The sequence below is a fragment of the Chaetodon trifascialis genome, chromosome 16 (assembly GCF_039877785.1).
Source record: "Chaetodon trifascialis isolate fChaTrf1 chromosome 16, fChaTrf1.hap1, whole genome shotgun sequence".
Lineage (NCBI taxonomy): Eukaryota > Metazoa > Chordata > Actinopteri > Chaetodontiformes > Chaetodontidae > Chaetodon > Chaetodon trifascialis.
This window is the reverse complement of record NC_092071.1, coordinates 21384060-21496418: the sequence shown is the minus strand read 5'-3', so window position 1 is coordinate 21496418 and position 112359 is coordinate 21384060. Positions and strand designations below refer to the sequence as shown.

The 112359-nt window shown below is 41.2% G+C and overlaps 1 protein-coding gene and 1 long non-coding RNA gene across 4 annotated transcripts; both read left to right on the top strand.

Annotated features, from left to right (window-relative positions):
- Positions 1-1907: 1907 nt before the first annotated feature.
- Positions 1908-37419, top strand: usp25 (ubiquitin specific peptidase 25). 2 transcript variants are annotated; one of them, XM_070982599.1, is made up of 26 exons: positions 1940-2165; positions 8372-8449; positions 9109-9253; positions 9626-9749; positions 11614-11776; positions 13089-13175; positions 14720-14857; positions 16888-16964; positions 17104-17177; positions 18248-18399; positions 21242-21369; positions 21485-21580; positions 21766-21930; positions 23010-23248; positions 23390-23460; positions 23562-23790; positions 24621-24887; positions 25545-25684; positions 28459-28632; positions 29490-29585; positions 31028-31206; positions 31918-31996; positions 32188-32267; positions 32602-32725; positions 34860-35052; positions 36538-37419. In XM_070982599.1, the coding sequence occupies exons 1-26, from the start codon at positions 2124-2126 to the stop codon at positions 36708-36710; spliced, it is 3513 nt and encodes a 1170-aa protein (XP_070838700.1). In that variant the 5' UTR covers positions 1940-2123; the 3' UTR covers positions 36711-37419. The 2 variants fall into 2 exon arrangements, with proteins under 2 accessions (XP_070838699.1, XP_070838700.1); XM_070982598.1 differs by lacking the exons at positions 28459-28632; positions 29490-29585 and having other exon boundaries at positions 1908-2165.
- Positions 37420-52689: 15270 nt separating this feature from the next.
- Positions 52690-99235, top strand: LOC139344262 (uncharacterized). Of its 2 annotated transcripts, none has more exons than XR_011603152.1 (3): positions 52690-53178; positions 84020-84082; positions 98349-99235. It is a non-coding gene; the product is annotated as an uncharacterized lncRNA (long non-coding RNA). The 2 variants fall into 2 exon arrangements; XR_011603153.1 differs by lacking the exon at positions 52690-53178 and adding an exon at positions 71709-71986.
- The last annotated feature ends 13124 nt before the right edge of the window (positions 99236-112359 follow it).

Here is a 112359-nt window from a genome sequence, read left to right as displayed (position 1 = left end):
ACAGCTACATTTAAAGCTTTACTCAAGTATTATCAGTCATATTCAATTACTAATTAACTATCAAAAGTATAAATAATCATTAAACAGAAGGATAGAATGATTTTTTTTTTTTTATCACCAGTGTGTGTACATGTAAACAACATTTCACTGTTTGCTGGTCAATGTGATGCTGATATTGACTCTCAGCTTTCACTCTGAAATACAAATGGAAATACTCAAATAAAGTACAAGTACCTAAAAAGTGTCCATAAGTACAGTTCAGAGCATTTGTTCAGTTACATTCCACCAATGATAAATAGTAGCTCAGCAGTTTTGTTTTGGAAGCTGTGGAGGTGATCTGCATCTTAATCTGAATACTTACTCTGCATTTCCAACTTAAATCAAATGTATTGAAATTGGAGACCAGGTCAATAATAGAGTGGAAGCTCCACAAGTTTGAGCTGTTGTTAGAGCTCCTCCTGGAGGCCGAATGATTGTTTTACCCTTAAAGGAACTGAAGATGAGGAGCAGGTGGTAACAGTTGAGCATTTGGTGTAGGTGTGATGAGGGGCACATGCGACAGGGTTGTGGAAGCTTTTATCTGTCTTCATGAAATGGCTTTTTGTGTAAAAACGGGAAAAATCAGTTAACAACACACTACAACCCCTCTTTACAGCACCATCCCCTCTGTCTTTCTACTCTTCTCATCATGTCGCCTCACCATAGCTATAAGGATATTTAGAACTGAACAGAGTACTGACATAGCCTCAGTATCACCTGAGGGCACATTTTTTTTTATGTTATATCAAATCATCAGTCATTCTATAAATTGTGAACACAAAATGTTACAAGAATCAGTAGCAGTTAATTCTCAGTAATAGTCTACTCACAATTAGCTGTGGTGTCTATCATTAAAAAATTAATGGATCAGTTCTCTTTGAATTTTGGTATATGTTTCTAATATTATCATGCTGAGTTGACTACATCTCACAGAGCAGGCAATATGTGGGTTTGTTTTCATTCTTCATGTAATTCAGTTCAGAATGGTATTGGATGGATCATTTGCCTTGAAGTTAGACTTGTCTTACTGAACAAAAGAGAAACAGACAATAGACACAACTTATCAAAAGATGTAAGGCAAGTTAGATGGTTAGCGATACACCTTGCTTGTCTGTACAATGTAACAGTGTTCATAAATGTAGGATTATATCCACATGTACTTATAAATAGGTCTGTGGTAGTGAGATTTTGATTGATTGAATATGTTTGAGTCTCATAGTTTCCATTGCACTCAAATATACCCAAACAGGATTTATCCAAACATGGACAAACTATTGCATGCATGGTTAGGTTTCTCTCTAATATCCTCCTAACATTTTAGATCAATTTCAAAACTAATTTCCAGTTTTTTATTTTTATTTATTTATTTATTTTTTTTTTTTTTTAATGAAAATAAAATTCTTTATGGTAGTAGTTGGAAGTATAATCTGATTTTTTTTTTTCTTTTCTTCCTTCAGAAGATCATGGGTACTGCAGCGTATATACATATTTAGAACAGAGACGTCAAGGGACAACAAGCAAATAAAAGGTCAAATGAGAAAATTGTACCAAAAACAAAAACCTACACACATTAAATATTGAAGGCACAAAATGCATTTGCAAATGTCATTGCGTTTGTATTATTCCAGACACAACTGCTCGTATGAATGTTATATTCTACCAAGATAATTCAAAGATTAATAAGGTTAAGTGCGTAGATTTGTTCATGTCATGGTCATGAAGATCAAACAACACACGTTTACAGCACAGCACAAATCCAGGAAAGATGTGATGAATGGTGAAATCGAAAATATGCCAAATTTTTGTGATTATTACTTTTGATCCATGATTTCGTAAAGTCTGAGCCGTGACGTAAATGAGGTTCAGACAGACGTGAGTAATCGATCCCAGATCTCAGGCAAGCCAGAGCAATGTTTTCATGCCTGCTGACGACCTGTGCTAGTCACTCTGCCATGGCGCCCGTAATGTCACTGAATAAGGAGGGGACATCGTAGCATCGTGTTTTAATTCGCTTTAGTGAAAATTATCACGTGCGTTTTGCTAATCCTGGTTTGAATTTAATTACATTTATCTCTAAACCCGCCATGACCGTGGAGCAGAATGTCCTCCAGCAGCATTCTCAGAAGGTAAGCTTACAGAAGCTAACTTGGTGGCTAGCTAACTTTAGCCTAACTCTATAGCTACATAGTTTTAGGGCTGGAAGTACTTGCAGAGACAGCTAGCCAGCTGCTTGGCTAGTGGGGTTAACCTCTATTTGTCGTTTTATTTGGATCACGAGGCACCCTTTGGCAATGTACAGTTACTAAAGCGCAAGTGCATTTATTTCAGCTTGGCCTATCGTTATGCTACGCAAAGCGCTATCCAATATTTTGCTAGCTGTTAGCCAACGTTAGCTAACGGTACCACGTAAAGTTAAGTGAAACCTTGACGCTGTGTGCGCAATATGTGCCCATAACGATAGTTAGCAGTTCATACGAATTAATACGAACGATACTTCCCTTAGTAATGTTAGCACCCTGAGCTAACTGTGTCGTCAGTTGAAATAAACAAGGCCAAGTGACAGTATCAGATTTAACGTTATCGTACGTGTTGTCAACTTCGTAGTATAGAATAAGCACATTTTTATATTAGCAGCCTGCTGAAGACATTTGATGATGTAAGTGACCACCAACAACAGTGTTTAGTTATTAGTGGACACTGCGTTCTTGTGTGTGCCAATGATTCCTGAGCTAGTGATCGCATAACTTATTCGATATCTTTGTTTACAAAGTATGAGTAGCGGTGAAGGCAGAATCACTGCCGAGTCTCGATGCTTGGCGGAGGTCGAGTCGCCAGATAGCAAGCCAAGTGTATGATGGTTCATTACCGAGAAGGCAGAGTGTTACGTTATATTTGATTATGCTCTCGGTTTATGAAAGTGTAAGTTATCAAGGGTCGATTCTGTTGCTTAGCCTCCTGTATGGGATGTACTCCATAACCATCATACCCAGCATTACATGGCCCTGGTTACTTATGTAACCATTTGACTCGATGTTCCTAAAACGTAGGTTAGATGTTTGCTCTGCTCGTCTATCTTAAAAGAAATAAGAATTTTGCATAACTGTTATGTAATCACAGTCATGTTTCACCACACTGCAAACAATTCAGTACCTTTGTTCTGCAGCATATACCCACTATGTTAAATCAAATCGGACATAGGTCACTTGCCTAAAAAAAAATACAAGCTCGTAGTATGAGGTGACTATCTGATGGGGTTATGACAGTCTGGAGCATAGGCAGAAAATAATACTTAGCCTGCCGTTGATGACTCAAACTTAAAAGTAGCAGTGTAACACAAACCCTATTATGCAGTCTGACCTTTTCAGGGACTGAAATGAAACCATGATTAACAACAGTGGCAGTAAAGATGGGCTAAAATTCTCAAATATATTTTTGATTCATTTTAGTCCAGTACATACTATTTAACATTTGTAAATAAATACAAATAGCTTTCCCTGAGTTCTATACTGTTTTCACAATAGTATGCATACAGAGCTGTTCAGATTTGATTTGTTTTGATGCTGCACAAGTGTGTTGTGGGATTTAGTTGCAGTCATTACAGTTGTGCTCCATCATTAGAGTGCTTCATAAGAGCAGGCTGTGGTGAAGTTTTCATGTAATGACTTGTACTCATGAGATGAGGTCATGTTGAAGGACTTCTACTCCGGTCCATGCAATTTGTTTTTGTTTTCAGCCCTTTCACATGCTTGTACAAAGCAGCAGTGAGTACCAGGTAGTAGATTCACTGGGAATACCCTGTCTGGAGCCTACTATAAAAAACCAAAGTTGTTCCCTGTGTCATGCACAGATTTATGTGGTGTTATTCACAAGATGCCTCTGAATGGCTGATGACCAGTGTGACAAGCACCCATGCCAGACATATCACATGAAAATGAGACATGTCTGTCTGTCTGTCTGTCTGTCTGTCTGTCTGTCTGTCTGTCTGTGTGCACGTGTGTGTGTGTCAGAGTAACCGCCCTTGTGGTTGACTTGACCCAAATCTGTCACAGGTGTAACTTCTTTCATATTGCACTGACACTGCCATCCTCCATGCCAACAAACCTGCGTACACTGTCATCATGTTTACTTGTCTCCAGTGGTGGAAACATGGCAAAATGTAAAGGATTACAATTCTATGAATGCCGTAGTAATGAAGCGCTTTAAGAGCTCCACACAGGAAACCACCATAACAGTATTGATCTGCTCAGATTGAAGGCTATGGGTAAAAGATGGATTTTCTTCAGTGTCAATATATCATTACAAATATTGATCAAAACTGTTAAAAGTCCTGAAAGAAAAGTGTTAATGAGGCCATGTATTAATGCATTCTGAAAGTTTCTCTCTTTGAGTTGTGTGTTTCTTGTAAATTAGCCCTCATCATCAAGGCCTCCACTGCAATATTTGTCGTTCTCTGCCATGACATATCAGATAAGTCATAGTAGCACCTCTCAAAGTTTCGTAGAATACAGTGTCGTATTGTCATTTACCACTATATTGCTGTGACCTAACATGCTACATGCGTGTTAAGCTCACTGCTGAGTTGTGTATCTTTGTCTTTCGAACCGTGAGCATGGTCACAGACAAATTGGGTTTAGTTCATTATTTATATGCTGTTACTCTAACAAAGGCGTGAACTTTCTTTTCACTTTGTCCAGTGACTCTGTGAAACAGTTGCCCCTGGGATTTAATAAAGTACTTTTGCTTTTGAAAGCTCACAGAAAATCATGTAGCTGTTAGCAGGATTGGAGTCATGTCTCAGAGTAGGTACAGAACAGCTTCCTCTGGGCTGGAAGAATAGAGTGCCTTACTTCAGGAGTCAGATACCACAGTAAGACAGATGCCTACAGATGTCTTCCTGATGTTTTCGACTGAGCTGTCAGTGCTCAGTTGTGAATGCAAGTTTTTCCATTCCTGATTATAAACACTCTCCAAGAAGTTCACTTCTTTTTTGAATTCACATTTGTTAGAGACCAGTGTGGTCGTCGTCCCTCTGAGCTAGCATCTTCGAACAATTAAAGGAAAATCATTGATTGGTTTGTGTCCAAAGTGTGTGACTATTGAATTTATAATGGAGTAATCTATACATTTAGTATTGTGGCACTAGACATACATTTTTAATCACAGTCAAATGAGAGACTCCCATTATTTCTAAGGCACACACAATCTGAAAGTACTTGTTTTTGGTGGATGACTGACAACCCTGATCTGGACGACTTTAATTTATTTAACCTTTATAGTGATTCTGATTTCTTGTGGATGTGCCAAGCAAAAGGCTGACACAAACCTCCTCTGTGATCAGCAGTTTTTCTGTCTTAAAACAAAGCCCACCCAAATTAGACTTTAGCCAACCTGAAATTACATCCAGTTTACTTTCTAGTCTCTTGTGTGATATAATTATGCACAGGGCTTTGGACTTCCAATTTGTGCTGTTTGCTGTGACTACTGTTGCATCAAAACGGTAAAACTTTTATTTTTATTTTTTTGTCACTTAAATTTTGTTGTATTTTCAATAAGGAGAAACATAACACAAGCAAGAACAGCACAGTCCCACAACACCGTTGCCTAGCACCATGAAATCCAGAATATTCAAGTACTTAACAATCTGTATCACAGGTTGTGGACAGAGGTTCTTTATACAATGCTAAGTAGCATGCCAGAGGGTTTCCATGTCCACGCCTACCACAATTGGCAAGTAAATGGAACTTTAAAAATAAATAAGGGCTGAGGAGACGGAAATCACCAACACACTCCTTATTCCAACCAGTGTCTGGTCCATTTTGCCCATCTCACAATGTATAAATCATATTTTAATCTCAAGAGGAAAGTCAGTCTTTCCATCTCATGTAATTCTTTCATGATTTCAAGCCAATCATCTGTTGTCCGTGGATCAATCTGTAACCATTTATCTGTAACATATTGCTTATTTAGCTGTTGCAGTTATTATTTTCAAAAGATACTTAGTATTTCTTGTTATTCCTTCAGGCAGATTGCCTAAAGAAAGTGTTAAAAAAGTAAAACAGATGTGCCCTCCTATAATATATTGCATAATTCTCCAAATACTTTCCCAAAATAAATGTATCCTCGGGCAGCTCCAAAAAATGTGTTAGTGATCTGCCTCGTAATCCCCACAATTTCTCCAACAAATATAGCTTGTTGGTGACAAATATGACTTCATTTTAGGAGTGATTAAAAAAAACAAATATGGTTCTTCAAACAAAATTCATGGCAATACATAGAGCAAGATGTATGTAGTTTCACACATGTTCTCCCTTTGACCTGATATTTTCTCATTTATTTCTGCCTCCCACCCATCCTTGATATAGTTTGTGGTAATTCCCCTAACTTGTGTAATTCCCAGAGAAAATTTTGAAACTATCGATGTGGAATTACCAGAGTATGCCTTTGACATTAATTGTATTAGGTTAGTAGATTCAACCTTATTGCTTCCAATTTCTTTTAAGAAGTACTGGTGTTGTATTTTTCTCTTAGAGAACATGTTCTTTTCCATTATATTTCCTTTTGCAGTAATACCTTTATTTGTCTAGCATTTAAATCTAGAATCCATACAATTTGGCTTAAAATCCGTATCATGTGTGACGCATCTGTTTTTTAAACTGGGGAGACAAACCACATCAAACCAAGTATGTAAGGTAAGTGAGGTGATGGTGTTCAAGTGGTCTTGATAAGCTAACACTGGTTTATGATCTCCAATCAATGCTTGAACTGGGACACCTTTACATTCCCTCTCTAATTCCTTCCATTTTGCCTCATATTGATTATCAAACCAGAAGGCTATGGTTTTTAATTGGCCAGCACAATAATAGTCCCTAAGATTAGGTAACGACATACCACCTCCCTCCTTACTAATAGTTAATGTACTAAATTTAATCCTTGGTTTCCTTCCATTCCTAATAAACCATGAGATTAGTTCATAATCAGTCATGAAATTGACTGTTTGGAACTTTGATAGCTAATGACATAAATAAATATAACAATCTCGATAAAATAGACATTTTTATGGTCTCAGTTCTTCTAAAGATTTTCAGATCTTCTAAAACCCTTAATTTTAATGCTTGATATCATAACTTATGTGCACCAGCTGTGACTGCTCACTTTCCCAATCTGCCAGCCAGCTGCCATTTTAGTGGTTGAACCAAGAGTGTAATTTCCAAGTCAACACACTGTTATTTTGGAACCCTGACAGCAAGTAATGTGTTGGACCTCTGCAGAATGTGGTTGGAGGTTATGAAGGGGGTTGATTTGACATCAGTGTAAACAAAATTGTGTCTGTTTGTCAGTGTGGTGTAAGGCCATGTTCACACTGGGGTTGATTAGAGACTTTTTTTTTTTTCCCCCAGTTCTGAGGCCATTTCATCTGAGAGTTCAGTACTATTGGTGAATTTCAATATCTGATGTTTCATTCAAGTGCAGTCTCACCTTTGTCATTTCACATTCATAGTGCACATCCATATACATGGATGAAAGGCTGTGATATTTGTGTGGTGCTGCTGCTGCTGCTTTATGACATGGCTTGCTCCCAAGCATGACTGGTTTTCATTGCCTGTTGCCATGGATGTTTGTTGCTCAGTCAGTCTATGGTGTGTGAAAACAACCTACAGTAAGGAGTCCTAAACCAGTGAAGACCCCTTTGAACTCTCATCTGTTGCCTGCTGCACCTGTGAATTTCCAGAAAGAAGTCTGAAGGCTTCTGCCTTGGACGCTGACATTAAGTGGAGTCCCCCATTATTTATAGCACATTTATTCAAGCATGCATTGCAGGTTAAGTGTGTGAGCTAAGTCCATGCAGTCCAGCTGGGTTTGACATCACTGAGTCATCAGACTTCAGCACAGTCTTTAATAGGAACGACAATTGACCGGTCCGATTTGATACATTATCAGTTCTTCAATTTGATATTGGTTATGTTCAAGTTAGAAAAGTGTTGTTATTTGACATGAGGATTGTTTTGTGATGAATAATGCAGTTGATACCGTCGTTTGATACAAGTCAGGAGTTTCCAGAGTCTGTTTGGAGGGTGAAGCAGTGGTTGACTTCAGCATTTGCCTCCACATAAAGTGGAGTCAGATATAGTGGTGATTTCACAAAATGTGACTTTTCAGTGACTCAGTGTTCAGTGGAACACTTTTAGGAATTTTAGTCGATCAAGAATATATCAACAGACAATGATGGTGCATTGTTTTTGATCCTGTTCTAAATGACTTGCTCTTTCTCTTCCATCATGCTCTGATTTGAGGTCTTACATCCTCCTCTCTTTTTTTATTTTCTCTTCAATAGCACCAGCAGACACTACTAAACCAGCTGAGAGAGGTCACAGGCACCACAGACGTCCAACTGCTTCAGCAGGCCCTGCAGGTACATCATGAAGTGCATGCATTACAAACCATTATGTCGGAGCTGAACCATTGCATATACACGCTGTTCTCTTGTTTGTTTTTCTATCTCTTTGACACTTGCACACACGTCCTGATATTGCCTGATGCAGAGACAGTTTCTCTGTCTACAGCTGTTTTCATTTAATTCATCTAAGCACACATGGACAGCCATTTGCTCTCACAGAAGCGTCATCACATAAGACCCATGTCATGTAAGATACAAGGGGGAGGCTTTTCTACCTCAAAGCCATGTATGAGCCATTCATATAAGACTGCTGACACAGGTTAATCTCTGGTTGTCAAAGAAAGTTTAAAGTTCCAGACATGTCGCTACAAATCCAATATAATTACAGTTTTGCATTAGATGAACACCAAATAAAGTTTTTGGTTTGAGGTTTTTTGCACTCTCTTTGACAGTCTTGCTGTCTTCTTTTTTGATGAGCAGTTGTGTAACAGTAGAGTAAATTATCCTAAACAGCGGCCAGAGTCTTGAGGTCTTATCAAGAAAATAGATCTGGAAAAATAAATATGAGCCTGAACTGAAACAGGCTTCAAGGTGTAGTCGACTGTTTCTGCTAATTATTTTCCTGTGTTCCTTCCCAACTGTCTAAAGCCTCAACAAATGCATTGTTCTTTCAGGTGAGCAATGGAGACCTGGCTGAGGCTGTGGCGTTTCTGACAGAGAAGAATGCCAAGGTCCCTCAGCAAGATGAGACAACCTACTACCAGACATCCCAGGTGGCCAGTGACAGATACATCAGCGTGGGCAGCCAGGCAGACACAAGTGAGCAGCTTACTTCAACTTTTGGCAGGGAAATTCTGGAGACCTCACAGGGATGATTAAAAGAAAAAGGACACGTATCAGCTCAGTTTCATAACAGAAGCCCTCAATCTGTGTTTCTTTATTTTGATTTGAATTCATACCCTGTTTTGTGAATGTAGATTACTGTATTCACTGTGATACATCATGCATTAACACAGTTTCACAGTAAGTCCTTAAACTGGGCAATGTGCACAAACCAACTGAAAAAAAAAAATATACACACACACACACACACACACACATATATATATACCTTGAAGGTAAAATCAGTGTTCATGCAAACCAAATCATTGTATGTCTTTGTGTCTGTGTCTGTGCGTTTCCTTAATGCAGATGTTATTGACCTGACTGGCGATGATAAAGATGACCTGCAGAGGGCTATCGCCCTCAGCCTTGAGGAGTCCAATCGGGCATTCAGGGAGACAGGCATCACTGATGAGGAGCAGGCCATTAGCAGGTGGGCTCAAGATTAGTCAGCATTACTCACTGATGGCAGATAGGCCGAGAAATTCTGGCCCCACGTCTAACCAAGCAGTTAAAAAACATTTTGCAGCAAGAGTCTTACCACCTACATTCTCTTCATTTTTGCCCAGGGTGTGATGAAAATACATCTTGCAATCATTTGTGTTGTGCAATGCTGAATTTTTGATCTGCAATGAAATACCAGGGATGTCCCTGAGCTGATCCTCAGCATCATTCTTGACGCAAATCCAGATGGATTTTAAAAGGCTGCTATCTGGTCACTCTACTGTGTTTTTTCCTCCTCAGTCTGCAATAACGCTCAGGTTCTACACTCCACTTGCTTCATATGCCGTGAAAATAAGAGTAATAGTTGACTATGCTGAGTAAAACTCTGACGCTGAGTAATCTCTTATCCCTCCTCTCTCTTATCAGCAAAGAGCCTTGTACAAAACATTCAGCAGATTGTATCAGCTGATGCTACTTAACATTAATTCCACGAGGCCAACATTAAACTGGCCCGTTGTTGGCTTTCAGGGTTCTCATCAGCTGCTGTGTGTACTGTCAGATCTTCCAGTAACTCCAATGGAGTGATGCATCTTCTCTCTAGCAAATCACACCACATCAGTATCAGAGGTTGCTTAGTTTGGAATCAGGACCTTCAGTATTATGATGAAGTATGAAATTCGGTGTGTCAGATTTAGTGGCTACAGTTGTTATTTCATTGTATCAGATACATATCCTGTCAACATAAAAGAAAACATAAGTATCAGATTGGACTTGGCAGATACACAATATTTAAGGATGTAGATTGGGATCTGGGCCCAAAACATCCCTAATTGTATTAATTACAACAAGGAAAGATCAGATCACACACAGTTACATAATAGTTATGTGTAACAGCAAATCATTTCTGTTAAGTAAGTAAACTGTTCAACAACCTTTCCAGCAGTCCTCAAAGAAATTTAATTTTGAAATTGTGTCTTGAATATTTTGCACATTTCCAGACTATGTTTGAGGTTTAATATCATTTGAAGTAATGTACAGTCAGAAGAGTAAAGCTAGAATGAATATTTGGACAAGTCACCACTTTAACCCTTTTAAAAGTTGAATTTTTTCCTTTCATCCAACATCCAAGGCATTGCTAATGGTCACCTACCTTGTAATACGTGTGATTAATTTATAATGACCTGATAAGAGAGAATAAAAGCCTCATGAACATTGCATTTTAACTCACAACCCTTAATATCATGTACAATATGACCTGACTGAAGCACAATACCAAGAAGCCACGATCTGACAGTTTAATTAAGCCCCATTCTGACTGGCCTGATGTGGACTGTTGAGATAAGCCCCTCTAATGGCTAACTATGTTGAAGGACATGTTGCTTTGGAGAGATGCTTGTGAGCTCTATGACTTTATTTTTTTTCTCCCTAGCACTAGTTTTCTGAGATACAGTGCAGGATAAACTTCAACTGGTGAGCCAGTGAGTGACAAGGCATTCAGGAAGGCTAATGTGCTACTGTGAAATGAACATGAAAAATTGTACATAGTTTAACATATGCACTTATGTGTATGTGTGTGTGTGTGTATAGATATATACACACACACACACACACATACATACATATGTATGTATGTATGTATGTATGTATATACACACACACACACACACACACACACACACACACACACACATATATATATATATATATATATATATATATATATATACACACACACACATACATACACACATACATACATATATAGATTCGGTGCCACGTGTTTTGTCCCACCCCCTCATTCTCTCATTCTCTCTCTCTCTCTTTTTTTTTTTTTTTTTTTTTTTTTTTGTTAGAGTTTTGGAGGCCAGCATAGCAGAGAACAAGGCAAGTCTGAAGCGTACCCACACAGAAGTATGGAGCGATTCACCCAACCCACATGACAGGAAGAGAATAGACAGTTGCCCTGTGGGGCTGAAAAATGTTGGCAATACCTGCTGGTTCAGTGCTGTCATACAGGTGGGAGCGCGCGCACACACACACACACACACACACACACACACACACACGAAAGTCATTGTCTGAAAAAAATCCAATGAAACCCTTTTCTTAAGAGCTTTTGTGCAGGTTTTTCTGATGGTGCTCTAAAAGCCCTCTTGTTCATTTGCTTGGTTTTTGTCATTCCTTCACACACTTTACTTTTCTTTGGCCTTGAGAAACTTATGAAAGCACTTGGCTTTTACAGGTCTAGACTTGCATATCTTAGTGTGTTCATATATAATTGCATGTAATTGTAATGATGCAAGAATCAGTGCTTTAATCTGCTGCAGTCATCCTAAGAAGATGTAAACAAGAGAGCTATCAAATGTTTCCATGCTGGAAAATACTGGAAATGGTGGAGAATTTTGTTGCAGCTGTCATAGAGACTTTGTTTCTTGTGTGCTGGTGGAGTCTGTGGTAGAATGTGACCTGAGCTGAAATATGCCACATGAACACTGGATACACCGTCACATGGTGCCTGGCTCCTGTGTGTACTGTAATGTAAACCCACCCTTGAGAAGAAGGCACTGCTTGAACTTGATCCCACTGCACTTGGTATTAGAACAGGAGTAAACAACTCTCTCTTTTCCTGGGAGGATGTCCACGTATTGACAACTCTCATGTTCACTTTCTGAAAGAAACAGACTGAAAAGTTGAGTTGAATATGTGCAGTTTTTGTTAAATGTAACAAAATCAAATCAAACTTCAATATTCTGGCACTTAAAGGTGATTTTGCTTGTTATGCAGTAAAACATTCCTTATTTTTTTTTAGTACTTTTATCACATGATGCAACGAGACCTGTCTACATATTATTCCAAGTAATAAGGAAATGGGTTAGGTTGAGGTCTTGTTTGTGTATCATCTATCTTTAATTTCTGTTCTGTTTAATGAAGTAAACTTGATGTAAGTGTGTGATAGATTGGCTTGCAGGGCTTTGAATTGCTAGAAGGGAGGTCTTAATGTGATTGCAGAGAACATAAGCTTTTGATTTGAAGTATGGTTTTAATTTTCAGCAAAATGTTGAAATTTGACTCAGAGTGACAGAGAAGCAGTATCTTGCACATACAGTTACTGCAGCTTGCTTGCTTTGCAGAGTGGAACACCACACTTTGTAATCAGCCTCAAGGCATGTTATGCCTGTTGGGGAGGAAGGCCTCTATCAATTAAGACAACACTACATTTTTCAGTGCAATAATCATGGGTGTTGGCTGGCATGAAAAATGGATATGGGCCAATGCTTTCCTGTCATTGAATGTTACTCACGTATCCTTGTCCCTCTTCACCCTCAAGTCTCTGTTCAACCTGCTGGAATTCCAGAGGCTGGTGCTCAACTACTCGCCGCCAGCCAGAGTCCATGACCTGCCACGCAACCAGAAGGTAAAGCACCTACCTTTCTTCCCAGGTTCTTAAAAGGGGAAAATGAGGCAGCAACAAAATCAGGGTGTGATGTCTTTATCGTGTGTGTGCAACCTCACATCAGCCCTGTTTACATCATAGCAGCCCTTCTATAGCTCATCACAGCAGCTAGCAGAGCTTAAGCTCTGAGCGTTTGACCCTCTTGGAGCTGTGAGCCACCATTCAGCAGCTATGTGATCTTGCCCTAATGTCACAGCAGCTTAGCGTTTTGCTCCTTGTGGTTCACATAACTCACTGCTAGCAAGCTGCTAGAAGTGCCAACTGTTGTGAAATGTTCGATCTGTGTTTCTCCACCAGGGCAGAAATGAACATGTGTGTGTTTTGGTTGGTCCAGGAGTTTTTCAAATTGGAGATACTCAAATTTGTCTCGCCACAGTCACGGCTACACTCGCGGAGTAGTTCTCAGCATGTTTTTTTTTTTTTTTTTGTGCCATGTTTTCCCTACTGAGTGCTCACTCAAGGGTCAGCAGTCTGTCGCTAATCTGCTCTAAGCCTCTGCTGTGGAAGTGTGGCTTGGGGCAGTCATCTCTTCATATCAGTTCCCTCGGTCCTAATCACTGACCTTTTACTTAAGTAGTGCCAGACTGCAAGATCTTAGAATCTTGCTTTTACAGCAGCATCCCAGACCCTCTAGCACAGAGAAATAAACGCTTTCTTATTATGCACTGCTAAGTCACTGTTGCGTCTGTTGTTTAGTGTGCTCTCTCCAAGCCACTGACTGTCCTCTGCCAAAGATTGTTTGTGAGTGAAACGACACATCGCTCTGTAACATCAGTCTGCAGCTGTGAGCGAGCTGTGTTTCTGTTGGTCAACAGAGTGATGACGCTTCTCTGGAGAAGTGATCCAGCTGATTGTGGCATGTTAAATACAGGAGAGTGCCACTTATACTTTCCTCTGAATCAGGATGTCCATGATTTGGATCAAGTAGTTTGTGAAAAATCATCTTTTTCACAAACTACGTTGCTCCATTGCTCATCTCATTTTCAGGTTGTAGCTGCAGATTGTGGAATTTAATTTCAAGCTTAATTAATGTTAATGCTGATTAATTCAGTAGCTACCACTAAAAACTGTAGTGTTTCTGGCTTCGCACCAAACAGCAGGTGATGAACATTTGAATTAAACACTCAAAGAGTCTTTTTTTTTCTGCCATATTACTCTTAGCTTAGGCTTTAAAATATAAGGCTGGCGATCTTCTGGTTTTTTGTTCATGTAAATAAATTCCATGAGAAAAACCAAAATCATCAATGTGTTAGTCCATCTCTCAGTATTTTCCTGCTTCCTCCGTGGCACTTACTCAGGATGTAAGTCTGTGAGAACGGGCCACAAATGCACAGTTTTGAAACAGTGCCCTTTTTTTGCACAGCTAAATAAAATAGCTGTGCGCCGTTACACTGCACTGTTCATACAGTAGTAAATAGTAGTAAAAAGTTCATTTGGTGGGATGAGGAACACTGATGTGAATGAGGTTTGATTCACTAAATTGTGGATTGTGTCACTCTGAACAGGAGCACAGGAACCTGCCCTTCATGCAGGAGCTGAGGAACCTCTTCTCCCTCATGGTGGGGTCCAAGAGGAAATATGTGGATCCATCACGAGCTGTGGAGATTCTCAAGGACGCCTTCAAGTCCAGTGAGTCGCAGCAGGTAAGCCTCTTTCTGCCATAACCTGCTCGACATGATATCATTCACGTAGTACAAGCTGTGTTCAGTGAAGAAAGCTGAGAGACAGATATGCATCCATAATGTGCATTTGAAAACACATGGCTTCACATTGCAGTTTTGGTTTGGCAGTTGCTGAGATGCTCAGGAAAGAAGGAACAACATTTAAGTCTTGTAATTATGTTTATTTATCACTCTGTGCTGCTGGGTGTTTTCCTGACAGCATTTAGGACTATGCTACTTATGTTTGTTAGCCCAGATCCAGCAACACCCAGACATTACAGACCAAACTCTAATCTTACAATTTGAAGTAAAAGTTTAGAGAAATTAGAAAGAAAAGTCCCAATATTATGCCAATGTTTTTTTTTTTTTAACACTACTTATGCTGTTGTTCATACAGTTGATCACTAAATGCTTTTCAAATACATTGGCAATCTCATGTTTTTGTGTTTGTTCTCTAGTTGTTTTTCAGTGTGTACAGTAATTGTGCTGACTTATTAGTGATAATTCAAGTCGGTTCAATTCAGTTCTATTTATAAAGCGCCAAATCACAGCAGAAGTTGTCTGGGGACACTTTCCATATAGAGCTGGTACAGACCATACTCTTCATCTGCAGAGACCCAACAATTCCCTCATGAGCAAGCACTTGGCAACGGTGACGAGGAAAAACTTCCTTTTAACAGGCAGAAACCTCAGGCAGAACCAGGCTCTGGGTGGGCGGCCATCTGCCCTGATCGGTTGGGGGGGGTTATTGCAACCACAATAACAGTGACAGTTCTAATAATAGACTCTTAACTATATGTAGTATATATAGCATAGAATTGTACATATACGTATTTATGTATGTGATGCAGCACTACATGCTAGTAGGTGGAGTTGTCCCCTCTCTTCACATATTTATCTTTCCGTATGATAAACCGTAGACCAGGTGAAGACTCCAGTCAGTATGCGCAGGTGGCTCATGTTAATTGCTCGCCAAACCACAAAACAACTTTAAAACATACTGTAGCTTTACAGATAGAGCTTGTAAGCCTTTTAATTGTTTTTTGCTGTGGGTTTTATTTGTTGTTCCATATTTTATGTGATCTGGTTTTATTTGCCAGTCGAATAGTTTTTGTGATCACTTGTTGCTTTGTCTTGATGTGTTTTGTAAAGATTCCTCTAACAGCTGTTTTGAAATGTTGCACATAAATAGTTTATACTTATTTATTATTATTATTTATTTTGGCATATTTTTCATTACTACATGAGTGTTTCAGTCAGTTTGGCAGTTCTGTAGAAACATCTGTGCATGTTGATATCATTCTTCTTTTTTTCCTATAGAAAATAAGCCCTTCTTTGCTGTTTGCACATACCAGAAATATTTAATACCCTTTATCCCCTTTTTGTGCCTCATCCTTTCAGTCGAGGCCTTGACTGCTCAATTTCATTGTTGTTCTACTGACTCGGCTCTATTGACTCTGAGACACTTGCCCTCTCTTATCTATAACTACTAAACCTCAAACCTACATCATGCCCTCTGAACTGTGCAAAAAGTAATATTGACTAGGAATTAGCTGTTTTGTGCATACATCCTATAATGAGACGTACACATGTCAAAACTGTTCAGCTATTCTCCTTACATAAGCATTTGTTTAAAGCCTGTGTCTCTGCAGAGGTTAACTGAGGTCAGCCATCTAGCCTCTGTGCTCATCAGTCATGTCACAACTCTGTGTATTAGTCAGGTTGGAAAGGCATTGACCTGAAATATTGGCCGGCATTGATATCTGAGAGTGGCCTCGTGGCATCCAGGTTCCTTTTGAAGTTCAGCGGTCCGTGAGCTCCTCCGCAAAGTCAGCTTTAATCCAAAGCTCAGTGAATATCAGCAGATGACAGACACAGCATTGATTTGACTGATTGGAGTTCCTTGCTTGAAGGTGCTGTTAAGTCTTGTAGTTTGACTCTGTGACCTCCGTGTCCCAAAGGCAGTCCTGTAATTGGTCACTTTGTATGTACGTCTGTGCTTTCCTCAACAGCAGGATGTGAGCGAGTTCACCCACAAGCTGCTGGACTGGCTGGAGGACGCCTTCCAGATGAAGGCTGAAGAAGACAGGTAACTGCAGCTCTTTGTGTCCAGAGGTCACTCTTGAAAGAATCGACTTGCAGTAGACAAATGCTTGTTGGTGTTACTGGGCAGAGAATCAAATGTGCATTGTGTACATGGAACTGAACAGCAATTCTTTTGCTTTCAGGGAGGGTGAGAAGCCAAAGAACCCCATGGTGGAGCTTTTCTACGGTCGTTTCCTTGCTGTGGGTGTCCTGGAAGGTGAGATGAGGTGTTAAATTAAAACCAATAAATGGAAAAAGTAAGGGGGCAGCTAGAGAATCACAGAGAGATAAAGCATTAGCATGTTCTGATTGCCGCAGCCAGAAAGCAAGTAAGTCCTTGCCCCTAGTAATGAAAGGTGACCTTGACTTAATGAGATGTGGTCCATGTAAAAGTGGAGAGCGGTTGCATTGATCGTGGAAGACCTTGATGGCTGATTGACATTGTGCTTATTATGCATGACAATACTGGCCCAGAGCCACCAAAAGCAGGGCCAGTGGACTCTGCTGCTCACAAAATGACCTTAATGCCTCATCTGCATGTCCGCTAGCAACTCCTCTCTTTCTCTTTTTTGGGCTTCTCATCAGTAGTTGATGCGGGGAGGTCTGTGCAGCTGTTTAATGATGAGTGAGTGACTGCTGAACAAGTGAAAATCAGCTTGAATACAAACGAGTGTGAGATGGCTCATTATTGCTTATTCTTTCACGCTCCTTGCCTTTCTAACTCTTTTGTCACACCTGGCACACCTCTGACCTGTGTACGTGATATCATGTATAAAGGCACACAGCCGCCTTTTAGGATTAACCTTCACCCTCTTTCAGTTAGGTCAGCAATTATGGTATTTTATTGTGCCTCTGCACCTGTGACCGCCATGACTATAGAGACGTGTCCATCCGTCCCATTCTCTCCTATTCTCAGGAACACCTGGAGGGAGTTTCATTACATCTGGCACAAACATTCATTTGAAATCAAGATGAACTGATTAGAATTTGGGAGTCAAAGATCATCATCACTAATCCTGGGTGTTCACCCTCCTCTGCAGTCCTCTGTAAAAGTAGTCTCTACCTCTCTCTCACTCACTGGAATCACACATGTCAATGCAGTGATAACTTCCAAAAATACACTAAAAATACCTTTTATTGAATGCCTTCCTTGTCTTCACTACATTTGAGTCTGGACAGACATGGATGTAAATACAACTTGACTAGCTGAGGGAGGCATACAACCATGAGGCAGTAATTCTAATGATTCATTAAGTTTCTGTCTATTGTATTTGTTTAATTCCACAGGTAAAAAATTTGAAAACACAGAGATGTTTGGGCAGTACCCCCTGCAGGTGAACGGCTTCAAGGATCTCCACGAATGTCTTGAGGCAGCAATGATCGAGGGCGAGATCGAGTCCCTGCACTCAGCAGAGAACTCTGCCAGGTCTGGACAAGAGGTCAGTGCCAGCAGTATAACAATGTTTCCATTGAAATGGTCAGCAAATTTTGATGTGAATTGTTGAATGTGTTCCATAGAAATTATGTCAGTAGCTCTGTGGCAAGCCATATACAGTTTAAGTTGGACATTTACATCCCGTACACTTTAGCCGAATACATTTAACATGTGTTTTTCACAATTCCTGACATTTCACCTGAGTATGAAGTATGTATGATTTTAATAGTATGAAATGTCAGAATAATAGTAGCGAGAATTATTTATTTCACTTATTTCTTTAATCACATTCCCAGTTGGTCAAACATTTGCATGCACTTGGTAATATTTGGTAGCACTGCCTTTAAATTGGCGAACTTTGGTCAAATGTTGTGTGCAGCCTTCTACAAGATTGCAACAATACATTGCTGGAATTTTGTCCCAATCCTCCAAACCGAACTTAACTTAACTGAGCTTAACTGTAACTGAGTCAGGTTTTTGGGCACCTTGCTCACACACGCTGATGTCCACTCCTGTACGCTGACTTTGTTGCTCTTAAGCCATTTTGCCACTGCTTTGGAAGCAGGCTTGGGTTCATTGCTGTTTGGAAGACACATTTATGACCAAGTTTTAACTTCCTGGCTGATGTCTTGAGATGTTGCTTCAATATATCCACTTAATTCTTGCTCCTCCTGATGTCATTAGTGTTGTGAAGTGTGTCAGTCCCTCCAGTTGGGGTGGTGTTCTTTGGCTCGCAAGCCTCTCACTTTTTCCTCCAAACATAAACATGGTCATTGTAACCGAATTTTTGTTTTATCAGACCAGAAAACAATTCTCCAAAAAGTAAGAATTTGCAAATCATAGTTTGTTTTGGGAGCAGTTGCTTCTTCCTTGCTGAGCAGCCATTCAGTTTATGTCAGGACTTCATAGGACTTCCTGTAATGTGGATATAGTTATTTCTTTTTACTTGTTTCGTCCATCTTATGAGCAAGGTCCTTTACTGTTGTTCTGGGATTGATTTGCTCTTTTCAAGCCAAAGCACATTTATCTCTGGAAGCCAGGACGCATGTCCTTTTTGAGCAGTATGAAGGTTGTGCAGTCCCATGGTGTTTATACTGGAATATTGTTGTTTGTACAGGTGAACAAGGTACCTTCAGGTGAAAAATTTCCCCAGGATGAAGGAGACAGAAGGGTGCACAGCTTTTATTTCTGAGGCCTTGGCTGATTTCTTTTGATTATGTCCAGCAAGGCACTGAGGTTGAATTTAGACCTTAAAATGTATCTACAGGTCCATTTTCATCGACTTGATGATGCCAGTTCAGCCCACCAGAAGCTTCTGATACAATGACAACATTTTCTGGAATTTTCCAAGCTGATTAAAAGCACAGTCAACTTAGTGTATGCCTGACCCACTAGAATTGTGATACAGTGAAGTAGAAGTGAAATAACCTGTCTCTAAACAATAGTACAAGTACACATTCTACCTGACTTTACAAGACTGTAGTTTGTTAACATGAAATCCATGGACAAGTTAAAAAATGAATTTTAATGACTTGAACCTAAGTGTATGTAAACTTCCATTTTATTATGGCCCAACACCAAGTCACTCTTTCACAAAGCAATTATCAGCTGCCACCTATCGATAGCACTCTTCTAAAGAGAAGACAGGTTAAATCATTTAGGTTCATGTGATGGATCTTCTCCAAAGTGGTGACCTCCTTGCCCTAATGTGACATGTATGCTATTCTGAGTTTGACCTCTGGTTAGCAGTGGCCTTGCCTTCACTGTCCCATAGCAGCTGGGAGCAGCTAATTATCAGTCCAGTGCACACATGAGTATGGCACCAAGCCCTCTGGAAAAGCCCCAGCCATCAGCACAAGGGGAGACAGAACTGGAGTGATGCTGCATTCAGATCACGTAGGAATTCAGGCTCTCCCCTGGGAAAATGGTTTGCTGAGGTGTTGAGTGTGAAATCACAAAAAAGAGTTAGGTGATGATTAATATATACACGACTCTACAGTGTGAATATTTTGCTCTCACTTGCGAGTGAAAATGTGAAACGTTATTTGGGTGCACTGGTTCCTAAATTAGAACTGTTCTAAATTTGTAATAACCCAAAGCTAATCGATCAGAAAATCTGGTTTTGGTGTTAATGATGGTTGCACAAGCAGCCTCTCCTCTCAGTCTTTGTCTCCTGCTCTCTGGGTCCATGTTTGACCGAGGGCGGGGCTGAGCTGAGCTCCTCCACCACTCACACACACACATAAACAGACCGCAGGGGAGAAAATGAACCCAGCCGAAGTAAAGAATATTACTCGTGTTAACGACGACTGTGCTCGTTACTCTAAGTGCAATAAAACCGCGGCAAATAAAAAGCAGGCATGAAAGCTGACTGTAGCACTTTAAACGAATTTGCCGCATATCTTAAAATTAAGTAAATTCTTGCCCACGCACAATACCTGCCAGGCAGTGAATCCACATCAGCAGCAAGAGAGAGGGTGATAGAGGACAGCAGAAATGACTGATGGTAACCGATTTCTATGTTCTACATTTGTTTTAAACTATGCTCAGTTTTTATGCTGCCGTAGAGGCATGAAGATATGACGATGACTCATGTAATCGGAGAGGTGATTTGCACAATTCTTATGCCTCCATGTCATGTTGAAAGGCAGGTCAAATGTAAATCAGCAACCAAACAGAGTCCTCTCAGATGGGGTTATTGCAAAGCAAAATTTGCTTAATGTTATCAGGATGTGTGACAGGTGAATGTTCAAGCAACTCCAGTCTAAAGGGAAGTGTCTACTAAGCTGTGTATTTCAACATGTTGAGAGAGTTAATCTCAAGATCAACATCCACTTTTGTTTCAGCACTGGTTCACAGAACTCCCTCCTGTGCTGACCTTTGAACTGTCAAGATTTGAATTCAACCAAGCACTGGGACGACCTGAGAAGATCCACAACAAGCTCGAGTTCCCCTCTATGCTCTACATGGACAGGTAATAGAAATATTAACGCTGGCCTTTTCTGGAGAATCTACAGTTTGTCTCTGCAGTAAATAAGATATTAATCCCAAGTATCTCCAAGCCTACACTGTGCTCTTTGTATTGGTAGGTACATGGACAGGAACAGGGAAATTACCAGGATCAAGAGGGAGGAGATCAGGAGGCTCAAAGAGCATCTGACGCTGCTTCAACAGCGACTGGAGAGGTATTACTAGTCCACCTATGCCTGTTTATTTAGTCAGGTTCAGCAGAGTGCTTGGGACAGCCGTGGACAGTAATTTCTCACTCTGACTGTGTCCTCTCTTCATCTGTCATTATGCCTCTGTTCTTACTTTCTTACTCGCTGCCTGAGCTTCCCGGCATCTCTTTAACACTCCTGCTTTCTCTCAGGTATCTGAGTTATGGCTCAGGCCCCAAGAGGTTTCCTCTGGCAGATGTCCTCCAGTATGCCATGGAGTTTGCCTCCAGTAAGCCAGTGTGCACTTCCCCAGTGGAAGACATTGACTCATCAGCGCCCCCTGGTGGCACAACAGGACAACAGCTGCCCCCATCAAGGCAAGTTTCCTAACAGATGGTCTGCTGTTTGTTGTTACTGCTTTTCCTCTTTGCCATCATTTGCTCTTAGTTTCAGGAACAGGAAGCAGGTGGAGGTTAGAGAGATCAATGAAAGGGAGGTGCAAACAGGGAAACAATGGGCCCAATTGCACTGGACATCTTTACTACTGTTAATGCTGTTTGCACTGGACATCAGTACTACTGTTAATTCTGTTTGCACTGGACATCAGTACTACTGTTAATTCTGTTTGCACTGGACATCAGTACTTTTAGCCCTATTGCAATGGACATGTGGACATTTTTACATCTTTTACCTTTAACTTTTAATTCTTTGCTTGCTGTGCTTTTAGATTATTTATTGCATGCATTTTACTTAAAATTTGTGTAATATGCTGGAACTTGTGAATTTCCCTTGGGGATGAATAAAGTATCTGTCTATCTATCTAATACATTTTTATTCCTTTATCTGAACCACTCCATGTCAGATTCAGCAAACCCTCTGAACAGAGCAAACTTGTTTTTGTTTTTTGATATATTCAAAATAGAGAAAAGACATTACATGACAGGTAATGTTATGCCGTCAGGTGTTACAACGGAGGATCTTCACTTTGATAATCACTTGCATAAAATCTACTTTAAACAGACATTGTCACCTTGGTTGGGTTTTGTCTAGCACCACAATCAGACCAAACTTTGAATTTTTCTAAATGCTTTATGTGTAAGTGCCTGCAAATGAATGACCTTCCCCTCAGCCTCAGCTGTACTTTGTGTTTTGTAGTTGACATACATGCTACACATCAGCATATTAACATTGTCATTGTGATTAGCAGTGAACTCATGAACCCATGTTGAAGTACATGCAGCTAGCATGGCTGTAGACACCTGCTCTTGTTCATCTATTTCATTTATTAAAAAATAATTCTGTGACACGCAGTGGAAATGCAGTACATGTTTGATCAAAATTTTAATTCTATTTTAACTGCATTTTTTCCATATTTGACAAACCTGAGTTGTATTTAGATTTTCATTATTTTAAGCTGCATTTTAGTGTATTTCATAGACTGTCTCTCACCCTGCAGCATTGCCGAGCAAGATTCCTTGCCACCCCTAGAGAGCTCAGGCCCTGCCTCAGGTCCCACCACAGCTCCCACTGCAGCCCAGCAGCAGAGGGTACCCATTCATAAGCCGTTTACCCAGTCCCGGCTACCTCCTGACCTCCCCATGCACCCTGCCCCGCGCCACATCACTGAAGAGGAGCTGAGGGTGCTCGAGGGCTGCTTGCATCGCTGGAGGAGTGAAGTGGAAAACGACACCCGCGGTAGGTCTACCTGTCTCCCATTTGCAGGCTTTTATGATATTCTTTGTTGTGGTTCCTTCAGCGTGAAGGCATGTAGTATTGCAGAAGTAAAGTTAAGATTGACACTTACTAATGAATTGTTTATGATGTTCTTCCCACCAGATCTGCAGGGCAGTATAACCAGAATCCACAGAACCATTGAGCTAATGTATTCTGACAAATCAATGATGCAAGTGAGCAACACTTTTCTGTCATCAGTCATATTTGCAATACAAAAAAAGGTATGCTAAAAAAAAGTGGAACAGTATTTTAAATCTCCTTTGTGTTGTTCCAGGTTCCATACCGGCTTCATGCAGTCCTGGTTCATGAAGGTCAGGCTAATGCCGGCCACTACTGGGCTTACATCTATGACCCGCATCAGCGTTGCTGGATGAAGTACAACGACATCTCTGTCACCAAGTCGTCCTGGGAGGAGCTGGTCAGGGACTCGTTTGGAGGCTACCGCAACGCCAGTGCCTACTGCCTCATGTATATCAATGAGAAGAAGCCCTTCCTCATAGAAGGTACGCGCGGACCAAGGGGTAGGGTTCATATTTATCTTTGATGCACAATTGACGGTGTCAGGATCTTGTTTCTGTTTATTAATTCAGCCATGTTTCTCAAAAACATGTACTGCCTTGGTTATGCTTATATTATTTCATACCATCACATGTGGAGGAAACCACAATAAATGACAACAAATACAAATACATTGTTCAGATATGAACTGATAATACCCTCTGAGGAGATGTGATCAACATACAAATTATTTGTATAAAATACAGATCATGCTTTATTATTATATGCGTTGTTAAAAATGAAGATACATGGTTCAAATATTAAGTTATTTTATATATTGTGTGAGCAGTCTTGACAACTTCTGACTACTTCTTTTATAAACCTTCCCCACTTCTGGCAAATAACAAATACAGATGTTTGTGACCAAAACAGATACTAACAGTAGCTTTGTGCTGCACCCCCAGTAATGGACCCTTGTTCATGTAACAGAATAAAACATAAACTTAAATGAAACTTAATCCACTCAAAATGTATATTGGCATTTGCCCTGTGGAACAGTCTGCAGTGGTTCAGCCAACTCAGACCTGCTGTTGAACATGAAAATGACAAATCATGACAGGAACAATCAAGAATAGCTTTGAATCTCCTCAGTTCATTCATGGAGTCGGGCTGATAACAAAAGCATGTTTGTTTTTTATTGCTCTATGTGTAGCAATGAAAATAAATAGTAATTACAGTCTGTTGAGAGAGTTTCTACAAACCATACACTCAGTAAGATTTCATGGTTTTTAGCAGACCAGCTTATGTTCATTGTCTCTGTCTGTTGTCTGTGCAGAGGAGTTTGATAAAGAGACGGGACAGATACTCAGCGGCATGGACAAACTGCCTCCAGACCTGAAGCAGTATGTGAAGGAGGACAATGAGCTGTTTGACAAGGAAATTGAGGAGTGGGACACCCTGCAGGCCCGCAAGGCCCAGCAGGAGAAGCTGGCCCTGGCCACAGCAGCTGCAGCTGCAGCTGCCTCAGGAGCATCCAGCACATCCACTTCGTCCTCTTCCCCTCAGCCCATGAGTATTGAGTCCAGCCCTCCAGACAACGCAGGTCAGGATCATGGCACTCAGAATACAGAGTAGAATACTTAATTGAGAATCAATACTTGGTTGGAAGATATATAAAGAAAAACTCTTGTTCCCTAGAGAGTTATAAAAGAATGAAGAAATGACCTTGAAATATTGGCATGCAGCCTTAGAACTGTTAACTCCCGCTGACATGTTATTGTGTATAATACTGTATACAATATATACAGTATAGATTTGGACGCTGGCTGTATGAAAATGAGCTAACATCATTCAGCCCACAGCACTCACATAAATTTCTGTTGGATTATGGTGGACCCACAGTATGATGATTGGCTAAATTAGGCAGTGAAAGGTAATTGTTATTGAGTTGTTATTCAAACAAACATGTATGGAACCCATTTTATAGTTTTATTATGACACACTGTGGTTACCTAAACTGCATTTTAATTTATGCACCTGTCCAGAATTCGAGCTTTCTATGTGTCATCTTGGATATTGCTGAACACAATGGATAATTTCTGCAATCATGCCCACAATAATGCGGATACATTTGCACCCATTGTACTGCTGTTCTGAATTTGTGGATGTAGAAAAACGTTTGAAAATGCTTGTATGAAAAGAAAACTTTAATAACCATGCAACTGTGCATTTCTGTGGTGGTGTCGTGGCCCTCCTGCAGTACCCCAGCAGGACCCAGAGTACATGGAGCAGCCATCTCCCACAAATGACTCCAAGCACCTGCAGGAGGACACGGAGCGTGCCATCTCCAGGGCGGCTGCAGAACAGGAGGAGAGAGGCCCTGAAGCGTTGTTAAATGCTGTATGTAAAACACACAGTACGCCACACTCACACCAGGTCATTGTCACCCATCATGTGCCTCATCTATCTTTTTTACATGTCAGTTTGTTAATATTGATCGGCAAACTGAAGTGTATGCCTGCATTTTTATTTTGTCTTATTTCATTTCCTCCACAGTCACCTTTTTCCCCTTGAGTAGCTCAAGTCAGACAACTCATCAACTCATGTCATTGTTTTCTCAGGATTCTGTTTTATATATTATATTAAATGTGGTTGTTTCAGGTTTTCCACACATCCTGGAAAGCCTGGAAAACAGTTGACCAATTTCCCAGTTATGGAAAACACAGTTTTATCTATCAGAGCTCCCCACATCAGATGGCAGTGCCATCTGAAAAGGCTAAGTTATGTTCAAGATCATATCAATGTTCAAATGTTTATGGACGAGAGTATTTTGAAGAGGCTGCTCTCGATTATGTCGTGGAGTCACATCACATGGTAGCATGTGCAGGATGGATGACATTACAACTTCAGTGGTTCAACTCCAAATACTGTTAGTTCCATTATCCTTCAGATTTACGTATTAGTCAGTGCTGGCTGGTAATTGCGGTAGTTTTCATCAGGATTACACATTAACATTCCTTTCCTCACAACATCTTTATTCAGCTTATTGGTGTATAGCACGATCCCTGTCTGTCATAGCAGCTAGATCATCACCAGGGGTGGTATCGTTTTGAGCAATACCTTGACTTTGGAAGCAGGTTCTGAATAATGCTTTTTACAATACAGAAAGAAAATTATGTTACACATTAAAGTACAATTACTCAGAGCAGAGGACGCAGCTGTTCAGAGACCTGGATGCAGCTGCAGAAGCTGTTTTTACTTTGCACTCTTTGCTTAACCTGGATAACTGGACCAAAATGAAGACACTTGTAGAATATCTGTACAATATTGGACAGAATAAAAAATGTAAATAACTGCCAGAACAATTAATAACAAACAGTAGATGGCAGCAGTACGCCATTGGAGGAGAGGGTCATTTTTGGCTCTTAAATCTAATATTTAAGTGTCACTATGAGAGCATAAAGCTGCTGTATTCAGTAATTGTATGCCTCCATGGCAGTGAGTGCCATGGCCAGAATTTAATCTGTCTCTCTGTACGTATGAATGACCCATTCTCATGAACACGCTGCCTCAGGAGCGCCTTGAGGGAATTTCTTCAAATTTGGCACAAACCTTCACTTGAACTCAAGGATGAACTGATTAGATTTTGGTGGTCAAAGGTCACTGTGATGTTGGAAAACACGTTTTTGACTCAACTCAAGAATTTCTATGCTAATTATGACGAAGTTTCACACATCTCATAACATAAAATCATAAAGTGATGATATTTCATATCCAAAAGGTCAAAGGTCAGCTTCACTGTGATATAATGTTGTGTAAAAACACTCTTCTGGTCATTATTGACACGATAACTCAGGAACAGAAGGGGAGGCTGTGACCATATTTGACATTTGGTCAGTTACTGAATTGGTGACACTAATCTTGACTGTTCACCTTGAAACTGTGCTGATTGTAGAGATCGCTGTTGTACACATTTCAGTTTGTAGCTTCTTTGCAGCAACAGTCAAGTCTTCACTGCATATATTATGAGTCTGGACAGACATAGATGTAAGCTACAACCTGATTATTTGGAGAAGTCATAAAAGTGCATACAATCCCAGTTACGTTCACAGTGGATCACGTGTATGTGAAAGGTGTCATTTGTAGTGATGTTTTCTCAGATCATGCTCACTCAGCTGTGCAGTTGCCCCTATACTCTACGGAGCTTTACGCAGACTTTTAGCTCTTTGTTTTGCTTTTCTGACCTGCAGCTTCACAGTTTTGGTTGTCTCTCCACAGTCATAGCGTCGCAGCTGGCAGCTGTTTTTTTCTGCTCAGGAGCATGTATCAGACAAAGCTGGGGACCGGCTTGGTGAATATTTAGCAGCTGAAGAGCTAGATCATTTTCTCAGGAGCTGGTGGAGATCACACCAGAGCTAAAAGGAAGAGAACATTGGACCTAAATTTGCCAGCTGGTCAAAATGAACGATGATGTGATAATACAGTATGTTTCTGTTGTGTTCAGCTTGTTTCCACTGCCATCAAGTGGTCAAAAATGAATTGAATGCGGGTCAAAAGGGTGAGTTCAGCATTTGTCGAAACAGTATAGAGTTTCCTTGCTGAGCTGCCATGAGAGATCGTAACATAAAGAAGGACTTTCTTACTAAAAATACGAAGCAATACCTACATGTCTGACTAACCTGATGAAGCCTCACCTTAGCTCAATGTTAGAATGCTTTTTTGCACAGGAGAACTTTGGATGTTGTCCCAGACTGTTGCATTTGAACTGTGTGAAGAAAGGAGCTTTTCATAGCTAGTATAGAGAGACAGCAACAAAAACATGTGTCATTATACTTTCCATAATGTGAGAGTTGTTTTAAGACATGCTTGACCAAATGAGAAACTGTCCTTTAATCCCTACTTCATGCTTATTCAGGTTTCCAACACCATGTCCAAAATTGTTCCCAGTGTGTCTGAATAAGGACTAATAGCTATTTGATCTGTCAGTCCCAGTTTTGAAAAGACAGTGTCAGCTGAGAGTGTGTCAGTCTTTTGGGAGAACTGCATCAAATCTTGCAGGATTATCTGATGAGTGCTGTTTTTTTGTAACATTTCACTGTATTCTTCCTCTCTACATTTAATGTTCCTTGCCTTTCCATCACTCTTCTATCCTTCCTGTTCCATTCTCTCTGCAGTCTCTTCCCCCCTCCACCTCCCCTCAGCCTGAGGTCCAGGTGAGCACCCCCTCCACCCCTCCTCCTGACCTGGTCACGGAGGATGAGTCCCCTGGCCAGCGCACGGTAGAGGTGGCCATTCCTAATGTGGGGACCTTTGTCATTGAGTCAGAGGAGGGGGGGTATGATGATGAGGTAGCTCTTGCTCAGACAAACCTTCTCTCCCTTGTGCTGAGAAGTCTGTGCCTGTTTGGTATACGGAGTGAGAGCATCATTGCCCATTCACATGGCTCTGCACAAGGTTTTTCACACCTGAGAAACTCTGACACGAAATGCCAACTGATTTCAGGATTGGCTTGAGGCTGAAAATGCTGCGCAATACGACTGACCTCTTTGTTGGCCTTCCTGCATTACTCTTGTGTGAAAAGTCTCTTCTTGAGCCAGGCTGCATCTTGGCACAAAGCAGGTTGACCTTTTGCAGAAAGTCTGCTTCATCACACGTCACTCCCTAAGTGGAAAAAAAAACAAGGAAATAGACTTGAATTAGAATTGATTTGAATTAGCTGTTGTATGTTGTCCATTTGATCCCTAACGTATGCCTGTATACAGAACAGAATACATTTCTAAGGGATGTTGGTTACAGTTTGCACTGATTTCATGCGTTATTGTGGAAGCATAGTTTGTTTTCCTTTTGAGTTGACTTGAGAGTAGTTGTAGGTCAGTATGTCCTGAGTATAGAGTTGCTGCTGTTGTCAGTATTCCAGCCTGCCCCTGCACTGTTGGCTATCTCTCACACACAGCTGTCACATGGCTGCCTTGGTTTTCACACATTATCCTTGTGAGAATTGCACATTGTGCAGTTGAACTGACTGGCTGTGTCCTTCACAATTGTGTCACTCTAACCAATGCATGGACTGCTGAGTGATGTCTAGCATGCCCAGGCTGTGGTATGCCTTGTTGTAGTGCCTCAGAGCACATAACATAGTGGTTGACCTTGCTCGGTTCGTCACAAGTACCTGTTGTTTTTAACATGGTTCCTGATTCCTGGGCAGGCAATGATGACCCCCAACATGCAGAGTATAATTATGGCCATTGGCAAATCCAGCAGCGTATATGAAAAGAATGGGCCTGAGGCAGCCTTTTTTAAGGTACACACCTTTATCTTTCCTCATTCCACTTTACTCGCTTACCCACAACCTTCATCCACCTTCTCTTTTATGTGTATCTGTTTCTTGATCTTCTCCTGTGTACTTTCTAACTGGGTAGAAGACAAGACAAACTCTGCTGAAACTAGGCAGTACTGATCGGATATGAATCAAGATTCTGTTAGTGTGTGGTCTATTTCTTGCTTTAGATGTTTCAGAAACATATTTTAGTGTGCCGTTCAGCTGGAATACGAGAAAGTTTGTGACCAGGCCGCCATTGCTTGAAACCAGACGAGCCAAAGCCAAGCACCACCCAACTCGCTGTACATCATCCACCATTGAAGTGTTCAGTGGTCCGGTGTGGCACAGTGCATTCTGGTCACTGTAGTTTTCTACCTTTTGAGCAATAAGGGAAAAGCAGAGCCCCTTTTCTTTTATATCATTCTACTGCATGGACAGCCCAGTTTTCTCAAAGGACCATCTTTCCAGTGGTGAAGTACTTCAACTTTTCCAACACTTGTGCCCTGTCCCTGTAAAATTAGCACACATCTCTCAAATCTCAGCAATCACAAATGTAAAGTGAGGTCACATGACAGCCACTTCTCCATTGGGATGTAATGCAGGTCTGTAGTAAACCAAAAAAACATTTGGCCAACTGAAATTCTACCTGCTCTTCAAACAAATGATTCATCAATGGCCATAAAAATATGCAGATTTTTTTGTTTTGTTTTGTTTTTTTAATCTGAAATACATTAACTTGAAAATGTTCTACTTTGGCTCTAATGCGACCGCCTCTCTCTGTCTGTAGTCACCACTCTGTAGTGTTGCTCACTGTCCAAGCAACATTGAAGGCTACTGTGCCACAGACAGTTAGAGCATTTTAATCCACTGGACTGATCAGTGTCTTAACCCATTCGATTAAAAAGCACTTTTCTCTTGAAGAAAGTAGCACCAGCAATTGTACAGCCAATGAGAATTTGGATGGACAAGAGTATATCGACCAACCAGCCAGGGTCCTAGTGTGTAGAGATACATTTCTAATCTAATAGAAGCCAGTTGAGAAAGATTTCCTCAAATACACATCTCAATAATAACGATAATAATAATTCTATATCTAACAATTTTCCACTTCAGAGAGAGAAGATCATAGAGGAGAACCAATGTTTGCATGTATGTCCCCACCTCAAAATATTTGACATGTTTAAGATCCCTGTGTCAGTCCTATGGAGACACATTAAGCCGACTGAAGAAGTTCTGTTTCAGTTTGCATCTAAGTCTGAGTTTATCACGACTTAATAACTCAACTCAAAAGTTATCTGTGCAGACGTTTGTGATATGAAGACAACAGAACCTGAATAAGCCATAGTGTCCATGTCCACACCACCTCAGCCATAGTCAGAGTTTTAAGCATGACTTCACTTTTCTGTCTCTGTCTCTCTGGTCAGGCCATAAAGCTGGAGTATGCTCGTCTTTTGAGATTTGCCCAAGAGGACACATCTCCTGAGAATGACTACCGACTACAGCACATCATCGTCTACTTCATCCAGAACCAGGCGCCCAAGAAGATCCTGGAGAGGACTCTGCTCACACAGTTTGCAGATAGGAACCTGGCCTTCGATGAAAGGTAGGTTAGACTGTACACACAGCGCACAACTTTGTATTTTAAAAGAAATCAGACGTATAATTAACTCTGTTCCATTCTCCTCCTCTGGTTGTCTTTAATTTGCTTACTTAAAAGAATCATGTTCGATCATTTACATCAAATCAACTTCTCAAAACAACCAGCAGAGGGTAGCAGAGACCTTAACTGACATGCAGTATAGGCCGTAAAGGTTTATGTCAACACAGACTGACAGTGTCTCATCTGGACAATGCTTTTCTGCCGCAGATCTTATCTGATCTGTCTTTTATTTGAACACAAATCTTAGGAGACACATGTCCATTAATGACTTTTTTAATACTTCTGGCAAATGTCAAGATTCTCTTGTTATTGACATTGATGCTCCTGACATTAAGGTATGTATTGCCTCTTAGTATCTCTTAAAACTTTTCAACTACGCTTGTTGGCCTCAATCCATATTCATGAGTGAAAAACTGATTTCTCCCATCTCCTCTATTTTGAGCAAGATAATTAGATTTATGTGTGCATGTGGCCTCAATAGGAGCCTCCGGAGGAGTGTTTCACTTCTCCTCTCAGCACTAAAGAGTGATTCATTAGGCCATGTTCAGGCCTAGGGGCAGGGTGGACTCTTTCATCTCCTGGAGTGCCTCACAATGACTCACCATCTCATCACTAACGCCAGTTCCTCTTCCTGTCTTCCCACCTCTCCCACAGATGTAAGAGCATTATGAATGTGGCACGTGCCAAACTGGACCTAATTAAGCCTGAGGAGGTCAACATGGATGAATATGAGGTCAGCAGTGGTGTCGTCCGGGTGTTTTTTATCTAAAATAGTATAGTTGTATCCTTTTCTACTGCCTTAAATGCAGTATTACACATTGTCTTTCTGGGCTTGGCTGTAACACAGTTATTCATTTGCCAGTCAATGTGACTTTTTTGGATTTGAATTTCTTGCCCATGGTAACTTCTGTTTCTCTTTATCAGATGTGGCATCAGGCCTACAGGAATTTCCGCGAGACAACCATCTTCATGGTGACCGGCTTGGAGCTCTTTCAGAAGACGAAGTATGATGATACCCTCCCAGTGCTTGTACTAATATCTGATATTGGAAAAATAGAATCCAGTCTCCTGCGACCTTGTTAGAGCTTTAACTCATGAGTTTAGCGTGGCACATAACATTTATTCGCAGGTAATTTCTCATCTGTAGCAGCTGATAAATGTTGAAATGTCACCTGCAGAGGGCAGCAACTTACAGCCTGTGCTACTCCTAGCTTTCGAGTTGTGCCGCGGGTTCATCAGGTTTATTTCTTCTTTGAAATGGTTTACTCTTCATGTTCTTAGTGCAACTTTGATACTATTTTGTCTGATTGTAACATCTGTTCATCTCTTCCTTTCCAGTTATGTGGAGGCTCTGATGTATCTGATTTACTCGTACCAGTACAACAAGGAGCTTCTGTCAAAAGGGCTGTACAGAGGGCACGATGAGGAGTTTCTCGGTCATTATCGTCGAGAGTGTTTGCTGGTGAGACAATCTGAGCTCTGGGATTTATTTCAAACAACTCGTCGAATTTCTGTTGAAATGAGTGGATGTGTTTCTTCTTTTCCGTCAGATTTCTTGAATTAAACAGAGTGGGCCTTCTCGCTGTAGGGAGTGTGTTGTGCAGTGGACACCTTTGTGTCCAGCAGTTCTCTGTGTTCCCTGTCTCTTCTTTGTCACTCCCTCCCTTCTGTATCAAACTTCCTCTGTTAAAGTGACTCAGCAAAACTAACATGGCCAGACATTTCTCCCTCAGTACTAAGCTGCGGTACTAAAATCAAATTCCTTTTACTGAGATATTGCTTTGGCTTGCTTGCAGCCCACAAAAGATTCCAGTGAAGGTTTTTCATCTGATCCTGACGGATGAAAATCCTTTCAGCGTGGTGATGTGAGCCCGTTTTCATTTCACCCCCACCATGCTCCAGGCTGCTCTCTGGTATTATTGGTTAGGGCTGAGGGTATTTTGGTCTGATCAGCCTCATACTGGTCTTTAGCAGCCCTCTTGCTGCTGCACTCAGTAACCTTACACCAGCATTGTGCTCATAATGTAATCATTGGAGTGGGAATAGGAAACAGGAGGGCCAGTGAGTGTAAACACATTACCATGAGACACAAACGTGTCCTCAGCTAACCTCAAACCTCAGCTCCGCACAGCCTGATCGGTCATCTTAGATCTCTGGCCAGAACCTCTGGCTGCGTCCGCTCCGCTGTTTACCTTCGGCTCTTGTTTTAATTGAAAACACTGCTAACATTGACACAGTTAATGTACTTGGATGTTTTGCAAATCCAGCCTGGCCGTCCCCAATTCCAAACTGGCTGCAAAAAACGAGTCTTTTCCTCCGAGAGGAGGTCAGGGAGTTTGTCTGTGACAGCAAGGTGGTTTTGGCCAAGAACAGGGGAAAAGCTTGTATCCACATGCATGCAAGAACTTAAGGAGCCACTTCGGTTCCAGTAGCTGTAGGATATTATGTGATTATTAACGATGTCTGTGGAATTACTGTCGGTACTTTAGTTGTTGCGTTCTTACAGTATCCATTAGAACAAATGGAAAACTTCACTAGAAAGAACAAGAACAGTGAATGAATGATAGAGTCAAATGAAAACACTTCAGGATATTGTTTTGACTAAAAACAATTACAATAACACTAAAAGAATACATTACACTCTATAATCAGGGAAGTGTGTCCTTTGACAAAGCTGTTTAAAAAATAAGAATTAGTAATCTTCAGTTGAATGTAGAGCAGAGGTTCAAACTGTGAGGCGCCTCCTCAGAGAGAGCTGAAGAGGGAATGTGGAGCGAGAGATATGAGGCAAAGATACAGTGTGAGGTGAAAGAGGCAGGTGCATGCCGGTGTGCTAAAAACAGCAGGAAGTTACTTATTGTTGTTCTGCTGCTGATTTGGCAGTTTATCAACACAGTCAGCAGTGGCTGTGACACAGCCTGTGGAGGCATTTAAGGTACTTTAAAACCCGTTGGTGCCCAATTGCTGCAATCTGCGGTAAAATTTGTACTCCCTCATCGAGTTATAACCCCAATGTGAACACAGACATATTTTTACATTCAGTGAGACTTACAGTTTCCAAAGACACCGCTCTTTCTGTGGATAACCATCCATGAATCTGCTTAGAACTCACAGAAAAAAGTGTGGAACTTGCAGAGAATCATCAGGTTTTTAGGCTTTCTTCTGTATCAGAGTAATCCAGTGATCCCATCCAGTGCAAACAGGAATTGCTAATAGCTAATTGTGCATATTTTCAGTGCTGCCAGTTTGACAAAGCAAATATAGGTTTAAAAACACAGTTCTCAAGTTGTAGCCCACAGCACGCTAACTGACTCCATGGCACCATTATACCTCCTGTTTACACCCACCTAAACTCCTGAATTCAAGAACAGTTGTTCAGAAACTAAAAGCACTGATGATTATCCCCAAATCCTCCCAAAGTCATAAGACAAAGAATAATAATAGTAGTTTCTAATACTAACTTTAACATTTTAACTGGCTGAGTCTTTGGGCGCAGCTCTTGTTCTGCCTAAGACAAATGTTTAGTTTTAGTTTTAGTAAAGAATGTAATCCCATGTATTAAAGATTCAAGAGTGTTTCTCCCCTCTCCCCAATAGAAATTAAACGAGCAAGCGGCTGCCATGTTTGAGTCGGGAGAAGAACCGGAGGTGACCACAGGCCTCGGCATCATGAACGAGCTGGTCGTCCCCTGCATCCCTCTGCTGCTGGTCCACGACACAGAGAGGGACCTGCTGGCAGTGGAGGACATGAGGAACCGCTGGTGCTCCTACCTGGGCCAAGAGATGGAATGTGAGTCCCTGGGAGAGAAGGAAGAGACTCGGCCCATTAGATATTTCTGGAGAGTTGAAGTCTAAGGTTACTAGTACATCCCCTGCACCCCTGCCAAAGATCATCATAATCAGGCCACTGTTGAGTTCACACATTAGGAAGTCTTCAAGGTTGAGCTGCATTTCCACTTGCTGTGGGAAATCTGACAATGTAAAGGCTCAGTGTTGTTTTATCGTGTAAACACAGCTGGAGAGTGGTTTTAAAAATGATTTCCATGATTACAGAGCTCCTCTTAAAGACGCAGCCTGGAAAAAGATGATCACAAAACATGATGTAACACTTTACTTTCAGTCCCTGCGTAGCATCAAGGAGCTGTATGCAAACATTCAGTAAACACTGATGGATAGATGATAGATGTAGTTGTCAGCAGAAATATGGACATATTAAATATTTATTCATGTAGAGTATTTGTCAACAATTGTGAGCACTCTTATGAAGACATATTTTCTGATTACAGCTGTGTATTATTGTCATTCATTATCTGCTTCCAGCAGTCAACACTTACAGTTGTTGTACATTAAACCCATTTAAACATATACTGTATATCTGCTTACATCTGCATAATATTATATTAGAATTATTAATCAGGTAGTTCATAAGATGTTAATTCATCTACGACTATTTTAATAATTGTTTAAGCCTAGTTATTTTTTGGCAATTCATTTTGCTGATTAGTTGATACTGAAAACAATCATGAGTCCTATTATAAAACATTTCTTAAATGTTTTCACACTGCTTATAAGTGCTAAAATGTATTCTGTTTGACTTGAAGTGAAGTCGGCCCATTGGCTCACTGTCAGTGTGTCACCACATCGACGTACGTCAGTCCTCTTTAAAGATGGTGTAAATAGATATAAAGCACATTTAAAGATTAGTCAGTTGCCAAAAAATGAATCTGCTTTGAGTCCCTTTTCAATCAAAAAGGCCGAACATTTGGTGTATTTGTATGTTGTCTCTGTTTTATATTATTAGAAACTGAATAGCTTTGGATTTTGGACTGTTGGTTGAGTTCATAAACAAAACAATTCATTCATTAATCAAGTAAATAACATGCAGATTAACAGACAATGATTTTATTTGCAGCCCTACATCATTTTTAAGATAGTCTGCCAGATGGCACTAAGAAATGATCCGAGAGTGCTCTTGAAAAGAAGTTTTTGGTAGAAAAACAGGACCGAGGAGGTTTCAGCTTTTATCGCCATGTTCCAGTCTCGGTCCAGAGGGAGCCTGTTCTCTGAAAGCTGAGCTTATCACCCAGAGCCCTGTTCACTGGAGTTTTACAATCTGCTTCTGTTGTGGAGCATGTTTTCAAACGACTTGTGATATCACACTGAAAATATTTACAGTGTGATTTCTGTGTTTGGGAATCAGATTTTCGCGACATTGTGATGCGAGGCCCGTCCAGTTAATCAGACTGTCTTTCTGTCCGTCCTCCTCCTGCTGCAGCCAACCTCCAGGAAAAGCTGACCGACTTCCTCCCCAAGTTACTGGACTGCTCGACGGAGATCAAAAGCTTCCACGATCCTCCCAAGCTGCCCACCTACACCACCCTGGAGCTGTGTGAACGATTCAGCCGCATCATGGCCGCCGTCTGCAGGGCGCCCACCGAGGGAAGATGAGCTCGGAGGGACGGCCAGACACCTCTCCCTTATCACAGGCCCGACCCTGGGCAGAAATCCATGGACCTCTCTTAACCCATGCCTTCCTTATAAATCCAGGGGTCACTCGCTTCTAGCTGTTATTCCTCTGTTACTCTTTTGCTGCTATAGGTTTTATCATTATAAATATTAGTTGACTCTTATTTTAAACAAAACGCGACGGAGGGAGGAGGCGAGGACAGACTGGTGGGAGGGAATAAAGAAAGAGAGAAGTTGATGAAACAACAGTGGCAATCCAGCAGCAGTTGAAAGCCAAGCACATTCTGCTTCAGCTTTGCAAAAAAACAAGCAAAAAAAAGAGTTTGAGAGTTTTTCATAGTTTATTATTGTTGTTGTTGCTGTTTGATTCAAGCTTCCCCGACCACGCTCATAGCCCTTTCTGAAGCCCCCCTCTGCGTGAAAAGGGTCACCCTGCTGCTCTGCCTCCAGTTTGGTACAGTATTACCACGTTTTGTTTTATTTTTCTAAGGAAGTAAGGAAGAGAGCCTTCAGATTTATCAGCGGCTCAGAGTATCTCAAATGGGTCTCATGTCTTTGTGGACTGCGCCAGAATGAGATGTTTTAAGTGCTGTGGTAGACAGCCATGGACTTCCTGTGGCTTGTTAATAAATCGAGAGAATAAAATTTTATTTATGGCCCTTTTAGGCCAAATAAACAAATCTTTTGCCTGATGTTGATTTTTCCTTTGCTTGCACAACAATAACTTCTGACATTATGATTCACGTTGCACATCGTTGTATGAAGTGAAACATGCCCTTTCATTTGAGACATTAAGGTGATTGGCAGCAAAGAAAGCAGAGGTTCATTGTCCTCTGTGAGTCAAATTTGAGATCTGTGGTCTCCAAATCTCCGTCTGTCCTGCTGCGTTAATGCAGCTGGTATTATGGAGCTTATTAGAAACAGATTTTCATTACGGGGGGATACAAACTCATACAGCATATGTCCAAAATAATAACAACACAAAAGAGATTCAATTTTAGCTGCTTTGATTTTTTTTATTTATTTTTTAATGCAATTTTGGACTAATTTCCTGGAGTAATACTAATTTCCAGGAACACTGATCATGACAAGCAACCCATGTGATGAAGGCAGGAAGCATTTTCACAAAGCTTCTTCTAAGCCGTGCTGTCAGCATTGTGCAGGTGATCCTTTAAAACTGTTCTCAGAGCCATGAAAACGAATCGCCCTGGAAGAATCTGAATTGGTTACATGCGCACGCCGACTTCCTACCTGGCTGTTATTTTGTCATCACGTTAGTCTTAAATATGCTTGAGCTTACAAGAGAATCTTGGAGTTCTTTCCTGAAACTGGCAACGTCATACAAAAGTAATTTGTTGGGGAAATCTGCAGATTTAGACACCTAAAGATTTCACACACATCAGGAGAAAAGGCTGTTACAGTAAAAACACTTCCATGATGATTTTTTTCGTCTTGAGAAGTAATCAAATGACATCATAACCCTGCACTGACATGTAGAAAAAATGCTGAAAGACATTGAGTGTCCTCTTGCTTAAATAAGATGTCTCTCCACAAGGCCTGGACCACACCATTCATGTGTGGCTTGCCTGTGTTGATTAACTGGAGTTTGAAAGAACAGCTGTCATAGGATCACAGAATATTAACCCAAACGTCTGCACACACTTAAATATCTTTGGCTTAGGCTAACAGGCCGCCTGACAAACACTCTGATGGTTTGTATCGTTTCTGCTGTCTGTCGTTAGCCTGGGATGAACTTCTATTGACACATTACAATTGTTGTGCATCCCCTCATGTCTTTCTGTACCAGTGTTGGGCTGTCAGCTAACAGCTTGTCTCCTACAGCTGTGTCTGCCTTCTATGGCCTTTTTATCAACGAGCCGTATTATCAGCCACAGGCCTGCCATGTCAGTGGCTGGATGCTGTTTGAGCAGTGAGTATTGCTCCACGCAGGCTGTTCAGCATCAGAAACAGTTCTTCAAACACTTAGACTGTCGACTCTGGCATGTTTTGACTTGTTTGAGTTAATCTTGCACAAGAGCTCAAGCTTTTTTATGTAAACGGTGCCCATCTAACAGTGTTTATAGAAGCATTTACATCCTGTACTTTGGTACAGCGATTTAAAAATACTCCATCACAAGTCAAAGTCCTGCATGAAAAATACTGCTTAAACAGTAAATACAGTAGAGAACGGCCATCAGCAACATGCACTCGTTCCACCCCTGAGACTAATATATTACTCTGTGTGACATTATTTGGTAGTTAATGCTAATGCATCAGAGTGTAAATAGCGTCGCTACTGATGTAGCTGGTCGAGATGGAGCTAGTTTGAATTGCTTAATATACAGTTAGCTAGTTTAGTCTGCCTGCCAACGCAGGGGTCAGGCTCCCTCCAAAGGGTCACCAGGTGAATCCGAGGGGTCCTGAGATGATTAATGTGAGAAGACAGAACAAAACACAAACAAATCTGCTTCTGTATCTATTTTTAAATTTGACAACTTGGATGCTGAAAGGCTATTTAAATGAAACCCTGTGAGAAATTTAAAGTGGACGTCACTGGGAACTGCTAACAGCTGATTCCAAATGGCGTAAGTCATCATTAACAAATGTGTCTTATAAATTAATCATGTTTTCTTTGAGTAAATCTTAATCTGAATCTGAACCTACTTTCCACTCTTGTGAAAGCCTGAATCTCACAGCGTACCAGTAACTGAAAAGAGTGAAAGATTCCCTCTAACAGAAAGGCAGCAGATTCATCCTGTTCTCTCAAATTAAAATGTCTGAACCTACAATAAGCAACAGAAAGGCTAAACCATACAATCCTGTAACAGCAGCATAACAGCTGCTCTGCTGACCCATCTTTATAGTCTACTACTGAGACAGCAGGTGGTTGTTTAGCAGTCCACATTTCATAGTTTTTTGGGGGATTCTTACCCCCATTTTTAACTCCATTGTAGGACTTTCTCTGAAATGAAGTGGATTTCAAAGGCCAGACAGAATGTGCTCAGATTCATCATCTGCATCTATTTGTGAGTATTTAACATTTGTCAGAAGACCCGAGTAACCCGAGTTTAGGATCGACTGTGTGTCAGTTTGTACGTTGTCCTTGTTTTACCCTCCTTAGAAAAATCCCAGAGCAGCAGTTATCATCTGCATTGCGTGCTCTGCGTGTGCGTGGTTTGTGTGGAACCACCTTTGAGTTGGCCTTTTGATAGACCTATGTAAGTAGACCTTGTTGGGTTGAAAATGTTTATGGGGCATTAATTATCATTATTGGCAGCAGCATCCCCTAATTTTGCTCATTATTTCTATTGAGTTGAAGTGGGGCATGAGGCCAAGTTCTATGATGATTATAGAGTGGAAACAGTGGCAGTGCTTACAGTCCGTGATACTGATGGACAGGTTTAATGAGCGGTTTGAACTGGTTTTCCAGCAGCATCCAAATTTAAACCCCATGGACACAATTCGTGACCTGCAGTTGTTAGAGGGGAAAAACAGCTGCAACCATATGCTCACCTCAAGTCCTTATCATACATATATTCGATGAAATTCTCATGTGTGCATAACATCCTACATATATGCACACATAAGTGCACATGGATCAAAATAAATGTGTGTTCAAAGGTGGGTTTGTCCTGTATTTGTATGACTACATTTTACTCTCTAAATTAGAGATGCATGCTACCCTGCTCTCATTTTAAGACTGATAATTGGACCTTTCTGATCCGAACTGGACATTCCTCCTAAGTAAAAGGACCATTATCCAATTAAAAACTGTCCTTCTTTACATCATCCTCTATAAATGAAACTAGAGTTTGAATAATTCATAGGTGCAATACATCCTCCAGCCACCAGTCTCAGCACTGCTGCTGAGCAGCCCTCTAGTTGGCTGGAGAGAAGAAGATATCTGCGCCATCTTTGATTTTTTTAAGCTGTTTAGACCAGGGGTTCCCAAACTTTTCCATGCCATGGCCCCCCAAACAGCATTAGCTTCTGGCCAGGGACCCCCTTTGCAAACCCACCGACAATGCTACAAAATATGTAAAGAAACATCAGCTTTTAGAATGATTTTCTTACTTTTAATCACTATTCAACAATTATTACATTTGTTTAGCATAAGAATATTAACGAACATGTTTTCAACGCTGTATTATATTCCCACTGAATAATGAACTTTTCAACAAACTGTTGACAGACAAGAACAGAACAAAAGAAATCAAACCTCTCTCAACTGTGTGTGTGTTCACTATTCAATAATTAATACATTTGTTTAGCATAAGAACATTATTAACTAACATTTTTTGCTTTTTTGTTTTTTTTTTCTTAACTTCCCTCCAATTTTCTGAGGCCCCCCTTTTGAAAACCACTAGTCTAGACCATATTCACACACGGGTCATTTTCCTCAGATGCGACGCTCAGGGTGGGAAGCTAAAATGTTCTTTATATTTGTTTTATTTTGTATTTGGATATACTTATTGCCCCCAAGCCATGCAGTGTCTGGAGTCTTTTGAGGATAAAACAATTAGTCAATAGACAGAAAAATACCCTGCAGATAATTTGACATTCAGTTAAACGTTTAGCTGATTTTCATGCAAAAAGGCCACACATGCTCGAGTTCTGAATTCTAAGTAGTGAGGATCTGGAGTCTTGCATATGACATCAAGAGACACTGCTAGTGAGTGTAGCCAAATTATTAGCAAGCCATCAACCATAAATAGCCCAGTCAATGTGCTGAATCATACATTTGTTTTGTAGAAGTCTGAGCAGGTTTGGGTTCATGGGTCTAATCCAGAATACCAAAACACTGGAAGAATTGTCTATGAAGCAGAGAAAAATGAGAGTTTTACTGTGAAGAGATGCTCTCCTTTGGTGCAACACACAGCAAGGATATTGTGGTTCTGGATCGTAGTGGATTGTGGCATGTGGTTTCTACAACAAATCCATCACCTCTGTCCCTGCTGTCCTCACCAACCAGCTCCAGCACTGCACCAATGAGGAGGCTGAAGGTCTTTGTCTGGGTGCTTGGGTGTTTTCCAGCCCATGTGAAGGACACCGTCGACAACCTGTCTAATAACCACTTGATGATTATGACTGGGAATAGCTGCTGGAATGGCTGAGATTCTGACAGGATGTGGCTCTGGGCTTCACTGTGGATGTTTTTATTGCCCAAGCTGTGAACAATCATTGTGAGAGCATCTGCCCATTTTGGTAAGGATTCATCCTCATTTGATAATTTCCTCTTTTATTTCCTACAATTCCAATTTCCTTATCCAAGTTTTACACTTTACTTTCCACTCACCTTTCAGCTGAGTCAGCATTTTGTGTTTGTCAAAGACTTCGTTCTTTAGAAATGTGCAGAAAATAAGTGTGCGGCGGGAGCTCAGCCTTCTGCAGCTGCAGAGGCTGATTCAGGCAAAAGCCTCTCAGAGCACAGACGGTTCCAAGTTCACGGTGCAGGCAATTTGCAGCCGTCGCATGAATAGAAAGCAGCGGAGGGCATTCTTCACACAGCCATTCTGAACACATATTTAACATCTTTGTTCATGTGGGTCTTTAATCCCCCTTCAACTGAATATCAATTAACAAGCACCTCTTTGTAGTCAGGTTTGAGAATAGCTAATGGTAAATTGCTGCCCGTTCACTTAGCACGTAATGGTGCTTTCTGAGAGTCCTGCCCTTGTTGAGCTGTGTTTTATGGTCAGATAAAAGTTGCGCAGGGAGAAAAATGTCATCTGGGCTCCGTGCCAGGGGCTGGTGTTTCACAGCAGCTACTGCCTCACACCGGGATGTCATGTGAAACTTGGTGGGACAAGAAGTCTGAGGTGAGGAGGCTGAGTCTCTCAAGGTGCCACTTCCATGGAGACGCAGTTGGGCCAAACAAGACTTCCATCGGTGGGCAAACAAAAGGTGAGGTCGCTGCCTGAATGCCTCATTACTGGAAGCCCAGCAGCCGCCACCAAACTGCTGAGATCTGCTTCTTCGGGCCATCAGTGAGGGCAACACTAATAAACATCTTGTGGTAATGAGTGATGTTGATCTTTTCTCATGGGATTGGCTGTGTTGTTGCTGTTGGCTCTGTTGCCTAGGAAATAAGCATCTCACTGTAGGCAGCAGGCTGCAGACTGTGTGCTTTTCCTCAAATCTTTTTTTTTTTTTTTTTTTTTGAGCTAACTCTGACCTAAAAACTGGGCAAGCTTTCTGTCACTTGCTTTTGTTTTGTTTATACTCGTTTTCTAGCCCTGTTGACTTTCATGAGCCTGTCAACTCAGCATTGTCAGAGCGCTCTGTTTTCACCACTCCGTCTGTTGGCAGGTTTGAAGACAAGGGGGAAAAAACAGGCAGTGAGGTCACCTCATGCTTGACCATCCCTCTCACCATTCCTTGTTCTCTCTAATCATAGGCACTGGGACTCGTGTGTTGGCTGAAAAAGTAAAAAATGCCACCAGGCTCCTTTCTAAACACACAGTGTGGCACTGTGCTCATGATCTGCATTCAATCAGCACATGTGGAAAGAACCCAACATGTGTTTGCCCTGATAAGACTGCAACAGGATGAAGCACTGACATCACAAGATGGTCACAGGGGATTATGGGATTGTAGCAGTAGCAGACCAATAGTAGCCCCTCGTGGGTCTTCATTTAACCAGTGATGAACATACTGAGATATTTTTAACATATCAGCAAAGTAGGCACATGTGATTTCTGTCTGATCTAAATAGAGTGACGCTGTGGATAAATACTAACATGCCAAAGAAAGAGAGAGACAGCTTTGACATTGACAAAGCTGTGTCCACTTTGTCCTCCAGCCAAAAGAGGTCTGTTCAAAGCTCTGGAAATGAGGGGTTTGATTAGAGTGGCAGAGTCACTACTGATAAACTGCTAAAAGCCCAACTCCAAAAGATGAGGATGCTGTCTAAAACATAAAAAAAGCAAAATGTGATAATTTGCAAAAACATTATACTATATTGTCAAAAAGGATATATGAAGACAATATTTAATGTTTGACTTCATCATCTTCATTGATTTTTGTAAATATCTGCTTATTCTGAATCTGATGCAGCAACACATTTCAAATATGTTGGGACAGGAGCAACTAAAGACTAAGAAAGATGATGAATGCTCCAAAAACACCTGTTTGGATCATTCCACAGGTACACAGGTTGACTGGTAACAGGTGATAGTATTATGATTGGGTATGAAAGGGGCATCCTGGAAAGGCTCAGTGTTCAGAAGCAAGGATGGAGAGAGGTTCACCACTTTGTGAACACATGATTGGATAAAGGATGTTACTGCATGAGGGCTGCACGGTGGCGCAGCAGGTAGTGCGCTGTGTGAAGTTTGCATGTTCTTCCCGTGCATGCGTGGGTTCTCTCTGGGTACTCCGGCTTCCTCCCACAGACCAAAAACATGCTCATTAGGTTAATTGATGACTCTAAATTGTCCGTAGGTGTGAGTGTGAGTGTGAATGTTTGTTTGTCCTTACATGTCGCCCTGCAATCGGCTGGCGACCGGTTCAGGGTGTACCCCGTCTCTCGCCCATTGTAGCTGGGATAGGCTCCAGCCGCCCGCAACCCCGAAAGGGATAGGCGGTATAGATAATGGATGGATGGATGTTACTGCATGGACTCAGGAGTTCATTGTGAGACTATTATCAATAAACACAGTGTGTTTGTAAAAACTTTTCCAACTTTTGTAAAATCGCAGTTGTAAAACCAATATGAAGGCATGAAGGTCAGGGCAAAAGCTGCAACTACACTCTGCTGTGTTTCCTAAAATTTAATTTGATCAATGACCTTTACAGAAAATGTCCTTTAAAACCATTTAAAATGATGGCAGGTTTTGCGTATTTCTGTAATGAGAGTAATTTAAGATTTTTTCAGTGTTGTTTTAGATCTGCACTGAAATGCATAACTGCCTTGGCATGGTTAATCCTTTGTAATAAGTTCTTAACTAGTGTTGATGAGGTAACTCCTAAGTGCTATTGAATACATTTCTTTCAGAAGCAGCCAATAACAAATGAAGTCATGAACACAGAGTGAAGGAAACGAAGCAGGAGCACTGAGCACTCCCGTGAAAAGCACTCCAGACATTCAGCATTCAATTTCCCATTTAGGCAAAGTCACAATCAGCAAAAAGAGTGTCTTGGCTTCCAGTCAATGAAGAAAAGGACTGATGCTTTTAATATATGAAGAAGCATTCACTGAAACCCAAGGCCATGAATCATTACCTTAAGCCCTTTCAGCCTGCAGTTTTCTCCCCCCCCCCCCCCCCCCCCCCATGGCCAAGATCACTGAGGAACATTGTTCCTCCTGCCAGCTCTCTTGGCATATCTAGTTTTATTTAGAACCCGCCGGCTGTTTGGCAGGAGGACGGAATAAGCGGTGTTAAAAGTATTTATGAGGTTGTCCTCAAAGAACCTTTCTTTATATCAACAGTTTGACTAATGCATGTGACAGTAAACTTGATGTTGGCAGCAACTATGAAGAAGTTGTCTGTATGACTGATGTTGGTTGTGGTAGCTGCCAAGCCAACATGTATTAATTATAGCAGCTTTTAAACAGACTGATTTTCATGAAAGACAATGTTTGAGCACCACCTAAATGACCAGGCTGTTAATGATTACAATTCTCCAAAAGGTATCACTCGAAATCCATATTCTTAAGATGTTTACTGTCAGCAGCACGAAGTTAAACCAGGTCTCACATGGGAGCAGCACAAAAAGCTGGAGGAGAGTCCTGCTGGACCTCTGCTCTGGGACACATACCGCACTCCTGCAGTGTTTCTATAGGTGGTCTTTGTTGCAAGTTGTTCCCTTTTTCAAATAATATGAAAAAATGGATTCATGCATTTTTGTTAGATTTCTTTTTTCTCTGTGCAGAAAATAAAACAAAACAGGATAGCAGCATCTCAGATTTTCAGAAAAGTTAAAGTATGACAAAGCTTTCTGCCATTGTTAGTGAGTTCCTCAATGCTGTAGAAATTATAGATATTTTATTTTACATATTCCCAACCATAAAAGGCCAGTGTAGTCAGTGACCACATGACAAAAATCCAACTTCAAACTGAAACTGGAATTCACTTTGACTCACTTTGAAACTTCAGCATGCCTAGAGCCCAATTTCAGTCAAGCTTTTAAAGGTCAAGCAAACAAATCAGACGGGGAGAACATCCTGCTGCCACAGAGCCCAGAGCAGTCAGACCTGTCTGTAGTCCTGGATGTCTGCATCACTATGAAACATGCTGCGTTTGTTTAAACCTCTTTTTTTTAACACTCCCTCACTGACGTCCGTCTGCTAAGCTCACTCACAATTAAAAAAGAAAAACTAAATCAGAACAGTCATTAATTGTTGCTTATGTCGGCCTCAAAACGTCAGAATAAGCAGTTTTACGAGAGATATATTTGTTTTTATTTTGAGCATTCCCCCCGAACTCAAACTCAAACCCCCATAATCCATTGCGTTTCCATGCCGTTACAGTTGGTGGCGCCCAGCCGGACCTCTTTCCCTGAAGGCTCTCTGTGGACCCTCAGGTGATGCTACTCGTTACAACAGGGAAGAAAGTTTCACGGTTTCCATTCGCTTCCTTCTCTTTTTTTTCTTGCATACATCAGTGAGCGGCCTGTCAGCAGTTATTGTATCTTTGTTTTATTTTCGATAAAATTAAGTAGAATTCTGTATATTACTGTGTGTATAATATATGTAATATGTTCATTTTCCTTAATTCGCCTCATTTGGTTCTAGCTTAAGTAAATGAGCTAGCTAGCTAACGCTACCTGTTATCATTAGCTGCCGTTTTAACACTGAAAATTAAGACACACACGATTCTCTTATTTGGTTAAAATTGTACCAAGCTACAATAAAATGAAATGAGAAGTTAGAGAAGTGTGTGAAGAAGTTCAGGTCGGATGTCAGCAGCGTGTTAGCCGACAGTGTGTAGGTGCCAGTGACTGTACATCCTGTAACAGGTTACAGTCAGTTGTACACACTGTTATCGTGGCAGGGATGAAACACGTTTTGTACAGAAAAAGGATAGTTGGCAGGAAAATTGCTCCCGTAGCCAAAGCAGTCTGTTTGGAGCTGACATCCCCTAGAACAACAGAGGAAACCACTGGGTGAGTCCAGAAAAGCAGCTGAAAGCGTTTGAACCTTTTTTCGTTCAGAGGACTGAGATTCAGACATCTTTTGTTTTTCTGCCTTTCCATGAGTCATTTTGAGCTTTTCACTAGATTTCTCTTCACCTAAAGCAACATTTTTGTTTTTCTTTATTATTTGTGACTAATCTTCCTCTCTCCTGCTGATAAAATTTGTCATATAAATGTTCTGTTTTGTAATAATTTCAATTTCTCTTGAGGCTACAGAAACTATTAACTTCTTTAATTTATTCCATGGAGAAGTGGATAGACTGTTACGCTACAACTCAGAGACACTGGAAAGCAATGTTTCCTTTGTTTTCCTCTTCATTTATCAATTTTCATCCAGTGTTGCAGCCACAGTTATTCAAACACTGCTTTGGCCGTGTAAGGTTGCCCTGCAGAGGTTTCTCCAGTGGGCGTGTGTGTGTCTGGGTTTTGCTTCAGGTGTTCTCAGTCATTTTCTGATTGTCCAGTCTTCTTCGTCAACAGAAATAATAACAATAATAATATTTCACACAAAGAGTGATGAGAGTAAAGCCTCAGATTGTAGAAGTTCTTGTTATACATTATCCACAGGGAATAACGTCAAGGTATTAAATCAGAGAGGTAAACCTGAAACGGGCATCCCCGCTGAACACACCTGAGTCATACCTTCCTCTAGTGAAATTTAATATGTTAAGAAGTGCTGTACACCTTGCTAACATTGCTGCTCAGTGTAAGATGCAAATAATGAAATCAGAATTTATTTCTGATCTCAAGTTATTGCTTGTCAATCAGCAAGGTGACCACTGACGTAGCTCATGAATGAACTAAACTGAGGAGTTAGAAATTGAAATCATTGAGTGGACACGATGCCTCTTCTTTGCTCTTGTATCAAATATTCTTGTTCTATTTTTCTTCTCCAGTCTGTGAAGGGAAAGCATGAGAGAAAGTGTGATATTGTACTGTATCTCTGCTGTACACACTCTATACCCTCCTCTGAGTCTAACCTTGCAGTGTATGGAGTAAAAACTAAAACATTTTCCCAGAAAGAGGAGGAAGGCTATGAAAGTTCAGAAGATCTGTCACCTGCTGTGTGGTGGCGTCACACATTGAGCATCAAGTAAACAGTTGCTGTGAAACCTTTCCTGTATGTTTCAGGACAGGAAATATTTTTTTATGCTCCACATGAAAACGGAATGATAAACAATAGAAATCTGCCTTCCTCTCTCTTGAAAATAAGCACTATATTCTCTAATGTACTGGATCTCATTAAGGCGAGCATGAATGCAGCATATCCTAAATTTCTTGCAAATTCCTATTCTGCCTATGTAAGATCACATATGTCTGATTATGAGCCCAAACTTAAATTCTTCCCAAAACACTTGCAAGCAAGTGAAGAGGATCAAAGCTGTTTGTTGCTGTTTTTTATGGCAGACGTAGAAATACCCAGGATACCCAGGATATTGTCACTCTCTGACTTCCACTGACCAGTAACTGAATAGGTATGTCTGTTTATTACCTGTGGAGGGCAGCAGCAGGCTTGAGATACATCTCGGCTGCTTGTAGCGATAAAAGAAGAGTAAGAATAGGAAGGAGGACAGCAACACACCAGCTCATTTGCATGGTCTAAAGCTGAACCTCATGGCACATCTACTGTACCTCAAGCTCAGCCCTGACTGGACACACCTTTTAAAGCCACATTTGCCAGTTTTCAAGTTACAGAGCTGAAGCAGATCCATCTTCAGCTGACTCAGCAGTACTATCTGTGATTCAACAACAAGCTTTAAAAACATCTTGATACAAATGCATTTTGAAAGGTGTAGCAGAGACGTAAACACATACTTACCAGCATTCAGCAAGAGCAGTATGAAAATAAGGATAAAGAGTTAAGTAAGTAATGCTTCGTTTAACTGTGGTGGAGCTGGATCTGGTCATATTCAGTTATTATGTGTTATACTGAACTTACTGCTCATACTTTTTGTACAGCTCATTAACCTGTCCAACCTCTGAAAAGTTTTCACGGTCTTGTATGATGTGGTCTTTGACATGATGTTTAAATAATGATTGATGCTGTATTTTGGTGGTGCTGCAAAAAATGCTTATTTGAACAGAAATAACGAAAAAGACTTTTTACAATCTATTTTTTCGATATTTGCCGATACCAATGGACCGTTTTCAAAGCGAATATTTTCTATTATACATATTATATATCACAGTTGTGTATGATAAAGTAATGGCTTAATTCCATTTAGCTGCTTCAGTTTCATGGTCCAGGTATTGTGCTTGCTTGGCTCACTGTCACAATGCCATGACTTACTGGGGCCCTTAAATTGGATGGAGCCATAGTAGAAGGTGAATGTAGGAGCTATCGCCTCACTGATACTGGAATTTTGAGACAATTGTGACATCAGTTGTCATAAATTTTTTGCATAAATATGTAACATAAATAACAATCTTGATATGGATCCCTCAGATTGTTTTTTCAAAGCATCATGACCAAGGTACACACTTGAGTGAGACATTTAACAGCTGAAAAAATTATTCTCTGGTGGACAAGCTATGTAATGGTGACACCCAAATGACCTCATGCCCATGGCCTCATGTTTGGCAGTATTACGTATCAGCCAGCATTTACACTGAAACTGACATAACTGCAATAATCTAATTTGGGGTAATATATTGGCCTGGCTCATTTATCGATCCAGCTGGAGTATGATCACATTATTCTACATAAGGTGTGACAAATGTTAAGCACTCCTGAGATTTCATGCAATGACATGTTGAAATTTTGACTGTGAAAAAGGCCTACAGCTGACAGGAGGTAAACTTGAAACTGAGCTGTCTCCTGGCAAAGCAGTTCCAGTGACATAGACCTGATATTATATGTAACTATGGTAAGTTTATCTGTGAAGGTAGTAGAGTGATAGAAGAAACAGCGTGAACTGTACTGTTGTGGTCAGTGGCCACTGTAGTTTTGTTGTCAAGAGGATTTTCCCACATTGTTTGGTAGCCAAGCACTGAAATATTTATGTGTTGAGAAGTCAAGAACTAAATACTGAAGGTGTTGAATGAATAAGCCAGACTGTGTGTTTCAGATTCAAAGGCACTAGTAGCTTTCATTAATAATACTTTTTTCCCCCCATTGAATTTCCAACAAAAAAATTTGCACTGTAACAAGCAAACATTTTTCCAAAGAAGTTTCCATCTGTAGTGAATGTTCCAGAGTCTTTCAACAGAGAAGACTGGACAGCTTTGTTCTTCTTTAATATAGGTATGAGAATGTGACCATTCATTCAGTGTCTGTGGTTCATGGCTGTCAGTTTGGCTTATAGGTGAAAAGAAGTGGCTGTCAGCAGAACAATACTGGAAAGGAACATGCTTTTTGTGAATCAAATAACCCAGAGGAAGCAGCTAAAGTCAGGACAAAATGAGGCCTAGGAAGAAACCCTGAGGCATTCCACTCTTCCCTTGTGACAACTTAGGTACAAACATGGTTTCTAATTGAATTTGTAAAGGCGAGTCTGGGAGATTCACCAATTGGGACGTGGGATCCAAAATACCACAAGTAATCTTTATTGGTCAACAGGGTATTAACTCCTGTTAGATATCAGTGTTTTGATAGTGGAGGTGGAATTTTAAATGAAAGTGGCAGACATTTGAAGAATTTGACCACATTTTCACACATTTTAAAGTTTTTAAGATTCACCAGTCGCTATTCTAGTAAAATTAAAGAAGTGGTTTGTTTTGTTATCGCTAATAGTGTTGTTTCCATCCATTCTGTTTTGCCACTGGCCGATACCATGGGATAAATCTTTAAAGTTTTAACAAATGGAAGACAACAATGACTCTGTATCTGTGCTTTATAAATCATGTTTTATTCCAGTTAAAATGTTTGCAGTGTGTTTAGTATCTGTTATAAACTCTATGCATGAGCAGGTAACTACTTCTATACTAAGACTTAAATGTGGTGACAGGTGCCGACTGGACATTATGACTAAAGAGGTCAACCAGATTCTATTATACTTTGTACTTACTAGCATGAATTTCTTGATCATAACAAGACCAGCTATTCATTCAAAAACTATTACTTTTACATATTTAAATTTAAAATAGTCACTGTTGTTGTGGGAGGGGTAAAAAACATGGAAATGTATTTGTTTTGTATATTTTAACAAACTTTTACAAATCACACTCAATTCAAATGATTGTGTTTTGTGTTTCATTAAAAATGCAAATATATGGGACCTGATTGTTATGAGAGCTTTGTGTCCAGTTGGCCAAGGTTTTTCCTTGTGTGGTCTCTATACCCTCATCGGACCTCATGTTACGATACAAGTACAGCTGGGTCCTGGAGGTGGATGCATAATGTATGTTATTTCTTTCACAGGATCTTCCTGTCAGCACCGCCCTGGTACCACGGCATAAACATGAACTTCTAGCTGGTAAGTGATCTGACCTTTTTGTTTGTTTGTTTATTTGTTTTACTCTCATATTATTGAGCTGTGGAAGTGTATGTGAGAAGGTGCTTTTGTTGTGCTAATATTGTTTTTTGTTACAGAATGCATAAAGTATTTCACGAATGTTAAAATACCTGTTTGCTGGTAAGAGAGAAATTGTCCGTAAGTCAGTATGTAATGTTTTTACCTCCGTTAAACCGTTAAACATGTCTTTGCTGAAAGGTATGGAGTGATGGGGTGTTTGTGTGTGGGAGGGAGTGAGAGAAAGACACAGAGACAGACAGAGAGAGTGAGGACAGGAGGGACCCGTATTAGCTGGGACACTTGAATGAATTTGAAGAATAGGTTTTTACATGCAGAACAGCCACAATACTGGGCCCTGACTGGCAGACAGTACCAGCTTCTCTGATTCAAATGACGCAAACCTGCCTGATTGGAGGGATTCAAAAACTTGTTTTAGCACAGCGTCCAAACAAAACCAAGTCCAGTTGCGTAACTTTTACTGCCACTAATCTGAAATCTAAAAAAAAAAAGAAAAAAGATGTGGATGAAAATTGGAAAGCTCTATAACTTCAGTTCCGGCTGTGTCTGATTTGAATTGTTGAAATGGATTAGGTGTTGTAGCAATTCATTCCTTCTTTCCATCCGTTTATATGTTTTAATTTTCTAAAAAGAATTCATAAAAAACTCCTCTAAAATATAGGTGCAAATTACATATACATATGACAACTTCTTAAAATGCAGCCAAGTGAACATCTGATTTAGCAAACGACACAAAGTGAATAATCTAAAACCACTGAAAACTGAGAAAGCACAGATATTCTTCCATCATATAAAGCAGCTTAATACAATCAGTCACACAGGGTGAAGGCAGCTATTGTGTGCATGGAACACCAGTCAGTGCTACATTGATTGTGACTTACTACAGCAGTGTACGTGTCCCACAGTATTATCTCTGTCAAGTGGCTGTCCAGGTTTGGTTATGTGATCTCCTGAGGCAAAGCTGGCCCCACAAATTTAAGCATACACAGACACAACTAAAGCTCTCCACCCCTCCTGCATACACACACTCGCGCACGCACACACACACACACACATTATATATACTCTGTGTCTGACCCGGGGGTCAAGGTGCAGTGACTCTGAGGGTTGTCTAACTGGGCCTCTTGAAACTCTTGCCTTGCATTCCAGTGCCCGGAGGAGGGGGTTGTTGCAGCCAGGATTATTACCAGAGAGAGAGAAAGAGTGATAGAGAGTGAGAGAAAAGAGAGAGAGAGGGAGGGAGGGAGGGAGAAGTGGGGGTAGAAAGAAGCTGGAAGGTATTATGCACTATTTCCTCGGCTTCCTAGAAGCTCCTGCTTATTCCCTCCCACTCTGCCGGCAGAGTTCTACGACACAGTAAAGGAAACGCTGAAAACTTGAACCTGCTTTTCTCCAGCTGCCTCGGCCTTCTAACTAGCTCACTTGTTTTCGTTCACTGCCGTTCCCTCTCTATGTTTCTCGCTCTCTGTGTGTCTTTCTCCCTCCCTCGCTCTCCCTGTTTGTCTCTCTCTCTTTCTCTGGGCTGTGTAAGAGGATCACTTTGTGTCCGTTGCCTTTTTCCGCGGTGCTGCAGACACACATGGAGGAGAGGATTGGATTTGAGGAGATACTGACGGGGGTGCACAGCTGCAACAATCCCCTTCATCTCCACACCAGGACTAATGACCCCCACCCCACCTCTCTCCCTGTGTGTTAGACTCTCCCTCTGTCGCACTCTCTCTGCTTTCTGCCTCCCGAAGGGGTGGGGGGTGCCATATGGGAGCTCAGAAAAATGGAAGTGGATCGGAGATAGACAAGAGAGGAATCTGTCATTCTTGGGCTCGGATGTCGGGATCTATGTGGTAAGTGCTTCTCTCTTTCTCTCTTAGCACTTTTTGGAAGTTCTGTACTCCCCAAGAATCTCCATTCGCCTGAATTCTCAGCAGTGTGTTTGAATCCTTGTTGCTTTTGATCCTTATGTTGCCAGCAGTTCCCTATTATGAGTTTTTTTTGTTGGACTCACAGTTCTGTTTTCGAGCACAGAAACTGAGCCTAATTTTTCCTCCACTTCATTTCAGTGTGGCCAAGTTCATGCTTCATTGTTACAATTAATTTGTGAGCTGTAGTGATAAGAGGGGCTTTGTGCATTTGAAGTTTTGAGGGTCAAGGTAGAGTGAGAAGGGAGGTGGACTGAAGGCCGACGGGGGGAAGGGAATTTGGAGGGGTCAGAGAGAATGGCACTTGGCCCAGGCAGCACAATGGCTCTGAAAACTTTTTTAGTATGGCATCATTGTCACTGTGAAACATGTGCCTGCTTCAAAACCTGGAAACTGCTGCATGCTTCAGCTGGCTTGTAGGAGATTTTTTTGTGGGGGCCATTTATTTAGCTGATAAAATTGAGGGGTTGCTCAGTGGGTTTTTCATGAGCTTGGAATTTTTTGGGTTGAGTACAGTTTGAGACGATGAACATGAAGGTCTTGACACACTCTCACATCTGACTAAACTGTTGCGTACTTTCTCTGTGTCATTATACAGTCAACCTTAAACTAATTTCCTTTGCAGAAATGATACCATAGAAGCATAAAATGACATTCAGAGATGAGAAGTACATTGCTAACTGATTTTTGGTGAAGAAATCACTTAACACTTAAAACTTAACACTCCAAGTTCACAATGTCTCTTGTAGACTAAGCGATGTTACAGATTTGATCAGCCCAGGATACAATACAGTGCTAGGTGAAGATTTTGTGGTAATTGATGTTGAACGGGTGCTTGTTAGAGATTATCTGCAGTTGGTTCAGCTCCGTAGAATTTTGAAACAGGTCATTGTAGATGTTGCTGCCAGTGCAAACTAATGCCTTACTGCAGGCTGACTGAATAACTCCATTATGTGATGAATGGAAGTGACTTATAGCTGTTAAAACTGCACTTTGACATGTATTTCTATTTTATCACTTATTGTAGATTTGACAGTAATGTTGGTGATGAGCAATTATTGCAAGTAACATTCCCCATAAATCAGCTAATTAATAAGATAAGACTAATAATATTACCTGATACCTTTTTTAACAATTTTTTCTAAGTAGTCTTTTTGGAGATAAACAGGGCAATAGAAAACAACATGTTTAAGTAACCAACCAGTCTGATCCCCTAACAAACTTCTTCTTCTTCTGAAATTGACAAAAACCTTTAACATAAAATACAGTTTTCTTCCATTCAAATACACTTTTCTATATTTTCAACAAATCACAATTTTCTGACGGGCTGAAGTTCTATACAAGGTAGCAGTATTACCTCTAAGAAACTATGAAATGTTTTTTCACTCAAAACTATCAAATATTTCCACCCTGAAGAACTAGTGTAAGCCTGAGAAAAAGGCTGAGTTGAGTAAGTGAGTGTGTGAACTCCTTTTAGAAAGCTATTGAACTTGAGAGCTGTGATTTATGTGTCTCACCTTGATGGTTCATTGGCAGTTTGGGGTTTGACCTCACTCCCTTCATTCCCGTCTCTTTGAGGAAAGCAGAACCTCTGACTGACTCTCTCTGACTGCCTCATTCCGTGCCTCTCTCGCTTCCTCCGTTCATTAGACCGATATCTTAGTAACATGGGAATGAAGTGTCTCAACCGGGACCTCTGAAAGGTGCTGCTAAAGCAAGATTTTAAAGGGATGCAGAAATTGTTGAGTGTTTGAATTGTTGTATCTGTATAAATTATTTTTGGCCTGCTCGCTGCGCAGCATAATGCAGCATAATTTATAGCGTTCTGGGAAGCTTTGCTGGATTTCAGTCACTATTACTGCTCTATTATAAATACACACAAACTGTGTCTGCTGCAGAATCTAGCTCTCCTTTTCTGGCATTTTTGGGTCATAATGTAATGAAGACACACTGCACACCTCCTTAATGAGGACTCATGAAGTTACTCTCAAAAAGTTGTTTTCTTGGTTTAGAAGGCTGCTGCTACAGTTTCAACCATGTAATGTGACAAAGTACAACAACATAAATCGCCTGCTCATCACTGGGAAATAGAAATGAATTTGCTGTTAACTTTCTTGTTGATCAATAGCTTTTTATAGAGTTTGGAATCTCTTCTCTCATTGGCACAACGCTTGAACAAATCTAATCTAAAGAGTTAAAATCCCAAAACTTTCTGTCTTTTATATAAGGGACAATTTGAGATACTTGAGGAGTAATTTTGTAGATTTTTGGAGCACCAGAATTTGCTGTTGTGAGTATGAATTTGCTTTGTATATATTTCAGTTGGAGTGATATTCATCCATTGCATTTCTAGAAATTATAAAGCACGACTTTAAACTGACTCATGAAAACAAACAAATTTTAGTCGAGTTGACGCATTTCTAAATTCTTAAGATTACAGGTGCTTAAAGAAAAAAGGCTTCTGATTTACTGTTAAATCTGTCGGTGTTGTCCTGTTCATCCTCTCACCAAGGAGCCTGGATTATTTGAATCTGCAAGGTATTTGGTTCTTAATTTATTAATAGTGCTCATCTGGTGTGTGTCTACACATGATCTTAGTTGTTTGTTGTCCTTTACGCCAGGTGAAGACATGTTGTCAAATAACCTGTCTGACCTCCACAGCCAATTTTAGCCTCTCCCTCATGCCTCCTCTGGTTATAAATTAGCCCAGTTGTTTGCAAGCAGTGAAAGGAAAAGCTCACTTAGTAGAAGTGATTTATTAGTTGTTAGCCTGCTGCTGCCATGTGAATGACAGAGGTGCCATTCAGGATGAAAACAGAAACTCAGAAAGCAGACAGGATCTGACTGCTTCAGGAAATAGGAGGTGGTTTCCTTTTCTGCCACTCAGCCAAGAGAGAATTTGCATGATTTACCTCTTAGCATTCTTCCCAAGGTAATTTTTAGTCGTCAGCGAGCATGTTAATAGTCCCACATGTGGTGTTTACCATGATTTTAATAGTGATGCATCTGTACCACTCCCTACTCTAAATGAGGTGTTTGATAGTTAACATCCAGAAGGATCTGTGTAGGCCTAAAAGGAAACAAGATACAGGACTGTAAAAGTAAAAATTTTAAATGCACTTTTGTATTGATTCATATATGGATCAATTTAACAGAAACTCTGTTACGTGCAGTGGTACTTGCAATTGGAAATCCATTTTCTTTTTCCTCAAAAAGCTTTATTTTCCATGGTTTGAGGCTCTTTCATCAAAGACACTGCTTTGCATCTGGTTCATTCTGTGACTTTTGTGGCATATGTGCAAAATCAAAGCACTGAGAGAAACCAGGCTAAAGTATAGTGTATACTGTGCATGTCGAGAGTCATTTGAAAGATCGATGAGTAATCCATCTCTGTAAATCGAGTTGTGCTTACTCCGATTACGACCTTAATGCAAGTGAGATAACTTTGTTAAGATGTTTGTATGACGGTGGCAATAATCTCAGTATTACCTTACTCGGGTTGTGATGAAATTACTAAAGTGCATGTAAACGCATTGAGTGACAACCCTGTTGACCTCTCCTGTTCTGTCCACAACACATTCTGTCCCACATATACTGTAAATATTTGGCAGAAAACCCCAGTTTTTCCATCTTGAACAAGGAGTGATATTAGTAAAAAATCTCAGACCTCCAGGTGAATTTGCTGAATTGTCTCTTGAAAGCTATTTCTGCAGTGAATGTGAAGGAAATTTGAAATACCCTTAATGATACACCTCAGTTCCTCACTGACAGTAGACCAGTGGTAGACACAGACACTCTTGAGACTGGACGAAGGGATATGCCTGTAGTTGAGCATTGCTGGCTAATGTGGGCACACAGTGTGTGAATGTGAATCCGTTCCATTCCAGGAAGGAATACGATGTGTGTAGTTACTGCTCCAACAATGCAGCTGTTCATGCAGTCTAGGAAGTTCATAACCCTGGAGGCCAAGATAACAGGAGCCCGACTCTCTACATCTTGTCCCAGTACCCTTGTGTCTTTTCAGTGCTTCAGCAGATCTGACTGGCACAACCATTACTTTCCAAGACAGACCTTTTCAGTTTTTTGATCAAGCTTGGATATTTGCTCTTTCATTATCTTTACATCAACATCCTGCACAAAGCTGAGTGTTCCCAACATGATCGCCCATATGATTGGGCATCCTGCCCAAATTTTGATGGCAAACTTTATTAAAACAAATGGCCAACTTGTCATTCATGAGGCAGGAGTGTGTTGAAAGAGAAGTGCCATGCTGTGCATGCAACTGTTAGTGTCACAGTTCATCACATGATGTGCCAGTACAGGGTGGCTTTATTCTGCTCAAAGCTGGAATCATCTTCTCTGCTTTAGTAGCTTTGTAAGGCCACACATCAGCTGATCATAGATCACATCACGGTGTTTCTTGAGAGGGTTTTCTTCCCAGTAAGCTGTGTCAAGCACACAAATGAACTATGTTATCTTCTTTGTGGTTAATTGGGTGGAAAACTGGTTGAGTTGTCTTGCCTGCTTTACTTGTATTTCCTAAGGAAAGAAAAGAAATAGTGAGTTTGAAAATATTTTTGCTCACCTCAGTTTTCAGAACTGTCTGGTCCTCTAACATGTACCCAAGCTCTGGGATGTACTCTCAGTCTTTCCCATTGTTAACTGTTTTACAAGCTTACTGTATGTTGTTTAGACCCTCCAGCTCTGAGTAGTGCTGTAGCTCATTTCACCAGGATGGAAGCCTCTTTGTGTACTGGAGGATCATTAGTACATGTAATGTGTATGCAGCCTCTGAGTAAATCACTTTTGGACCTTCACCAAGTTGACATAGTTAATGTGGCACCGTCACTGAGCTTCGGCAGTCTGAATTCAGGCGTCAAATGATATTCTAAGAACAGAGACATAAGTTTTCACTCATCACCCTGTGGGCAGTGATTTTCCTAAGCCCGTAGTAATACTTTGAGTCACAGTATTGAGCTTGAGACAACATTGTCACTAAATGTCTTAAGGCATATTCCATGGAAGTCATAGAAACACCTTAAAGTTTATTCATAAGGTGAAGGACAGGCATAACAGTATGGACCATTAGCATTACTTCCATGACTGATTAATAGCATCAAGGACAGATGGATGCAAGATGTCATTCAACACTAAGATAATGATGACAGATGATATGCATCATAAGTCAGATTCTTATTGAATTATTAATGACTTGAGCCAAGTCTTGGGCCTTGCCAGTGGAAAATAACACAGATGTTTAGTGTTTATTGTTTTCTGTAATAAATCAATACCCATGACTACATTTTCAATTCAACCTATTATTGCCATATGAGTCAGAAAAGTAGAAAAACATGTTGGTCTTTGAACATAAAGTGATATACTGTAAAAAAGATATTGCAAAGATAAGTAATTTACAGCTTGCATGCATGCACACACACAGCAACACTCATGCACACAGCATTGAATTCTAGCACAAATGGCCCCCAATGGGTTGGTTATAAAGGGGGTGATGTCATGTCTGTGATGGAGACTGTGTGTCCCTTTAGCAGTGATCCATTTCTTATCCAGCTGTCCTCACTGATGCAAAGCAGAAAGAAAGAAAGAAAGAAAGAAAGAAAGAAAGAAAGAAAGAAAGAAAGAAAGAAAGAAAGAAAGAAAGTGAATGAGTGGATGTTTATCTTTTGTCCCCTTCCCCACCCACAGCCAACTTTATATTTGCCACTTAAATATCCCTATGAGAAATGAAAGATGGTAAGATCAGATGATGTTCACTGCATCACTGGATGTTTGTTATTTAAACACCTTACTTCAAGAAGTGCTGATCTTTGTTTGTACTTTGATGTATCCAATTTACATATTATTGCATATAGGTCTTCCATCAATTTTAGAGTCATTTCTTTTGGGAAAGTTGTCTGTTTCTCAGGTCAAGAGATCATAGACAATTTGTCTGCTTGTCTTTGAGCTGACAGCAGCTCGTCCTCTTGTTTGCTATCAAAGCGGGTGCAGGACCTCTTTGTGGAATCAGTTGTATGCATGTGTGTGTTCATGCGTGTATGTCGGGCCCAGTGTTTCTAGCCACATGCCTCCCTGCACCATTTTAAACAGCTTGGCTTCTTTAACCATCCCAGCCTCTCTGTGGTCACACAGACATGGGGGGGGGGGGTGTCCACAGGGTCCACGGGGGAGGGGAGCCCATACAGAGCTCGGGGGCACACTGGGAAATGGCTTCCATACATTTAGTATTTCCTCTTTGACGGCAGTCCAGTGTGGTGCAGTGGGGTTGTTGCGTCAAAGCTGTGCTGCAAGGAGGGGTGGAGGTGCTGGATAATGCAGACACAATGGGCTAAGGCAAACATTAGGAGTGAGACAAAGGACACTCCACTCAGGTCACGGGGGGGCAACTCTTCCCATTATCTGAGGGAAGTGATCTTAACTGAGGGACTTTTTAAACCCATCAGCAAATTAGGGGCTGTGCTGAGTTGCTGTGTGCGCTAGGTCATGATCAAAGCCTTGAGTGTGTGTCTGTTTATAGAGGAAGGCTGTAAAGCATAGGACAGCAGTCACAACACAACACAACATGGGGCTGGGTTAGCACTGAGCATGCTATCATGACCATGTTATCATTGTCACAGTCAGGGTATTTACTCATGGGAAGCAGAGGATAAGTTCTTTCTCATCTACACTAAAAACACCACAAGCACCATATGTCATAGGGTCAGCTGAGGGTTCCCACACCATATGCATCCAGTTCTGCTTTCAAATTAGCCAAAATACAGTCAATCTCTCCATTCGCAATTGGGCTTTAGGCTTTGTTTTGGAGCAATCAGTTACCACTTTTCTCCTGATTTTAATGCAAAGTCAACTAGCAGTTAATTTCCATTGTAGTAAGTGGTCATCGATATTGTTTTAATCGTGTTTGAAACGATATCTGGTTTTACGCATGACTTTTTTGATATTGCTCTCTGACATCAGATCCTAAAAGTACCAGCCAAAAGCACCACAGCTAATAATTACTTGTCTGACTGATCAATCTGCCAATTTATTTTTCAGTTAATTTATTCATCATTTGGATCATACAATGTCCAGACCTATAACTCTTTCTGAACCAAGGGAACATTTTCATATTGTCCAAATTCAAAGATATTCAGTTAACAATGATGTGAAACAGAGATTTGAGAGGCAGGAAACAGAAACTTCTGTATTTTTGTTGAAAAGTACTTACCCATAATTAATTGATTACCCCAGCAGTTGCTGATTATTTTCTATTAACCAAGTAACTGATTTATTGACTACTCTTTTGAGCTCCACTAAACACTTTAGTGCTCAGATGTAGGTCAGCTTTTAGCATTTTTTATTAGCTAAACAGCCTGTCAAGTCGTGCTCTAATTTATTACTTGAAAACAAGGCGTCAATTACATGGTAATTACACGCTCTTAAAGCTACTGCTTAACTGCTAGACATTATGAACATTTATGTTGTTGTCTCTCAGTAAACATGCAATTTACTTTTGGAATGTTTAGCCTCTAGGAAACAATATATTCTAAACAATTCATCGTTTTGCATGAAAGCAAGAAAATTCACTGAAGAAGGACAAGTAGCAAACAAATATAGGCAGACAGAACTCTATTTTAGGAATCTGCAAAATGACTCAAGAGCATGTCTATATATTCACATGTGGTTGTCCAATTGTGTGTGCTTTTTTTGTATGAAACCTTATGCGTGTTTGTGTGACTGAAGGGCCATTATGGGACAGGCTTTTAAGGGAGATCTGGGAAGTGGAAACCTAATACTGCCTGACTGCTGCTCTTGTGTACATGAACCCCACAGCTGCTTGAGAGAGAGAGCGAGAGAGAGGAATGAGGGAGAGAAAGGGGGAGGAAGAAGGGAGGAGGGTATAGAGGAGAGTGTGGAGCGCTCAGTAATTAGTTGTCTGGTTTTGTATTGACCAGTCTGGTGCTTAGGCCTTGGGGACTGTTAAATTTGCTATTGAAACTGAAAGGATTATGCACCCAAAAGAAATTAAACGGGAGCAATGAATAGATTGTGGACCACATGGAGGACGACTTTTTTTTTTTCTTTCTCTTGATCCTTCTTCTTCCACCGGCCTTTACTCTGCTTCAATTAGACAAGGCTGTATTTTCCCTGTCAGAAACTGCTGTTTTTCATCTTATAGGTAAATTGAATAATGCACTACAGGGTCATGACAGTTTTATGTCGCAGTAATGACACCTCATTTTGAGACTGACCCAATAAAAAAAACAATACACTTGTTTGCTCTTTGACAACTGTCAAGTCCAGAGTCTTTGTTGGGAGGCACAGTCTGAAATCATTTCCGCATATTAGCTGTTGAAGGGTGTGATGTTGCGAGGGTGTGATGAAATCTGTTTGAATGCAGACGAGGTGATTGCAAGGGGGAATTGATGTCTCCTGCCTGGGCCGCCCAGAGGGACGAGAGATGTGCGTCTCTGTTTACTCCTGCTGAGGTTAGCCGTACTTATTACAGCAGGCACGGTCTGGAGGGAACATCCTCGACATGCCTGCAGAGGCTTATGATCTGGAGAGACTGTATTCTCACTCCAGAAGCATCCAGCATGGTCAAACTGTTGTCTGTCTCCCTCTGTTACCAGCGTTGTAAAAGAAATCCGAAAAAAAAATCAGCTTCAGACCAAACTGTAACACCATCCCCTTGTAATGACTTCCATTGTCTGTTACGCAGGCCAGCACTTTGGGTGGTGGTGGCGGGGGGGGGGGGGGGTGTGTGCTCGTAGGATACTGCTAAAAAGACTGCATTTACATCACAACACTTTTCTATCATTATGGGCAAAGCTATTTTCAATTTTTGCATCTCATTCACACACACACACACACACACACACACACACACACACACTCTTGCATACCAATGGATCAGTGTCTTGCTCAAGGACACTTCAACATGTGACCAGGAGGAGCAGGGCATAGAACCATCAACGATGACTGCGCTACCTCCTGAGCCACAGCTGCTCTGAAGCAAGGATCTCTTGCTTCAGTGGCTTAACATTAGGATCCGTCTGCAACGAGCATTTGAACCTGCTGAACTGTGAGCCTCGAGTGTATCTCGTGGATGATAGAGGGGTGATGTCATGTTCTCTCTCACTGTTTGTGTAGCTGGCAGAGGCCGGCGTGCTGCTGGAGAAGGTCACAAACTATGACTCAGTCAAGACCAGAGCAGCCCAGTAGGACATTGTCCAAAAAGTAGGATAAAATCAAGTCTGCTTTTTTTTGTCCCTGCTGCCACAAAAATCTAAGTCTTTTTTGTGCTTTTCTGTTTGATTCTGTTTTGACAAGATGATTTGAAATCTTGGACCAACACTCCATATTTTTAATCTGATTGGGTCTCTTGTAACTTTTTGATCTGGACGGGAGTGAGCGGTCTTTGTAGATAAGACACACAATCTGGTTGAGATTCCCCTTTGTGATTAAGGCAACATAAATACAAGAGGGCCTGTGCACAGGTGGCTGGCGCTGGGCTGATGGTAACCAGACCAGACTGATGTCTGCATGTAGAAAATAAATCACTGCTGTACTATTACAGAAAGCACAAGTCTATTTTTTAAACTATGTCAGGGTCACTGAAACATCATACAACGGAAGTTTTTCATAGTAGATATCACAGTGCAAAGAGTGAGCCAGCTCCAACATAGCAGCACAGTCAAACTTTGTTAAATATCATCAGCTTATGGACAGTTGAAATGGAGGGGAGGTCTCACAGTGACTGGTCACACATATCACCTGTGTCTTACAAGGGGCGACCAGGGAAGGAAAAATCCCCTGCTCTCTGATTGGCTCTTTCTAAATAAAAACATGTACGTACATATGTCTGTACAGTGATTAGCAGTGACACATATTTCTGAGTAGCATGATTCACTGTGCTTGGGACCCCAACATTTGTGAAAGGGAGCCCAGTATTAGTCCCCACGAGAGGACAAAGCCCGGGGAGAATAATCACCTTGGCATGGACTGAATCTCACTGACTGCATTTACATTAATGCAGTTACTTGCACGTGGGATGGTTATAATTGAATTACTCTGCAATGTTGTTGCAAAATAGCGGGTTTGCCTTTCTCTGTGTCGCAGAGTTAGAGTGGAGTTTGTTTGTGGGGCTGTGTTTATGATTACTGCACGGCTGCCAGCAAAACATGAGGCTCCTGACATCAGTAAAACAGGCTCAGGTTGGTTTACAAAGCCTACACAAATAGTCATTTTACATACACATTACTGGTAATAGGTATGGGCTGAAGCACAATTTTCTTTTTGTTTTGTAGCTCTTATTAACCTTACCACAACTCCTTTAAATGGTGCATCATTGCATCCAAACCTCGATACAAACCAAAAACATACACATAAACATCTACATAACCCTTTTTTTTTTTTTGCCTAAAAGCCAGAAGTTTAAAAAATCTTCATATCAGACTTGAGGTCCTAGTGCAAAATGAGTAACGCTGAAGAGTGGGGAAAGAACCTAAATTTATATAAACTAAATTGGTCGATGTTTTCTCATTAGGATTGCTGTTATAAAAAGAGGAAGGTGCCTTTGACAATTAAAGAAATGAATGATAAATGGAACCAGTTTATTTTTTCTCATTTTAATACCTTGTCAGATATGTAGGGTTTTGTTTTTTATAATGTGTTTATGAAACACAAATATTGAATAATACCTACTAGATTATCTTTTTTTATGAGTTACATGAATTTGATACTCTTACCGTGTTGTACGTGTTGTAACTGCACTCAGTTTACCTCAAGAATGTGTCTGATAGCTTTAAAAGGTGAATCAAACCTATTCTGATAATATAAATATAATCTGTGGTTCAATCTGTTCTCTTTCCCTACACCTCTTTCTCTTTTCCAAATGGAAACGAAAAAATGTAATTTAATGTGTTTTTATTTCAGGTGTCTACGTGGTAAAAGGCAGTAAATCTCAAAAGGTGTTGTGATATTCATTGTATCTGTGTGTCGGTGGGGACGCTCTGGTCCTCAGTATGCGGTGTCAGCCTTTGGGCTCCTGGTGCTCACCGGCAGTTATAAACCTAGCTGACTGAGCTTTCCCCCTATTTAGGGGTCTCTGTCTCCCCTCCCCTCATCCCTCCTGGTAATAGAGGGCCTCATTGGTCTGGGTTTGAGCCCACCTTTAAACAGCTAGACAGGACTGGGGTTTGTCTCCAGCCAAACGATGGAGTGGAACAATAGGAGCGTGTGACATTGTCTGTGTGTATTAGGACGCCCACGTCTGTCCCGCACATGTATAAGCACGTGACGGCACGGTGTTGATGCTGCCCAGCTTCAGCCTGGGCCTGCCAGGTAGCAGAGGGAGGATACAGGACATCCAGGGTATGCAGATCTGTGCTATTTGTTCATTTTTACTCTGATGTCATGCTTTCAGTCCACTGCTCTTTTTCCAGCAAGGCTTCATACATGTGGGGGTTGCTTGATGCGTACGTTCATTCACGTTCATTGCCATTTCCATGCTTCCTGCAGTTTGTCTTTCAGGACAAACCCTTTGTCTGACTGAAGCCTTTATAAAGAGTGGCTGCAATGCAGCCTGCACAGAGATGTTCTTGTGCATGTGTGTGCGTTCATATTTGCCCATTCACGATAAAGCCTTTCGAAATATGTGTATGCAATTGTGTTTTGATTCCTAAGCTGCTAGACTGACAGCAGCATTGACCTTGGCTGGGTTTTAATGTGTGTGGAGAAGAGACGGATAGAGTGTTTGTGTGTGTATGCATGAAATCTGTTTTTCCCCTTTTATTATTCTACCTAAATATGCTTATGATGCCAGTATTTCTCTTATTTGCCATGGGGGAGGATGTAGAGTCCTCCCTGCAAATGTGTGTTTTCTCACCCTGCAGTGGCTCCGTGGGACAAGGATCTTACTTGTTTTTTCTTTAGCATATTCCACATTCATATGGAAATGGAGGGCAGAGGAGGGACAGAATCTCACATCAACTTGATCTGGTCATGAATAGCTGCCAGTGTTTGCGCTGACCCAGAGCCGGCTTAAAGGCACTGCCCAGCCTCTGCCCTCAGACCACAGAGCTGTGAGCCGAGCAAATTTTCAGCTGCAGCACACACACGTGTGTGCTCATACACATTCACTTACACTAAAGATGAAAAAAGCAGATGCTCATAATTGCACTCACACAATTAGATACACTTGAGCACTTGGGAACACTGAGCGCCGTCTCATTCTCTGTCACTGTCTGACACATACACAGACAGCCATGCTAAATCCCAGGGAGACGCTAGTGTTGCAATACACTCTTCTTTTTTTCTCTCAAATCCTTTCTTTATTTTATTAACCCTCACTTCACTCCTTTGCCCACCCAAACCATCCCCAAACCCAGTTTGACCGTTTTCATTTCTTGTTTTTTTAAATGCATTCGTTGTTTAACTGGCCAGAAGATGATGTAATACCTTAATAGTCAGGTACTTAGAATTTAAAGAGCAATTAGCTTATTTCATTTCATTTAACAACTTAATTTGATTATTACGTGTTTATCTGCATTTGGGCTAAAAGGAAAATGACATGCAACAATTCATGTATTTTGTTAGAATGCCTGCAGATAAAACAGAGGTTTCAATTACACTGAGATACATTAAATAATATTAATGTATTAATACACTAAATAATAATAATGTTAATAGTAGTAGAAATTCCAAAGATGGGAAAAATAAAAATATTAACCAAGCTTGAAGCTTTTTTGTGATTTTTTTAAAGGTAGATACTGGAACAAGAATACTGAAATTGTCTAAAAATGCATGGACCTCGGTTGGATTCAGATAATTTGCTTTTATAATGCTGTCTCTGAATTAATATTGTATTTGAAGAGACCCGTCTCTAATAAATTGTGAGTGTGTTTCCTTCTCGAGCATCTCTGATACAATGGGCCTCCCAGACTGGACTGCTGCGGTTGTATCTAGCAGCAGGGATCCATCAAACAAGATTTGTTTCGGTGGATATGCTGGCTTTGTCCTTCAGGATTAGAGCCCACCACCCATATTCAGCCTGAGCCTGAGTTACTTTGTCTTTTATACATCTCGACAGTTGCCAAACGTGTGCCTGTAGAGTTTTAATTCATTTAGTAACAAATAAGCCTTCTTTTGTTTCCATCCATCTCTGAAATTTCTGATTTCAGTGATTCAAACATTTTACAAAATTAAAAAGTAAGTAAACGGGGCAAGATTCCTTTTCTTATTTAATTTAATTAAATACCAACCAAACAGATTTTTATTTATGTCACAAAGATTACAGGACCTTTAACATTTCTTTACATTGATGCAATTTATTTAGTATTGGATATATTGAATAACATCAAATATAGAATTCAACACTACTGGTTCTGGCAAATTTGCCTTCATCAAAGTGTTCCAGATGTTATTTTCATTTAATTTAAAGGTTTATGTTTGCTTTTTTTTTCTGGTGGCTCTTTAATTCCACTTTCCGAGTTCATGGTTATAATCAGTGGGAACATAATATCTGACGAGCTGCAGCATGGTGTGTCTTCCATTAACTTATAGGCACAAGTGTTCAGCCTCTATAAAAAGAGCAGCTCATTGCAGGAGGCCCTCAGTGTGTGTGTGTGTGTGTGTGTGTGTGTGTGTGTGTGTGTGTGTGTGTGTGTGTGTGTGTGTGTGTGTGTGTGTGTGCGTGCGTGTGCGTGTGTGTGTGTGTGTGCATGTGCTGTTTTGTCTCTCCATTAGCACCCATTCAAGAGACAATGAGTTAGAGAAGCAGACGATGGGCTTGTTAACACACAGGCATTAGTGAATCAGTGTGTGTCTTTGTGAGGGAGGGGACACTCCTCTAGTGTTATGACGGGAGTCTTTCACCATCGATACACTCCACTCCAACACGACAAGTGTCCGGCCACTGAATAGGGAGGATTTGTTGCTCTACACCTAATTAAACCGTGCTTTGAGTGGTGGTTATGGTGAGGGGCCCTTTGTTCCAATTCACCTTCTAAAGCACCTTTGAAAGCTTAATGTTTGACTTCGGTGACAGTGATGGTGTGCGCCTGAACCCCGGCCTCGCTGTGACAAATACAGGAACAGCCTTTCATACTCGGTGATCATAGCTCGTCACACTGTTTGTGATCTACAGGGGTGTCCACTGTTGTATTTCATCTCACAAATTAGTGCAAAATTTTCACGTAGAGAGTGTTTACTTTTCTTCAGATGGTGCCTCACGTCCACAGCCGTTATCAAAACTCACCCACGTAATTATGTTTTCATATTCCAAAACAACATTTTGATCAGCAGTCATAATTCAAATGTGAGGCACATGCATTGAAATAGTCGGAGCCAGATAATATAGTGAAGATGTTTTGGATGTGCTTAGCATTGGATTTTGAGCAGGGTCGACTCCGGGGGGGGGTTAGGAGATTATGATGCCCTCTGTGTTTTGTGCAGCAGCATGGGCTTGACCTGAGGGAGGGAGACACATGCCTTTGTGGCTCCGAGAAGGGACAACAGATCATCAGTAATTGTGTCTAAGTTAGTTTGACTGAGAGTTTTTTGTGTGTCAAGGAGGTCAGTAGCAGTGTTACACTGATCTGTTGGTGCGAGGATAGACTGGGTTGACTCTTGCCTTTTTAAAAAGATGTAATTTCAGCCTGTCCGTCTTATGCAGAAGCTCCTCCTTGACCACTTGTGCTATTCATAAAGACTGCAATGAAATGAAATTTTCGTCGCACATTTTACCGTTTTACTAATAATTGATTTTGTAAATTAATTCTTCATTTAAAGGTGTAATTTCTCCCAGGATTTTCACACCTTTTGAATTGATGTAGTTCGTCACCCTGACAACCCTAAAAGAATTTCATTAGTTTAGATTTCAGGGGTGGGGGTGTTTAGTGTCTCCTGATGGTCAAATTGCTGTTTGAGAGGCTTTTAACATTTTAAAGACCCTGACACTAATAGACTTCTGAGGTATAGAGGAGTGTGTGTGTGTGTGTGTGTGTGTGTGTGTGTGTGTGTGTGTGTGTGTGTGTGTGTGTACATATAAATATTTAAACGTAAGGGAAATAGAATATTTCCAGAAATGCCACTGCTGACTTTAGTGAATTCTTTTTATTCATATCAGCCAATCTCTAATTAGTAGTAGCAATCAGCATGGTCTGTGTCTTCTCCTAAGCACTGATAATATTAAAATGAATTGCAGCTGTGCAGATATGTCTGATGGAAGCTGTAGTCACATCGCTGTTTGTCCAATCTGCATTCAGGAAACCGGGACAGGATCAGTTCAGAGACGAGGGAAAAATGTGAAATCAGAGAGTGGGAGCTGTATCTTCTCATCCATTGCAAAGGCGTGCTTGTATTTGCTTAGCTTCGCTGCCTTGTAATGATGCGTGTGTGCTGCTGACACTGGGTCGTGTCTTTGTGGCAGTGCGAGCAGACGTGCTGGAGCTGCACTTGGCATTCGGCTGCCACTGTTTCCAGGCAGGAAGATGGTGATGATGGGATGCTGGTTTACTTGTATATCCCAGGGAACATCTGCCAAAGCTGCTGTTCGTGCGTGCGTGTGTGTCTGCATGTATGTGAGGTGCACAGAAATCTAACGATGTTCTTTGTTTTCTTCTAATAGATTTATGTTCTACCTGTCATTTAGTTAGAGCCAGAATGCGACTGATAGAGTGTGGCCAATACCAGATCGCTGTCATTGTGCTCCGGGATAATTTGAGAAGATGCAAGAAGGACAATTTATTTATTTAAGCATGTTGACAAGTTCAAGAAATAACCACATTTTTGAATTGGTCTAACTGATGGGAGCATAAAAATGATTTTAGCTAAAACTGTAAATATCTAAAAAGCTTCATACTGTGTTTTCTTCCCTGTAGTCCACCAAGCGGACTGTTTTATTTTGTATATTGTATCTCTGTAACGTACGGGCTTGTGCTGATGTGTAATATGAGACAGGAAGGTTGAGCGTGTCTTTGTGGCAGATTTGGCCGGCCTGGCCCTGTCACTGTGTTGTATGTTGGTTCAGTCGAGACATCCCCTCGCCCCCACCCCCCCCACCCCCATCTCTACCATTGTTCCTGCTCAAATCAGCCAGCTCTATTTTCAACATGCCACATCTGTTGTTAGTATATCACAGGTCTGTTTTTTTAACCCAAAGGATGAATAATGTTCTGCAGTATTTTGGGGACTTTATTTTATATTTATATTTATACTCTATCTTAATTTTTAGATAGGCTATTCCCTTTTAAGTAGAAGAGATTGCAAAAAGCATAGATTCATATTGAATAATTGTACATTTTCTCTATATTTTACTCCTTAAATTATTACTCTTTTTGCTAGTGTTATTATCACTTTGTTTAAACTAAGGGTATAAAATGGTAAAAATCATAATTGCACTTTCATGAATTTCCCAGTTTTCTTACACTGTGTATATATGCATTACATAATGTTGCTAACACAGGAGTATTAAGCAGACATTGTATTATTATGGTCAACTTTTGTCAGAATTGTTTATGTTTATGAAGGTTTCTTTCTCAGATTACAATCTGACTACATTTTAATCACATAAGGCTCAATGTAATTAAATTCTTGTGGAATTGTTACTGCTTGTTCGCGACATTGCTTTTCCGTCTCTTTAATTACATCATTTATTCACATAAAGCCGCATTTTCTTAAACCAGTAGCAGACCTCCTGCTGAAGCCCTTTGGTTTTGTGCTGTTTAGATGTGGCTTGTGGTAGTAGCAATATTTTCGGAGGCAGGCCTGGTACTCACTGTGGGAGCAGCCTTGATTGTTGTGCGAACACAATGCCTTTGCCTTCTTACTTCACTGGTTCCTTTGCTTTGCTTCCTCTGCCTTTGAATTTGCTCATTTTCTGCCCTGTTTTGTTCCCCCTTCTGCCCCCTTTGATTGGCCCCTGTGTAGCAACTTGTCACTTGGAGCATGGAAGCTGTAACTGCTCCTTTGCTTTACAGGATTTGCTTTCTGAATTTAGTAGTATTTTTAAAATCTTCACAATTTCTATGAATCACACTTGATCCTGTGCTGTATTTTTAACTCTCATTACACATCTAAGCATTGTTGAAATATATTTATTACTTCAGGCTGTTGGAATGCATTAGATCTATTAATAAGATATCCAGCCAAAATATTAAAAAGGTGTTATCATGACGGTGAATTCATACATTTAACTGGCCTTGTGAACAGTTATATTTCTAATGATATTATGTGCATTTCTTTTTCAAAGAAACATGAATTAATTTTACTGCTTTTGTTTCTGCACCAATTTTGATGTTTAAAGAGAGAGTAGATAAGTCGTAAAATCATGTGTCAATTAAATAACAAAATGAGAAATTCAGACTGAACAAACAGACGCTGTTTCCGTGGCTTTGTCACTGACTAAAAAATATTGATATGTTGACATTGATCGTCTCACCTTTTACTAAAGCTGTCATCGAAGCTCTCGCCTGCCTTGTCTCTCTCTATCGTCCTGTCAAATGCACGTATACTCACCCATAACCATTTACAGCCAGAGGTCAATATACAAACCCACACACTTTGTGTTACTAGAAACAAACAGAATTTTAGCAGCCTTGAATAATGATTGTATTTAAGTAATTGTTGTTTGTCACCGCCTCACAAATTAAGTGTGCAATATTTTACCTTAAAATGATAATTGTGGTTATTTATGTGTTGTATTGTCTAAATTTAAAATGATTAGTTTAGGCCAGATAATGCAATATTTTAAGCATTCATTTTTATTTTATCTGTATAACAAAGATTAAATGTTGTAAAGGTAAATCTGAAGATCCATAACCACTTCACAATTTCAACCAAAAAGCAGCATTTAGAAATCAAGCTTCAGGTTAAAGATTTCATTTATTTGGCATCTTTTGTCTCCCCATAACATTTAAGTATTTGATACAAAGGAGCAGATTTATTTTTGGAGTGTATTAAATGCATTAAAAATGGTATGTAGAATTATTTTACACCTCTGTTCATTTCTTGATTCATTGTAACTCAAAAATGATGTTGTTGATATTTTTTTTTTTTTTTTGCACCAGTGTATGATTTTAGTTTTATTGCTCACAAATAGAAATTTATTTAATCAAAAAAAAACATTTCTAAAATATATACTAAAAATCCAAAAATTCATCACTAAGGAATGATAAAACCCACCAGACCTCAATTCTGCATTAATGTCGTATCAAATATTAGTCCACATAAGAATTAAACTTTGCAGGAATTATTAAAGAGAGAAAAAGGTGTTAAATAAAAATGACATTCTTACAATTAGTGAGAACATTAATCACAGCTCTGGGCCCACAACACAGACCTGAGAAGACAGAGGGAAAAAAATGCTTGCTAAGCTATCCGTTTCACACACGCAGGGACAGAAGGTTCGATATTCATTCGATCGATGAATGAAAAGGCACAATGGCAAAATCGGACGGGCTCCTTTTCAAATCCACGTCTCCAATGTCCCCCCCGCCACCCCTCCACAGTCTGCAGTCGCTGGGCGGCTGGTGTGGCAGGCAGAGAGAGAAAGAGAGAGAGAGGAGAGCAAGGGTTACATCAAGGCTGCTCCCTGGACCGTGCAAACAAGTCTAGACCAGTGACCTGTTCAATGGCTCCTTTTGAGGAGTGGGGCAAGTTCGGTCAGAGCGAGGAGAAAGGCAGGCATAGCCTCTTTTCACTGCCGAAGCAGCTCACAGCCCGCGATCGACAGGAGGTAAGGAGGGCCGGGAGGGCAGGCATCTGCTTCCATGGTTACGGGCCGGGTATGGGGACCCTACTATTGAGGAAGCTCCGTTCTCATGCTCCCACAGAGGCAATGTCACGCATTTTAAAAATGCGTCAGGCCGGGGCGAGGACCATATCCACCAGCGGCAGAGTCGCTCTTTGAGAGGGAAAATAAAATGATAGCACGTCAGTTTGAGGAGGGAGAAAAGAGAAGGGGGAACGCTTTGGGATGGGGGCGGCAGCATGTGCTTGAGAAAGAAAGAAATGCGTCACATGATCGCGGCAAATCCTAATTCAAAGTAAGATGTTTTCTCGGCGAGCCACAATCATGCTCTCAAATTTGCTGGGTCTACATTTGGAGCTGCTTTTGTGGTGAAATTGTTTTGTTCTATGGAAGTCAGTGGCACAGATGATTTATCTTTGGAGAGAGCAAAGGTCAAGGTTTATGTGGTGGACTCCTTTGTTGAGAGCCACAGATATCATCTTAATGAGGATTCTCTCACACCAGCAACTTTGATGCTTTAAAGGAGGAAGGAGAGAAAGGAAATGACCTCTTTTACTTTCCTTAACATTTGCTTTTTAATTAGCAGAAATCTGTAACCTGGTGAAAATGTCAGTATTTATCGGCAGGTTGAACAGATCAGTTGTAGCAAACTGTGCATAATTGTTGCAGTAACAGATTGAGAGAGCGCTTTGGATTGCAAATCTGCCGAATGCAAGGAGTCACATCTGACTGTTTGTGTGTTGATTTGTTTGTGTTTGGGCACAAGCTGTGTGTGTGCGTTGAGTTGAATGGATGCTTTGGGCTTTTCTTCATGAAGGAGGGGTGTGTTGGAACGTTGAATTTGGTCATGCAGCTGACGCTTTACCCCCTAACACACTCCAAACAGAACGGACAGATGGCCGGCCCTCAGGAAGGGCTCGGGGCGTTGGATTTGCTCTCAGACCGTGGGAAAGTCTTTGGCTGACTTCACCTGCTTAGGGAGCTGATGTGACTGGATTAAACAGCAATGAAAGAAGTGAGAAAGGAAAACTAACATGGACAACAGTGCACAAGGCTTTGTGCAAGTGTGAGCATTTTCTCCGATCTTGCTTAAGAGAGAGAAATGGGACAAATGCAGACCGACTGAAAAAGATTGACTGTTTGAATTTAGATTTTTTTACAGGACAGCAAACATGCCTTATAAAATATATTTCTGTGTGTGTGTGTGTGTGTGTGTGTGTGTGTGTGTGTGTGTGTGTGTGTGTGTGTGTGTGTGTGCAAAGGGAGACAGGGTGGATGGGTTCATTCTATTTTTTGCATGTGTCTTTGTAATCCTAATTGGAAACAGTTGATCCTCAGTTTGTTGGGACATTAGACATGATGTTTGGCCATCTCCCTCTCTGCTTTTGATTATCTCTGTCTTAGAGAGACGGCAATGTGCACGCTTTGATTTATTGTTATTAAAAAAGAATGGGGCCCTTTCTCAGGCTTTCATGTGATTGATGCTACGCTGCATGCACACTTCAAATTCATACTCATAAGAAACCACGGGAAGTGTATTTAATGGGTCATTAATTATCTGTTTGAATGTGCAATAAAGTTAGATGAATTAGATGCACTGTTGTGTTTTGCTCATTTCATTTATTGTGCGAATGTTGGAATTTATGAAGATGCCACTTAAAGGTGTGCTGACAAGTGTGAAACTCCCATTTTAAACCATACAAATGAGTGATCAAAAACAAAAATCACTGTCATAACTGGAATAATGATCAGTGTAGCATGGCGTCCAGACAGGTAGCTCTGTATTCACTGCTCAAGGATTCCCCTCTGTGATCTGAGTGCAGATTTCAGCAAAAGAAAAAGAAAAACAAAGATCCTCATGTTCAAACACCATCACCTGGACTGCTCATGTATCATCTCACATTCTGCTTGAATTAGATTAGAATTTTTGAAGGCTTTAAGTTGCTGTAACCATGTTCTTATGCTCATGCTCGTTGACACTGTCCAGTTTATTCTCACTCACTCTGTGATGTCTTTTCTTTTAAATGATTCTGTCTGTGACTTTGTGGAAAATATAGAAAATAAATTTACAAAGTATCTTTGCACGCCGGCAAATAATTGCATAGTTGTCATGTATATAACACCAGCCCAGGCGTCTCCAAATGTTGATTCATAACCACAAGAATCCCTGATTGCTGCTACTTTGAGTGCCATGCTCTCAGTGAAATACCCCATTGCAGTTTGGCTACAAAAAGGCATTATCTTTCATACAAGCAGAGTGCATAAGAGTTCAATTTGGGTACGAGTCAAGTGCTCTCCATCCAAGAAGGGTGTGTGTGTGTGTGTGTGTGTGTGTGTGTGTGTGTTGGGTGGAGAGGGCTGTGGAGAACTAATCAAATGTGGTTATGTGCAGAGCAGTGTAGTCAGTGTTTGACAAGAAATGTGAACTTGACTCTGCAGTGCTCTAGAGACCCTTCAGGAATTTTGCGTGGAGCAGTTTAGCTGTAGGTTTATTGTGCTATTCAGCTCTTCGGCTCTTTAGCCCGAGCTGCCTTATTTCTGCAACCGATTTGTGCCTTAAGGATCAGTTCATACAGTTGTACATTTGATATTCATTTGTGCAGAATTCCCTACCAGAGCAGTGACGATGGGGCAGTGTCGACCAGAATTTAGTCGAAATGATTGTTTCTTCTTCCCTCAGCTCTAAAGGCGTTACTTTGACTAGTTCAGCACTTCATTCAAAGGCATGTGATGTTCCAACTTTGTCTTTTTTTGCCTTCTAGTTGTGTGAGTGTGAGCTCATCTCACAAATGTCCTCATGCAAACACTAACAAAACACACTTTTTGGTATGACTCCAGAGCTACGTAACAGATGCAGATGGAGCTGGTCTCTGACAGTGGACGGACACTAATTGGGTTACTGGAGCTCGTTCCCCATTTGCTCATACACTGTATATATATACACACTAAGAGACATTTCGTGCTCTGGCCTCGCTGACCTGTTCACATCATGGTTTATTTTTATAGTGGTAATTTGCCATTGGCCCGATGGTTTGGTTTCAGAGGCCCACATCATTAATCATGGAGGGCATTACTGCAGTATAATTACACTTTCTCTAAGTGAACCCGCAACATTTCCCGTGTGTGCGCTCTCTATCTCTGTCTATAACACAAATACACACTCAGTCAGGATGTAGTCAGCTACACAGTATGCTCAACACAACAGCACAGGAGAGAGACTGCTGCTACACTACACTGCTGAAATACTTCATACCGGTGTGCATCCAAGGAGTAATAAGAGGTGTAATATCCTCATATAAAATGCAAACGTCGCTATCCTTTTCAACTACATCTCTGAAGAATGAGGTGATTTAACAACAACTCTGTGGATTGACGACACTGAGACATGCTCTTAAAGAATGTATTTTGAAGGTGTTTCCTAGAACTGAAGACAAGAGTTGACAATAATTGAAACTGCAAACACCCCAGGAAACAAATGAACGTGAGTGTCGGGGGTTGACTGGGGGGTGGGGGGGTTGGAATCAGTGGCAATGCTGTGTAACCCCTTTAAGATCATTATTCCACACAAAATGCCCCCCCGGGGTGTGTGACACATTTCTGAATGGGTTCTTCCACGGGATTTAACGGGTTAACAGCAGACAAAGGGAGCTGGGACCATGTAGCCCAGCAGGGGAGACCCCAGTGGAAACACCAGGCTGCCTTATAATCCCTGCTCTGTCCCATCCCGTTTGCTCTGCCTGCAGTCGCAGCTGACTGACATGTGCTCCGTAAGGATACACGGCGTTGGGGTGAGAGGAGCCACATGTTTTCAACTGGAGCGCATCTCTGCAGAATTGCCGACACCACCTCACTCACACCTGGACACTCGCACACACGCAAACACCCCTCCCCACCCCTTAATGATAATTAACGACAAATGGTTTGATTCCGAATGGGTGGACATGAACTTTGGACAGAGGCCTGACTTAATTGTCTTGACCAGCTGCGTGTGATTTCATGCTGTAAGCCCTGATCTATCGGTCATATCCAGAAGTATCACACAGTCTCTGGATGTGGGTGTGTGCTGGAGATGATGGTGTCGCACACTTGTCGGTTCCACTGATGTTTGCAGCATGTCTCATGTCTGTGTCTCTTATTAAAAAGTAAAGATCCCGAAAGCATAAGGATTTATTTACTTTTTTTAATGAGAATCTTAAGCAGTTGGGGTCAATTTCAACTTTAATTCCCCATTTCTGTGAAAATGTAGTCAGTTATTCATGAACTCCATATGAGCTTTTGCTTATTTTCTGCAAATATTCCTTCTAATTTGGGAATATTTTTATGGAAACATAAAAATATAACTTGATGATACATGCAAGAAAGCTGTCTTAAAGCATGCACAGATGTTTTTGAAGCTCAGTTTTTACCTATCAAACATTAACCAAAACCAATGTGTGTAATATTTTCTAAACAAAAATAGTGAATATTATTCTAAATAACCAGACACTATAAATCGTGATTACCCTTCCAAGCCTCTTTGTCATATAAAGCTTGATAGTTAGATGTGCCTGAACACTGCCGGCTCAGGCTTTGATCTCCACTTTGGCAAGCCTTGGTTCAAACTTCTGCTAATAAATACATACATAAAAAGGTAATAAAACAATTTAGGGCAGTATTTTCGATGGCATAAAGTCATTTCCTCAATGGCCCTTTTCTTTGCACATGTGTTGTTAGGCTGAAGAAATGCATAAATAATTCTACGAACTATTCAACTGTCTAATGTTAGCTCATTTAGAATGATCGCAGCCTGTCAAGTGAATGGATAGTAATGATTATTTTAGGATGACTGTCAAATCTAACAGTCTTACCTGGTTTTGGCATTACTCAAAACAATTCATTTGTATGAAAAGTTTAATGTTGAAACTTGTTGTCTGACCTTGCTGAAATCTTATGGTGCTTTGTGGACGTCTTAAGAATTCAGAGCATGTTTCTGGACTCGCTCAGACGGTGCTTAGGACGTCAATTCCAAGCTAATGGCCATTTTCATTGGAAGGCACTGCTGATTCACCTGCTGATTTTACCTGCAAGTCACCTGCTTTATTAGCCACAATAAGAGCTGTGGACACTTTCCACTATCTAGTACCCATCTGTGAGTGAAAAGCATCTGAGCTCAAATAGCCATTTAAAAATCATCAAATATTAATTCATGTCCTTTTGCTTATGAGTTTTTGCTTATTGACTGGTACCTCCTAATTTTTTCTGATTGTTTTGCAAGAGCCCAATTAAACTCTTGAATCGGCAATCATTTTTCCATAGTCCTACACTAATTCATGTAATTTCCAGTGTTCTTCTTCCCATTGTCAGGAGATTGCTTTGATAATGAGAGGTTGAGCAGAGGGATTATCTTTGGGTAAGCATTTGGTAAGGACACGCAGAGGAAAGGTATCATTATGATAACTACCATCTCTGCCTCCTAAATGAGAAGTCATCCTCAATGTACTTGATTACGGTCCGCTCCTCTGGAAATGCCCTGTGGAAAATTATTTGTGCCGTACAATGTTTAGGCTTTTGTTGAAATTTACACACCTGTCGCTAAAATGGCAGAAATAAGCAGAAAATTGTCTTTCAGTTTGCTGTAGTGATGTGGGGTCTTACGAGAACACGGTGCTGGATGTGTACTGATTCCTCAAGTAACCTTTAGAGATGTACCAGATTCAGACTGGAGGATGCCCTTTGACCTTTTTTGATTTGAATAAAGCTGTTTAAAGAATATTTGAGAGGACACTTTCAGCCATAATAAAATGAATTAGTGCTAATGTGCTGTTTGTCCTCTCCTGCTTTATTTTTGTGTCATGCATCTGAAATGAACTAATAGCAGAAATACACTGCTCAGGTTCATCCTCCAGATTAAATGCTGTTTTGCGTTTTGTCAGTCAGGAGCCTTTGTCAGTTATCTCCACAAGCATCTCCTCTAATGGGGGACCACCTGAACAACAGCAAATGTTAAAATCCAAACCATACAACCATGCACCTACCTCCTCATATGACTTCTAATGAGCATAGCATGATCAGAGGATGAATCTAAATATCACAAAGGAATGTTTTCAAAGCTTTTCTCTCTGTTAGTGTGGGTGTTAACATCATAATGATCATTTTAAAGCGCCTTAAAAACAACAACTGCCTGCCTCGAAGAACCTAACCATGGAGATGATTCCTAAGGGACAGTTTTGCTGTCCATATTTTTCACATTGACCAGGCATATCTTATTTTCAGCCATGAAAATACCACCCATAAACAGTTAGAACCGTATCACACAAAAACATGTTGAATGTTGACTGAGATTCAGCACGGATTTCTATAGCATTTTTAGTTCTTTATCATTTACGCATTTACAACTACGCACTTTTTAATTACGTTTGATTTGAGGACAATGCTAACCTTATCTCTGTATAATGCTAATTCTATCACTATGGAGATGCTAAGCTAAGCCTTTCATTTCCCCATTGTTTTTGCCATATTGCCTGAGCTGCCTGAAAGGAGACAGCAGTAATTAAAACACAAGGCCAGGTCAGGAGGTGAGCCGAACACACAATAAAAAGCTCTCCGAGATTCCAGGACAAAGGTGCCACACAGTCCAATCCATTTTAATTGTTGTTTGAATTAATTTGAAAATGCTCAGGTCAATTAAGAAGATGCATTCCTCTGGCTGTGTGTAATGTCATATTAATCGATCCATGCAGGCTACTTCATGCACTCATGTGTAGGATACATTTATGTTTCTGAAACTCCGCCGTTTGGAATTCATTAGGTATTGATCCCCCCTGGCGACGGTGAAAGCGCGGTCCAATAGCAGCCTTGTCTGAAGCCAGGTTATCAATTCAGTGTCATTCAGAAGCAGATGCTCTTTTACTTTGTTATTGTTATGGATCAGCGTTTGATACCCCAGCAGAAAACGCTTATATCTTTATCACCAAGTGTCTGTAAACGATGCAGGACTTTTATACATTCACCCCAAAAGATGCACTTTATGCTCAGTGATAGAAAATGACTGTAAAAAAAGCATCAACAGAAGAATTTGTTGTGTCCGGCTGGTGCAGATTCTGTCTTCTGTCTGCTTTCTTGTTTGGGGTTTGTATGAGGTTTGGTTGTCTCTGCACAACCTCTTCCTCCCCCTTCTACTCTCACAGTCTGATTCTTGCCCTCCATCCATCCCTCCCTGTGCACTGATTGGCTGTCGGTTAGTCAGCTGCAGCCAATAAGCCTTGGTAAAAATCTCGGTGTTTAGTCTGGTGCTAGGCAGCAGGATCAACAGACAGGTGGGTCAGGCAAAGTCATAGCCCTGGCTGGCTGCACGGCAAAGCTCTGTTAGCTTTCAAAGCAACATCACTCGCTGGGCTAGCACTTGCAAAACATTACTGCTGTCATCCTAAACAGTTAAGTCAATTTTTGTGAGCCTCAACAACTCTCTAAGAACGTAGCTTCGCTGGGATTTTAAAATGCTTAACAGAAAGAACATGGAGCTGCTGTCATGGCTGAACTTTCATTTTAGCTTTCCTTTCAGTATTTTATTACACTGTTTACACACAGATGCCTTTGATCGCTATGCATCACAGGGCTCTGAAGTAGATTTTCAAAATTAATGTTAATGCTGCAACAAAATTTATCTCATGCAACATCTTTTCATGTCCTGACTCTCCTGGTTCTAGTTTTTGCACCTACCTGTTCATGCGTACAAATCATGCTCATTCTTCTATTGAAGCTCTATTCTTTCTTTGAGAATCCAGTTTGCAAGTGACTGAATACAGAGAAGGAGGACCAGGCGAGGGCAGAGGAAGGTTAGGCCTCTCTACAGGGGAAACGGAGTCAGTTCTGTGTGCAGCCTCAGCTCTCTCTGTCATTGCCAATCATAGTCTGCAGTTTCTTTTTTCCAAAATGCAAAATAACTCAGGAAACAGAGTTATCCAGAATATTCTTTGCAGAATGTCAAATGTCAGCATTCGAGGTTATTATTGTGTTATTCTATCCTTGGCAAGTCACATACTCAAACACTCTGAAATGGCTGGATGGGTTTGTCTCTCATTAAGCTGAACTGTATAAACTTCTGTCTGGATTAACCTGTTGACTGTTTTTCTGTCACGGCTTGAGGCAACATTAAATTAATGGAGATAAGAGATTTGAGCCAAAAATAACACTCTGTCTCTGGTGTGCCTGTGGAGAATAAAATAGCACAAATTATCCTCCTTCAGAGTTTTGGCTGCCAGTATGCAGGGTTTCGGTAAAGATAATAAAAACGTGTAATGTGTTAGACTTTCAGAAATGTCAAGTGAACAACTCCTGAATGATGCAGCATTTATATATATATATATATATATATATATATATATATTTATTTATTTATTTATTTATTTTCATTTAAAAAAGGGTGACTACGTAAAAATACTGTGCATTTGTGTTCTTTGACACACAGTATAGCTCAGCTTTATTGTCAACAGCAAAGAAACACATCTCAAATTTGTTGGTTTTGTCCATTAATGACATAATGTTTCTCCTGCTAGGCAGATGCATGTTGTCGTTTGGGTATATTAACCGTACCCTTTTAAAAACCACCGCAGGCTTGTATGATATAGTTCCTCCTCTGTGCACATACAATGCGTTTTTATTTTCACCTCTATCTCTCCTTTCCCCACTAACTATAGATTTTTCACATCTTATGCATTACAAGGTTGAGTAATCTGTCTGATTTTTCCACCCCTGTCTGGTCTGCTATGGTATATCCCCAAGGGAAGTCCTTTACCGCCCCCATTCTCATTTGAACTTTGACCCTGGCCTCCGTCCTTTCAGGATGTGAAATGACCTCTCAGTGGGAGAATGTTTTTGGAACTGTTTTAGCTGAGTCTGTTTAATGAAGGCTGGAGCAGATGAGCAGCTCGGAGGGCTGCGTGGCCATTTTGTTGACACATCTAAGGGCTCTACTTTAACTATACAATCAGGGGGACAAGTCATGTGTCTTGACAATGATGATGTTACTAGGTGGACTGTATTTACTTTTCTATAGTGTGCTACAGTATGCATGAAAGGATTGTGTGACATGGATAGAGTGTGGTGGTTAATCATCATCTTCTCAGCCAATCATAGCACTCGTCTCATGTTTAATAAACAGATGTGCCAATGTGGCAAAGATGTGAAGGAAATGGCTCATCAGTAGAGAGTACATTGCATTTTCTCAAAGTGAAGAAATCATTTTGTTGTTGGAGAGGTGCAGAGTGTCAGTGTGTCCCCAGGATGTCACTATTTCCTATAGCCACTGGTTTGCAATGAGTAGCAACTAAAACAGAGGAGTTTGTTCAGAGATGCACACGAGTTTGTTTGAGGTGCTGACTGCTCATGAGAAAATCAACATAACGTGCATGCATCTGCAAACCTTTCATGCCTCTGTGCTAATAGTGTTGCGCATGGCATGAAATAACATTTTGACCACCAAGATGCAGTTAATGCTGTTTGCAGCCGTCCTCTCACCACTGAAAAAGAGATCTCACTCCGCTTGTCCTGGCTACCACACCAGTCTGTGGTCGACACCACTAAGACAGATGGTTTTCGGTTGAATATCCTATGGTTTATGCACTTGATTGCTTTTATTTTATTGTCTTGTCTAACCATAATAATTCATGCTCTCTGGTTTTTTTAATCAACCAGTGCCAGACATCCACAACAGCGTGTTTTGAATTAACATTTCTCACAGCAGCTACAAAGTCTTATGTTACTTTGTTGACTAGCTTACGTACTAAAATCAAACAATAACCCCAAAATAACTAATATAACTGTTCAGATATACACAAGGAATAACTTCAGTTTTGCCACTGCATGTACTGACTTGCAGTGTGTTTTTGTAAATATCATCTCTGCGTGCTGTCTTCAGTGCTTCCTTCCTCTCTGAGTTGACTCTGGGTGCTTGTTGTGCATTCAACAGTTCTAATTTGGTTGTGTGTGATGGAACTTTTTGATATACACTATTTACAATGTTATTACACAGTCATTATACTACTGTTAACTGTGGAAACAGAACAATGTGATTTGAATATGTGTGACCATAAACATTTCGATACACATACCGTGTCTACACAAAGCATACATAGCAAATCACAAGCTGAGCATTGTCTTATTTAAGCATGAGGCATGAGTTGAGTATGGCCGACACTCAGCAGTTTGGTGTTGAGTGAGAGAGCAGGTGTATAAGAGGCTCTCGGGGCAGAACTTTAATCTTGTCTCTGGCGGATACCTTGCTCTTTAGTGAGTCACAGGGCCATGACATATGCTTGTGTTATTGTAACAAACCGCCTGATTGTATTTGGCTACTGTTCTGGCAAAACTGTGAAAGCATGCAGCATGGGAAAGCACATTCGTCTGCTGTTGGTACGTGAGACTCGTACTCAAATTCTGGTTTGTGAATCAGGGCTTGTCTGCTGCAAAATAATCTCTCTGCCATATTTATTCACTCACCGAAGAAGACAGGAATTCAGCAGGAATTTAAATGTAGTGCCTGGGAAAAAAACAAGCGAATGATTGCATATGCGATCACAAGGTCCTTATATCTCTCAGCCTCCAACGAAGCCACGTTAATGAATTGACTTTATTCATATATAGTGAATCTGATCTGTTTGTCTTTGCTGATCAAGCTCACATGGTTTAGATGAAATCTTCAAATATACAGTATGTGAATCAGGAGGAACAGTACGAGCTTGTCATTAGTTTGTTGTGCGTCCAGTCTTTTGTATTTAGCCTGTCAAAAAAATTCTGGCGTCTGAGCTGAAATCTTAAGCAACCAGCACGCCCATAGAGTTGACTTTGGAAGGCACTAAGCATTCCTGCTCAACACCATATTAGCCCCTACTTCTCCCCACCTCGGGGTGCTGGGCAGCCTGCCAGGTAGAGGTTGCCATGACTCCTAACACCACCCTTTACACTGCCTCCCCCCCCCCCCCCCCCGAGAAGGTGCCAGATTTTTGGAGGAGGCAGGCTGGGCTAACGTTTTGATTTAGACAAAAGATGTCTTCACAATGTCAGCAGAATACTTACTGGGAATGCTGTGGCTTTCTGGTAGGAAATCATGTGATCTTTCCAGCCAAGGTTTTGTAATGGTTCCAGGCGAGAGAGGGAGAGAGAGACAGACACATAGAGGGAGAAAAGGGGGAAACTTTGAATAGTGATGCCAGCTAATCGTTTTTATCCAGTTTTTTCTTCTCTTGTTCTTATTTGTTTCGGAGAAAATGGCGGACAGCACATCGCTGAGCTGAACCCGTATTGTCAGTGAGCTCAGTTTCGAAGTACCCCTCGGTCTTTTCATCATTCCTCTCATTACCAAAAAAACAAAACAGCGGTTGCATCGCCCGCTGCTCACACCCAGGTAGAAAGTGTGGATAGAGAAAAATAGAGATGATAAATCAGACAGGATAGTAGAAATCTAGGTAAGTGGCATTTTCACTCTCTTCTCACTTCAGACTTTCCTTTGTCGCACTGCGGCCGTAGGAATATTCCGTTGTTTGTGGCTCTCTGGCACTGGCACAGTTAATGGTAGCTGACCGTGGCATGCTTGATTACACTGGCATCCCTCTCAGGCTCTGCACTCTGCTATCTGCGGTCTTGGCTAAGTTGAGCTAACCTCTCACCACAGCCACATTACTGCTGGCCAGGAAGAGGACTGCTATGGCAATTCTGCGGGTTAGTTTGGGATAGCAGTCCACAACAGAGTTATGATTGTTATTATTATGGACTTAATTTCATATTTGGTAACTGCGGAGGCATGTGACGCTCCCAAACCGAGGCACAACAGCTTAAGAATATACAGTAATTTGTGTTTAAACTTTTTTTTTTCTTTTCTCCTACTCTCTGGTTTCGTATGCAGTTTACTGATAGTGTTGCTTGTATTTCATGAAGCACTGTAGTGGTTCATTCAGTGTTACTATTCACTAACCGGCCTTAAATTACAGCAGTTGCTTAGCATTGTGTGGAATTTAAAAACAACTTTCTTTTTCCTGTTTTTAGAGAGATGAACTAAAAATTGACTCCAGGCAGCATAACCCCCTGAGCAAGACACTTCCATGAAGGGTAAGTTATCGTGATCCTCTCACCATCTGTCTGATGAACTTTCATTTTTGGGGGGTGAATCTCAACAAAGGCTCGTGCTGCGATTCCTCTAAATGACAGCTGAACTCAAAACCCTTTGGCTCCAGACTTTCGGCTCACTGTCTTGCTCTCTGTGAGTGCTGAAGTCCGCCTACGTTGTCAACTGATGTTCAGTGCACAAGGCGAGAATTTCTGAGGTCGAGTCCTGTTGTTTGATTGGCATCTCTCTCTAAATGATATCGTCTGAGACATGTCACACACATTCATTTTTATAGTTGTCACATTATTAGAGACTACAGTGCTCAGATTTTATGCTACATTTTCAGTCATTTATTCAGTTATTTTGATACTTTGGCCATAGCCATTTGGCACAAACCCGTAGATCCGATCTTGTGGCAAATCTGACAACACAAGCTCGCCTCTGTGGGTCTTTGTCATTGTGGTGTGAACATCGTCTTTTAACCTTTTTTTTTCCTTTTTGTTCTAATAACTTAAATTTGGTTACTTGTATAGGTGATATGAATAAGTGTGATATTTATACATACATATATATCCCATGGCAGTACATATTAAAAAATGATCTTGCTCTGACATCCCAGCAATGCTCAACATCTCAGTTAGTTATAAAACATTGCTTACATGAACTTAAAACTCTGAAATATGGCAAAGGTGATGATGCTTTGTGTTACACAAGAAGGACAAAGAGTAGTTTTGGCTTGAGGATGATACACCTTGTTTAATAAATAGAGAAGAGGAACCCTAGTAGAAAATGTGTGCATCCGGGTTGAGGTAGTAGGTTGTATGGTTTAGAATTACACCCTGGGAGTTAACTGTACAACCTTCTAGCTTTCCTTGGAGTACACGTATGACATCAGTCTGTATAGAAAAACATTTTGCTTGCAGTACAACATGCAGTATGAAATCTTCCAATGGCTTTGTTTTATACAACACCTCTACATGTGCTGTGTCAGTGGTCTTCATATTAATGTAATCTTTGCCCATCTCAGGTCTCATTTCACAGCTGCCCCTTAGCCATGGTCAGCCTGCCTGCTGCAGCTCAAAACCTTCCGTTAGCGTTAGCTTGACATATGCTGTCTTTTTAGACGTAATGCTTTGTGGTTAGTCAGAGTAACGGTTGCATTATGGTGTCCCTTTAACTGCAAAACACACAGAACAGCTAAATGAGCAGTCCATTGTTTTCCCCTGTCCGCCTCGTAAGTTCCCAAGTATCAAGTCCTGATAATGATAAATGTCAGAAATAAGTGCAATTTTATGCTAAATAGGCCAAATGGCACATTAGATTGTTGAACCAACACTGTGGTATTTTAATCTACAAAGACTTTCTCGAACTATTACTGTGAAATTCAGTATGTGAAAAAAATACAGTGTTAAAGTGTTCTAAGTGTGCTTTATTTATTGTCTTATTTGGAATTGCCATTTTCTCACTAAGGTGTAATTGTGTGGTGGAACCTATTTCACACAGCAATGGCTTCGCTCTTCAAACTGTTGCTCCATCTTTGCGGCCTGGTATTACACCTCAGCCTGTTTAGTCAGCGTGGGGCCGTATCCGAATCAGTCACATGTGAGCTGTGTGTCAAACATTATGTTGCACAGATGGTTCGATATAAATACAAAGTATGAAATAAAATAATCAGAATAAATCTGACTTGTTCTGTTTAACAGATGCATCCCAGTGACTGCCATGCCGTATGGGTTTACAGCAATTCCATTTGCATATTACATTTTAATATTTTTCTGCAGCTGACTCAGGTTAGATGCATTTCTCACGGACTTAGAAGTTTGATGATCATATCCACAGTATTTAAAGATGTTTGCAACACTCTGCCTCAGCAGACCTCAGTAATATCCCAGGATTTCCAGCATGGGAAAAGCTGAATGTTTATACATTGTCTCTGGGCCTTGTGATATATTGTCCTCAGTTCCATACAATGATGCATTTGTGATATGAGGTCTAGTTTCAGGTCGAAGCTTGCCTCGGCGACACTGAAGTCTCTGTTTACTGTAGACTTGTCCACTAGGCTGAATGCGTCTGACTTCATCTCTGTCTGGCACTGAGCCACAGCTTGTAAAATGACTCCAAAGCCCCACGCAGGAGAAAAATGGCCCAGCAGATCAGCTCAAGATTTACCACAGTTTGTTACTGTTCAGGATGACTTGATTTGAAATGCAGCTTGAGTAGGGAGCCTTGTTGTAATTTCTGATATAGTTCTTTATCACTCTGACAGTGTTTGCTTGGTTTGATGGATGTCACTGCTTTTTGCTGTGTTTAGGGCCAGGACTGAGTGGACCACCTTTCTGCATCCTTTGTCATTTTTCCAATTTAGTGCTTTGGTTTCAAGTTGTTGAGATTGCATCGTTTTTACATGATGCTCAGAGTTTCCTCTAAACTGTTGCTGTGCTTTGAAATTTTATCGAATGTATAATCATTTACAACAATCTCTAAAGGCTATTTTAGCTGTTCAGATTTTTTTAAGATTTTCAGTGGCTAAATGATTGTGAGTGAGGCTATTCATTTGACATTGTTAGTGAGAAATGCAAGCCGCACTACCAAAGCTGTATGGCAGACCAGTCTTTGGGTTTGTTTGTTTTGTTTTTTTTAATTTGCAGAGGTTCACTTCCTGAATTCGTCTTGGACAACACTGGAAAACCCCTTACTTGCTTCCTATCAGTGCAGTTATTGAATGGGAATAATTGGAAACAGCTATTTTTAGATCATCGGTAATTAAATCTGGACAGATACTAACACCTCCATTGAAGCCCGGTGGTCCTGCTGAGCCTCATATCGCCAACAGACTCATTGTCATCAAACAGGTTTCTGTGAGGGAATATGATCCTGGTAAATCCCTGGAAACCCAAGAACTTCTTTTATCTCCTATTGTGTAACCCCAATGGCAGGAAGATCACGCCTCCTCATTCAACCAAACATCATGGAGGGGATGTCATGCAAGTCAGCTTCAGATGAAGAACTAGTGTAGGCAGGAAATCAAAGCAAATGTAGCTGCTTTATTAAATCAGAAATCTAAACTTTATTTTACAGTTTAGATAAAATGAAGGGTTTTTCCTCTTCCTCAGCTCTTACAATTTTAACGGAGCATGGAGAGCCAAGATGTGCCTTGCTAGAGTTTATTTTAAGAACTGTGATTTTCTCATCTTTCCTCACCTCTGAACCCCAATCGTTCCTCCAGATGTGTGGAGGAAAGCGTCGCTGCTGAGAATCATGCTGCCTCAGCACTCCCCTGTCCAGCTGCCCCAGCAGCACAGCTAAAAGTCATTGGTTCCAGCTGGGCCTTCATTTATGGCATGGTTGAACAAATAAATTATGGGATTAGATAGGGGCGGTCCAAGCCGCTGATTTAAAAAAAAAGAAAAAAAAAAAAAAAAGATGAAGCAGTCTCCACTGCTGCAACAGCCCCTTTTTGAAGTCAGTTGGCCAGAAGTCTCAAGGTTCTTCCACTGACTTCAAGTATTAATAAAATAAATTCTCTTTATTAAATTTGGTATGTTGCAGTCCAAATTATGAAAAGCAGAAAGTGCTGGCAATGCCATGAAGTCCAACATTGACTCAGTGTCACCTTAACACCAAATTCCATGAATGAGAACCCACAAAGGCAGTTAACCATATACCCAAACTGCATTTTCTGGACAAGCAATAATACTGATTAGTCATATCTGTTGCACAAAGTTATCAGATCCCATCTGCTTCATTTCAACACTCGTCATTACTTTCCTCTTTTAGATAACTACTCTTAAAAAGACAAACCAGTGAATTTAACCTTTCAAGTGTGTTTTCTTCATCCTTGGCCAGTTTAGTATGTGTTTGTCAGCCTTGAAATTTGTTGACGTTTCTCTCTTACTACCAAAGCCAGAAAAGCTGATTGTCTCCTGTCGTGTGTACAGCCGAACTGAAAAAGACATGGCAAAGATTCTGAGCTCTTTAAAGCTCCAGTTGAAGATAAATCTCACTGAGTTAGAAAAGCAAAGACACACAGTCCCCAGTTACATTTATGTCATTGTCAGTGGAGTGGATCTAGTGTATATATTGTGCAGATTACATTTCTGCTTCTTTTTTTTCTTTTTTCTTTCTTTTTTTGAGATCTGGGAAAAAGTTTATAGATGTGAATTAATCCAGCACACAAGGGTAATACACTTTGGGTTACTTTCTGTTCCTCAGGTGTTCAAGAGCCATCTGAATCTATCAGGGGGAGTGACACTCAGGCACAGAATACTTGTAAAATCAGCCAATTGGTGCTCGTGCCTGTACCCGTCTATGAGCAGTGATTGGCTTCTTGCTCTTGACGTCACAGACGGGTGGAGACCTTAGTAACAAATCGTCTGAGACCAGTACACTGACAGTTCTGGCCAGACCGGTACTTTAGCTCCCCAACTCATAAAATCTCACTTCCCTATAAAAGCGAGCAGCCTCGAGCACTATTTCTTCCCAAGGAAACATATTCCCTTAATGTGGTGGAGTTAATGGCAAATGAATAATCATAACACACCGATGGCAGACGGGGGGTGTCATTGATCTGTCTGGAGTCAGCCCCTCTCCGCCTGCTGCATCAGCCACTCTCCCCCTATTGATACGCTCTTGCCCCTTGACCCCTGGGACAGATCAATGGCATTGATTGGAGAAGGGCAGGGACAAGGGCAGGATCTGCTGACTGGCCCGACAGCTAGTGTGACAAGACATGATCGTCATTAATGTCCCGCTGGCTGGCTGGCTGGCTGGCTGGCTGGCAAGGCGCTGTGCATCACATATTCCCTGCCTCCTGCTCCCCTCCCCCCACACCCCTATCCTCCTCCTCCGCTCTCCTCCTTCACCCCTCCTACTTCTGCTGCTCCATGTTCCCATTCTGTGCTGCTTGCACTGACTGAGATAAGTCCATTGTTTGGATACCTGTCTGATGCTTGCCTGGCATCTGTGGCACAGATATGCATCTCCAGGCTGCGTGGAGATATTTTGAGCTTATTGTAGAAAAACGAACGGTGTCATTGCAAGTGTCTGCGGCATAATGAGCCACAATGTTGGCTCATTGTGCATGCTACTTACCAATCACAATGGAACCGGTCCTATTTTTGGGTGCTTTGAAAAGCTCTGTCTTGGTACTATTCAAAGCCAGTGAATTAGAATCTGCTTCAACTCTGTCACAACAACTTGATTCTGTATTCTCTGATCAATGGCAAATCCCACCCTAATAAGATACCTACGTGCCCCGATTCCCAGCGCTTCTCTGAAAATGTGTCATTGGTATCTAATAGCGGCTGGATTGCGTATCTGTCGTTGTACGCTGTTTGCTCCTGTAGACCAATTTCATCACACCAATGGGTTATATCTCCAGTCTAGACTGGAAACGAAGCGAGCAATGTTTGTGTGTGTGTGGAGGGGTGATGGGTGGGATGCAGCGACAGCTCCAGACTCTGCAGTGACACGGCTGTAATGGAGCTGATTGATCACCTATATGGCCGCCTGCTGGCCCCGCTGGCTTCAGCATACAGCAAACTCCCAACCCCCCGTCTCTGCGTCACCACCGCCATCACCGAGCCAATCTACGAAGACCCACCATCCCCCATAGACTTCAACCTGGCCACGGTTTTGACATTGGCTGCGGGATTTACTTCTACACCTCTTCGGCGTTTGGCTCGCCTCTGTGTGCTTCTGTAGGATAGCAAAGTACCGGCGCATTTGCCATCTTTGATGAAGTGACATTTTCCAGTTCAGCCTTTTCTGTGTTGCAGCTGGGTTAAAAAGCTGCTGTTTTCCATTTGAATTAAAGGGCATAATCAATCAATGATAACATTTGCAGATCTCTCTCCCTGCCCCCTCTATGTCACACAGGGTCATAACCCTAATTTATCCTGGGTGTTGAAGGTGATTAAGCTCTGAGATTAGAACAAGCTGTCAAGGGCAGAACTCATTCAGAGGGAGAGAAGGAGAATGAGAAAAATGTCTCCTTATTTTTCATAGCATTTATTATATAAAATATCCCATTCTCCAAAAATAAAATTATTTAGCACATTTATAATCTCTGGGAAAAGAGAATTTGTTTGCTGTCCATTAGTGATGCAGTTGTTAAACATTAAACCCTGCAAAGGATATTCCTGCTGGGGATGTCCTTCCATCTTTGGAATGACAAGAAAAGAATGTAACCCTGAAAAGTTAATTAAGTTTGACAAATATTTCAGGTATTCTTTGGGATTTGTGACCCTGCAAGATCGTTTGGAAGATACGGGTTCAGTAGTGACATTAAATTGTGATTACAGAACTCAAATGCATGTTCTGTTTGACAGCTGTAGGTATACGTATAAATATGTACTCAGCTGGCAGTCCACAGTGTGGCGACATGGTTTCTGTAGGTGAAGGCCCTGATGTGTTTCAGTGCTCAGCTTGCAGACAGACAAATGTTTATGTGTTGACAGTTTAGAGGAAAATTCTTTATACGTGTGTATGTCTGCAAATTTGGTGCCCTTATATCATAATTAAAAATGCAATTCTTGACAAGCAAAAAAATGTCAATTCCAGTGACGAAGGAATTCTTTAACACAATATTAACCGTTGCTTCCCCCTCTGACTCCGACAGCCGTGTGCCTTACGCTCCTGCTTGCTGGTTTCAAGCCTCGGTCACAATATTGTGACAGTGACTGTGTTCATGCTTGCACTGACCACATCGCTCTCTGTGTGACAGTTTGTGTGTGTGTGTGTGTGTGTGTGTGTGTGTGTGTGTGTGTGTGTGTGTGTGTGTGTGTGTGTGTGTGTGTGTGTGTTAGCTGAGCATAGCCACTGCAGTGTCAGTCTGTCTTGTGTCTTCGAGCTGTGTTGGTATCTCTGTCTTTTTTGAGGGGACGTGTTAGTTTGTTTGCTGTCGCCTGTGCATGTGCTGCCAGTTCTGTCTGTGTGTGTGTCCCTGTTTGTGTGTCATCTGTCTCAGATGACTGTTTGTGCTCAATTTTGTGTCACAGGCTATATCTGTTGATTAGTGTTTGTGTATGTGAGAGTGCAAGCTGCATTTATGTTACAGTCCATGTTACAAGACAGTTGGATCGCTACAGTGCATCCTCCTCCATGGCCAACCAGTTTGCTGCAGTGTGTGTGTGTGTGTGTGTGTGTGTGTGTGTGTGTGTGTGTGTGTGTGTGTGTGTGTGTGTGTGTGTGTGTGTGTGCGCGCCGCTGGAAAAGAGAAGAAATTGATCAGCACAGGGAGGAACGTGTTCACCAGCAAAGGCTGGATGGAGGGTGTGAGAGAGAGAGAGGGAGAGAAAGAGCGAGGGCTGTCGCTGCAGACTCCTGCTGCAGTATCTCACTTTGGGCAAGCAGCTGCAGACAGGGAGTAACAGACAAGCGAGACAAGCAGACAGGTACAGACCTGGTGTGATGGGAGGGGATGGGTGGAGGTTGGGGGTGTGGAGATAGTGGTAGGGGGCAGTAGATGCTGGAGAGGCAGGGCTTGGGGTTGGAAGGGTCAAATGGGGGAGGGGGGTTGGTGAGTGAAAGGTAGCGGGTTGCGGCGGTGGCGGCGGCAGCAGCTGGAGGAAGCAAATGTTTTTGGCTTTTTTTTTTTTTCTGTGATGGCAGCCCATCGTGTCGGACCTGTGACGATAGAGGAAGGAGAGAGAGTTGGAAAAATAAAAGTAGAGGGTGTAGATGACAGTGTCACGACATGGCTGATGTCCCAGTGTCTGGAGCAGGAGGAGAAAGAGGAGGAGGAGTGGTGGTGGTGGGGGTTAAGATGCTGAGATGGAGCTGACAATGCAAGCGCTGGGATGGAGCAATGTTCTGTGCGGGGGGGGGGGGGGGGGGGGGGGGGGGGGCTGGGGGAGGTGAGGGGGGAGATCAGGCGTCCCACCTCACTGACCTGCGTCTGGCTGCATCTTCCCGCGGACACCTCGGCTTCATCCCCCATCTCTTTCTTTCACCCCCCTTTTTTCCCTTCTTCTCCCGCTGCCCTTTTTTCCCTCTGTTCTTCCTCATCCTCAGCTCAGAGGCGGATAACAAAAGGCGTAGTTGGTGGCAGACAGACGAGTGAGCGTGTGAGGCAACGGGTCGGGTGGCGCGGAGCATTCATTTCCGGAAGCCTCCACTTTGCCTGGCGTTCCCCAGAGAGAAGGAGACAGTCAGAGACATCTATCCAATTCTTTTTTTTTTTCCTTTTTTTTTTTTTGTAGTCTGAGGGGGAGGAGTTGTGAGGTGGGTGGCGGATGGGGGGACGGGGTGGAGGAGGTGGGGGCAGTCAGTGGTGTGTTTGGGTACATGACAGGCAAAAATGGCATGGGAATGTTTTCAATATTACTTTTTTAATATTGACTGCAGTTTGGTATTTTATGGCAATTAATATCTGGATTCTTTGGTCCCAGCTCTGCCTGAAGCTTTCTTTTTTTGCTCAACAGAAGCTGTTTCATGTCTGACTGAAGCTTGTTGCTTTTGACACTGACAACTTAGTGCGTGCCAAGCTTGCCGCCATGGCAGCAGAGTTCGGCGGGTGGGTGGTAGGGTCTGGCGTCGAGGGTGTTGCAGTCAGTGTGGAGTTTTACCTGTGTTTTCGTCAATGCTGAGCAACCACAGAGCAGAGCCTCCAAGCTCTGTGTATTTTTACTTAATGTCTGAGCGAACACTATCACGCTTGCCCCTGTGGTGGAAAGCCAGAGGCTGAGGCTGCCATGTGGCTCTGTGCGTCCGTCAGTCAATGCAAACGGACGGACGGACGGACGGCCCAACAGACGGGTGTGGGTCCAGCTATCCTGGAAGAGAGAAATGTAGACTGATGATAAGTCGACGCTCTTTAGGACAAAGAGGCGAGTCTGGCTGCTTGGCTGGGGGGCTTTTCCTTTTCCAGCACAAAGGCTAGTTAGCACAGAGCAGGCAGTGCAGGCTTGTCTGTTTGTCTGAGCCTCTGCTTCTGCTTCTGTCTGGGTCCTGCGATGAAGATCGTTTATAAACAAATTTACCTCTTTGTCTTCCTTTGTCATCGCTGCTCTCTTTTGCTGCCGCTGTTGTTGTCTGATGTCTCGTGGGAATTTAATGTGTGTAAGCATTTGTCTGAAAATGTTTCTATCTTTGCATGTCTTTGTGTGCACAGGAATCAAGCTGAGCCTTCTGAGCAAAATAAGTTATCTGCAGTGGAGGAAAGGAGGAACATGGGAACCTTTTTCTCTGTCCGGGGCGCAGAGCCGTTTTGTTTTTTGATTGCAGACCATGCCTCGTAAAAGACAGACACTGTGTGGCTGCCTTTGGGCAGAAATCGTGTACTTTTAAGTGGCATTGGCTGAGGAAGAGACAGTGTGTGTGTGTGTGTGAGTGTGTGTGTGTGTGTGTGTGTGTGTGTGTGTGGGTGCGCGCGTGTGTGTGTGTGAAGGAGAGAGGGAGAGGGAAAGGTGTCAGTGCCCTGCAGCCGACTGCGGCTCCTCAGTAGACTCTATCGTACTTCACCTGCTCCCTGAGACCCTAACTTGTGAGCTCTCTTGATAAAAAATCACGGGTTAGGCTCTTGGGACGCGGGCGGAGGGCACAATCGACTTTCTACCGAATGTTCCAAGGGTGGAGTCGGAATGAAGCACCAACCGATTTACTGTTAAAAATATATATATATGGTAGGGACATCATGAGAAAGAAAGAGGAGTTGAGACATGAAAAGGAAGTAGTTGTGTACAGTTAAGAGCAAATGTTTGTTGGATTTCAGTTCAGTCATCATCATCGTTTAGAAAATGTTAAGTAATCTTTAGCACCGATGGAACTGTATATGTAGGAATGTGCATGTTTGTTACAGCCGAAATTTTTTATTTTCCCGAAAGCGTCATCGAAAACGGCTTCCGTGATCGCAGCAGTGTTATCGCTGTAAAACCAAAACACACGTCTACGCTGCACTGTGTTGTCAACCGACATTGTAATCTCTCTTTGTGTCAACATCGTTGTTTGAATACCATTCGACTAACACATGATCTGATTAGAAATGGCAGGACACCAACCACTCCAAGCTACCATACCCCAGACTTGTGCTGATTAACCCCTGTCACCACCACAGCAAAGTATCACAGAGCCCCAGCCAATCTATGTGATCCTCCATTAGCAGGCAGTCGCTCTGAATTTGATCAGTCCAGCTTCAGTGAGACGCTGCAGGAGCAGACTGAGACGAATGCCACATCTGCCGCTGCGGTTTTTCACGTCGTGAAACATTCTAACACACACCTTTTATAGTTCGCAGTAGTTTACACTCCGCTAACTTCATCTGTTGTAAGCAGCTAACTCATTTTTTTCACCTCATTTCTTTTCTTTTTTTTACACATTTATACATTCTGTCATTTCAGTCCAACTGCTTCACGATATTCAACATTTCTCACCCAGCTGTCACTAAATGTTCAAATGTTTGACACTTCTAGAAATTCAAAATCAGTATCAGAATATCAATTTTATATCAGTTCCCTAAGACTTCCAGAGTTTTTCCACGTTCATAGAAATCCCACAAAAGCCAAATATGCCATTTTAAATAAATGTACTCTCAAAATTACAGAGCAGTTAATTCTTTTCCGAACAAATTCATTTTTAATAGCAACTAAAATGGCTAAAAATTGTCACATGCATCATGTTTCTGATTTAAAAAATACTTAAAATGTCAGAATGACAGTGTTGCTGACTGTGTTAAAGGAGGACAGACACCTTCCAGAGTGTTCAATAACAATCAATGAGCAGACGTTTTAAGAGTTGAAACAGTTCCACAGGAATTTGGTAGCTTTCTTAATTTGATCATTTCTGTCAGAATTTGCCATTGTCATGAGATCTCACAACCAAATTGGTTAATGGTCTAAATCGATGTTTAAACTGGAGGCGTTGGACGACTCAAGCAGACATTGTTATTCAGCGAGACAGGCTGGCAAAAAGACAAGATTGAACATTGAATAGAAAATGAAAATATTGGATTGGTCTATTATGAACACGACTATAGAAGTGAAATTACAATAAATTAGGCCCGCTAAAAAAAATAGTTCTTTTCCTTTCTGCTATCCAAAGGTGTGACTTCATTCACAATTACAGCTTGACCTGGTTTTTAAACTTTCAATTTTTCCCAAGGCAGCATGCTTTTCTGAAAACCTAATTTCTGCTAAATTACCCATATTAGGAATGCAGTTCAAAACAATTGATTTTCTCTCTAATACCCTCCTCTCCATCTCTCTCCCAGTCTCCAGTCTCCCTCTCTCCCTAATTATGTTTTTTTTCTTCCCGTCTCCCCATTTGGTTTCATACTGAACAATGCCGATGCCAACTAATCAGTCTGTGCCTATGCCACAGAGCCCCCAGCAACAGCTGAAGGAGTGCCATGCCCCATGAATACCAAACAGCCAGGCACAGTGCGACAAGTGCTGAGCAGTCAGACGCAGCACAGCCAGAGCGGAGCTGGTGCCCACAAAACAGCCAGACAGTTTTATTAGGGTCTGTCTGACACGCAGCAAAGTCTGGCAGCACCCGAGCCCACTGATGAAATCCTCACCGCTCCCCCAACAGTAACAAAGCAGCATGCTCAGAGCAATCTGCCAAGGATCCAATAAATATCACCCCGTAAAAATCAGCTCCCGGCTACTTTGTAACTCCACTGAATGGGGAATACAAACTTTGTTCAAAGTCAAACTAGTTCACAGTGAACAACCGCTAAGTAGATCTTTTTTGTGCCATCTGAACGTTACACTGCATCTGACACAACAGGGAAAAAGGGAAATCTCCTTCAGGGACATTCTGCAAAGGCCTTTTCTGCAAAAGCTGCTTTTTATTGACTTGAGCAAATGAGTTCGCTTTGTGCATGTTTGACCTTTTGAGCATAGTGTTTATGAAACACGTTAAAGCTGCGTTTGCTTTCCTGCTAACTTGATCTATTCATATTTTCAGAGGAAATGCAGAATGATTTATGAAGGCCACTCAGCTCTGAATTACTAAAGTGTATGAAACGTGAATGTATTTAACAAAAGATCCCAGAAATGCTCATTTCACAAAATCTTTTCATTTTCATGTAATACTGTAAGATGTTGTCATCGTGAATCTGGAAATGGTTGTCAAGGTCAAATTATTGCGCAACAGGGTGCAATATTAGCTTTTTTTTTTGTCCTTCAAGAATAGCATTTTTGTGCTGTGTTTATACAGAACCAATCAAACTATTGTACAGAAATGAAAATTAGAAATCAGCTGCAATTTAGAAAAATTCAATAAAAATGTCAAAAAAACAAGTGAGATGTTCAAATATGTAGAAACTGAATTCATGAAGCTGAAATTCAGCTTTTGCTTCATTTTGTGTGCAAATAACTAACGCAGTGCCTCAGCAAAATATAAATGATATGATATCATTATTTGCCCTCAATAAACAACATTCACTGCGTGGTTTCTAGACTCAGCTGGTCTTCAAGTTCCTGCAGGAAAGATTGATTCAGACCTTGAATAGGTGTAGATAAACCAAAGGCTCCAGCTGATGGACCCGTGTGTGTTGGAGAGATTACACTCCATTGTTCAGAGGTGGTCATGTAACACACTGCGCCACCACATCGCTCCCCGATAAAAGTAATAAGGACAGATTAACATTTATCCGCCACATTTGGATTTGGGCTCGAGCTGACATGGAAATCAGATGGATTTAGTGAATTAGAGGGTTTATTTATTTATTTATTTTTGCACCGATTGTCAGGTTGTGTTGTCTAGTGAAGCAGCTTAGTGTTCAGTTGGTCTCTTATCGCAGCGGGGTGGGGGATGAGGCGCGCGGGGGGGGCGTCAGGTATGCCTGATAGGGGAGCAGCGTTGAATGGAAGGGGGCAGGGGTGGGGGACGTCTGAGTTTCCAGACACTGCGGCAGGAGGCCAGACAGTCACCTGAACACACACACACACACACACACACACTATGCCTATGACACCCGTGCAAAAAAAAAAAAAAAATGCAGACACACATTTTGTACGCAGAGGGCCCTCCCCCTTAAAGTCTGCACCACAGCCAATTCAATTTTGTTTTTAATTCAATCAAGGGTATAAATTGTAGTGCCACTCGTAATGTAATTATCCCTGTGCATCGAAAGCACAAAAGTTTCTTTAAAATTCTCTGGGCGACAGGGATGAGAGATAAACTCCATTAACTTTTTCAGATTACAGTAAGTGCTGTGGGAGGTGGGGGTGTCTATTGAAAGGACAGTGGAGCTGTGCTGAGACCGGAGGATTTTCACGGTGGGCCTGTGTGCAGTGCAGGAGTCTGGAAAGTGGGCTGATGATTGAAAACCAAACAAAAAAGCTCAAAGGGAGCAGACTGACGGCCTGGCAGGCCAGAGGTGTCGGCACAGCCAACTGGAATGCTGGTTTGGAACCTGGAACCTGGTTTGTTGTGTGCGTGTGTGTCCGCGGGAACATGTGTGCATTGCACATGTGTGTTTACAGTATATTGTCCAAAAGTCCCCACTATTTGAGGGTGTATTCCCCTCGATCCTCCTTGCCTGGCTCCCTCCCCGGGTCCGGTCTTATCTCCCCTTCTCTCTCTGATCTGTGATTCACTTCGGAGGCGTTGCCAGGGAAACCTGGTATCTGGCTAACAGCTTGATGGAGTTATTGAACTGTAACTGGCTGGGATAATTATGCTCTGTCTTGCAGGGTGGCTATCCAGTGGCTGGGACTTGAATGTGACCTATAGCCGGCCTAGCGTTGTCGCCACAGGCAAAAGCTTTTAACCCCTTGGCCACCAGACAGTTGAACTGTTGTAACTGTGGCAGAGATGCCCAGTCCGAGTTTTCAGCCTCTCTGTGCTTCTTCTTTTTTTATGCCAGCACTGCATTAGTGCTGCAGTCAGTTATTTTGTTAAATAAAGATTCAAATGAGTTGACGTCTGCTTCGAAATCAAACTTCATTGTAACTGTAGCAGACACACACACACATGCTTGGACGCACACACACGTTCGGCCAGCCTAGTCACATTCTGGTGGTTTGCTTTGTGTCTCTGAAACAGGTCGCAGCCGCAAATTCCTACTGTGTCCTCAAGTGCATCCGCTCAGCTCCTGGGCAGGTGGACAGTTGGATAATCACAGTGTGTTTATGCTGATTTTGTAGGGATGGTCTTTGATATCCCACCACAAAAGAGCTGATGTGCCAAAGATAAATTCTGCTATATTTTCCTCACAGAGGGTTTTCCCATCCTTGTGAAAGGCGGTGAACACGGTCAGTCCTGCATTTTCTATTTTCCCACACTCATTCTAAATTGCTGTCATTATCTCTTCTTGTCTAGGAGCCCTGGCAATTGTCTGTCTTTCTCCGCACTCAAAGGTAAGACACATCACAACTTGCATTTGCGACAAAACAACAACCTCCGAGAAAGTCCCTCTCTCTGTGTCTGTCTAATTTTTATTAGCACGCAAGAGAGGAGGATAGCGTTTGTGTGTATGTCTGCCTTGTTTTGCTTGCACACTTGCAGTAGTAGAGTGAGTCAGTAAAAGTGTCAGACTGCCGTAACAGACGGCCTGCACGAGATAATTAGCCTGGAGTCTTTTGGAAGCTGCTCAGCTCTGCCCAGGTGCCCACTGTGCTCAGAAAGAGACCAGACGACCTTTTACTCAGCTCTGTCCCACTGCAGTCACTTAAATCAGTGATGGATGTTTCCCTTAACACCCCACTCCCTACCAGGCCTCGTTCTCCTTCTCTCTCCACCCTCCCTCTCTCTCATCCCACCAATTCCCCCCTTCTCTCCTCTCCTCAGCTCAAACATCACTCTCGCCTTATTTGTCCCTTCTCCTCTCCTTGTTTTTCTCCCATCCTTCGCCTTTTACAGCCCCCCCCCCCCCCCCCCATTCCCTCTGTTCCTCCAGAGTGATGAGAAGGAAGGGGAAGAAGAGGGGTGGTGGTGAACGGGTGGGGGTTGAAGTGAAGTGGAGAGGGCGTTTCTTGCCAGCGCAGAGCAGAGTCAAGCTCGCCCTCCCCTCAGCTCCTCATTAGCATGCAGCGGCTGTTGCTCAGGTGACATGGCCGCTAGATTTGGTCGCGACTGCAGGAACATCGGCAGCGTGGCGACGAGCGGGATAGCAGGTAAGGACAATGACAACAGGCGGAAGAAAAGGAGGAGGGAGATGGGGGGCGCAAAAGAGACACAGAAGGCAAGGGATGGACTTCTTTTAAGGACTTAACACACACACACACACACACACACACACACACACACACACACACACACACACACACACACACACACACATACACATACACATACACACACACACACACACACACATACACACACCTTACGCTGCTGTAATGCATACACATACATTTTCAGGTTCAAGTCCAGCCTCCTTCCCAAAGCCATAACTACAGTGAAGGACGAGACAAGTGTGTGTTATCTTCAAGTAAAATAACCATTGCTATCTGCTCAGTTATCTGCATAGAGATATTGTACTAAGAAGTATCTGGAATGTGTGTTCATTAAATATTCTGTATTTCACATGCTATAACCAGTTTCCATGCATTCATTCACTGATCATTTTTTCTTGTATTTTGACAGAAAATGTAGTTATAGTGTGTATGTTTCATACATTTCTAACCCTGGAAATGGAGTAATTTCAATAAACAGCAATAAATAATATCGTCTGTGTTTGGTTATTTAGAAATATAATGTTTTATTCCATGCAAGCAAACAATGAAGGAATCCTGCAGTTTCCCCTCAAAACATTTTCATTGTTTTCACTTCATTCCCCTTGATATGTAGGATATTGGTTTTGTTGCCAAAGGCAACAAAGAAAGAGAGTGGTGTATTAGACAAATACTCATACACACTGTGTGTGTGTGTGTGTGTGTGTGTGTGTGTGTGTGTGTGTGTGTGTGTGTGTGTGTCAGAGGAAAAGAGTACGAGGGTAAGAAAGGGAGGAAAAAGTGTGTAGGTGTGTTTTTGTTTGCTCTATTTGTGTGCGTAGGGATAAGAGACAGACTGTGTGTGTGTGTGTGTGTGTGTGTGTGTGTGTGTGTGTGTGTGTGTGTGTGTGTGTGTGTGTGTGTGTGTGTGTGTTTATGTGTGTGTGTGTCCTTGTATCTGTGTGTTTGTGTGCGCTGGGGGAGCAGTGCAGCCAGGCTGCAGATATCATCCATCTCCCTGTCACCGGCCCAAGGGCTGCTGGGAAAGTGGCAGACAGCTCGCCGGCTCTGACAACAGAGGCTGCATCCTAATTTTCTGACACAGAATGCTTGAAAACCCTGCGCCGGTCCTTCCTCACCACCCAGTATGGAAAACCATTAACCCCGCGATCTGGGAACAAAGCATGGAGCTCAGCCTGGGCCACTGCTGGCTGCAAGACATATCAGCTCCCATCATCCACCAGGTTATGAGCAGCAACACTTTGCATGAACTCCACTTGATAAAACATTCAGAACTCCTCCAAGACTGCTGCGTTAAAGCTGCACATACTGAGCAAAGCCATGACATGAGTTCATGTCTTTAGACCCATCTAACTCGGAGGTCATATAACTGACTGGCGCAGTGCTTGTGACATTGCAGTGATTTCATTTGGGTAGTGCATTTTCAAAATAAAAGTCTTGGCAATAGCTGTTATAACTGGATTACATGCTTTCTGGTTAGCCGTGTCTAATTGCATTATAAAGCTGTTGTCAGACATTCTATAGCTTTTGTTATATGTGCCAGCACTTTTGATTTCCCATCTTTCCAAGTGTTTCAGTTTCTCTGGTCTGTGGTTGAAGACATCAAATAAACACTGTTACGAGGATTCCATTAGTGCTCATTAATGTGTCGCATGTGGAGCTGCTAACAATTTTTTCCTGCTTCTTAAGGTATTTGAGGTTTCTAGTTTGTGTACATATAAATAGTGTAAATATTAGGATAAATATTCCCAGTGAAGGGAATAGGAGTATTCTTGGTGTAAAAACAGCATAAATGGTGTTAAGTTACATGTAAACTGTGCAATCGATTATCTACATTTTTAACATAATACATATGGAAACAACTAACATGTAAACACACTTTGAATGTTTTATGGATATACATGTGAATAAAGCTTTTTATATCAATTTCATTCGCTCATTGATCTTAAAATCATTAGAGTACTGTGTTCCACTGCGCTGATATTTTACTTCAGTTACTCATTGTGGAGACGTTTCTGGCAGACAGCTGCATTTGAACTGTGCAGGACAAACATTTGTTTCTTGTAAACAATTTAATTGTTGGAAATTTTCATGAATCAGGAGATGGATTGATTTTCCCCTCAGAAAATGTCTACGGAATAAAACAATTGCTTACAAAGAAGTCGATTTGTACTCACTTTTCTACATTTTGTATAAATGCTGAGTTTTTCTTCCCACAGTGATGCAGCTGAGTGGATCATGCTAGCATTTAGCATCCAGAGGTATCATCTTTTCAATAAAGCAGATTGGACTGTGTGTTGTGTCATGAATAATGCTGATCTTTTTGCCAAAATATGAACATTTTTGAGCTGTATAATAGGATAATGAAAGAAGACAGAATCTCAGATGGATGAGAATAAACAGTGATAATAAACAATGTAAGACTGGAGACAATTCAACACTTTTCATTCAAGCTGTCATGACAGGGACTTTCATTTCTCCCAGATTAGGGCTGATATGGGAATGGCTGCTGTCAGGGCTTTAAAAGCCATGAATTTCTGATCAAAGCTGTGAGGACAAGGCTTTCAGCCTTTGATTACTGTTAACAAATCAGTAGAACACACTGTCGGGATCAAACACATTCAGTATTGAACAAACTAATCCACATGTTAGGTAGGAGGCGAGGTATGAGCCAGCCACTGGATCTCACGCAGAGGAATTACTCTCGTCTGCATACTTATGTTAACAGTAAAACACAAGGCAATCCAGTGAACAGCACGCTGCCCATCACCATCACCTCTCAACCCAATACCTGGGCAGTAAAGGTAACGTGTGACAGGATGTGTTTCAAACACTTACCACTCAGTACTACAATAATATTATCACATATATATTGAATTATTTATATTTTAAAACCCTCCTATTTAGCTTTTTGTTTTATGAAATGTTCTATAACACATAATAATGTATTTGTAAGAAGATACAAGGACATTTCCAATCCAATCCATTTTATTTATAAAGCACAATTTAAATAAACACAAAGGTTTCCAAAGTGCTGTACAGTAAAATAAACACAATAAAACATAATAAATAAAAAGATTTAAGAGATAAGAAGATAAAATGATAAAATATCTGTGCACATAACATCAACAACCTAAGTGGTGTGAAAAGCCAAAGAAAAAAGGTGCGTTTTAAGAAGAGTTTGTAAGTGGTGCATACACAAACAATAAATGAGTAACAGTGAGAGAACATCAAATATGTGTTCATGCTGAATATGAATATGGAATGTATGCTTTCTAAATATACTCCATGTATCTATATTTAATCAATTTATATTATTATTATTATTATATTCATGTAGAACTTACTGATTCATGAACGTGTCTTCTCTTTCCATGACAGCTGATGCTGATGAAAGGCCCACAAGAAATTTAGTAAGCATCCCTTGAGGTTTTTTTTGTTTGTTTGTTTGCTTGTTTCTTAGAAAATGGAACACATTTTTAAACATTTTAAACCTACCTGTGAATGATCTGTACACGTGTAGACAGAGTTCATAATAACACTAGGCTACAGGCTTGAATTAGCTCTAATAACACAAAGATTTGCTCATCTTTGTAATCATGTATCACCGAATGTGATTACCGTTATCTTGCAGTCATTCATTAACTGTGCATGCAATAATTACAGGTGCAGATCAAACTGTATTTACATCTGCATACTGATACATCCGAAATCCATGTAAATAAACTGTTCAGAAATGCTAAGTAGTGTTTGAATTTTATCTAAATAAAGTTTTCAGGAGGGTCAGGGGCTAATAACAATACAGGTGAGTGGATGACTGTCCAGTCCTCTACAGCAGTGATGCTGGTTTCATGCCATGTGGGTCAGAGAGTAAATAAGAGCCTCGTACAGTAGTTGAAAAAGTCATTCAGCTGAGCTTTCTGGTCATGAGAAATGAGACTCAGTGGTGCACTTTGATTTATCCTCCTGAATGCTGATGTCACTAACAAGGAAAGTACAAAATTATACATTCAGCTTTACATAAACCAGAAGAACTGATTGACCTCAGGCATTTTTGCTGACATGAAAAGAACATGCAACTTGCTGGATTTGTCATTTGTGGTTTGCATTTCTATGTTTGGCTTTATGTAAAACATGAACTCCAAAACCAAGTGCACATGTGTAAAAGCTTAAGAGGAGAAAGCAAAATCTGCAGACAAGTGCAGCGACTGCGTCTTTAAACGTCAACATGCTTCAAATATCAGCACTTAGTTTTTTAACAAGAAGACATTTCTTCAATTATTCCCATGTGACATGAACGCAGCATGAGCCTTTTGTTTTTGAGCAGTATTACATGCAGGAATAATTGAGCAAGAGTTGCTGTCTTCATGCCAGCATGTCAAAGAAACAGAAAATCCAAACTAAGGTGTTGTTGCCTTTAAAAGAAAAGTGAAAGACTATCAGGAGCAAACAGAAACTAATGGGCTAAATGAAGTGCAGTCAAAAAAAATGGTGACTGTTTACAGCACTTCAGGATGAAATAACCTTCCTCCCCTCGATTTACAGTTTCTGCACACTAAACAGCCCTCCCTCCGCTCTGCTGAGGTGTCTCACTGCAGCACTGTGCGTGAAGGTTTTGGATGAGGCTTCCCAGCTGTTTTGAAATCCCTGTGACTGTGATTCAACCACAGCCTGCAAACGCTACACTGAGCTCAAAGAGACCGCTCTGAAGCCTGGGAATCCAATCCTTGCTTGGCACAAAGACGACTTTGATTTCTGATGAGTAAAATAAACATCATGCTTGTACATGTTAGCAGAATCTGCTGACTGTGTCTCTGTAAGTGGCCTCCGGGAGTCTCACAAGCTTCACAGACAAATGAGGCTTGAAACCCATAAACTCAGCCACAGACTACGGCTGAAAGTATATATATATATGTGTGTGTGTGTGTGTGTGTGTGTGTGTGTGTGTGTGTGTGTGTGTGTGTGTGTGTGTCTGTGCGTGTGTGTGTGTATTTTGAGAAGTAAAGTCATTGGAGATAAATATATGCACTTTGTAGTTTTCTGCTTCTCAGTATCTACATGCAAAGATGTATGCAGGCCTGCAGTTTATACTGTATCGCTAAAATGTAGATTATTTCAGTTCCTATCAACTGATTGTGAAATGAATAAATGAATGAATGTAGTTTTGATTTTCATTTTATTCCACTGATATGGTCCATACCACATGGGATTGCATGGCACAAGACATCACATAAACAAAGACCTCCAGCAGCTGATGAAAAACAAATCATGTCTGGATATCACATACTTTAAAAGGTCCCTAGACCGAAGAAAAGAATCATGTTTTAGAAAAACCATAGAGTACCACATATTTTTAGCTATGCACTGTGACTCTGTGGACGGCTGCGTCGTTCCATTTGTGGTCCCCTCAGCATGAACTCTTTGCTGATCCCTTAACTTTTCATTGAGCACCATCATCAGGTGAAAATGTTGCAAGACTTTGTTTTGTGAGCAAATACCTGCAAAGCTAATGACTCTCCCATCAGCCCCAGCTGTGCTTTGCGTTTAGTGCTAATTAGCTGAATTTAGATAAACTAAGATGGTGAACGTGGAAAATGTTAAACCTGAAAAAATGTCACTGTTTGCACATTTGCATGAAGATATAAGCATTTAGCTCAGAGCAGCAGGAGCTGAGGCATCTGATGAAGGTACAATTTCAAAAGTGGAAGTTTCACAGTCTTTTATTAATCTAACATCTTCCAACAAAAAGCATCTATTTTTTTAGTTCTACTGAATAACCTCATTCTTCAGTTATGATACAAATGACACAATCAAGTTAGATAAATGACAATATGAAACAAAATGTATTCACCATAAAGAGTCTGTTGCTCTTTAACACTAATGCTTAGCTTCCACACCTCCGAGATCGTTCCATTCATTCTCCGTCATTTTCAGTGCAATTTTCAGTTTGGATGAAACCATATGTTCTTAGTTTTGGCTTCTTCCAAATGTCAGTAGCCATGTTTTCATTTGACAACTGAAGAACAAAATCTCAAATCAAACCAACATGCACTGTTTCAGCCCCACTTATTGAAATACAGTATGCCTATAATCTGCCCAAGACCACATGAAGCTTTTAGTTTTTTTAACAATTCGTATCCAATTAGCTGCACAGCCTACTCATACATCCAACACAGTGTACCTCGCAGGGATCCACCCCATGTCCTCTGTCACACAGCTGCTTGGAACAAACTTATTTATATTCCCAAAGTTCCTCATAGCTTTATTTTTGAATCTGGTCACATCCTTTGAAAGCTTTAAATGCCCACAGCTTTCTGAGTTTAATGTATATGAAGAAGCCAAAATGAATTCAGATTTTCCTATGACTCCACTTAAAGCCCTACCCGCAAATATATAAGTACTTCTCCCCATTGCACTTGTTTTCTTTGTGTTGTTCATGATAGGTGCTACTTCTCATCCATTCAACGGTGACAGAAAGCATAAATAAACATTTAAACTGCATTCATCACTGCTTACGTAATCCCGCTGCAGAACATGAAATGATAAAATTTGCTCAGATGCTTTGGGCCTCTGCAAGCCTGCATACAGCAAACCACTATAGGCCTCCACACTGAACACACACGCACTGTATACATCTCTTCAGTATATTGATTCATCTTTATTTCACAGTCTCACACAGCAATCATGGCGGCCACGGCTCGCCACGCAGCCAGGCGAGCGTGCACCTCCTCGTGTCCTGCCATGCACACTGAGCAGCACATTGCACAAGCAGAAAACTTGAATATACAGATGTCTCCGTCCCTCACAGGCTCACTGGTGCCTTCACACAAGACTCTGCTGCTGCTGCTCCTCAGGCAACAGCCTGTCAGACAGACATCCATCAGCGCAGAGAGGGGGGATACAGCCGTTTCACTGCGGCTCCGTCTCAATGATGTAAATTAATGGAGAGGACAGACCTGTGTCAGAATTAGCTGCTGGAACACAGAAGATGGAGCTGCTGTGCTCTCAGTGTGTTAAGGAGACAGTGTATCATTGGTGAGAAGCAAGTTCAGGCCTCAACACAGAGATAGAAACATTTCAGGCAGGAGAAATGACTGACAGCTCTTTATGCCAGAGGCCTTTGGAATTACTAAACCAATGTACAGTTTGTTACCCTCTGATATAGATTTTAAATAGGACTGCATTTACTGTCCTCTCCACATGTCCCCCAGCATCATCCAGTAAGAAATAGCACAGTAAGAATGAGTCAGTAATTTCACTTCACTGTGGCTTCATATCCTCAGGTCGAATCCTCCTGCACTCCTCACTGTCAGTGATTGGATGGAGGACCTGCAGCGCTGCCTCGTCACCAGAGAGAGCTCTGGCGTCATCTTGTGGCAGATGTGGGGACATCAGCAGTTAAATGCCACATTTCTTATCACGGATGTCACGACAGCTTAACCACCATGAACCCTCCATCGCACCATTGTTTAGCTTGGCTATAGCTCCTGCAGAATTTTCAGTTTTATTTTGTTCCACAAAAGGTGACTTTTTACTAAAAGTATTCTTTTTACAAATGACCAAAATGTGGATTCTTCAGTTAACAGAAATAATTAAACACATAATACTTATTCACTTTCTTGCAGACAGAGTGATGAGAAGATTAATACCTTAGATAACATCCATTAAATAAGTCACAGTTCATTAAACAAGCTAAAGACAGCAGCCAGCTGTCTGGTTCTGTCTTTAGCTTTGTCCAACGGTAAAAAAATATATAGGGAATAAAGATTAGAACATTTCTGGATTCTAATGAAATAAAAACAGGAACTTCAAAGTACAAAAAATTGAATTGATTAAAATACAGAAAAGTAAGAACACATTCCAACTGTAAAACTACAACTTATACAGCTGCTAATGTTGCAAATGTTGCAAAGGTGTGACACCCTAACAGATGCAACAAAATAACAGAGTGCGAGAGATGTCAGTCAAACACGTCTACGCCCACACAGTCCTGAGAACAGTGGTTTAAGAAAAAATGATCATATATATGAGATGATTAATACTGATGCATCAAGCAGCACTTTACTGTTAGCAGGTTAAGGTGGAGCTAGATGGTTCAGTCCAGAGGTTATACCCATCTGAGGGTCTGGCCCTCTCCAAAGGGTCACCAAAGAAATCTGAAGAGTCGCAAGATGTTCAATGAGGCAGGAATTTAGAAAAAAAAAATACAAAAATTCTGTTCATGTTTTAGACTTTGGCATGAATATTTGCTTTTATGCGGGATATCAGATCATTTTACCTCTGTGGGCCTCAACCAACCACTAAACTGAAACCGTCTGAGAAGTTTAAAGGGGAAATGTCTCTTTAGTGGAACTGCAAACAACACAGACATCTGAAATATGAGAAGGAGCCCCAGCTACACACTGCTTTTGTGTACAGGGTCACAAGGCAAAAACAAGCAAAGAAAGCAGTAATTAGAATTGTAAAATAAGTGCAGTGGAGTAAAAAAAAAACAACATTTCCCCTTTGAAATATAGAGTAGAAGTATGAATTAGCATTAAATGGAAATACTCAAACACAGCACAAGGATCTCAAAATTGCAGTTAAGTACAGTACTCGAGTGAAAGCACTGAGTGACTCTCCACCACTGCCTGAGAGGTGGTCTAATCAGGCACAACAGGAGCGTTAAATGCTGCAAAATTCTGTGAGCAACACAAACAGAATTCTGTTTACTTCCATTGTTTTTTGGTGGGCGAAGACGCGACAGATACCTCAGAATCTAGGCGACAACCAGCCAAAGCTACAGTATGTGCGTGGCCGAACCCCACTGGAGGTAAGAGAGATAATATGTCTTTCTGTAATACGTGAGTCAGTGCATAGTGACACCCCTGCTCCCCCTCAGTCAACAATGCGGTGCATTTCTCTCAAATAAATCAAGCTACATTATCAGCAAACTGTTCCTCTTGCTATTATGGGACTCCTGTTGAAGTTTCATGCCTGCCGTACAGAAAAAAAGCACATCACAGTATTAGAAGTGGCAGAGAGAGTAAACAAACATGGTGGGATTGTGACCAGCTGTGGGCTCAAGTGAGCGACCACAACAGCTTAAAGATATAAATGATGTTAATTTGCAGAACCACTGTGTTTAGAAGTTCAGAAGAAGAGCGAGCTCCCCCGGCTGCCATGCTGTCACTGTGAATTAGTCTGACAGTGTTCGTACCCACAGACGCACACCAGCAGGTGACACTAACGCACATTTTACAACTTTGACCAACTTCACTTTCTTTCTGTCACTGTGTGTGTGTGTGTGTGTGTGTGTGTGTGTGTGTGTGTGTGTGTATGTGTGTGTGTGTGTGTGTGTGTGTGTGTGTGTGTGTGTGTGTGTGTGTGTGTGTGTGTGTGTGTGCTGACAAAACAGCCTTTTTCCTGGAACATTTTTTTCAGCCTCAGTGGTGGAGTGGCTCTGCAGGGACACGGTGTGGAATGAAATATCTCATACTCTTGGATCGATTGCTAATGACTTTGGTGATTGCCTAACATTTCCCTTGGTGCCATGGTGAGGTCAAAGTTTTCACATTGGCAAAATTATAACATCTGCAGGATGGTACAGAAAATCATGGTTCCCAGACGGTAAATCTATCAGTGATCCCATGAGCTTTCCTCTGGCGCCACCATAAGGTTGACATTTGTAGTTTCACATGAAGTGTCTAAGCTATTGTTTGCATTTCCATGACATTTTGTACATTCATGTCTCCCTCAGGAGGAAACCTGTCATCTAGTGACACCATCAGAAAAAGAGTTTGATTAACGCCCTGTGAAACTAACGTAACATGAGATTTATTTTTGGGACGCTTTATTTTGTAGATGACCTTTACTCATGTTTATCGGGATTATCACATGAATTCTAACTACATACAAATAGTCTATATTTCATATTTTCATCCTTATTTAATATGGGACTACATAATTACCTTGCTCACCTTGTCTGTGGTGTTAATAATTTAGATTGGTGGAGTGATGCGCTGCAAGACAACGAAATGATGTATCATATTTGTCGTCAGTGGTCTGTTGTCTTGCTGTTGCAGCAGACATTAAGGTGGACTGTCACACAGACGTAGCTGTCACTGTGCTCCACCTTTAACCACCAGCTGAAAGCAGTTTTAAGTTAGAAACCTTCAGGTTTACAGGTAACATTAAGAGGCTCCTCAGCTGTACTCTCTGTTATAGCTACAGAACAACTGTAAGTATGCTAACATGCTAAACTATAATGATGAACATGGTAAGTATGGTAAGCAGCTGCTAAACATCAGCATGTTAGCATTTGCCATTTTGAGCATGTTAGCATTGTGATGTTAGCACGTGGCTCAATGCACTGCCATTCTTAGGCAGGCCTCGAGCCTCATGCTGCTGCAAGCATGGCTGTTGACACTTGGACTCTTAAGCCTTGTTGTTGAACTGCAATGCTGGTTTACAGATCAATTTCCAAGGTAATGATGCTGTATATACAGTTTTTCATACAAGTGATTACAATTGTTTGACCACATTAAATCAGTACTTTAAAAAAAAAAAACTACAACATATTTCTTTTCACAGATAATTATTGCACAGCCACTGATGTATGTGCCAGATTTGATAAACCTTGTACTATACATCACTGTCATCATTATTAAAATGAATAATTGCTCTTTCAATGTCTTGTAATTCAGTAACTCACTTGTAACAACCTTTAAAAGTCAGAGCGAATCCTCGTTGGGATGTGAGGATGGATGATGTTAAGTTGGGTTTGACATTACTGACAAACTATGCCTGAAAGTCAGTGATGAAATATGTGTCATAGGCCTACATCTCATCCATGAACGACATCTTTTACAAATGCTGGAAGGGTGCTGAAGGGAGTGAAAGGCCAGGGGATTTCCATTTGAACGAGAGGGCTTCAGTCCTCTAATGCTTTACCAGTGAGTGAAAGTGAGAAGTGACCATGACAGCGCTGCCATCCAGCTCATCTTAGCATAAAGTATTATTTTACCAGTACAGCTGTGGATGATGCTCGAAGCTACACCCAGGATCTAGTCAACATCTGAAGGTTTTATGATTTGGGTTTCTTTTTTGTGGCTTATCTTTCCTGTAGCGCCTGCTGATTTATCTTCACAGCATAAAAGAAACCATAAAAAGAAAGGTTGGATAGCTGGGCAAGAGCGGCGACAAACAACACGGCGTCGTTTCTCAACCTCCTCCTTCTCTGTTTGTCCTAAAACCTGACTCTGCCGTTAGCTATCATATATTTTGCAAAGGTTCATATATTTGAGGAATAGCCAGCCGAGACAGAAACCTGTTCATGTATTTTTGAAAAGGCGTGTTTTCATTTTCAACAAGATATGTGTGAAGTTAAAGAGTCCGCGGAGCCGGCGCAGATGGAAAACACTGAAGCTCCTGCTCATGAGAAGAGATGGAGGAAAGGGCGGATCAGTAAGAATCAGGGGAGGTGGCGACCATGTTCTTCAGGTACGACTGGGTACACATGAGAGTTAGCTCTGTGCTGCTTCAATAAAGTAGAACAGTGGTCACTGCAGGTTTAATCAGAGCAGTGTTTGGCTGGAACTGTGCTACGTGGTTTGATATCTCTGAAACTGATCTAACTATTGTAGTGGCAAGCTAGCTTGTGGGGAAAGTCATTCATAAATGGATGCACTTTCATGCCAGTTTGCACAATATAACATTTCAAACAAATGGCCTTCATTAAAAGTCTTCATAAAAAGTAGATCCCAGACTTTCCCTCAAGTTACTTTACCTTCTTTATTCACACCCTCAAGTGTAGTAAAATAAGGACCACAAACATGTCTCCTCCTGTGTCTCCTCCTGTGTCTCCTCCTGTGCCTCAAGCACAGAGTCAGCCAAAATCTGGCAATGTTAACAAAAGTAAAAAATAATTTCTGTATCTGCTGTGTGATTCAGATCTGCCCATGCTGCAACCTTCCACCAAGTTGCAAGAAAATCTGGTTTGTAGTTTTTCCCTAATCCTGCTGACAAACAAACACAAACAAACCAACAAACTTGACTGAAAGCATAGTCTCCTCTGCAGAGGTAAGTAAGCAGTGCTGTAACTCAATATTCAGCGGGACTCTACTCTGCTAGCGGTTTATCTCCAGCTCTTCAGTCCCTGTGAGAGCAGTTGCTTATCAATTTTCTAATAATCTAATCTAGTCAAATTAAACTCCCAAAGTCCACCAGGAGACCCGTGTTCACTGTGGTGGCTCTAATTCATCTTGATGATGAGGAGTCGACCTGCAAAGACATGTTTTCTTCTCCCATTAGTATGAACTCACAAGACACAATCATTGCAAACAGTCTAATTTTCTTAATATTTGAAGTCATTTACCAGACCAACTGCTCGACACACGGAGCGCAACCTGCTCGTTAATCCTGTCTGTGATGTTTGATCAGTTTGTGTGATTAAACACCCACGAGTGAACAGAAGGGCTCAGGCTTTCGGACATGGACTCATTTGTGTGCTTGAGCCAGTTTGACTGAGAAATGTCACCTTCATTTCTGACATAATCACTATTCACTGTGACGTCCCTTTGAGTGCACAGAATTAAAATGCTGGCAAAGCTGGATTCATCGTGACAACACATATGGTTTAATAATGCTTAACTAATGCATGAGTCACGATGACTCAGTGCATGAATGCACATACATCATGAACACCCATTGCTTATCATCAAGAAATGATCGCTTGTCACTTTGAGTTTATGTGATTATTAACACTTAGTGGATCATCAGCTAATGAATATTAAATCACAGTCACTAACATTCAAGTGTGCAAACAAATTTCATTTTTATATGTTCATTATCACACTGATTCCTCAGTGATCTAGTTACTGCTGTCATCCTCTAATTTGAACTGCAGTGTGAATTCACACACACACACACACACACACACACACACACACACACACACACACACACACACACACACACTCATCACCCATGATTACAAAACCTGTTACAACTCAAAACAAATTACAGAATGAAACTGAATTTGCTGTTTTTATGGGTTTTATCATTTTATTACTGTATGCTGAGATGTTAGTCATGGTTTTTTAAAAAAAGACTGAACTATGAAACTTTCTGCAAAATTATGGTCAAGGTGATGAAGAGTGGGACGACCGTGATTTCAA

Excerpts from the sequence above, each read along its gene's own strand:
- usp25 (XM_070982599.1), top strand. The coding sequence starts at position 2,124 with ATGACCGTGGAGCAGAATGTCCTCCAGCAGCATTCTCAGAAG. Across the intron at positions 9,750-11,613 it reads GAGGAGCAGGCCATTAGCAG|AGTTTTGGAGGCCAGCATAG; the intron begins GTGGGCTCAAGA and ends TTTTTTTGTTAG. Across the intron at positions 17,178-18,247 it reads TGCTGTGGGTGTCCTGGAAG|GTAAAAAATTTGAAAACACA; the intron begins GTGAGATGAGGT and ends TTAATTCCACAG.